Source organism: Diadema antillarum, unplaced genomic scaffold (genome assembly GCF_040938485.1).
Source record: "Diadema antillarum isolate AM-2024a unplaced genomic scaffold, OU_Dant_1.0 seq00001234_RagTag, whole genome shotgun sequence".
Lineage (NCBI taxonomy): Eukaryota > Metazoa > Echinodermata > Echinoidea > Diadematoida > Diadematidae > Diadema > Diadema antillarum.
Window position 1 is genome coordinate 180,119 of NW_027272022.1, and position 129,882 is coordinate 310,000.

The 129,882-nt window shown below is 38.9% G+C and overlaps 4 protein-coding genes and 1 pseudogene across 4 annotated transcripts; 4 read left to right on the forward strand and 1 right to left on the reverse strand.

The window, feature by feature from the left end:
• Positions 1-8,350: 8,350 nt before the first annotated feature.
• Positions 8,351-16,585, forward strand: LOC139745118 (arylsulfatase-like). Its single transcript, XM_071655539.1, has 6 exons — positions 8,351-8,756; positions 11,806-11,964; positions 13,854-13,966; positions 14,484-14,706; positions 15,188-15,352; positions 15,939-16,585. The coding sequence occupies exons 1-6, from the start codon at positions 8,351-8,353 to the stop codon at positions 16,583-16,585; spliced, it is 1,713 nt and encodes a 570-aa protein (XP_071511640.1).
• A 1,999-nt stretch (positions 16,586-18,584) lies between these two features.
• On the forward strand, positions 18,585-53,404 carry LOC139745119 (arylsulfatase-like). Its single transcript, XM_071655540.1, has 6 exons — positions 18,585-18,927; positions 47,611-47,772; positions 50,671-50,783; positions 51,298-51,520; positions 52,043-52,207; positions 52,746-53,404. The coding sequence occupies exons 1-6, from the start codon at positions 18,585-18,587 to the stop codon at positions 53,402-53,404; spliced, it is 1,665 nt and encodes a 554-aa protein (XP_071511641.1).
• A 3,010-nt stretch (positions 53,405-56,414) lies between these two features.
• LOC139745081 (uncharacterized) lies at positions 56,415-82,246 on the reverse strand. Its single transcript, XM_071655501.1, has 18 exons — positions 81,935-82,246; positions 79,380-79,787; positions 78,645-78,882; positions 78,106-78,297; positions 77,180-77,264; positions 75,854-75,986; positions 75,203-75,292; positions 73,878-73,926; positions 73,113-73,227; positions 70,796-70,864; positions 69,711-69,847; positions 68,031-68,118; positions 67,417-67,584; positions 65,209-65,324; positions 62,157-62,217; positions 61,132-61,215; positions 57,977-58,177; positions 56,415-57,094 (listed from the first exon to the last, which is right to left on the reverse strand). The coding sequence occupies exons 2-18, from the start codon at positions 79,729-79,731 to the stop codon at positions 56,993-56,995; spliced, it is 2,280 nt and encodes a 759-aa protein (XP_071511602.1). The 5' UTR covers positions 79,732-79,787; positions 81,935-82,246; the 3' UTR covers positions 56,415-56,992.
• Positions 82,247-92,093: 9,847 nt separating this feature from the next.
• LOC139745120 (uncharacterized) lies at positions 92,094-108,236 on the forward strand (annotated as a pseudogene).
• Positions 108,237-123,410: 15,174 nt separating this feature from the next.
• On the forward strand, positions 123,411-129,188 carry LOC139745121 (2',5'-phosphodiesterase 12-like). The gene is made up of 6 exons (XM_071655541.1): positions 123,411-123,656; positions 124,495-124,671; positions 125,607-125,786; positions 126,823-127,008; positions 128,208-128,282; positions 129,033-129,188. Exons 1-6 carry the CDS (start codon positions 123,411-123,413, stop codon positions 129,186-129,188), a joined length of 1,020 nt encoding a protein of 339 aa, XP_071511642.1.
• Positions 129,189-129,882: the final 694 nt, after the last annotated feature.

The following is a 129,882-nucleotide window of genomic DNA, read 5'->3' on the forward strand; positions in this document are numbered from 1 at the left end:
CCTTCTGATCTGGAGATTCTCCCGCCCGAAACCCCTATCAAACGGGAGACTGCAAGTTGATGTGTGCGAAGCGCGAAGTTCCTAGGGTTCTAGATGTTCTCTGGTGCTATCTAAGGCTTATTTTGTCGATTTTCTGTTTGTTTCTCCTCATCCATGGCCATGGTCCACTTTCACCTTCACATTTCAAGCTTATTAGGTCCTAAATGTCAGCTAAAATGCATGTTATAACAATATCTAAATTTGATAGAAACACAAAGTATCTTGCAACTTATATCATCATGGTAGAATCATGACGAGACGGGCCTATACAATTTATGAAAAATGATAACATATAAAATAGTCTGACTTTCGCTTGATTTCTTTGTCTACACAGACATTGGCTCCCATAACGGCAAAGTCCGAAACATATATAAATACTTGTGAATTTTAATGCATTTCTTTGTTCTTGTTTTTCATTTCCAGGTGTTGAAAATGCATTCTAAAATTTACAGGATAAGGAAGTGGTGTACATGTACCACCTTAACTCTTTTAATAGCTACATCTTTCTCTGTACATTATTTTTGTGTAGGTTTCATTAAATGTATGTCTGGGATAGCACATGCCATGACACAATAGCAATTAAATCGCCCGCGTTGTATGTTATCCCTAGGGTGTCCTGTCAATTCAATTCAATTCAATTCAATTTATTCAAAAGCCAAACATAAATAACAAGATAACACAAACCGCTGATATAAAAATTCACATGGTTTTTAGGACCCCCGAAAGAAGCAATGCTTGTGAGTGGGGACCTGTGCAAGGTACAAATAAGTTGGACTCAGCAGCACAAAGGCCAACCGCCAATGATGTAAAGTGACATTCCTCATCACAATAATAATAATCAGTTGAGTGAACATTCAGATCAGTCACTGAAACCACCGACAGCAGACCAAGGTACCACGTAAGTTCACACACTAACACTACAACATGGCAAGTACCATAGGCGCCGGAAGTGGGGGGGCAGGGGGGGCGGCCGCCCCCCCAATCCAAAAAGTGGGGGGGCAAAACGCATTTTTGCCCCCCCAAAAAGCCCCCCCCCCCCCAAAAAAAAAAAAAAAAATAATAATAATAATAATAAGAAGAAGAAGAATAAATGAATAAACAAAGAAAACAAAATAAATATGTATATATATGAATAAAAGGGGAAAAAATATGGCTACAAACGGCAGCTTTTGGACTGTAAAATGTCAAAATTTTCAAGTTCGCTCGCTTCGCTCGCTCGCATCCAGCAGTTGAGCCCGGTGCGCCTCCCCCGTAATTTCTAAAGCGAAAAACATAGCTACGACGGCAGTTGTTGGACTCTAGAATGTCAAAATTTTCAAGCTCGCTCGCTTCGCTCGCTCGCATTGAATCGTTATGCCATTCTCCTAATGTTGCTGACAGTAATTGCTAGTAGTTGCGCCCGATGCTCCCACCCCTTAACTTCCAAAGCGAAAGATAAATATAACTACAAACGGGAGTTTTGGGACTGTAAAATGTCAAAATTTTCAAGCTCGCTCGCTTCGCTCGCTCGCATTGAATCGTTATGCCACTCTCCTAACGTTGCTGCCAGTAATTGCCAGCAGTTGCGCCCGATGCCCCCCCCTTAATTTCCAAAGCGAAAGATATAGCTACAAACGGGATTTTTTGGACTGTAAATGTCAAAATTCTCAAGCTCGCTCGCTTTGCTCGCTCGCATTGAATCATTATGCCATTCTCGTAATGTTGCGGCCAGTGATTGCCAGCAGTTGCGCCCGATGCGCCGCCCATTAATTTCCAAAGTGAAAGATATAGCTACAAACCCCAGTTTTGGGACTGTAGAATGTCAAAATTTTCAAGCTTGCTCGCTTCGCTCGCTCGCATTGAATCGTTATGCCATTCTCCTAATGTTGCTGCCAATGATTGCCAGTAGTTGCGCCCGATGCGCCCCCATTTATTTCCAAAGCGAAATATATAGCTACAATTAAAACACCAGTTTTGGAACTGTAGAATATCAAAATTTTCAAGCTCGCTCGCTTCGCTCGCTCGCATTTTATTGTTATGCCATTCACCTTATGTTGCTGACAGTATATAATTTGTCGATCGTTTCACACCGTCATTCCATAATCCATGTAAGGAAAACTTACAATGTTCCTCAATGACTGCGTTGTTGAATGTATCACATTCCGTAATGTATTGTAGTCCCATTATTGCTCTCGCACACACGCACAAGCATACAGACCGTCAAAATTACTTTGTGGCTCCCCCCCCCCATGTTTCGACCCACCGTACGCCACTTTACATATATATATATATATATATATATATATATATATATAATAGATATGTGTGCGTGTGTGTGTGTGTGTGTGTGTGTGTGTGTATGTGTATATTGTGTAACATATGCATGGTCTAATCTTGAGCCCCCTCCAATGTTTGCCCCCCCAATCCAAAACTGCTTCCGGCGCGCCTGGCAAGTACATATCAGAACAATAGGTGCCTACATAGGGGCCTAAATCCCTTTAGAGAAAAAAAGAGTATTTTGCTGAAATTGATGCATTCCAATGTCCTTACACTGTGAGCTACAGTATACATTGTATATACTTTGACAAAGAATGAAAAAAAAAAGGAGAAGCAACTTGCCTGTAGGCTTAGGCCTGCACCTCACAACATATAAATCAACCCGAGCACGGGTCGTCCCTCAAGTATAAGTACCAAAGATACCACAATAGATCTGGGAAAATAATTATGAATAATAGGCCTATCCCACATAATCCTGTCAGGTGTGGATGGACACACGTACTTTCTTTTGAAATTTCTTTTGCGGCGTGGAGTCAGAAAACACGTGAGTAATTAATGTTTCAAGTTTTTTTGTGACACAGTCGAATTCTTCCTTTCATCTTTGCATCTGAGCGGAATTTGGGAGCAGATAAACCCCAAAGCTCTTACAAATCTTAGGACTGGAGTGAAATGAGTCGGTCTTCTTAAATAATATGTTATGAAACTTGAAACACACTGAATATTTCGTTTATCTTGTATAATGTCTTGATTTTTTTTTTTTGTTATTCTCGACAGCGTACTAGCATATCAGTGGACAAGAACTGGGCCCCGTTTCATAAAGTTGTTCGTAAAGTTACGAACAACTTACGAGCAACTGATGATCAGTTCTTGTGCTGAATTATTGAAATTCTGATAAGTATAGCACCTCAAAACTGATCACCAGTCGCTCTTTAAGTTGTTTGTAACTTTACGAACAGCTTTGAAAAAGGGCCCAGGATACGTTTCTGTAGAGATCTTAACGCCCTCTATTATCGCATCATATGCCTATCACTCGATGTCATGTGCCCTGTCCTAAATTTACTACCCGTGCATTGCCTGCACATAAGATTATATTTTCCGCTGATGAGGCTTTTCAGAACTTCGTCTTTGTCAGTATTGAAATCAAGTGGGCTCCAAAATTTCCTCACTCCAGTCCCGATCCAATGGTTTCTCTTCTTTTGTTCCACTTATATTACGTATACTGACAATCAATAATCACCAACAATGTTTCATGTTCTACATTTTGCTCAACACAGCCCTGTCTCTACACAGACAGTACTGATGAACCGTCTGCATTGGTCGGCCTATAAATTTTACCAAGATTGTGCTATATAATTATCATAATGTGTTGAGTGGGATGGCATCATCCTGACAAGAGTATAAGGGAGTTAGTGCTTGATTTAGAAACACTATGTGCTCTTTGCATGGTTCCATTTCTTTCCCTTGCTCCCTCCTCTTTTTTCCTCTCTACCAAACACTGCCACCCCATATGTTCTTTGAAACTTTCTCTTTACCAATTTTATCAGCAAGATGTGTGGAAAGGTGAGTAATGATGAGAAAGCCCCACTGTCATTTTCTTTTACACCATTGTTTAATAATTGAAGTACCCTCACAGGCCCTGTTATAACTAAGTGTAAATGAGATTCTGTGTCGAAGCCATTCTGTTAATTTGTCGTGTTACTATAACATGGCCAATTGTGTTTCTGTTTGAAAACCACAGAACTTTTCAGTTCTGTTGTGTTGGAAACGCAGGACAGCAAAGAGAACTTATGGACACATGAAGCCACCGTATGGATGTGAGGTGGCCTCACTGACAGGTAGGTCAGTGGGTGGCCTTGATTAGCCTTTTATACTGCCCTCTTTTGTTGGGGTCAATAAAACACGGCCTATGAATTTACCTAACAGATCAGTGGACGTACCAACGAATTTACACTCGGTCTATTTCCTTGTGGGCACATTTCACCGTTTCCTTCATGTCTTTTGTAATGTCAATATCATAACCACGGTTCTTTTTTTTCTGAAGGTCGACTCTATCAATTAGTCCATAAAAAAGTAGGAACTGTGGAATCTATTTCCTGAGGGAGAGGGGTAGCTGTAGTGAATTTTCTCTGTGTTCCTTATTATAATTTGCTATAAAATCACAATTAGACATCAAAATGCAGAATGAATAAGGTTAATGAGTCCATTTTGACTACATTTTGTGTAAATGAAAGTGCACGCATCAGGACTGGTCAGATGGTTGTAAAACGCTGATACAGACCTGCGCTGATAATAGACCGAGATCACACTTCTCGATCCGGAAACATGCATGATGCCTTTAGACATCAACCGATTACTTTCTACGAGGTTTGCATCCCTGATAGCTTGAGATTACGCTGCACATTAAAACCATTTTATTTTGCAAATTAGGCCATTCTTTCAATTTTTGTCAACTTTTGGTTAATTATTTTGGCACATCATGCTGGGTGTAAGTGTATTTTCACTGGAATATTAAAGGCAAAACATAATTCCCATAATAATAATGACTGCAGAATTGTCGATTTTTTGCTCTAATACGTGTGTGTGCATGTGTGTGTTGTGTGTGTGTGTATGTGTGTGTGTGCGTGTGTGTGTGCGAGTGTTATGGGTAAGTTATAGTGTTCACTATAGGTCAACCGACTTTAAGTAACTTCAAGGCCTATCAAGTTTGGATGCAACAGTTCCAAGAATCATCGTTAAGAGCTTCAATAATATTTACTTTACAACCACAGAGATAATGGCAAAATTCCCTTCTTAATCATTTACTAGGAGTACTTTGAACGTCTATTACAAAAGGAACCTCAAGAAAAATACTTTCCGGTCGACTGAAAATCTTGGTCAAATATTGTCTTACGATAAGATTTTTCGTCACCGACTAAAATTTAACGTAACCTTTGGCAAGATGCGGATAGTATATCGGTATATGCGGATAATATATCAATGTAAAGCGAAATCAGAGTGGATTTGTCTTCAATAAACACAATAATCACACCAGTATGCCTAGTTATGTGTACTTATAGGTGCAACGTGACTCCTAACTACGTAGACCTTCCCTGTAGATGACATTATGTCTGAATGTTTATCCTCTATTATATATTTACATCCATCACTTTTTTTTTTCGCATTCGTGTACGGGGTCCGTGATCATAATGTTTAGGATTGCATGATGCCATTGTTCACCTTTTGTCACTTATGTGTTTACCTGTAGAAGGCATGCAAGTTTTAGACGATCATAATCAAGAATGCAGTGACTGCTTACAAGAAAGTTTTGAAGGTGTGTTGAATACAAATCTCATGTTTGACAGGTATAAACTCCTTGCTGAGGACGTAAATCATATCTTGCCCCATGAGTATGATAATGCCACCAAAGATGTCATTACAAGTAATCAGAGAGTTTTATCTATATTGTGCACTTCAACTGTCGAAGTATTATTATAATATCAAGAAAAGTTTTGACAATCTGACCAAAATTCTTACCAGTATATCGAATTCTTTCTCTTTCATAGCATTAACAGAGACCTGGCTGTGCAAACATGAATCAATTACAATACCTGGCTACACATTTATTGGATCAGGTAGGAAAAACAAGGAGGAGGAGTTGCATGTATGATGCAGAGTATAATATTCGATACAAGAGACGGGAGGACCTGGGGTGTTTCATAAAGCTGTTCTTAAAGTTACGAACAGCTTAAGAACAACTGGTGATCAGTTCTTGTTCTGAATTTATATGGAAATTCTTAGCACATCAAAACTGATCACCAGTTGTTCTTAAGTCGTTCGACATTTTAAAAACAGCTTTATGAAACACCCCGGACATTTTTAATGATCATATTGAGACAATTGCTGCCAAAGTACAGTGCAATTATGTAAATACAATCCTTGCCATAGTTTAGTCCTATAGACCTCCAGGCAGCGTGGACAGCGTGAAAAATGGGATTGTGCTTGAGGCGGCCCGAAATTATTCTAAATTGTCATCAAATTATGCTATCACGGAAGGAAAAGAAAAAAAACCCCTGTGACCTGACAATAATAACTAATAAGAAAAGGATCCGCATATTTTTTCATCCTTGGTATAATTAACACTATCCTTATTATCATTATTACCATCCTCATCAACATATTCATCGATATCACCACCATCATCACTATACAATGTATCATCATTATTGTCCTCCTCCTCATTACCCCCCCCCTCCCCCTCCTCCCTCCCCCCACCCCCACACACACACACACACACTTCCACTCATCTGTCATACCCCATTTAAACGCGCCGGGTCTGATAGGCAGCTCTCTTACCAGCTTCTATGGTATAAGATCCCGTTCTCTCTTACTTTTTGCGGATGTTTGCAGATATATTGGTTACTTAATACGACTAAGTGCTCTCAGCAGTCACAGAGCATTATCATATTCAGTCGCCAGACACCACTCCTGATAGACATTGAGCCTTCTTCAAAACGAGAAAGAGAGTGAGAAAAAAAACCCCCACAAACTTTCAAGTGTCTAATCTGTGTTAAGATCCGGGTTAATGCCTGATCATTGGTTTGGAAACTTTATAAGGTAAATTGTGGGCTAATTATAGGTCAACCATTATAGCTATGTAATATCTCTACGAGGTCAACACAACGTTGCAAGCTTTCTTTTTCCTTATTTTATTGTAAACGTAAGTTTATGTGATGGTAATAATATTATTACGGTGGTGACTTTTTTATTTGTCTTTGGATCAGTAAGCAAAGATATATGGGGCGCTGTGGCATAGTGGATAAGACTCTCGACTCCCGATCGGAGGACCCGAGTTCGAATCCCGCCCAGTGCTTACGTCCTTGGACAAGACGTTTTTACCCACTTTGTCCCTCTCGACCCAGGTGTGTAAAATGGGTACCTGCATGGCAACGCTAGGATAATAATGATAGCAGGGCCCTCTGGTAGAGCAGTGGCAACACTGAAGAGGCTACCCTGGGTAAATAAGACCTTATTATTATTATCATTATATATGATGCGGTTTCTTAGTTACTATATTTAGATAGGGATAGGGACTCAGCAAGTTTATTGTCTGTATTCCCAAAACAACCCCCATAAAAAAAGAGAAGAAAAACGGATGCTCACTAAAAAGAAAAAACAAAAACAAAATACGAAAGATTACTATCGAAGTGATAAACGCGGGAAAGAATTTAGCAACCGATTATCATAAAAACTTGGAAGTTGCATATACATTAACGGAAATGAGAAACTTTACGCATTGTGGTAAAATGAACCAATAACTATTGAAAGACTCCTTATTTTTAGTGGAGTCGCGGCTAATGTCGGTCCTGGCAACTTATGGGCACATTACTTGTTCGCTAATGACATAGAATAACTGGTCCATTTGAGCTGCACTATACCAGGTTTTGTTAATTCGCTTGTGTATGTTAATTATAATTTACATAAAATGCATTCCGTTTTCGGAGAGGTGCAAGCTATTTCCCTCCCCTCCCGTCCGCCTCCCTCTCCCCCCCCCCCCTCTCTCTCTCCATCATATATATTTCTTCCTCTCTTCTTCTTCTTTATACATTTTGCATATCATCCACCTGTCCGGCGAGCTGATATCATTCATATTTAATCTTACAGTCCATGTGGTAGCAGTATACTACCAATTTGTCTTAAAATGCAATTGTCTTGATTGTGTGCGGCCAGTGAGTGTTTTGTATGTACTATCAACTCCAACATCCGCTGAAAACGATAGCTTCCGCCTGTTTTTCTTTTTTTTTCTTTACGGGTTTGTACTTAAAGTACTGAATCAATATTGTCTTGTGCCAACATTATGGCGTAATGTTTCATTTGCGGAACAATTTGGATTTTCCCTTTTCTCTACCCCTGTGTCCCCCGACAGTGAGAAGGGCTTATAATAGTTGGCGTAAATGAGGGCGCCACCATAACGCTTGGAGGACAAACTACAGAGCACATCTAAGTTGAAGACAGTTCTGGCTGGCCTGGTAGGTGAGTAATCTCAGACTGTTTAATACTGAGAACGCTCGTGTCAAAGATGGGCATCCGATGGCAACTAGCCTGCTTGCTCCTGGTGGCGCTAGCAGTGACGGCTTATGCCTTCCAATCTGGGCGCCGCAGCGGTGGGAGAGGTGACGGCCGTGGTGGCAGAGGAGGAGGAGGAGGAGGCGGAGGAGGAGGTGGGAGAGGAGGAGGGGGACACTCTGGAGGAGGAGGAGGTGGGTCAGGATCTCGGGAGGATCGCATCCGAAATCCTCGCGACAAACCCAACTTCGTGCTCTTCTTCGCCGACGATATGGGCTACGGGGATCTGGCCTCCTACGGACACCCGACTCAAGAACGAGGAGCTATCGACGACATCATGGTCAAAGGGGGTGTCCGATTTACTCAGGGCTATGTACCTGACACCGTTTGCACGCCGAGTCGCACAGCTCTGCTCACAGGTAGGACATTGCAGGTCTACTATTTTTTTATTATACTGTTTTACATCATTTCGACCTGATAAAAACCAAAACCTCATTATTATGATATATGTACGTACCAATAAAGACAGGTCGTTGTTAAATGTCAATCACAGAATTAAGTTTCCACCGTTCATATCTGGTGTGCATAGCAGAAACTAATACTCTCACCTCAAACATTCTTATGTATAAAAAATCGCTCTCGCCACAGCTATACTTGTGCGTTATTTTTGATAGAAGCTGGTAGGTCCATTTCACTTCACTTTCTTCTGTATACTCCTCTTCCTTCTTTATCCAGATGTCTTTTTCTTCCCCTTCATATCTCCCCCTTCATCTTCTCATACAGCTTTTCTCTCTTCTTCCTGGATCATGTGGATAGAGACCGCAATCAACATGTAGATGATTACTCTTTATAGTTTTGCGTGGAGATAGACATTGTTTTATGACTATCGGTTCCTTCAATGTAATAAACTGAGATGAAACAATTATTTCTTGCAAAATAATGATAACAATAATAATAATAATAATAATGGCAATAATAATAATAATAATGACAATGATAATAATAACAACAATAATAATAATGATAATAATAATGATAATAACGATAACAACAATAATAATAATAATAACAATAATAATGATAATCATGATAATTTCTTATTTCTATTTCGAGGTCCTTAGAACATGAATGCCAATAATGCTCTCGACCTAAGTAGCTTTGGGGTAGACTCGTTGTTTTGGCAAACGATTACCAGACCCTGAAAAAGAAGATATTCTACGTTGATAATAGATGTGTGTCTAGGTTCTACTGTCTGCTCAATCATTATTTCCGTGCCTTTTAAACATCTCTGCATAAAGGATCTTTGATACCGCCAGCACCGGTATTCGCATCTATTTATCATGTCATGGGCTTTAAAATGTTACCATTACGGTATCTTAACATTAAAACCACTGTTTACCATTCATTGCCATTGGGAGCAGTAATTACAATGGTGGAGTTATATCACATTAACGATGCATACTGGGAGTATGTACCACAAAACATCGTACCTTATAAAAATTTCGCAATAAAGCCACAAATATAAGGATTTCACTAATTTTCTCAATAAACCATAACTGTATAGACGCTTTATTCTAGAAACAATTTTGATAAAACTATTGTTCACATTTTGTACATTCAATAATACTTAACACATTGTTTATACTGATTAACATTTTTACATTGGCTGTCTTTATCCTTTACCCACATTTCAGAATTATTTGAAGCAGTAGAGCTGTCTGTCATCTAAGCATTTCATCTGCAAATACATAGTAATACAGTTGTGGTGGCTTTAATCGCTTATTCAGGCCGTTAACTATAGGGCAGCTTCCACATGGACTTTCTCTTTTCCGATGGATGCTTGATCAAATAATGAAGCATATCCATCCCAATTTCGCGAAATGAGTCGAAATTTAGCCAGAACCGAATTCTTGAATGATACAAGGTGTGTAAACATGTTTTAAAGTGCACGGCCACACCCACATGCTTTTTTCACCGCATTACACAGATTAGAAAGAAACACTAATTATCATCGATTACATTTCGTTATCCCGAAGGTTTGTGTGTCCGAAAATGAAATAAGGATTGTTACTCCGAAATTTCCTTCTTCCGAAATGAAGAAAAGGTTCCTTATTCCGAAGATTCGTTAATCTGAAAACGAAATGAAGTTCATAATTCCGAAGGTTGGGTAATATACCCACCTTCTTTTTTTTTGTTGGTTTTGGATTAACGAACCTTGTTTCCTTTTTTTTTTTATTAACGAACCTTTGATATATCGTGTACATCTTACTTTATTTTGGAATTATACCGAACCATCTGGCTATCGAACCGTATTTTCATTTTACGGACTAAACCTTCGGAATGATGCCACAAACGTTCGGATTTACGAAAAACCTATTTCATTTTCGGACTAAGGAACATCCATAGATAATCATGGAATTTATGTGTTTCAGAATACAATTATGTACATGCAGGCCTAACTAACTTTCGGAATAACTAACCTTATTTCATTTTCGGCTTACCGCACCTTCGAACATCACCAATATCATCACCTCTGTGCTCTGCCATGTTCAAAAAGAGATATAATCTAGAGACAAAAAACAAAAAACAAAAAACAAACCTTTCATCTGATAAATGCAGTGTTGTCTACACTATAACAACGCTTACTGAACAATAGTTTCAATTGATTGACACTTTTCGTTTTTATTTAACTACCCCCCCTTAAAAAGACAGAGAGAAAGAGAGAGAGAGGGGGGGGGGGAGGAGGGAATGGGTTGTTTCGTCTGAATTTGACATGCAGCTTAAGAAATCCCCACTTATATGCGGTTATTGAAGCATTTAAGAAAGTGCAATTGACTCTCGGATGGTAAGGTAGGAGCCTACTTGTTCCAAAGACAAGCTGAAATGAGGGTGTCATGATAATTGGAAGGATATCGAAGCAATAAGCGGTGACCTTCTCAGTCTATTCCACGCATTAAAGGACAAGTTCACGTTCATTGACTCCATGTGGGTTGAGTGAATGCAGCAACAATAATAGAACACATTGATCAGTGAGAGTTTGAGGAAAATTTGACAATCCGTTCAAAAGTTATGAATTTTTAAAGTTTCTGCTCAGTCAAGGCTGGATGAGAAGACTAGTTTACATTGTGATGTCACATGTGTACAACAATATAAGGAAAGAATAAATGAAAATCAACATATTTTCACTTTTCTCGCATAACAAAAGAATACTTAACTTCCCTCTTTCAGAAGGCAGGGGAATAATATTACCCTATATAGAAAATACGTCAGTAACAAGACGAAGAAATGTGCACTTTATTCAGAAAGTAAAGTTTTGTGAAATTCTCTTTTTATTTTCCTTATATCGTTGTACGCATGTGACATCATACACTGTGGTAGTCTTCTCATCCAGCATTTTTTTTTTTTTTTTAAAGAGCAAAAAGTCGAACAATAATCTGAATGGGTGTGTATGAATGTCTTTTATGGCAGGTCGCTATCCCGTGCGGTCCGGAGTCTACAGCAATCCTGGTGGAACGCGTGTGTTCCTTCCCTGGACCCGATCCGGCCTACCAAGTAGCGAGTTGACGATGGCCGAGGCACTCCAGACGGCAGGCTATACCACAGGCATGGCTGGCAAGTGGCATCTGGGTGAGAACTATGATACTTGTACTTGTTATCAAACTGCATTTCCTCTACTTCCCCCGCCGTTTCTCTCTCTCTCTCTCTAGATCTCTTTTCATCTCTCAATCGAGTATATTAGATCTCTCTTTCTTGGTCAATATTTTCATATTTACTTGTTTTTAGTTTTACGCTGACATTGAACAATATAATTTTAAAGATTTAACCATCAATCGATCTCTAGAGTGGATGGAGGTACATTTATGTATATACATTTATGATACATTAGGAGGTTGGGAAATACTGTATCAATGCAATAAGGAATGATCAAACAATGAATGAATATCTCTGTCTGAATGTTTGCATCAACCTTTGGATGTTGGTTCCTCTTTCTGCATGGCGCTAATCGTTTAATGGTTCAATACGTGATACGTCTCTCTACGAGTAGATAGGTCATTCCCTAGCTGAGCCATGTCCGCCACGTTCTCTTCCTTATAGAGTGTGAACTGAACCGGGCATGCCGCTTTAAAGCTTCAATTTTGGTTACAGAATGCTGGCAGACACTAATGTGTGGTGTATGGACAATCCCGGCCCCGAGATTCTTTATTATACGAAGTTACTCGGAGGAAGGACCACTCATTTCAACGTGTCATAATATTAAAACAAATATGGCATTTTGGTTTCCAAAGCATTCTTTAAAATCTCTTTTCACTATCATCTTTTTTTTTTCCCCCAGCGTGAATAAAAGTTAAGTAGAAGGGAAGGGAGTAAGACAGAAAAGAAAAGAATGGGGGAAAGACAAAAAAAAAAAAGAAACAGGATAGTTGTATATTAAAGAAATGCAAAATACATGACATCACAAGCGACAATCTCAAGACAAGATGTGAGAAAGAGACAAAGAGAGAGAGAGAGAGAGAGAGAGAGAGAGACGCAGCTGTCTGGCTGTGATCAGCTACATTATGTTCTGATCATAATGATATGCAGGGGCGAATCCAGGAATTCTGTAAAAAGGGGCCCAACTAATATTTCTGGTGCCCCTTCCGGGTTTCATTTCATTTTATTTCATTTTATTTCTTTTGTTTTTAACGAAAAATAAAGGGGGCGTGCGCCGGTTGCGCCCCCTCTGGATCCGCCACTGATATGGTTGGCATGACGAACTAACCTAATATCTCTGATGAAGATCATAATGACGAACGTATTTAACATATCTACTTAAGATCATAAAGACGAACTTATTAAACATCTCTGCTGATGGTCATAATGACGAACTTATTCAATATCTCTGCTGAAGATCATTTATTGAGGCATTTATAAAAACTGTAATTCAATATATAATGTCTCCGCTAAAGATCATAATGACGGACATATTTGACGGGTGATATCTCTGCTGAAGGTCATAAAGACGAACTTAATTAACATTTCTTCTGGAGATCATACTGATGCATTCATAATTCCGGGGCATAATTCAACATGAATATACTCCGCTAAAGTTCATGATGACGAACTTATTTAACATCTCTGCTGAAGGTCATACAGACAAACTTATTTAACATCTCTGCTGATGGTCATATAATGACGAACTTATCTCCGCAGGATATCATTTATCGAAGCATTTATAATTCAATATAAATATCTTCGCTAAAGATCATAATGACGAACGTACTTGATATCTCTGCTGAAGGTCATAAAGACGAACTTATTTAACATCTCTATACTGAAGATCATCCCCGGGAAGATCAAACATGTAAATTCGAACTTATTTAACACCTCTGCTCAAGATCATGATGGCAAACTTATCTAACACTTCTGCTGAAGATCATAAGAACAAGATGAGACTTCTTGGGGGCGCGGACTCCGAGTCCGTCTTCCTTCTGAGCCCAGTCTGACACGAACTCCTCGCCGACATAAATTATTTTCAGGCATAAACAACAGCACCAGAGACGATGGCACCCATCTCCCGATGAACCATGGTTTCGACTTTGTCGGACACTTTCTGCCATTCACCAACAGCTTTGCCTGTGATGATACCGGGGTAAGTTGATTACGATCCTTCATCTGCACTGCTGACCCTAAAGTAGGCATAATTATCCTTTGGGACTGTAGCCTCTTACTGTTGCCTTCCGTACGACACGCACCCAGACAATTGCACTCGGAGCCCAGTTTTCATGTTCACGTTCATATCGTAGGCCTACACGTACTAATATTACAAGTGGGAGCAGCCAAATCTTAACAGTCTTCAGGCGACATAAAATATGTCCAGTCCTGTTATCTCCCACAGTCCTCGCCGGGATAGTTTTCCACGAAACCTATAGGAACTAATCCCAATTCAACTCGGGTAGGCAATACCGGATAATAAACACTATGTTCTTAAAGAAGCGCAGAACTTACTTACAACACGTTGTTCTTGCCACTTCGTCAATGGTACTCCCATCCGTGTGTGTGTGTGTGTGTGTGTTTTATGTTCATGTTTTGCCCTCAAGAAAATCAGGTGATTTGGCAAATAAATTTGACATTTAAAACGCCGGTCTGTTTCGAATTTCATTGCACAGCGATTTCGGGATTTCCCCGACGTCCAGAAGTGTTACCTGTACAAGAGGAACACCATCGTAGCCCAACCGTACAATCACACCTACCTCTCCCAGACCTTTGTCAACGACGCACTTTCGTTCATCGCTGACAACGTCGATAACCCGTTCTTCTTTTATTTCCCGCTCGCCCATCCGCACGTGTCGCTGTTCGCGTCGCCTCCCTTCGTCGGATCTTCTAAAAGAGGTGCGTCTTAATTGATAGGATGAAATACATGTATAAATGTTAGAGAGTATAATATATATGTACATAGTATGTATATATTTGACCATGACCACTTTATTGAAGAAATCTTTGAAGGCTTCCGTGGCGGTAGGACGTTGGGTGGTAGAAGGCTTAACGGTGCACCACGTATTCTTTCTTGGGTATTATGTGGCCCTGAAAATGGCAAGAACATGCCTGCCGAATCGTCGAGAGTGTTAAGGCCTTTTTCAGGGCCACATACATACTTAAGAAAGAGTACGTGGAGCACCGTTGTCTTCTACCACTCACTTTATTGAAGTTGATCGAACAACTAAGGAAAACACTGAGCAACGTAACGATACAATAGAAATGGTCCCTTGACATTTGCTCCTGCAACATTTTTTTTTGATAATTTCAGATGTACCCTGAGATATACATCTACCATGATTCATAAATACATCCCCTCTTCCCTCTCCGTCGGCAGGAGAATACGGCGACAACATCAATGAAATGAACGACGCCGTTGGACAGGTGCTGAACGCCCTCGAGGAGCACGGTCTGGCTGAAAACACCCTGACTCTCTTCATCTCCGACCACGGACCACAGCCAGAGTATTGCGCCCATGGCGGGGACTCGGGAATCTTTAAAGGTATGTGCGTAGGCCTCTGCTTGCTGAAGCAAATTTATCTATTTATTTCTACATTAGAAAAAATACTTAGCATGTGACTAAGTATGTGACTAAAGTCTAAAAACTTTGAAACTCCAAGACTTCATATATTATAATCATCTTGAGACGCTTCCCATATGTTCCGTTGATTCTAATCACAAGTACAAATTTATCAATCAAAGTCAATTGGACAAGGGCTGGAGTTAATCTCGAATGTACAATGTACCGGTACCGAAATCCTGATCAATTTCCCGTCCAAGCCCCTCCCCATTCTCTCTCATTTTCTTATTTCTCAGTCGTGAATACGGGTACAATCAATCGTATGTACAAACACATTGCTGGCCAGTGTCGTATCCTGTTTGGTATGATCATACAAACAGCGCCATATTGCGATGGCATGGTATTTGCAATTGATAATTTAATTGTAGTATGTGCACAGCTGAATAAATGTAGCAGGAAAAATAGGTAGAGGTAGAGATAGGTAGAGACAGCTTCAAGAGGTACCGGTATACGTGTCTGCATTCACTGAAAAACCAGGGTTCCCAACTTTGTTTGTATTGACATTCAGGTTATAAAACCAACACCTGGGAGGGTGGCGTTCGAGTCCCTTTTATCGCCTATTGGCCTGGCACTATCGAGCCACGAGAGTCAGACACAGTGGTCAGTACACTGGACATCCTGCGCACCTTGATGGATCTTGCCGGAAGCTCCCTTCCAAATGACCGCCAGTACGACGGGGATATCATAACGGATGTCCTCCTCAACGACGCGCCATCGCCGCATGACACTCTGTTCTACTACTGCAAGGACCGGTTGATGGCGGCTCGATCTGGCCCATACAAGGTCCACTTTTACACACACCGCGTGCAGACTCAGGACACGTTTGCCAGCGAGTGCACTGCGGGCGGACTTCCGTCAAGGCATTATTTCGACTGCTACCACTGCTACGATGGCTGCGTGACTGCCCACAACCCACCCCTTGTCTTCAACATCGAGAATGACCCAAAGGAGTCCTTCGCACTTGATCCCAACTCTGATTCGGTCCAGCAAGTCTTAGCGGAACTCCAGGACGAGCTCGAGAACCACCGTACTTCAGTGATCGCCGCAGATCCCATTCTTGATGACCAAGACCCAGACAGAGACAACACTCCATGTTGCAACTCCGGCACTGGGTGCGTCTGTAACTTTGGACCGGTGGACGGCCCGTACAACTAGATAGGACACCAAGAGGGCGCTCTTACTTTGGCCATGACAATCTACGAGAGTTTTAACATTAAAAAAAAAATCTTATCTTTATTCCTTCTGTCTACTTTGCATATCATTAGACAACTCTATGTTACATCGCTCTTAATTGCCATAAAAAAGTGAACAAAACTCTGTCATTCAGAAGATACATGTATCAGGACATCTCACTAAACTGTATCTGAATGGTGATAGGTGTCATATCATTGTTTCCAGATTTTATTGCCATGAGAACAATTACATCGTGAAAAAGGATTGGTGCATGTCAGAGTCGACAGAAAATGGTTTACATATTAACCCTCTCTATGCCGATGAGTTAAGTATGCACAAATTTCACATACATACCAAATGGACAAAAAGTGACTGTGGCACTCAAAGGGTTATTCTCCATCTGCATGGATTTTCACCATCATCGTTATTATTTTTTTTTTTTGTAATCTCATGAACAGAAAGCAGTATAGACACATGGACACACAAAAAGAGAATAAAGGCATACCTCTGTTGTTGTTTTTTCACCACTGAGGGAATGCGACTTTTATTTTTAAAAAAAAGATACAATGTGCAATATGCATGTATGGTATTTTCTTTACTTTTCACGGTTAGATCCTGTAAGCTCTGCCTGGTGTATACACAGCTAAGCTCTTGATATCATTTTCATTTTTCAAGCTTTGCCTGTCATTTTACATCTTAATAAATACCGTCATTGCTTCCCGACAAATCAGATATCTGTGGGCTCAAATCATTATATCCATTTTCAATCTACAGGAGAAAAAGAGGGAGAGAGAGAGAGAGAGAAGGCGAGGGAGAGGGAGAGAAATTTGGTGGTAAGGTGGCTCAGTTGTTGTTGTTTTTTTTTTCAATGGAGTGTATCACTCGGGGTTGCGTATTTACGCCAGGCTACATGTCTAGCCCTAGCCTTTTGCCACGGCCCTCTCGCTGTAAGGCGGTGAACGAATGGGGTAAACGAATGGAGTAAACGGGCGAGCAATTTGAACCCAGCCGAGTCCTCGCGCTGTCGCGCTCGGCTGGGTTCAAATTGCTCGACCGTTTAAATAGCCACCACACAGCAAGAGAGCCTTGTCAAAAGGCTATACCATGGACGTCTGGCTTGAAATGTGATGGCTCAGGTTCGAGTCCCGGTGAGTCCAGCTGAGCGATGTTGTGTGTAGTCATGCCGTCCCCTCTTCTATGTCTTTATCCCGTTCCTCCCGCAATTCTCTTAGAGCTTTCAATGCCCCCCCCCCCCGAAAGAGATTCTTTTTGCCGGTTGACAGAGAATGGACAGGTAGGTAATCCACCTGTGCGAAAGCAGTCAAGCGGTACATTTATCTCCTTTCCATGGTCAACTCCATGTATATGTTTCATCGAACAATGAAATTATCGATTGGGCGCGAGGTATATGAAGAGAGTTTGCGCTGATGGGCTCACAGACTTTTGTTATACACAAAACAAGGCACCTTAACTGGGGTCAGCGAACACTGAAATCTACTGAAATCAGCCTTGATGGCTATGTACATCTTCAGACAAGTTTTACAGCAAAACAAGCGCAAACTGCATGGAAAGAAAGGTAAATAATACTGTGATATGGGGGCCTACGCAGTTTTCCTACAGAGAACAGAAGCTGCCAGAAGAAACTCTAATCTTTCTATCAAAGCCATTTTTCTCGGCAGTATAACACAAATAAACATGAATTTAAGCCGCGAATTAATGCAGGCACTTTCGTCTACATTTTGATATACGGGAATCTGCTATACCTATACCAGGTTCCCGTAAGGAATGGGTTATACAATAGATGGCACCGAGTTGGCCCAGAGCCCTTTGTAGGGATCTGGCTCTGAGTTGGCTTGGATGAGGGCGCCACCATACGCCTGGAGTGACAAACTACAGAGCACATCCGAAGTTGCATGGGCACCAGTTGTGGCCAAGTAGGCGGGTAATCTCGGAGAGTTTACCGAGAACGCACGTGTCAAAGATGCGCATCCGATGTCAAGTAGCCTGCTTGCTCCTTGTGGCGGCTTATGCCTTCCAACCTGGCCGCAGCGGTGGGACGGGTGATGGTTGTGGTGGCGGAGGAGGAGGAGGAGGAGGAAGAAGAGGGTCAGGGTCTCGGGAGGACCGAATCCGAAATCCCAACAAACCCAACTTCGTGCTCTTCTTCGCCGACGATATGGGCTACGGGGATCTGGCCTCCTACGGACATCCGACTCAAGAACGAGGGGCTATCGACGACATCATGGTCAAAGGGGGTGTCCGATTCACCCAGGGCTATGTACCTGACACCGTCTGCACACCGAGTCGCACAGCTCTGCTCACAGGTATAAAATTTAGGACAGGACACTGCAGGTGTACTTAATCTGTACATCATTTTAACCTGATGAAAACCATAACCTCATAGGCCTATACATGTACGCACAAACGGGTCACTCTTGGTAAATTACAGAATTAAGGTTCTACCATTATAATTATGTGGTGTTGATAGCAGAAAATTATACTCTAACCTTAAATAATCTTACCTCTCTCTGCACTCTAAAAAATGCGCGGTTAAAAGTGACCCCGAACGGGGTTGAATATGACCCCGCATACTTGGTCAACTATGCACTAACCCCATGCGGGGTCACTTTAACCCCGCATTGCGGGGTCACCCAAAATGACCCTGCAGCGGGGTTAAAATCTAACCCCGGCGGGGTTAGAATTCAACCCCGTCGCGGGGTCATTTCTGGATGACCCCGCATGATTGCGGGGTCATTTAAAAAATAACCCCGCATGACTTGCGGGGTCATTAATCCGACCTTTTATGGGAAGCCAAAAATGACGAATTATTTTCACAAATGTCAAATTTTCACATCAAATTTGATAAACAGATTTACATGAAGCTTATTTGTTTTTTCTACCCAGAGCAAAATGTAAAGTACATATCAACATGATACGGCATTCCATGATCATTGAAAAGAAAGAAAAGAAAACGAAAGCGTACATTTAGAGTCTAGCAAGCAGTCTTGAAGAATCATCGATCACTGGCGTAATTTGTATGCTTTGTAGTGATCAATACCAAAATATAAGAATCAGCTCTGCAATGATTCCCTCCTGCTTATGCAGATTTTGGAGAAAGTGGGCGTGTGTCAAAAGATGTTATGATTCTAGATATGACTTGGAATTGTAGATAATGATTATGAATAGATAAGTACATCAGTTTTCCTGGGATTAGAATAACGATTTTAACTTAGTGTAAAGTGTAAAAATAATTTCAGTTTTATACAACTAACACAAAAGCACACAAATCACTGCAAAGTATTCGTTTCTCTCCCAATTTATTTAGCACTACAATTCTATCAGAAGAAATTCAACATTTGATCGTGATCATTTCATTTTATTCTTTGTTACAAGCATGCGTTTGTTTACAGTTGGATTTAAAAAATAAAGCTAACCAATTTACAATTGGACGAAAAATCAAAGCAAACCGTTCAATAATAGGGTTCTATAGTGCCCGGGGCCAGAGTTGTCTATTTCTATAGCGAGAGACCGCCGATGTGTGATAAAACTAGAGAGTTAGTCTGAAAGTCTGCTAGTCCTTAGACTTTGATTCGAGAATGATAGAGCCAGGACGTCCAATACTAAGTAACTGAAACTCACTTACGTGATTAGGAGAGTTAAGCTGCGTCTGCGATAGGTTTAAAAAGTACATAGATGAGAAGATGATCCGTTCGATATAGCCTACATTTATAGAAATTTTGATTTATTCCATATTCCAAGTTGGTGGCGTTGATCAGAAGGATGATGGCCTGGAAAGGTGCCACGATGTCAGTGAATTCGTTCCAGCTTGGCTCAGTGAAGAGCTCGATCGGCGGCTAGACTAGATTTACATGTTCCTGATTTCCCTGGGCCTACCTGTTTACGACGACGATGTTGACAAGATGTGTCCAGCCCTACCTCGACGATGACCTACATGTAATTTAAATTTCAGGCGCAATGACAAACATCTCAGCAAAGTTCGATCTCGCGACGAAGAAACACCTACAAGAGCACGATGATTAAAATACACCTTCTGTTGCAACAAATCTAGAAGTAGAACTCTCTTTACTTTAGTTGAAGCTGACGATGTCGATGTCGATAAACAGTAACCGTGCTTGAAGTGGAAAACCGGCGGCGGCTCCAACTATACAGTAGCTTCCGTATCTGTACACTTTCGTCTGAAATGAGAACAGTGTATGGTTTACGTAGGTGTAGGATTCAAAATCAGAATAGGAGCCCAATAGTTCCGTAAAAACAAAGTTGAGTTATCTGCACGTTGTAGTAGAGCGGTTAAACCCTCAAAATCATGAGAATTGTGCAAAATTTGACTAAAGTATGAAACGTTCACCAGTGTTAGTACATACCATAAGATTCATTTTAAGATCAGGAGGTAAGTCTGATTTGACCTCTGATGACCTCCAGAGGTCAATGAACTTTAAATATCAGAATATTGATGTTTGGAGGCATTTGTGAATGATAGGCTTAGATCTTGGTTACGCTGCACTAAATATGCATTTGTACTACAAATCTTCTGATTCCACAGGGTATTGACAGGTTTCTACCTTTGACCTCTGATGACCTTTAGAGGTCAATGACCTCAAAATACCATAATATTGATCTGTGATGTTATTAGTTAATGATAAACATGGTTAAGATGTGCAAAACAAGCATATCTGTTTTGCAATGAAACTGTCTTCATATTCCAAAGAGCAAAGACAGGTTTCTAACTCTGACCTCTGGTGACCTTTTAGAGGTCAATGACCTCAAAATATCATAATATTGATCTGTAGTGTCATTAGTTAATGATAAACATGGTTAAGATGTACAAAACAAGCATATACCTGTTTTACAAGAAATTGTCTTCATATTCCAAAGAGCACAGATAGGGCTCTACCTTTGACCTCTGGTGACCTTTAGAGGATGTACAAAACAAACACAATTGTAGCCCAGATGGCTACTAGCACATGTTTATAATAAAGAATAAAATAGAATAGAATAGAATAGGATAGAGAGTAAAAGAAAACAACACTGCGGTCGTTTTCCTAGACACCCTGTGAGGTCAATATATGCTCAGTCTTTTCTCCTTCTTGGAGTTTACGAAACCGTTTATCTTCCTTCCAGCTATTTCCTTTCTTTTTTTTTTCTTTTTTTTTGGTCAAAACCACCTCTTCCAAGAAAATTCTATGGTCATAGGAATTTATGAGTTTGATGTTGGCTACTTTCCGCGCTAGTGGTCAGCACTCTCCATCCCAAAGCCTCGCGCCAAATTACGGGGAATGACGTGATGACATGTTTTTGCCCTCTGATCCCCAAACATAAATGACCCTCTGAGCTGGAAGGTGGCCCTCCTGCCAGAATTTATCCCTCTATTTTAGCATTTATTGTTTAGTGGAGTGGGTCAAACAGGAACTCCATAGACAAATTCAGGGGTAATGACCCAGAACAACGATGACGTTGGTTGCCATAGCCTAAGGACACTAATATTCATTTGGTTTATCATTTTGATATCCAAGAAACAATAAAGTCTTTACCAGTGGTTACAGAGAACAAGTGAATGAAGAAACTAAAAGAGAGTGGGCGAGTTAATCAGAATTAGAGATGAATCATAGAAAATTGAGTTTTCACAGAAACGAATAGGAGGAGCAAATTGAACATTTGACCAGTTAGGAATTAATTTCTAGTGAACGCCACACCCCATTATAAGATTGAGCCAATGAAATGCTTTAGGGAAAGGAAGTTTGTTAGTAAATTAGTTATAAAAAAACATGTCTCAGCCGAGAAATAAGTTAGAGTGGCAAGCACAGTGGGAGCGGCTTCACGCTATGTAGTGAAGCAAAGGCTGCAGAGTATTTTGGAATTTTGAGGAACTTTGAGAATAGTTGGAGACTACAGAGATAAAGTCAGGAGTTCCCCTTTCTTGGTACATCATGCCCCCCCCCCCCCCCCAAGTCAACCAACTACTCTTTATCGACGCTGAATGCACCATCGACCTACGCTGTGAATGTGATGAGGACCTGACTGTCATGACTGAACCGGCGAGCAGCAGGACATTAGGAAAAACTATGAGTCACGATAAGACAAAACTTTGGTTTACGCCAATTTGGAGTGCAATTACAAACTCCAAACAGTCAAATGGTGTCATCGGAGATGTTGAAGCGCCCTGTCAGACTGATACAAAGTGGAGAGTGATGGTGACGAAGAGAATACTGACAGCGTGACGGCAGACCGCTCAACGGACGGCCCAGTCACACTGAAGAGATCGACAATGACATGCAGACGAGGACCTCATTCGTCGACCGAGAGTAATCATTTAAGAGGAATGACTTTAATTTACGTTTGAAGACATTTCAAGAGATGTAGTAGTCTGATATGTTAAGGGGCAAATCATTCTACTGTTTGCAGGCCCCTATAAATCACTCTGTCGAGTAAATTGTATATGAACCAAATGGCTTCTATTGAACATGTATTGTGTTGAAAAGTTCATGGTAATTCTTTTCCAGGCAAAATGTGTACATGAAAATTCCGATGTTAAAAGCATGTGATGGGAAATGTAAACAGTATGTGCGAATGCTTCTGTGTTTCCTGCTAAACTTGTTTGTTAGTGGGGAAAAGAAAAGAAAAGAGAAGAGAAGTCTCGCTCTACCACGTCTACATACCACAACGCCTACGGATATCTTTGTTTCACATTGTTTGTGGGGAAAAGAAAAGAAAAAAGAAGTCAAGCTTCATGAGAGATGTTCAGATCCCGCTAGACACCACAACGCCTACGGATGTCTAGGCTGAAGGTGGGTTTGAATGTCTTATAGGGCCGATAGAGCACCAACAGTAAGTGCAGATTAATTGGCACGCTATCTTTTGAAGAGAAACAATACTTTGTTTCAAAGCAGAAAAACAACTGATAATCATCCGCTCATGTAAAATCAAGCAGAAGTTTTTCAAAACATTTCAAGAGGCATCTTGGTGAGTTACAGTCTGTTAAACATGCCAATATACTGTGAAAAACAAATGGAAGGCCACCTGCAATAGGCCACCTGCAGTACAGCCTCGCATTTTCCGACATCACAAAAACTTTGATCAACACTTTCCATATATACTCGTGATGGAGATGGAAAATAATAAACAACAACATTGCAAGATTAATGCATTTCTTCCAAGACAACAGACAGGAACTGATTCCACGTAAAATAATAAACATGTATTTTGATTTTTTCCATGCATTTTTCCCATATCATTACACACAATCATTACACACGTATACTTGATATGGTGTTCAGCTCACTGTGTGCAGACTGAGCACGACCCGATAATTCAGAACCTCTGCCTGAGAAAGGATTGTAGCCTATCCCGCGAGTCAAAAAGAAGCTTTCTTATCATCTCGTGCACCCTGTACTCTATGTGCAATGCACTCATCATAGAGACAAGCTTGCCTTCACCCAAACTGTTTAGATATTGTCATTGGAAGATTCTGATGATCGCATACAGTGGCTGTGCACCTATAAGAACGCTGGTCTGACCTCAGGATGTCTATCCAGTTTAGTCGTGGAGGAGATTTGTGTGCCGATCTGTGCAATGTTCGTAGGCTCAATCGCGTGCTTCACTGAAGACGCAGATGCTGCCCTGTCTTGAAAGAGATCGAGGGTATAGATCTAGACCAATTTCAGCAGGTTACACTAAATCATCACTTGCTGGCAGAGAGTCTTAACCGGATCATGCAGGTGATATTACCCGCTGCCAGCGTACCCTGATTCACACATTGGATGCAAACCGGATGGCGGCCATTAGTGGAAACAACCAATATTTGGGCATGGGGGCACAACTCTTGGCCAGGCCCAAGTGTTAAGGAGTATCGAGCATAAAGAAGACAATTAGAGTAAATAGTAGTTCCACTCCTATTTGGAATTGAGGTTCCTGAACAGGTCATTGAAAAAATGCCCAAAATTGCCTGACGTAATGACCCAAACTTAATTGGATGACAATAGCAAGTTGCAAGACACAGGGTTGCTTCATGTGGAATGCATGTTATGCCTCACAGTATGTCGCTTTCCAGATGGTCCATGACGTCACTGTATGCTTCAGGACCATGAGTCATTCACCGGAACCATACAGCCCACGAGCTTGACACTGACCAACACAGGCCCGCCAGCTCGAAACTAGGTAGCATTGCCCATGAGCTTGACACTTAGGCAAACCAGGCCCACAAGAGTCCGACACATGGGGGGAGGGGGAGGTCCACAAAGACCTCAACTGAATGGATTAAGCTTTCTGATGTAATACATATATTAATCTCGTGGGCCTTGTTTTCCTCGAGTGTCGAGCTCGCGGACCGCACAGCTTGTGGGCCTATTATATTTGATGTCGAGCTCATTGACCTTGTTCATCTAGTGTTTAGGTCACGGGATGTATGACTCGTGGGCTGCGTAACTCATGGGCTGTACGACTCGGGTTGTTTGACTCGTGACGTACATCTGATCTGATGAGGTGGGCCTGTTGTTTTCTGGTTAGCATCTGTCACCCTTTCATCCAGTTCAAGGGACTTTGCCATATGCCTGTTCACAAACTATTAAGCATCAACCCAAAATATGGTACTCCCCTCCCCACCTTCCATGTTTAAGCGTACAAATTTTGTCCAGTGCAAATTGGATAATGTTGCACATAATTTCATGCAAGCTAGTCTGCATAACTAACCCAAACATAAATATTATATCTGAGGTCACTGCCATCACTGAAGACACGTAAGCTTCATTTCTGAAGTAGTTGACCGCTCACATTCCTGAGACTTGTTACTATGAACCAATGCTTTGTGGAATGTGGATACATGCTTTGATTATAACGTCAAGGCGTGATTTGTACATGATTAAACATTTAGGATTAAACCATTGAAGCCAAACATCAATATTTGCAATCCTACACAAATTTTTAGTGATATTCTAAAAGTCTGACCTCACATTGTCCTTAGAGGTCAAAGTTGGATATACACAGGGTAATGACCAATGTTCTGTGGAATGAGAAGACACTTCTTGTAGTATAAATGCTAATAGCATAATGCATGATTGCACACCAGGTATACAGTTAACCACTGAATATACATCAAATATCAATATTTTGATATTTTGAGGTCATTGACCTGTCACAGTCCTCAGAGGTCAAAGGCAGAGACGTGTAAATAATTTCCCTTGATCTGAGGAATAGGAAAACGATTCAGTTGTAACACAAATGAATTTTTAGGACATCGTTATGTTTATCATCAACAAATTGCACCAAATATCAAAATTCTGATAATTTGAGGTCATTGACCTCTGGAGATCATTAGAAGTCAAAGGTAGAAACCTGTCAAGGATCTATGGAACATGAAGACAATTCCACTGTAACAAAAATGAGTTTTTAGTACATCATTACCATATTTAACATTAATCAATGATGCAAAATATCAATTTTTATCAAATTTTGAGGTCATTGACCTCTGGAGGTCATCAGAGGTCAAAGGTAGAAACCTGTCAGGGTTCTATGGAACATGAATACAATTCCACTGTAACAAAAATGAGTTTTTAGTACATCATTACCATATTTAACATTAATCAATGACGCAAAATATCAATTTTTATCAAATTTTGAGGTCATTGACCTTTGGAGGTCATCAGAGGTCAATTCAGACTTACCTCCCGATCTTAAAATGAATCTTATAACATGTACTAACACTGGTGAAAGTTTCATGCTTTAGTCAAATTTTGCACTATTTTTCGGCTTATCTGTTCTACTATTGTAAATAGATCTGTGTCATGATTTTCTAGTATCTAGAAAGATGTAACGTTAATGTTAGAACTCTCATTCTTTTTTTAAGCACCCATTCTCATTCACGGATTCCAGCACTGGAACTACTAGTAGGCCTAGGCACTAATAGAATTAGAAATGCGCATTCCACAGCGCAATGCGAATGTAGGCCCCTAGGCCCTGCCTGGCTATAAAACGGAGGGAATTTTTGCTACGTTGTGTATATAGATAGTTTCTAGGCCCACCTAGTTAGAGAGTTTCTAATTTTTATTTCTTTTCGTAGGCCTAACATGTTAGATTTATTCTACATCTGAACTTTTGCAGTGTTGGTCTGACTGGCTGGGACCAAAAATGAATACAAACAAAATATAGAAAGCACCACTGTCTGCTTATTTGCCGGGGCATAGGCCTACCGGTAATTTGTTATTGTTAAGGTACCGTATCGTCCGTAGTGAAACAATGAAATAAAATCTTAGGAGACAAATTACATTTGTAACAATAAACATCCGAACTTTCACATGAGTTATTATTTATTAAGACTAAAATTTGAGATCTGCATTCCGTTTTTTCTAGTGGGCTAGATCACGAAACTGTTTATCTAACTTTAACATGTTCGGCCTAACGTTAGACAGCTTGATCCTACGTAGTATAGGCCTAACTACATTAGGACCTACTTGCATATTACAAGTCATTTATGTAGGCTACATTGAACAAATAACAAAGGTCATTGTTCTATCTCAAATTCAGGGTTCTCTAACAATAACATGTTAGAGTCAGTCACATTAGGGGGGTAATACCCCCAGTATTCGGTCATTTATTAAAGGGTGTGTCTTAACAGTTCTGATTGAGGTTAACTATACAAAGCCCAGTCGCTGTAGGTATAGCGACTGCACAGCGTACAGTACTTACAGCGCACAGTGGGCCAGAATGAGCTCAAAGTGCGCCAAAATTATATTCCGGGGTTTCGTTTTACCCAAATTTGGTGTCTAAGGGTAATTGGGGGCGTAGAATTGATTGAACATAATTTAAAACTCATATGACGTCACTGTGATGCTGTTTTTTCATTGGCTACCAAAAATCTGTCTGTAAATGACGAATAAAGCAATGCAAATCTTAGGCTGTTATTTTTTTCTTTAAAGATTAGTTTATCTTTTCACATTCACTGACACTGCTTATATACTACCATTGAATACACGATGCTTACATGTCATAGAAAGTGTATAAACATTCGGGTTTCGTTAAAAGAATCAAATTTATGCTGAAAGTTCCAAATTACACACGTACCTCAAAATGATACTGTTGTCCGTGTAAACTCATAGTTAGAATATAAGTTTATGATGTACGCTGTAGTGGGTGAATTTATTCACTTTATTCTAGCAGGACATAAATGTGCGATATAAAATCAATCTCCGATATAGTTCTTATCTCTCTACTTCATAATATAACCTTAGGCCTATGCCATATCAATTCATACAAGTGCAAAAACCATTTTGTGGAGTCAGCAATCAGGAAAATGAAAGGTTATGACATAGCAACTAAGAATGAGTCTGCCGTGTATGAAAGCTTACTTGGAAAAGCTAAAATAAAAAGATTTTTTTTTTTAATGAAAAATTTATCGGAATCACTATCATATGAAATTATAAATTCATCCACGTTCCACAATGATTTTTTTTTTCTCATCAGTCGTCGGAAGCAAAGTTTTTTTTTTTGCTTCCGACAACCCATAAATTGTATGGGATCACAGTCTGATGAATCCGACTTGTATTGATCGCCTATCAGGTCAATGTCAGACATGTCAGGCATGATCCGATGAGGCAAGATCGTCCGATGAGGATCACGCGAGCAATGTCTGACATTGACCTGCAATCGGATTCACAAACTGCGATCCTATACACTTTGCTGAGCGGCCGGAAAGCAACAGACTTTGCTTCCAACGAGTAACCAATGAGAATAAAATCTCTGTGTTTTGGTGTATAACGTTCTATCTGCATATGTCAAGAGTAGGATCGAAGTATTTAGGTGTCCATACAATATGTATCGCAGTGGGAATAGCTATGTTTACAGTAGTGGCTATGACAATTATGGACAATATGGCTATATGGCCTCGGCTGTGTGCAATTATGTACTCTTTTATCTTCGGAGGAGGGGTCTTTTAGGTGCCGGACTAGCCCTATACATATATTTTATAACTCTGTTTGCCTCTTATTCAGTGTTATTCACGTTTCTGTGCCTTTAACGTGCGAGGAAAAAAATAATAAATAAAAAAAATGCCGCCCTCATGCGGCCCCGTATGATATAACAGCATTCCTTAGCGGCTGCAAGGTCCAAAATAGACGTAATGTGTCACGGAAAATCGGCTCTAACACAAAAAGTGGCAAAAGATGGCAGCCAAATCTGGTATCAGCTTAAAGCTGAGACATCAGGGAATGTGGTGGTAATATAATTTAGTTGGAAATCCGTGGCAATCTAAACTTTTCATTAGGGTATATTAAAAAGACAAATAATTAGCCTCTTTTCCAGGATATTTAGCGTAAAATATTCATGAACATTAAATTTCTTTGCATTTTAACTGCATTCATAACGTAAAATGAACTCTGAGAAATATGTGGGAGAAATTACAGGTTGATATCTCGAAAACTACATTTTGAAATTACTTATTTATTAAAGAGGTTACAATTTGCTTTGAAACTCTTAAAATATTGTATTTTGCTACTTCAGGTAGGAAATATACCCCTTTAATGTACATACATGATTTAAATATTTCAATGATATATTCTTCAAAGTATTGCCTCTCAAGAGCGCATGTCAAAAATTAAAAAATCCCAAGTGCCCAAAGTGACTTTTGGCGCACTTTGGTATCTCTCTGGCCCACTGTGCAGCGTCTGGTCGGGCTAGATTGAGGCGAGGATTTAGCTTTTAACGTTTTGCGAGATATTTACAGAGACCACTCTATGTATGACTAGCGCTTCTATGAGATGTCAAAGAGCATGCAATTGTAAGGAGTAGGCCCCTATCAAAAGTTTATTTGAAGATAATCGGTTTTGAAATGGCCGAGATTTCCAAAAACAAGGAGAAACAAAGAGATTAAAAAAAGGCGTGGCCTTCGTTTTTCTTGTTATCACTTTTTTGGATATCTCAGCCGTTTGAAAACCAATTTTCATCAAATAAACGTTGAATCCTTCTTAAAATTACGTGCTGTTTCATATTTCATAAGCGGTTTCTCATTATCTCACTTTATGAATATGAATCTTATAAACGTGAATCCCCACCTCGACCAGTAACATAGCCATAGGGCCACTGTATTGGCAACAGCAAGGTCCTACAGTCCTTAAGCTTTTCTGCAATATTTTATGAACTAAAATAATACATACATACATCATATCTACAGCAACGTATGTGAAATATATCAAATTTCTTTAATCTCAATTTCCATATTGTTAATATCTCAATCCCAAAAGATATCATTTTGAAAATCCCCCAGAATACGGTCACCGCGATCAGAATTCGGTCACGAGATATGCTTGAGTAGGGTCTAACATTAGGCCCTACCAGTGCCGTATATTACGGCACTGGGCCCTACCATTGTATTAATGATATTACGGTTTCATACTCTTATAGAGTCTTAATAGCCTGGAATTACCAACGTTGCAAAAATGATAATGTAGACAGGGGGTCTATGCATTATACGCCAGTTAATGTGAATGAACGACATAGAAAGAGATATAAGAGGAAAATAGTACCGATAATTGCTTTTCTAAACACATAGCATGGGTGTATGCAAGGGGGGGGGGGGGGGGGTCGGGAGGGTCGTACGACCCCCCCCCCCCCCAAATTTTCAAAAGGTCCACTTTTTGTAAAAGACATTTTTGTTTTTTGAGGGCTTTTTACTCTATATAGGCCTACAACAGGGAAAAAAAAAAGTGACCGGTGTTCCAGCAAATTGTCAAAAACCTCGTAAATTTCGTAACTTAGTTTTAATATGCCATAATTTACCTTATTTCTAAGCCGCACTGCCATGCCGAAAAAGTCACTTTTGTATGCACCAAATGGCCCCATTTTAAGATACAAAATTCAAAAACTCCCTACCGTGGGAGGGGGGACACCCCCCTCCCACATTCCCCCCCCACTCGGTCGCTCCGCTCCCTCGCAAAGGCAAAGGTCCAAAAATTTTGATTACGACCCCCCAGAAAAAATCCTGGATACACCCCTGCATAGTAGTCATTAAAAAACCGAAAGATTCGCTCCAGGCTTACCTTTCGCTTTGCACTTCTTATCACACATCCTCGAGGCCTCATCCCCATGGCCCGCCCAAAGCTGTCCGTGCCCGGCGCCCCATCTACCCGGCCGGCCAACCACAAATACATGAGGGGCCTCGACGCGCATCGCGCAGTTGATGTACTGTAGGCCGGCTGTGCGTGCAGCACACATACATTATGTATCACCGGGCGCTGCATATAGAATTCCATGACTAACACGAAATTAAATAGTCCCAAGAAAAATCATAATTTTGACATATTGCTTCTCTGAATTACTGAATGAAACAATCGCTTTATTTTGTACTTTTTATTATCTTGTTACTTTCTAATTGCAATTAGATTCGCAAGCATTGTGACCCTGTTTATTAATATCCGAATATTCGACCAGAGAATTTGCGGGGTCGCAATAACCCCGTCTTTTCTGGTCACCAGTGAATCGATCGAAAATTTATCAGACGAAACAACCCCGAAAGGGGTCAAATTATTTTGACCCCGCAAAATCCAACCCCGCAATTTTTAGAGTGTGCGCAGCTATACTATTCAGCTATTTTTGAAAGAAGCTCTTCAAGTTCAGTATGCTGTACATATAATTATACGGATTGTCAATTGTGAAGTACTAGTTTCAAGTCCCCTATATTACATAAGCAGAGGTAGTGCCCCCATAGGCAAGGTACCATATTCGAGAACTGAATCGCATCGCCATTCGTTCTTCCCAAGAACTGTAAGGAACTGGAATTCCCTGTCGTCAGAAATTGTTTCAGCGCCATCTGTGGGATCATTTCGAAACCGTCTAACGGTTGATCACAGTGGCTAGTATTTTCGTCAAATTTTCTATGTGCTTGTAAATATCTGTAAATAAATTGTATTATAATGTAAATAGCACCAGTCTGCAAGAATCTTCAGTCTATTGAAGGAGGCAGACTTAATCAGAAGAAGAAGAAGAAGAAGAAGGTACTTAGTATCTGTGTTGCCTTCGATAATATTCATGTCGTCGGTTCCGTAATTCCTTACAAGCTTTTCACTGATTCTTATAAACGGCCATATCATTGTGAAGGAAATTCCACTTTGACATCCTTTTACATAAGTTTTTCTATTCATATAGTCTCACCGCTCTAATTTCTCGCTGAAGGAAAGGTTGATTTGCGGATGTACTGTAATCATCATAAATATGTGATGTAGGCCTACTTTCGAAGTAACGAGCTTTTTAATTTACAAACACCGCGTCGATTAAATGCATGCAGTAAATACGATATACATATAAAACAGAAACAAAGTGTTCTTGAGAAAGGGCGAATTTCTTTAAAAAAAAATGTGTGCCGAAATAAACTGTTAGTAATGACAGCACGAACTTGGTTTCTGTTTTATTTTTTTAATATCATTGCATTAACACGTGGACTACTAAACATATATTATAACAATAACAATAACAATAATAATCACAATCTATTTCGGTTTCGAGGCCCTTAGAACATGAAGGCCAATAATGCTCTCGGCTTCATTAGCTTCAGGGTAGACTCGTTATTTCGGCATACGATCAGACCCTGAAAAAGATGAAATGATAATTATTCTACGTTGGGGGTATACCTGATGTGCGTCTATATACGCGCTACTGTCTGCTCAATTATTTTCGTTTTCTCTGTATAAGGACTTTGATTCCGCCAGCATCAGTATTCGTATCTTATGTATTTATCATGACATGGGCTTTAAGATGTTACCATTCCCGGGTTACGTTTACGGCATCCAAACATTAATCGCTCATTCAGGTCGTTGACTATCCATAGGGCAGCATCACAACGATTTTCTCTTTACCGATGCCTGCTTGATGAAATCATGGACCTACAAAGTAGGTCCATGATCAAATGAAGAACATCCATATTAATTGCGCAATATTAATCTAACTTTCGCCGGAATTTCTGAATGTTATGGTGTGAATAAACATTTTTTTTAAGTGCACAGCCACACTCCATTATTCAAACCACAAGCTTCACTTGCTTTTTCACAACATTACACAGATTAGAATGAAGCGCTAATTATCCTTGATGACAGTTTGTTATTCCGAAGGTCTGTTGGTACGAGAGTGAAGAATCGTTACTCCGAAATTTCGTTCGCTTGGTTTCATTATTCCGAAAATTAATCCCAATACGAAATGATCAATGAGGTTCGTGGTTCCGAGGGTTAGGTATGTAGTACAGGCCTACGCACCTATCATTTTCAAATTTGGGGTTAGCGAATTAACCTTGTTTCCTTTTGTTACTAACAAACCTTCGGAAAATCACATTCGGACTAATAAACCTTCGAAATAATGCCACAAATTCTCGGATTTACGAAAATCTATTTCATTATTTAGGACCAATGAAATCCATAGATAATCATGGAATTTAAGTTTGGAAATATAACGAACCTTCTGAATAACAAACGTTATACACTGTAAAAACATCGGTGTTAGATTTAACACCACGGGTGTTAAATCTAACACCGATCAAACTTCAATAAAGGACCACACCCACAGGTGTTAAAAATGCACTGTGATGGTGTTGAAAAATGTTCACCTGACACTTCGTGGTGTTAATTCGACACTGTACCTGGTGTTATTTTGACACTGTACTGGTGTTAATTCAAAAATGACACCACATGGTGTTGATTTGATATTTGTAGGTGTTAATATCAATGGTTTAACACCCGTCCAGCTTCAATAAGAGACCACACCAGCTGGTGTTACTTTGGTGTAAATTTATTTTCACATTTTTTCAAAAATCTAGTATTTTAATGTAAAATTCTTGATCGTCTTGTTTAAATTAAAAATTAACAAAAAGTGCAGTTACTAAGAAACTCTTCAAAAAACAGTTTAAAATTTGGAAATGACACCCGGAGGTGTTAATTTAACACCATAAATGAGCACCGAAAATTTAACACCACCTCGGTGTTCACTATTTAACACCGGACTTTTTGCAGTGTATGATTTCCAGATTACCGAACCTTCGGGATAGCGAACATCACAAAGACATTGTATTCTCACCGCTTAGCTCTGTCATGCAGATGAGCCATACAGCCCACGAGTTCGGCACTATATAGGCAACTCTCGAGGTCCACAAATTTGACACCTATGGGTAAAAATAGCCCACGAGTTCGACATAACAACACGGAACTTAATGTGTCGATCTCGTGTACATGGACCTTGATTGCTTATAGTGTCGAACTCACGGGCTGTACGACTCGTGGGCTGTATGACTCGTGGATGTCGGTCTCGTTACGTTCACCCATTTGATCGCGTATACCAAGGAGCTTCAATTGAAGCTCCTTGCGTATACTCACTGTGACACGACATTTGCTTCTGCGAGAGTTGCTCGGGTCTAAGTTTCTCCAAGAACTTACGGTTAGGAATGGAGTTGTGATATGGTTGTAGGTTTAAACTGATGAGGATGAAGATTAGGATTAGAGTTAGGGTTATATTTTGTGAGTTGAATTTGTTTGGCTCAGCGTGCAGATATTTTCTTTACAACTTATTTATTTACAACTTAAAAGTACAAACGAATAAAACAAATCACGTACGGTGCATTGAAACAGAAAATATACGTGTACAACATAACGTATATGATATATATAATACATACATATTTGATATAAAGTACATAAAACAATTAACACAAGGTTGTTATCGTAATACAAGAAAAAGAATTCAAAATCAAATTATCGTGGGAGCAACTGTCGCAGGAGCAAATGTCATGGAACCCAAACTCAAACAATGCATATACCCTGTGTGTATTTAAGATTGCGCATGTTTCAATGGCTGAATGTGTGTATGAGAAAGAGAAAACGTTTGTGTATACATGACTGTGTGTGTTTGAAATACTGAGGAAGTAATAAAGAAAATTTGAAAACTGTTTTACCTGCACCTCTTTAAATCAACGTTTCGGCATAAAGTAATCACTTCAAGGAACTATTTTGTGAAAATATGTCATCTACACCGAGGCTTAAAAGTGATCTACTTTTATCACTTCCATTTACCTAAAGTTGAGTTCATGAATTGTTTGAGTCTGAATCGATCCTGATACTTATTAAACGTGTTTTGTTTTGTTTTGTTTTGTTTTTTTTGGGGGGGGGGGGGGAGGGGAGGGGGGGGGGGGTTGTTCAATGTATTTTGTTAAGTGGCCTGTTCCTGAAAACTCTGTGGCTCCATGAACGAATAAATAAAAACACATCAGATGTTTCAACGTTTGATGTAGATGCAAATGCCGAGACCTATTGTGCGATTGCTTTGTGAGGTTCAGTGCCGCTAAAAAGTTGGAAATGATTAGGATGTGTCCCTGAAACATGCCTGTCATTGTAAGTGCTATTGTGCCCAAATCACCGCCACCAAAAAGAAGCTGAAAACATCTTGTGGGTGAGGGGGCACATACGCGTGACAAATCAGTACATGGTCGCAATGTGTGCCATCACTGACAAAAGAAGAAGCATTCCTGTGTATTTCCAAGGGCTCTTAAAGGACGGTCTGTTAATGGCTGTTGAAACATGAGTTCAGATGAGCCGGCAAATCCTTCAAACTGAACGGAAAGGGTCAGCTTTTCTTTCTTTTTTTTTTCGCCACGCAGTCATGGGCAAAAGCACTGCGGACTGCAGCCCATACCTACGATTGAAAGTTCTCAGACATTATCGTGTTCATAACTGCCATTCGAGAGTAATAGATCTACAATGGGAAACAAGAGTACCCCATAGTGAATACCCCATTCTTGGGTGTATATAGGCCCCCTATATTCAGCCAACTCACACCTGGACTTGAGCATGCCATCAAGTAGACAAAAGATACACAGGGCATACCAACATAATAAAATTTCTAGATTAAGAATCTGGAAAAGAGTGTTATTTTCCATGGGTATAATCAATTTTGAGGACAACTGTATGATACACACGCACACACACACACGGACACATACATCTTATGTACTAGGTATTACAAGACACATTTCCCACTTTTGATCCTTAATAGTTCAAATTCTATAAATCAGATAACACTATTATTGATATGAGTAATAGCTGACTAGTGTACACTTTAGTTGGAGGTCATTTGAATATGAAAGCGTGAATCAGTTTCATTAAATCCATAATTAATTTCAAACGTAAGTTCCAGATTTTGGTCAAATTTGAACCCTCTGTACAAAATTGAACTTTACACAGGAACCAGTGATGTGTATGTGAGCGTGTGCCTGCAATGACCTTGAACAATAGAAATGAATACTACGAATACCACCTTTTCAGAGCTCTGCTGACTAGGCTTCTGGTCTCTTGCTCCAAAGCACATGAGTGCTTAATAATTCATGATGGATTGCCCTCGGCACTGCTAGTCTGAATCCATGGTAAAAGGTGGAATGCAGGCACATGAAAAAAAAAATACAAACACATAAGCACACGGTTTCATGCAGCTTGCATACACCACATTTTAGGATGAATATAGAATAGCTGTGATAGTGGAATTTCTCACGAATATGTAATACAGCATTTAAACCGTGGTCATTGTTAAGGACCATTGTCTGGGTGTTCACCACAAACTCCAATACACACCAACTGACACCTGTGCAGAGTTAAAGTTTTGCACAGAGGGTTGAAAATAGCAAATCTGAGAACCCTAACTTCAAAATAATCTTGAATTTATTGAAACTGATTTATGCACCCAGTTTTTAATTAACTCCAACAAAATTGTATACTTCTCAGGTATTGCTCATATCAATGTCAGTGTTATCTGAAATATAATTCTTGAACTACATGTATCAAGGACCAAAGTGGGATTTTTTTTAACACCTTGTATGTAGGCGCACGCTCGTGTGTTATATTATGCGAGTCTGTGTATCATGGGTTGCACAGAGTTCTAACACCTCCCTGGTGTTACTAAGGAGGGTCGAGAAATGGAGTCACAACAGTCTTATTCGCTTTGATCTCATGCTCGAAGCCGCCACTCAAAAATATTTGAAGTACACGTGTATGTGTCAAACTGGATCTGCTAGGAAGACAATGAATTCATGTCTCATTGCATAATGACCAGCCACTCTCTACAGAAGATATGTCTTTATGATGGTAATTACTTTTCGCTATCCCTATACAGTGTACTTACAAACGATGGGCGGTAGACATTGGTAAAGGCACGGGGGTGCGCGAATAGAAATTGCTAAAATATTGCTGAAATAGATATCAAAATTAATCGACTGTACGTGTCTGTACGCTAATTTGACATTAATTTATAAAGAACTATACTTGCAGATGATACCATATTACATGTAGTTTCTTTTGGTGGAAATAAGGAGAAAAGAGATAAAACCGGCTTTCCATGAGGGTAAAATTTCAAACACTTTCACAAAATACAGCTCAGATTTACACTTTTGCACATAATATTTTCGAACGGAATTGACTTTTGTTTTATATGCTTTATCATTAGGTGAAATTTCATTGCATTTGATATATAAACGAGCAGCATATACCCGATATTATGTTAGCGTTAAAAATGAATCTTCAGATTGCTCAGAAAGATGGCGGCTTCAAGCATCGAACATCAAAGGCACAAATGCACATGTGGAATTCTTTTGTCCATCCATAGAAAACTGACAGCTGATTGAATAATCATAGTCAGTTGTAACTCCATCTCTCGAACCTCCTTGGTTTTACTGAGGTTGTGGATTTGGATTTTGTTTCGTTCTGATAACATGAACAAAAAAAAGGAAAAAAAAAATGAAGTGCCGCTTTATCAATGTTTCGAAAAATAGAAGAGAATAAAAAATATGTGTTTGTCTGCTCCTTGGAGCGTGAGTCTTTGTACCTCCCATCCACCTCCACCTTTAAACAGACATCCATTGTGATACAGAGTGAGATCTTTCCAACCCATTGTCACCTTTAACGTTTCCCATAAAGGGGAAATTCTCTTTTCTCACCCCCCCCCTCCACTAGAAATGAATAACTTTAGCCGGAAACAATAGAGCATTCATACTGTTTAAATTTCTGTTATGTTGCATTTAAATTTGGATCTTTTTCTACATTATTTGCCTGCAAATGGATGACTACAATCAACATTTCAAAACAATGCGTGTTCAAAAGAAACTAAACCCCTCAAAAAAGTTTGGAAATCTCATTTTGATCAATAATTTCTCATTTTTCCTTAGAAATAATTTATTTGTGCTTAGTGCCACACAAAGATTGATTAATTATCTTTAAAATGATACCATACTTCTTATGATTATCGTATACATGGAGGTGCAGTGCTTACAAAATATGAGGTAAAATTTAAAAGCTGCAAAATGGCCCTATTTTTAACGTCCCTAATGGAGTTTCCTTGTTATGAGTGAGTTCCCCATTGTTTCTTTGGTGTTCATTACTGTAACATCAGCATTTTTATGGAGTGAAACATGTATGCGTTCAACCAAACAGATAAACAAACACACACACAAACACACAAACACACACACACACACGCACACAAACACAAACGATCATGACTCAAACCATTTCATCTCACAGAACCTCGCCACATTAACCACAACAAAGACATAAAAGAAGTGAAATGGCATGGTCTTGATTTTAGTGGAGTTTCATCTTTATTTTGTCTTCATTTTGTCGTTATTTTGTCTTTACTTTATGTTAACTTTGTTTTTATATTGTGAATGAACATGATCGGGGCTCAGTATCTGGTGGACGACCCAAGTGCTTGCACCACGGCCTGGCACTGTGTCCTCATGTTGTTGATTAACTTCGTGATTTGCTGCTGAGAAATGGCGTTCCACTCGTCAACCAATATCTGACGGATTCCTGCCAATGTCGTTGCATTTGTGACCCTCTTCCCCACAGCTCGGCCAAGTTGATCCCAAAAATGTTCTTTGGGGTTGAGGTCGGGGCTGCATGCAGGCCAGTCCATTCTAGTGATGCCCTCTCTCTCACAAGTCTCGCTCTATGTGTTCTTGCGTTGTCATCTTTTTGAAGCATCTCAGCCTCAATTTGCCCCATGGCGCGGGCTTTTTGAACATTGCTTACACGTGGCATGATGTACAACCATAAAACTTGATGAGCTATCAAAATTACCTGGCATGGCACCACTGAAAACTTGAATTGAAATTTGCCTTCATGGCTGACCAGTTGAGAACAAAAGACATAACACAAAAAAGAACAATCGCGTCATGTTCTCTATTTACTCTTCACGACCATTCTCATTCATTAGGAACGTTCTTGTTCATTTTGCAACTTTTCAATGCAGACCTCATCAGACACTTTTGAGTACAGCCCTTTACTTAAAGGCATAATTATGAGTAGGATATCATTTTAAAGAGAATTTAATAACCTTTCCACTGATATCAAGCATGTATTGTATAGTGCTTACAAACTGGAGACATTTACAACTGAAGTCAGATTTCCAAACTTTTTTTGAAGGGTTTATTTGGCTCATATACATGTCTCACTCGGCAAAGTGATTATACAATCACCTTTCACATACTGAGCAGTTTTCGTTATAAACATAATCCTACAAGACTCGACCAGTAAAGAATGATTTGCCCCTTGAAGTCACTATGCAATTTGTAACACATGTTGTCCTTCATCTTAAATGAGGACATGTTAATTCAATTCTGGTCTTACATGACTGTTAAATGAAATAAAATTGAATTATGTCTAAATTCATCTGGGAACCTCAGAGAATACTATTGATAATCATTGAAATGGGACTGAGCCATTAAAAATCTCAAATGGCACATTTTCCCTGCTCCGGAAGGTTAGCATGCCAACCCTCTCTAACACCCTCCCCCGCTTGGTCGCTTCGCTCTCTTACCTGGATTCTTATACCACTTTCTCAAATCAAAAATTGACATGTATGTCGTCACTGACTACAAGGAATCCTACCTGAGACAATACACTAACAGTATTAATTCCTTTGTACATACAATTTTAATTAAAACAATGGAAATTACCTAAAGTAATGACTCGAGGGAAATACTTTAAGAAAATGGCGATTTGTCATCTAAACTGAGCCTTAAAAGTGACCTTCTTGTGTCATACTTGACTAAAGTTGAGTTAATGAGGTTTTTTAGCTCACCTAAGCCGAAGGCTCAAGCGAGCTATTGCGATCGCTCTTCGTCCGTCGTCCGTCGTGCGTAAACTTTTTACATTTTCATCTTCTTCTTGAGAACCCCACGACAGATTTTCACCAAACTTGGCAGGTAGCATCCCTCGGGGGATAGAATCTCAATTTGTTCAAATGGGCACCATGGCCCACCTGGGGGCCCCAGGGGGGCCCAAACACCCTAAACTTAAGGAATCTTTAAAAATCTTCTTCTCTAGAACCAGAAGTGATAGAGCTTAGTTAATACTATGAGTTAGTAAATTGATGACTGTAGTTTCAAGTTTGTTCATGGGGGAATCAGGGGTGCCCCCTTGGGACCCAGGGGAGGGGGTGGGGAGGGGTCCTAATGGGGCCTAAATTGTACATTTTCATCTTCACTTTGATATCCCCATGTCTGATTTTCACTAAACGTGGTAGTAGCATCCCTAGGGGGACAGTATCTCAATTTGTTCAAATGGGTACCATGGCCCACCTGGGGGCCCCAGGGGGCCCAAACCCCCTAAAATTAAGGAATCTTTAAAAATCTTCTAGAACCAGAAGTGATAGGGCTTAGATAATACTATGAGTTAGTACATTTATGAGTGTAGTTTAAAGTTTGTTCATGGGATTGGCGGAATCAGGGGTACCCCCCCCCCCCTTGGGACCCACGAGAGGGGATGGAGAGAAGTTCTTCAGTTGTAATGGGGCCTGAGTCGTACATGTTCATCTTCTTCTTGAAAACCTCACAATGTATTTTGACCAAACTTAGCAGGTAGCATCCCTAGGGAGATAGAATCTCAATTCCTTCAAATGGGCACCATGTCCCTCTTGGGGGGCCCCTAGGGGCCCCACCCCCCCCCCCCGCACAAACTAAGGAATATATAACATCTACTCTAGAACCAGAAATGATAAAGCATAGATAATACCATGACTTTGTACATTGATGACTTTAGTTCCAAGTTTGTTCATTGCAGATCCAGGGCTGCCTGCCCCCCACCCATGGAGTTGGGGGGGGGGGGGGATCCATATGCAGACCTAAGTTTCCAATGTTCCTAGGTAAGAATGTGCAAGAATGCATGGAAGGTGAAATTGCGATACTCAGGTGAGCGCGTGACCCCCGGGTCTCTTGTTTTTTTCATTGATACTAATACTAAAAAAATGCATTTGTTAAGTGATCTGGGTATTCTTGAAAACTCTGTTGCTCCACAAGCGAACATAATATAAATAAACTTCAGATGTTTAAACATTCAAGAAGAAATTCACTCCATAATTCTATCAAATTCATAAGAGAACAGTGCAAAAATGATCAAAATCGGATAAGAAATAAAAAAGTAATTATGACACTGAAATTTTTTTTTTTTTTTTGGAAAACACTTCTTGACCAGTCGTTTTATACAGGAAGTTGATGATGTCATGCTCTCACAGTTGCTTATTAATCTTATATACAGAAATGAGAAATATATCACATTTCAGTTGAAGAAATATAAAACTTGCCTTGGAACCACCCAAAATTAAAAACAAGGTAAAATCTTTCTAGCAAGGTGGTAGTCTATGACTGAAAGTCACATACAGCTGTAGCATAATACTCTGTTGACAGGCAAAAAGAGTCTTGTTTGGGGCCATTGAAGGTTCTCAGAGAATTGCTTGTGGAACAGGTTAATTCTGTCCTTTCTACCGATATTCTGTTTGTATGAAATGTCTACGGAAGTTTTAACTGCAGGTCCGGGGTGGGGGGGGGGGGGGGAGCTTTATGAAACAGGGCCCTGGGATGGTTCCAGGTTGTAATCCATGACTGTAAAGCTTTGCATGGGATCTAAAAATAAGTCAACTGACTAAAATGTAGCTTGAAATACACACTATATGACACAAACAAATTTTGGGCTAGAAGCTAGCACAATCACACTTAATTAGAAATGTTGCTATGGCGACTGGTATGCCTCCGTCATAATGCATGGTTCTCCTAATAGGGTCTATAATACGTCTTGACAATGTGTGCCGATTTGAGTATGATTATATTTGATTATAAGTTTATGCATTGAGTAATTTTCAAGGTATGGAGAAAAAGTGTAATTTCAGTATTGAATAGTAAAATAATAGCATTTTAATCTGGCCTTTGACCCTTGACCTTTGACCCTATGGCTCCACAATTCCCAAGAGAATCACTGTCAGGTAGAACATGCATGTACTAAGTTTTATGATGAGACCTTGCGTCACTTATGGAGGAGCAAGTAAAATTTAGCACTTTCACTTGACCTTTGACCTTATGGCAAGAAACTTCCAAAAGAATTTGTTAGGTAAGACATGTGTATATTAAGTTTCAATAAAAATGCTGCAGGCATTGCATAAATATGAGGAGAAATAGTGAAATTTTGAGGAGTTGACCTTGACCTCTGACCCCCTGACCTTTGACCCATGACCCTGAAATTCCCTAAATAATCACTGCAAGTCAGTACAAGCATATACACCAAGTTCCACGAAGATACCTCAAACCATTTGCGAGATATGGAGAAAAAAGTGATATTGTAACATTTTCACTTGACCTTTGACCTCATGACCCGAAACTCTCTGGAGAATATTCATTTGGTAGTACATGTATACACAAATTTAGTTTCAAGGAAACACCTTCAGGCATTGCATGGATATGGGGGAAATGGTGAAATTTTGAGCATTTGACCTTGACCTTTTGACCTTTGGCCTTGACTATGTGCACCCAAACGTTGATAGGCACAACTTCGCCCACTCATACATATACATGCCAAGTTTCATTACGATACCTCAAACAGTTTTTCAGTTACGCTGTCCACAAAATTGATTACAGACGGCAACCCGAAAACATAATGCCTCCGGCGCCACTTTGTGGCGGAGGCATAAAAACCCCACAAATTTACCTCTGATATATTTTGGTATGGGAATATGCTTTAACCTTATATTAGCTAAAACTAACAATTTTCCTAATTTCATACATAACAAACATGAAAAATTGTGAGGGCATGACATCAACTCGCTCATTTGAATATTCATAAGGTCTGGTCAAGAAATGTTTTCCGAAAAAATGTGAAATTTCAGAATGTCATACATGTCAATTCAATAATTCAATTAAATAGAACATTTATTTCCAGATCAATTCGTGTAACAACAGTAACAATTCAGTAATGACAAACTGGAGGTGACAACTCAGTAAGCACAGCTTGAAGTGAGTGCACCTTTAACATTTGAAAATGTAGTTGAATCTTATTGAAACATAGCTAAAAAGACATTTTTAAAAAATATACATATTTACAAGACGAAATACAGATACACAAGAGACTAAAGCTGAGGATGCAGGAGGGAAAACAGATGGGAAGAAGGAGAAAGAGAAAGAAAAGAAAAGAGAAGAAAGAAAGAAAAAAAATACATTAAGGAGAGGTAAAGAGAACCTAAAAAAATATACACTTGTAATACTATGTATCTTCCTTAAAGGGAAGGTAAACCCAAAGAGCAATGTGGATTGAGTGAAAGCAACAACATTAGCAGAACACATCAGTGAAAGTTTGAGGAAAATCGGACAATCGATGCAAAAGTTATGAATTTTTAAAGTTTTGGTGTTGACACCGCTGGATGAGGAGACTACGAGAGGCTATGACGTATGAGTGGACAGCAATATAAAGAAAATATATAGGAAAATCAACAAAAATTCGCTTTTCTAGCATTATGAAAGGGCACTTGCCTAACCGCTTTCAGAAAGCAGGAGGAATAATTGCTACCCTTAACATATGTCAGTATCAAGTTGATGGAATCTGTGGTTTTCATGAAAAATGACTTTTTGTGAAATTTTTTTTAATATTTCCTTTATATTGTTGTCCTCTCATACGTCATAACCTCTAGTAGTCTCCTCATCCAGCGGTTCCAACACCAAAACTTTAAAAATTCATAACTTTTGCATCGATTGTCCGATTTTCTTCACACTTTCACTGATGTGTTCTACTAATGTTGCTGCTTTCACTCAATCCACATTGCTCTTTGGGTTTACCTTCCCTTTAATTCTCTTCCAATTTTTTTCCCCTGGAAGGGGGGGGGGGGGTTGGGGGACGTTCGGATTTTTTTTCTTTCTTTTGGAGTTTATTCTTTAGGGTGGATGCCCTCTTTGAATGTAGATGTAAACACCAAGACCAAGATTACTTGGCAAGGTTCAGTGCCGCTGAAAAGTTGGAAATGATTAGAGAGAACAAAGAAGCTGAAAACACCTTGTGAGTGGGGGAGCACACACCCATGAAAAAATCTGTACGAGGTCGCAATGTATAGTACCATCAATGACAAAAGAAGAGACATTCCTATGTATTTCAAAACGTATCTCTTTTAATGGCTGTGGAAACGTTTTCAAACATGCCAGCCAAATCCTTCAAACCGCGAGCAAATGGTCAGCCTTTCTTTTTTGTTTGTTTGTGTTGTTTTATTTTGTTTGTCGGCACGTAGTGGGCATGCACGCACCCAGGAGCGGGCAAAAGCACTGCGGACTGCACACGGCCCACACGATTGCAAGTTCACAGACACTATCATGTTCATAATCGCCATTCGAGTGTATTACATCTTAGCCTGCCTTTATCAACTTTCCCCAGTTTAAACGACTTTCGAAAGCCCTTTTGATAGCCCTTTCCATAGCCATTTCCATAGCCCTTTCGAAAGCCCTTTCCATAGCCCTTTCGAAAGCCCTGTCCACTCCCTGTACTATTAATGTGCCACTTGTTTTCGTCGGCTGCGTTTATCAACTTTCCCCTGTTTAAACAGCTTTCGATAGCCCTTTCGAAAGCCCTTTCCATAGCCCTTTCGAGAGCCCTTTCCAAAGCACTGACTGCCTGTACTATAAATGTGCCGCTTGTTTTCTAAGAAGGGACGGCGAAAAGCAATTACCATCATAAAGACATATCTTCCTTTGAGAGTGACGAGTCATGATACAATGCCACATGAATCAACTGTCTTCCTATATCTGTGAGGCAGCTCCAGTTTAGCACATAGGCCTACTTCAAATATTTCTGAATGGCGGCATGAGACATGGGATCAAAGGGAATGAGACTGTTGTTACTCTATTTCTTGTTGGTGAGAGAAACACCTCCTTGTTCCAAGCATATGCGTGCATTACACATAGCTGGATGTACACACCTGTGTACACGTACTCGTGTGCACTTTACGTGGCGCACGTCTTTTCAGAAACCGGAAACGCATGGTTGCATATTCCACCGCAGTAGGGCGACCTAAAGCGCTTTCAAAACAGCTTTGCGTTTATCAACTTCGAAAGGCTTTTACAAATAGGTTTCTGATAACCTGTTTAGGAAACCTGTTTGGATCGTCACAAATTTGGGGCTTTCGAAAAGGCTTTCCTAAAAGGGCTTTCAAAACAGCTTTGCGTTTATCAACTCGTGAAAATTCCTTGAAAGCTGTTTGGATAACCTGTTTCTGCCGAGAAAGGAGAGTTGATAAACGCACCATTTCGTAAAAGGCTTTCCTAAAGGGCTTTCAAAACAGCTTTGCGTTTATCATCTATCAACTAGTAAAAATTCCTTGAAAGCTGTTTGGATAACCTGTTTCTGCCGAGAAAAGGAGTTGATAAATGCAGCCTAAGAAATGAGAGCTCTCCTTAAATGCTACAGTCACACACGGCCGGGTCACAAAACTGATTTGATCTGGGTGAAAATGAGCCGGATTAGTCCCGGAATGGAGGGTAATTTATGCTACAGTCACACACGGCCGGATTTCGAACCGGGTCCATAAGGAATTAAAACTGTATCGACCCGTATCGAACCGTATAAAAATCCGCTTTAAATCCTTAACTAAAACCTTTTCGACCCCTATCGACCCGTGTCAACCTGCTTCGACCCGTACCGACCCGGATGTAAACCATGTCATCATCCACTGCATGAAGCCAATGCGGTATACGGCAAGGGTCCATACGGTTTTAAGCTGCGGGTTGCAGCGGGTCGATGCGAGTCAATGCGGTTCGAACCGGGTCAATTCGGATATCAATACGGAATTGAAATACGTGAGAAAATTTTGAACATGACCAAAAATTTTTCACCGCCGTATCGTAGCCCCGGGAATCCATCAGGAATTGACACGGGTTACGATGCGGGTCAATGCGGGTCTCTACGGCTCGAACCGGGTTGATATGGTTTTAATTCCTTATGGACCCTGTTCGACATCTGGCCGTGTGTGACTGTGGCATAAGGCGAACAGAGCCGTACCGAACCCGCACCAGCCAGAGGAGCGCTCGAACGCTCCTTAAAATGTACCGTACCGAAATGTGCGTTAGGCCTGGCATCCGCTAAGGGTGGGATTTCACGGAGCACGCGAACGATTTGCGAAGGACGCGAATGACAAAATCCAACATTCGGAAAAGTTTTTCTCCGAATGTTTTCCGACAATGAAGCCGAAAACTATTCTTGCGCAATTTGTGCGAAGTTTCCACGACGTATGTGCGAATGTCGTGTGTATCATTGCTAAAGTACAGCATGTTACGTACACGAAGAACACGCGACGGAAATGCGAACACCGAAAAATTTTCAATAATCATGGGAGAAAATGTACCCAAGGAGAGGTGGAAGCTGTCTTGAGTTGAATTTTTTTCTTTCCTCTATTTCTCTTTTCTTTTTCTCTCATTTTTCTATTGTGTGCTTGCCTATCTTTTTTTCCTAGGACGTATCTCCCTAGTAAAGCATATGATCTTTTTTTTTTTTTTTTTTTTTTTTTTTACAGTTCCTCCAACACATAATCTCTACACTTCAAATAAAATTGTACACACTTTAGATTAATTTTAACTGTATTCTGCGATTTTTTTTTTGTATATCAAACATTTCTTTCTCTTTGCTAGTCTTTAATTTCTTTTGTTACTATAGTTGTTAATAATTGTTTGATGTTTAGGTGTATGCTACGATTTTTATTTGTAGAAAACGTATAGGTCATACATCCCCCAAACGTGCGCTAAACGTTCGCGAGAATGTCTCAAAAGGTACGCGAACAGTTTGCGATTACGTCGTAAAATGATCGGAAAAACTTCGCAGATTTCGCGTAACATACGCGAGACATTCTCCAAAGTTTCGGAGTCTGTTTGGGGTTTCACGAACATTTTGCGAACATCGCGCGTGTCTTGCGAAGGTCTTGCGCATATGACGAGGCTTTAAAGACACTTTCGAGAACAATTCACGAGCAAATCACGACCAAGTGTGCGGAAAAGGTTCGCAGAAAATTTCAAACTTTTTTGAAATTCTCGCCGAAGTAAAAACGACATTCGCGAACAATTGACGACGCTTCCGAACCCTCACGTTCGTTTGGCGATCTTTTGCAGACCAAAATGCGAATGCTGGATTTTGCCATTCGCGTCCTTCGCAAATCGTTCGCGTGCTCCGTGAAATCCCACCCTAAGGCGCGAATAAGACGCGGAAAGCAAATTAATTTAGTAATTCCGCATTCATTCGGCAACCTCTCTGCCTGTTCTTGAAAGAGTCCGTTCACTGTCCTAAACATGTCCGGGCGTTTCCGCACATTCAGGAGAGAGAAAACTTTTGTTACGTCCAAATTTGATCGAAACCAAAATTTGGACGTGGAAATGAACTTCCTGACACCTTCGGCAACTTGTCATGAGGATGTCGTCAGGACATCCTGTCTTTCCGTAACACTTCCACCCCTTCCGCAAACGCTCATGAAAGAATCCTGTGGTGTGGGCAGCTTCGCGAATGAGAGTGGAAGACACCCGGAATGTTTCAGGACAGCGCGGTGCCGATGCGGATCGAAAATTGCAAGTGCGTGAAGCAGATTCCAACGAGTGAAAGGAGTTTGAAAGTCCGAAATCAATGCAGCATTATGCCTATTAAACACAAAAAGACAAAGAAGGGGGACGAGGTCTATTTATCTGAATAAGTCTTTTATGACAGGTCGTTATCCCGTGCGGTCCGGAGTCTACAGCGCTGCTCCTAAAGGAACGCGTGAGTTCCTCCCCTGGACCCGATCCGGCCTACCAAGTAGCGAGTTGACAATGGCCGAGGCACTCAGGACGGCAGGCTATACCACAGGCATGGCTGGCAAGTGGCACCTGGGTGAGAACTATGATACTTGTTAACAAACTGCATTTCCTCCCTTTTCCTGCCCTCTCTCTCTCTCTCTCTCTCTCTGGATTTCTATCTAGATCTCTTCTCATATGTCAGTTAAAGTATATGTCTCCCTTCTTTTAGTCATTTATTTTTACGTTTTCTTGTTTTTATGCTTTGTGAACAACACAATTTCAAGGCCAGGCTATTTAGATGGATGATATAGAGCCGGAGGATCCCCCTCCCCCCCCCCCAAAAAAAAAAAACAAACAAACAAACAAACAAACAAACTCTAAGTTAAAGGCTGACTGTAAACTCTAAACCCACTAAAAACCACTAGGTAGTTACAGTGGCGGATCCAGGCGGAGGCACACCGGACACGTGCCCCCCTTTAATTTTTGTTAAAACAAAAGAAATAAAAAGGAAGAAAAGGGGGGGGGGGGATGTGCCCCCTTTAATTTTGTAAAGCCCCCCCCCCCCCCTTTTACAGAATACCTGGATCTGCCCCTGTATTGTGCTAATAAGTCTCAACTTTACCCACTGATTAGGGTAGGAAAAATAATCTTGGCCTATTCAAATACATTGTATCAGCCATATTGTTTACAATATTCATGTGCATCATATGTGATGCCAGATTTTCAAAGTTTACTATACTCCATTGAAATTGAAATACGTGTAAAACCTTTAGCTTAAAAGAGTGGAAATTGCATTGTCAAACAGACTTTCCAAACTATTGATTTTTCAGCTGTTCAAAAAAAAAAAGTGACATCACATCTGTACATGTTGAACTGCACAGGTTTCAATTTTGGCTGTTGAAATTGAAAAAGAAAGTACTACTAATTTGCTTTTTTTTTCAATGTGAATACACATTGAATTGTAGAAACATACTACAGGAATTTAACTAATAACTAGTGTACAGAAATTCATTTAATATCAAAAGTAAAAATATTTCCATCATTTTCATATGAATTGGGTGATACGTGTGTCAATTTCACTGGAACAGTATTTTCAAAGTCATTTTCTTGCTATTTCTGTTAAACAGATGTTCATAACATTACACATGAAGGTGAAAATCTACAGACATAAAATGTACAGGTAATTGCCAAGGAAAGAAACAAAAAAATCGACATCATAGCTTGTTTTGACAGGAACAATACGTTGCATCTTGGTTCAGGTGTACTCACATCAATGAACACAGGGCCTACGTTTTGCAACCCTGCCAAGCTATTTTTGTGCCATATTAGTACTTCTTTGAAGTAACACACTGTTGTACATAGGAACTCTTAAAGGGATGGTATAGTATTGGTTGAGGTGAGAATTCAGCTTTTAACTGTTTGTGAGATACTTAGAAACCACTTCAAGAAATGTTAAAAAGCATACAATTTTAAAAGGAATTCAAGGCTTATTTGATGAAAATCAGCTGTGAAATGGCTGAGATATCCACAAACAAAGTAAAACAAAGGGATCTGAATAAAAGGTAGGTCCCATCTTTGATTAGGATCTGTTGGCTTTTGATATCTCAGACATTTCAAAAACAATTTTCATCAAATAAACTTTGAACTCCTCTGAGAATTGCATTATAGGCTTCTTAAAATTTCATAAGAGGTTTCTCATTATCTGACAAATCATCATAAAAAAACCACACACATTGACAACTTCAAACCTCATCTCAATCGAAACTGTACCATCCCTTTAAAGGAGTGAAAGATGTTTTCATATTGATTTATTGAAAGCAGATTTTTAGATAATTAACATGTCATCTCTTAAAATTACATTTGATACTGTATGAAATTTGAGAAGATGACTTTTCTACTCTTCATGGAGCAAGGAAAATTCAACAAAAAGACAAAATTCAAACTTTTAATATATGTACAGTACTTAACCATGTACAATATTATTTTAATGACAGGCTAATTATCACTTATCTTTTTTTATTAATGAAATGCATCATGTGAAAAAAAAAAACCATATCATCACAGTTCCTTTTACCATAATAGGATTCCCAGCCAACCTAAAAGTCAATTAAACCCTGAAAAATGACTTTCCCCTTTCATTTCAAGTTATGAAGAATTCAGGGAAAATAAGAGAAGTGCCTCAAATCTGGGAAAATCATGATTTTGTTTGTTTGTTTTATCTTTTTGCAGTGTTCAGACTTTCTCTCCCCATATCCACATTTAAAAGTGAATCCTTTGGATTTGCACAAGTCACAGGTAATTGCACTGATTAGGTCAAAATGATGTGAACTTCCATTTGGGTAAAAAAACCCTTTGGGATCATAATTTATTCCAATGAAATGTGGCAACAAGGAACCCTGCAATAGTAAACTCAATCTATTTTTTTGGAACATCAATCATAGTCTTGTAAAAGTTTAGGTAATATCTTTAAAAAACCCACAAAAATGTGTAACATCAATATGCCACGCCGTTACAATGTCATGTCATGTTATATTTGTCTGTCACGCCATTAGCTGATGAATGTGATTTTCCTTCTCGTAAGATTGGCTGACAAATAGTATAATCCCTCATAGTGGTTAACATTACTACTAAGGTTTCATGGTATCTCTGCTGGAGATCACAACACATTTATAATTCAACATCTCTGCTAAGATCATAATGACGAATTTATGTAACACCTCTGCTAATATCATGAAGACAAACATATTTAACATCTCTAGTGACGATCATACCCGGAAAGATCATGTGTAATCACAAATTTGTTGAACACCTCTGCTTCAGATCATAATGACAAACTTATTTAACGTCTCTGCTGAAGATCATAGTGGCAAACTGATCTAACACTTCTGCTGAAGATCATAAGAACAAGATGAGACTTCTTGGGGGCGCGGACTCAGAGTCCGTCTTCCTTCTGAGCCCAGTCTGACACGAACTCCTCCCCGACATATTTCAGGTATAAACAACAGCACCAGAGACGATGGCACCCACCTCCCAATGAACCATGGTTTCGACTTTGTCGGACACTTCCTGCCATTCACCAACAGCTTTGCCTGTGATGATACTCGGGTAAGTTGATTACAATCTTTCATTTGCAATGCTGGCCCTTAAGTAGACATATCAATTGGCACTATAGCCCCTTAACTGTTGCCTTCCGCAAAACACACACCTAGACAATTGCTCTCTGAGCCCAGTTTTCTTGTTCACTTTCAGATCTCAGGCCTATTAGATTTACAATTGGAAGCATCCAGTCGAAACAGTCTTAATGTGACATAATACATGTATGTCCACTCCTGTTATTTTCCACAGTCCTTAGGCTTACTGGGATACACTCTGGTTATCCGGGATATCTATAGGTAGAAGCTGGTCCCAATTCAACTTGAATAGGCAATTACGGACAAAAAACAACAACACCAACAACAAGACGTACTGAACTATAGCAACAACATGGTGTCCCTGCCCTCCGTAATGGTACTAATTTCCGAGCAATGTCCATGTTTCGCACGCTAAGACTGAAAATCAAGTCATCTGGCAAACAAATTTGACATTAAAATGCTGGTCTCTTTTGAATTACATGGCACAGCGATTTCGGGCTTTCCCCGATGTCCAGAAGTGTTACCTGTACAAGAGGAACACCATCGTAGCCCAACCGTACAATCACACCTACCTCTCCCAGACCTTCGTCAACGACGCACTTTCGTTCATCGCTGACAACGTCGATAACCCGTTCTTCTTTTATTTCCCACTCGCCCACCCACACGTGTCGCTGTTCGCGTCGCCTCCCTTTGTAGGATCTTCGAAACGAGGTGCGTAATGATTAAAAGTTAAATCATAAATCTTTAATATAATAGAGTGTATATACACATATCTGACCATCAATCATCACTTCATTGCAGTTAATCAAACGACAATAAAGGAAAACGCTGAAAGACATAACGACACAACAGAAATACATGTAACAGAATCATAACACTAATTCAATCACGTTGCCTAGGACAAGACGTACAAATGAAAGTGTTATTAAAATGGTAGAGGGAAAAATTATGAAAATAATTATCAAAATGATTTGAATTATATTGTATTACATGATGATTACATAATTTTATGAGCCATATCTTCACAAAGTGTCTTAAAATGGGTACCTTTACTATGACTATCATCCTTGTTACCCTTGCTTGAAATTCTCGAACAGAAAATATCTAGGGTACCATCGTACAAATACAAAATGATTTTCATCATTTTTAAATTTCACATTTATTGTAAACTTTTCTATGCGTCTACTTTGAGATTTAAATGAATACACCCCCTCCCTTTCTCTCTGTCTGCAGGAGAATATGGCGACAACATCAATGAAATGAGCGATGCCGTTGGACAGGTCCTGCACGCCCTCGAGGAGCACGGCCTGGCTGAAAACACCCTGACTCTCTTTATCTCCGACCACGGACCACAGCCTGAGTACTGTGCCCATGGCGGGGACTCGGGAATCTTGAAAGGTACATTTTGTGTGTGCGTAGGCCTCTGCTTGCTGAAGCCAATCTTTCTATTTATTTCTACATTGACACAAAAATACTTTGGATATGATTGAGCTTATGACTGTATTCTAAAAACTTAAAAACTCCAAGACTTTATGTATCCATCTTGAGACCCTCCCTATGTTCCATTGATTTTGAATCATAAGTACAAATGTATCAATCAAAAGTCAATTGCACAAGGGGTGGAGTTAATCTTGGATATACAATGTACCAAAATCATAATCAGTCTCCTAGTCCCTCCCCATTCTCTTCTTTCTCAGTTGTGCATAAGTGTACAATTATGTACAGATGCATTGCTGGCCAATTTTCGTATCTCATGTGGTATGATCATACTAACTGCAACGTATTGCCATGGCATGCTATTCGCAGTTGAATACTATTTCATGCACGGTTGAATGCAATGTAGTAGGAAAAATGCTTAATAGAGACAGCTCAAAAGTGTGTATCTGCATTTACTGACACACCAGGGTTCCCAACTTTGGTTTGTACTGACATTCAGGTTATAAAACCAACACCTGGGAGGGTGGCGTTCGAGTCCCTTTCATCGCCTATTGGCCTGGCATGATTGAGCCACGAGAGTCACACAGAGTGGTCAGTACACTGGACATTCTGCCCACCTTGATGGATCTCGCTGGAAGCTCCCTTCCAAATGACCGCCAGTACGACGGGGAGATCATAACGGATGTCCTCATCGACGACGCGCCATGTGCACCACCGCATGGTACGTTGTTCTATTACTGCAAGAACCGGCTGATGGCAGCTCGATCTGGCCAATACAAGGTCCATTTTTACACGCACCGTATGCAGACTCAGGCAACGTTCGCTAGCAAGTGCCACCTTGGCTCTGGCGGACTCCCCTCACAACATTACTTCGACTGCTACGACTGCTATGATGAATGTGTGACTGCCCACGATCCACCCCTTGTCTACAACATCGAAAATGATCCAAAGGAGTCCTTCGCACTTGATCCCAACTCTGATCTGATCCAGCACGTCATAGTGGAAATCAAGAACGACATCTACAACCACCGCACTTCAGTGATCACCACAGATCCAATTCTTGATGACCAAGACCCGGACAAAGCCAACGTTCCATGTTGCAACTCCGACACTGGATGCGTCTGTAACTTTGGACCCGTGGACGGTCCGTACAACTAGATAGACAGATGAAGAGGGCACAATTACTTTGGGAGTTTTATTGTGTTTTTACCATTAGATTTTTATTACTTCTGTCTACCTTGCATAGCCCTTTACATGTAATTAGACAACTCTATGTTACATCATTCTTAATTGTAATAAAAAGCGAGCAAAACTCATGTCATTCAGAAGATATGAGGACATCTCACTGAATTGTTTATGAATGCTAATACCAGGAGGTGTAATACTATTGTTTCTAAATTTTATTTTCACTAGAGTGATTACATCTTGAAAAAGTATTGGTGCATGCATGAGTTTACATAAATTGGTTTACATATATATCTCCATCTGCATGGAATTTTGCCATGTATTTCCTGTAAGTTCTACCTAAGCGCTTGATATTATTTCCATTTTTTCAACCTTTGCCTGTCACTTTACCCTCTTTTGAATAAATATCATTGCCTCCTGAGAAATGAGATATTTGTGGACTCAAATCATTATATCCAGTGATCTTTTCAGTCTACAAAAGAGAGAGAGAGAGAGAGGGTGAGGGAAAGAAATTTGGTGATAAGGTGGCTAAGTCTACAGCGTGTCTGACTTGAAATTTGATAGCTCAGATTCGAGTCCCGGAAAGTCCAGCTGTGTGATGTTGTGTGTAATCATGCCATCCTCTAGTAAGTGGAAAAAAGCCTACCTTGACTAGGACACACACACAAAAAAATGAGGTCTCATGCGTGAAAGACTCAAGCCAATTTTATTAAAGGATCCTGCTTCACATCCTACAGAGAACAGGGTGCAAACCCAGTTAAAGGGATCCAGTCCAAATATAAGTTAGTCTGATTAAAAAAGAGTAAAATCTCACGAGTTCAACAGTAAAAATTTGACTGAAATCGAATGAAAAATAAGGAAGTTATTAAATTTTGAAGTTTTGCTAATTTCTGCAAAACAGTTCTTGTACAGTGGATATGAATATACAAATGAGTGAGCTAACCATGTCATAACCTCACAATTTTCAAGTGATCGTGTACAAAAAAAATAATGAAAATTCAATGTTTCTGTCATTTAAGTCTGAAACATGATGTTATTCCTGGTTGAACAACTTCAGAATAGTGATCAATTAGATATACCAGGATTTAAGCCTCGGGCATAATTGTCTTTGAATGAAAAACTGGAAATTTCAAAATTTTATATACAAACTAAATGGCAAGTTGTGAGGGGATGACAGGCTCACTTTGCCATTTGCATATTCATAATGGCCATTCAAAGAACTGTTTCCTGAAAAATTAGCAAAACTTCAAAATGTTAACTTATTTTTTTATCTGATTTCAGTCAAATTTTTACCATTGAACTCAAAAGATTTTACTCTTTCTTATCAGACCATCTCATATTTGGACTGGATTTCCCCTTTATGTGATCTATCCCATATCTAACAAAGGACAAGGCAAACGCCAAGCAAAGTCTCGCACGCATATGACAATTTGTGATTATAGTGTTTTTCAATGTAAGCTCATTGACCTTTTGACCTTAAACCTTGGCCCTACTTAACCAATATTCAAAATTGACTGGTAGGTGATGTACCTGTGGTGTGAGTTTGGTGGTCATTGCTCAAAGCTGTGGAAAGCTAGAGAGAGTGCAACAAGTTTTTGATGATGCTGCTGCTCCCATCGCCCCTGCTGGAGGGAAAGTGACATTTACATCTTGCTTCTGCTACAGGGGCGAGACAAAAATGGGTGGGAGATGCTGACCCCTCATTGTTTGCCCTAGGTGACAAGCAACAGTCAACAGATGGTATCAATTCTAACCAGACACATGGAGCCACACGAGAAGATACAGTCTTAGCCAAGGTCTTTACTCCCAGGCATATCACTCTCTACATCACTCTACATCAGCTTGCATAGCTTTTAGACAAATAGTGAATGGTCACAAGTGCGATGGTACAAGATTTCACACGAGGTGAGAGATCCAGGCGCTCTACTCAATGAGGCCAAGCCAAGTTTAATAAAAGTGCACCTCATCTTCCACCAAATGCAAAATCTTGTTCCATTGCACAAGTAAAACCATACACTATTTGTTACATACAACACCTCGGATATCAACATATATAATCCACACAGATTCTTGAATTAAGTACAGCAATGGCAACCATTTTTTTCCCCCTGATGACAATAAATGAGTAGCTACACAATCACAGTCAGTCCTCGGGTGTATGTACATATAATATGTATGTATTTACGTACCCCAAAATGATGGGTTGAAGTTGTTTACAAAAAATACTGACAGAAGAACTTGCATACAAGAGGGCTTGTAACTGTTGAATGTTTGTTTATTGAGTTTATTGAGACATCAGAGCCGTACAATGGTAAACATGCACTACCCATATTTGCTCAAACAAAATTGCACGGCTGACAGCCACAGCATGAGATGGCACTTTTAACTGTATGTCACATGATGGGCAATTGACCAATTGGATAGCTACATTTTTTTCAGGTATTTTATGATTGCTGATAAGGGCCTTCAGCTTTAGATCATCTAAACTCTCATGACATCAACAGCCTTTAGATATCGAGGGTGAAAATTTCCAAGCATTACGATTTGTTGGTTTTGTTTTGTTTTTGGTTCCTTTTCCTGTTGTCATCAGTCTAAAAAAGAGTGACAGCAAACAGAGTCTGGGATTGAGACTACACACTGGATATTATGCTACAAGCTTACTTCTGACACTGAGAATTACTAGTCAATAATATAAATGTCTAATTTACTAATGCCATTTGTTTCTTTATTGATTTACATGTACTTTACACTTAAAGGGGAATTCCCCTTCACAGGCATGATGAGTGGTGTTGGTCTTAATATGAAGAGTCGAATACGACTGAAAATTTGATTGATATTCAAGGAGAATCATGGCAGTAATGGAATTCAGAAAACTCACCTTTTTAACTTAAATCATTTAAAGATATTGGTCATATACTGTAAAACGAGGAATGTTTGCGTGCATTTCAATTTTGCCAATTTTGCGAGAGCCAAGATTCGCAAAATTAAAATGCACATGAAAGTTTTTGTTTACACTATATGCACTGAATGTAAGAGGCAACTCACAAAAATTTTATGCCGCGAAAAAGGTTGTCTGCTCCAATTTGCAAAAATTTAAAGTTTTCATGCAGCTAAAATATTGTGTTCTACAGTACACACACGCATACCTTCCATTCACTGCCTTTTCAGTTCAATTCAATTCAATCTAGTCTGGTTTATTCTTGCACACAAATGCTATGGCGGCCAAATGGCTGAATTTCACAATGACATACAGCTGTATATACAATAAGATATGAAATAATATCATTACATTAAAAGAAATACCAATATCAATAATCATATACACTGTATATACACATCATTGTAATTACATTGAGACCAGGGAGCCACCTCCCTGTTGAGACTGTAACTTTTCGTTTGCTGTCACATGATTTCCTCTAACCAGAAAGGAGTTGTGGTTACATATCGCATGTCACATCAGACTCACTCATCAAAATGCCTCTTAGGGGTCACAGGAGGTGTTATTGCATAAGTCCAGGGTTCCTCTCACGGAATGATTGCAGTGTGATCCCCACCGACCACTCACGGGGTACCGGGAGGGAACTGGTGGCACACACAGAACTCTATGGACACTCTCGGGTCGAGGCACTGGTCGTACTTCTGGTAGCGTGTGACTTGCTTCAGCTATGGAACCACAAGAAAGGAACAAACAACAGACAAACAAACAAATTGAGTGTCATTATCAATGTAAAAGATACAGATGACACAACAACTTGTACAAAAGACAAGATGAAACAGAGTATGAGATGCAATAAAGAGATGTCTACTACAGTGCTCTCCTGTTATAGAGCACACGGTTATAATGAAATTTCAGTTAAAACAAAATAAAAATTCAGGCCGGAAAATTATCCACTCTTTGTTCTTTATTGTTTATTTGTTTGGTTATAACGAAAGAAAACTGCCGGTCCCAAGGACTTCGTTATAATGGGAGTCCACTGTAGAGAAATAATATCAAACAAGATGCACACTGGGTGTCATATCAAATGTTGTCTTGGCAGGGGTGTCGTTTGTCATTAATCATGAATGGTGAAACTTGACATTGAGATCAAAAGCCGTGGCATAAGAAATGATTAATATCACTTTGAAAGAGGCAAAGTTGGCTTTATTTCCATTTCGGTAATGATATGCACCGTATTTGTGTTACAGAAGGCAATAATTACAGTGCACTCCCGTTACAACAAATACGGTTATAATGAAATTCTGATTGCAACAAAATAACATTTCAGGCAATAACACTATCCTCTCTATGTTTTTGCGGTTCATCTGTTCAGTTAGAACAAAATTTCAACATAACAAAAGACACCTGCTGGTCTAAAGGACTTTGTTATTATGGGAGTCCACTATATTTCAGTATTTTCTTGAGGTTGGGAATATTAGTTGACATGCACAACTTATGAATACAACACACTGCAAAATATACCTGCCAGATAAAGAATACGTAAATCAAGAAATTAAGCATGACATTAAAATGGGTGTGAAGAAACCTGAAAACCATGCTGCACTCACAGATTCTATCTCCCCCTCCTCCGTAATTCGAAGCTCCCATCTTGAGGGCCCCTCCACGGCATCAAACGTAATGATATACATGAGGATGTGGAGGCCAGCGTAATCGTGGCATATCCTGGAAACGGTTACCAAGGAGCCAAAGTGGAGGTCCATGCAGGTGGTGTTGGATGAGCTGGAACTGTTCATCTCTTGGAGGATTCTCTGATACATAGAGAGAGAATTAAGGGTGCAATCCACAAGCAGTAATTTAAGAAACAGTAGCATCAATGTGTCATGAAAGATGTTGAAGAAGATGTAGCCATATCTGAAGTTGATGAAGTTCATTATAAAAAAAAAATAAGAGACCCGGGGGTCACACGCTCACCTGAGTATCGCAAGTTCACCTTCCATGCATTCTTGCAGACTCTTACCTGAGAACATTGGAAACTTATGGTGGGGGTAGCTTTGAGAATGGGGGCATGGTGTCCATTTGCATATTCAATCACACTGGTAAAAATACCTGCCAAGTACACTGTACTTTATAGAATGTGGGATTATGCAGCTTGGGAAAAAAGACTTAAAGCCCTATCACTTTTAATTAGAACTAGAGAAAAATATTATTGAATATTCATTAATGTAGGAGGTTTGGACCCCCTAGGGCCCCAAGGAAAGCATGGTGCCCATTCAAACACTTTGAGATCTTATCCCTATGGGAATGCTACCTGAAAAGTTTGGTGGAAATCCATTGGGCTGTTTTCAGCAAGAAGATAAAAATTTTGGCCCGCATTTGGACCCCCCCCCCCCCCACCATCCCATGCCGCTTCCTTGGGTCCCAAGGGGGGTGGGGGGGGGGGTGAGGGCACCCCTGATTCTCCCATGAACAAACTTGAAACAACTGTCATCAATATACTGACTCATTGTATTAACCCGTTGAGGACGAGTCCCGAGTATACTCGGGCAGGTGTCTATGGGAAATGCGTGTTGTAGCAAAATCAGTCCGTCCTCAACGGGTTAACTTAGCTCAATCACTTCTGGTTCTAGAGAAAATCTGTAAAGATTCCTTACAGGGGGGGGGGGGGGGGGGGGAGGTGGGACCCCTTGGGCCCCCAGGTGGGGCATGGTGCCCATTTGATGGGAATGAGGTTCTTTCCCCCTAGAGATGCTACCTGCCAACTTTGGTGAAAATTCATCATGGCGTTTTCAAGAAAAAGATGAAAATTTACAATTTGGGCCCCAATAGGACCCCTCCCCACCCCCTCCCCTGGGTCCCAAGGGGGCACCCCTGATTCCGCCATGAACAAACTTGAAACTACAGTCATCAATGTACTAATTCACAGTATTAACTTAGGTCTATCACTTCTGGTTCTAGAGAAGAAGATTTTTTAAGATTCCTTAATTTTGGGGGGTTTGGGCCCCTCTGGGGGCCCCCAGGTGGGGTATGGTGCCCATTTGAACAAATTGAGATCCTATCCCCCTTGGAATGCTACCTGCCAAGTTTGGTGAAAATTGGTCAAGGAGTTCTCAAGAAGAAGATGAAAATGTAAAAGTTTACACACAACGGACGACGCCGGACGAAGAGCGAAGAGCCTTAAATCAAATTAAATTTGATTTGGGATTCATGCAAATATGTGAATAAAGAAAATACCTCATATAATTTCTCTCAAAAAATAGAAAGCAAATGATCTGGTTGCATACACTTATATGAAGAATTCATCATGATTTGCAAGTAAAGGGTCTACTTTTTTGTCAAGAGGCCGCTCTGAAAACATCGCTTTGTCTATTTGATACATTCTAGCGACACACGAAATTGATCACATGGTATCAATACAAACACATTACAACATTGATGTAACTCAATTATTAATCTGCACTCCATCAATCAAAAATATGAATATCACTTCATGATGATCCCATCTCTGTGGCATCCAGTCCTTAAACACATTTGAATCAACACTCAAGACACATTTAATAAGCTATAATCTTTGATACCCTGTAAGTCTCAGTTGAAGTTGATTGTACAAGGCATAAAATACATGTACTCATTTATTATTACTATTATTATCATTATCATTAGTAGTAGTAGCAGTAATAGTAGTAGTAGTAGTAGTAGTATTAGTATTAGTAGTAGTAGTAGTAGTAGTAGTAGTATAAACGCTATTATCATCATCATCATTATGATCACCATCATCATCATTATATGTGACCCGCTGCAACAAAACGATCTGAAAGTCAGGGGAGGACAATTTTCTGCAAATGACATGACATTATTCCCTTACTCTTCCACTTTAATGTCATATATAACATGACGCATAAGAATACTCGGTTGCGGAGACATCAATGATTTTATTAGCGCATGTCGAGTGGTTTAAGAAATCAGCGTTTCGAGAAAACCGCCTTCTAAGTTTTCCTTCCGATGCTATCATGATCAAAGGAAGCAAGACAGTTTTCACCGTTTGACAAAAGAAGGTACGCTCCTCGCAACCTCTGCAATGTTCATTCAAGCTTATCGCCAGCGGTCTATGCATGACCAATCAGTAATCAGGATGCCATGCACTGACCAATGAGTTCACTCCCTCGTTGCTAGGGGCGGAGTCTAGCTGCGACGCTAAATCCAAATCTTCGGACACGTTTCTGTTCCATTGAAAGTCGGAAAATCATGGCCCAGAAAAACACTATTTTCTGGCCTTTTCGTTGATCATTTAGCTTTGAAATTTCAGCAGATGATAGAAGATACATTAGACTACCAAATTATGTCAAAAACAGACATCCAAACGTTTTGACGGATTTTGATGACCTGACTTCAAACTTGATTTTCTCGGCTCACCCGTCAGCGACTTTAGGATCCTTTTGTTGTAGCAGGTCACACATATAAGCAATTATGGCTTGGATGACACAAGCAACAATAATAACATATCTTGAATACAATGGACAATCACAAGAAGTGCAAAGTTAGCATGACAAAAATCCTGCGGATTAAGTAGAACATAAAAACAGCTAATAGAAGAAAAAAAAGTAAGAGAAAAGTAAAAACCAAAAACAGAGAAGAAAATCTTAACAAATTAAGAAGCAATTCATACAGGCTTTCCAAATTATAAATGAGTATCTAATAACACAAATCACTGGCTACAGACAATTCCATTGCTTAAAAGATCTGTCATATTCTGTGTGATTTTTACCTTGGAATGCTTTAAGTTGATTTCAGCCAACGCTTGCTTCGCAAACAGTACATGGTCATCAGTCCACTCCGACTTTTTCAGTATCTAAATGGCAGAATAATACAGAGAAAACACGCAGGTTCTACGAGAAAGCTAACAGTTGACTTATTGTGCATTCCAAACACAATCACTGAAAATTTGAGAAGAACAAATTCATGAAAAAGGCTTACTGCTGGCATTAACTGCCGGCAAAAAAGAGGGAAAGGCTGTACATATACTGGAAAGATATTCATAAAGTTCCGCAACTGAGAGTTCAACGAGCTTTACCTTATAGCTTATAGACACAGTTGTATTAACCACTAAAGTATTCAGTTACACTACTCTTGTAAATACTTTAATAGTAGCCTAAAATAACCCACCTGCAACATGTAACTATACAATTCATCCTTGGACCATAGCCTGTAGTACTATTGAACTATTCCCCCCTCTCAACTTTCAATAACTTAACTTTGCCAAACTGTGTTCCTATAAAAATATTACAGCCTCTTTCATAGCTATTCTACAAAGTGAAATGCACCAGCAAATGGCAGAGTGAAGGAATTAAAGTGTATCTTTGGCCAAAAAATATTTTTTGATATGTGTAAGAGCTACATTTCAGTAACCTATTACACCAAGAATCAGAAGAAAAAAAATGTTCAATATTCGCAACAAAAAATACACTAATTTTATTAAAGTTATAAACGTACCACTAAAGCCAATGGGTCTGAAAAGAAGACTATAACTTTGCTATTGTTCCCAGGCTGCCTAATCTCATGCTGGTTCCTTATAAATCCCTTGCTGGTTCCTGAGAACAAAAGAAAGTTGATAGTCTTTCCTTTCAGACTCACTGATTTAGTTCTTATTTTCTATTTTCTTCAATTATATGTAACATTTTTTTCTGTTTGTTGGTGCAACAGATTACTAAAATACATCTCTTTCACATATCAAAAAATATTTTTTGACTGAAGATACACTTTAAATATGTGTTTTGGTAACCAATGACTTACAGTTGGACCACCACAAGCACAGCTCCAATGTGGAATGCTGGCATCAGCACAGCTGCGTTTTCTAAACCAAAGATAAAATCATAGTTTGTATTACAGATTACTTTCTTGAGTTATGTATATGCACTTAATAGATTGTTGAAAAAACAAAAGAATTAACTTTTTTTGTAACTACTGCAAAAGTGGAAATTTCCATTAGATTTAGTTGCTACACTCAGTTTGGCAAGATGAATTTTTGTTTGTTCCTAATATCGCTGACTATAATTTGATGTTAAAACTGATTACAGCTTCAGACAGTGGTATTGCATTGCTCCAAATGTGTAGTACTTTGCACAACCTGAAACATTCCTTGTCTGCAATAAAACCCATGTTTCAACATTCATCCCCTTGATTCAAAATCATGATGTTATTCATAAGTATAAATTATTATATGAAAAACAAACACTGTGTGCAACTGATGTCATGATATAACATTGGATTTATACAAGTACATAACATCATGCATTTCAAATTTCCATTTCATTCAATTCCGTGTTTGAGTGAGCAAGTGAGTGAGTGACAGAGTGAGTGTCTGCCCAGTTCCCCACACTGCTTCATTTCTATTTGCTCCAATGTACTGAGCAGTGGGTTTTTGTGGTATTTGTTCATGACCAAATTGTTGTGTATTGTGTCAGGATCCACCAGGGCTGTCCAATGTTCAAGTGTAGGGCTAAGTTGAATTGAATATTTTTTTTTCATCACCTGGGGGGTGTTTCACAAATAAAGCTGTTCTTAAAGTTACGAAGGACTTAAGAACAACTGGTGATCAGTTCTTGTGCTAAATCATTGAGATTCTGATAAGTATAGCACATAAGAACTGATCACCAGTCGTTCTTAAGTCCTTTGTAACTTTAAAAACAGCTTTGTGAAACACCCCCCTGGCTCTACACGCTTGACTAAAGGTGCCATGCCTACAGACCTACTTAACTGAGCAACCAATGGGTCCTTTGAGAAACTCCAAAGTTCACCATGGTATTAACATGCCATGTATACATGTTCAGCATATAGGCCCCTTATTATATTGTCTGGGACAGCTGTTGCAAAACTCAACAATGGAGTTCCCTAATACCTTCACCTATTCTTTGATCAACCCAAGCTTTCAGGGATTAGCTACAATGTGATGCTGTTTATAGGAAGTATTGTACAAAAGCTGCAGCCAATCTAAACGTCGATGGAAATATTGTTCTTCAAGGACCCCATGTTATGCAAAATGCAACGAGACATGAAAATCTCATCAGAAAAAAACAACAACAACAAAAAAAAAAAAAAACCAGTACACCACCATAATGTAATCACATTTGCCTTCTGGCGCTCGGATTATTCGTCAAGATACAACATTTCGTCATAGTGTAAACCCCCCTCACTACATGTCACAGTCTCAAAGGCTACCTTGAGTGTTTAGGACACAAATTATATACCCTTGGACTTGTGAGACCCAAAAAGACGAGGCGTGGTAAAAAGAAAACTGGACCGTCATCTGTTTCACCCACTGCCTCGGACTCGACTCAAGAGTACAGTGTATGTAAATCAGCCAGGTAAGCTACTACACATCAATGGGTAAGGACTGAAAGTATCCCATCTCAGTTGGTCTAGAGTATGTTTTGATGATGTGATATAACAGTTTCACATAAATTGACAAAAAAATCAAAGTGACATGTTTGTCACAAATGTGTTGAGTGTTGACTTTCCTTGAACTGGGTTTTATTTGGATGGATGGCTAAATTGCTTAAAAAGAGAGCAGGTATTAGGGGATTTGAGGATTTTTACTTTATTTGACTTTACATTGTATCTATATCAAATGTATGTATTGTGTTATTTCTTTCCTTTTTTTTCATGTGGATATACATATGTAAATATATAAATAAATATATATATATATATATATATATATATATATATATATATATATCCCTAGTTGGCACCTTAGGGAGACATATTGGGGGGAAGTGTCTTCATTAGGGAGACAACTGGTCATTAGGGAGACAATTTTCGTGTCTCCATTGCGTAAACTGCCATTGAACATGTATATAAAAATTTGCATATAAAACAAATGGAAATGTCTTCCAAATGACCCATCTAGGAGTATATATATATATATATATATATATATATATATATATATCTATATAAACTGGACAGCAAAAGAAATTTACCCACTTCTGTCAAAGATCGCACACAAAAATTCACCCCCTAGAAATATACAATTTTTGTACACAGGTGTGCTACAATGCCCCTTACTTATCACATGCACATAAGCGAGTGAATGTCTTCATAATAAAGAAGAACTTGACATGCACAGCATCTTGGTCATTGAATCAAAAGTCTCCCACACAACGGCACTTTCCACCATGCAAAAAAGGCCACTGAATGGATAACATTTTTAAACAACCAATATGTCAAAGTGAACACCAGTTTTGTCAAAATGATGTTAATGAGTGTATTCTGTATTTAGGGATGCTATCCTTCCTGATTACGCTAATTCTCAGAATGAAATCAGTTAGCTCTTTAGACTGGACATTACTTTACTCTGGTCTTAGCAAGCTTCCATCAGGAAAATTATGCCACTTCTTGTAAGGCTTGTAAGGCTCATTCTGTTACATTTTGTGACTTTTGATTCAGTGACCAAGATGCTGTGCATGTCATTTTTTTCTTTGTAATAAAGATAATCACTTGCTATTGGGTATGTGATTACTAATGGATATTGCAGCATACCTGTGTACAAAAATTGTTTATTTCTAGGTGGTGAATTTTTGTGTGCAGCCTTTGACAGAAGTGGGGACTTTCTTTTGCTGTCCAGTTTATATACATATATATGCATTTTGTGATGTATATGTAGGGCCTCTGCAAAGAACAGTGTTTGTAGCCATTGTAAATTGACAGAGTTACCAAGGGATTGATTTCAAATGATATTGCAATGGAGACAAAGCATCAGTTACCCATAATTTCAATACTATGCCATGAACGTCCGTCACGTCAAAACTATGGGCTACAACATGCACTGAGCATAGATACTTACCTCGGAATTTCCTGGGTTAGCAGATTGTAAGAGTCCTCCTTAATATGACCTTTAACCTGATCAAGATGAGGATAGTCCATCAGTGACTTCATGGTTTGATGCAAGTCATAATGAACCTAAATTCAGGAATGAAAGTCACATGAACTACATATTACCACAACTTTCACAACGTGTACACTCTCTTATCTGTGGTGACATATCAAATTGTCATCATTGTATAGTTTGTAACCCGACAAGAACACACAAGGTGGCAGAAACAGCTCCTCAGAACAGTCCAAGATAGAATTGTATATGTGACCGTACACCACAAAATGAACATAAAGTTGCACGCACTGATTTTGCGTGAGGACTGAAAATAAGTGAAATGGGTCTCTTTTCTCAGTTCACACTTTTCAAGAGTTTATGCTTTCTTTCCAATATTTAGATAAGTTAGGAGAGTCCATTTGATTTGAGTTATACATCATTTTAAAGGTTAACGTCTGCTCTTTCAGAATATGGTCTTAACTAAAATTCATGTCTGGCGACTTTTTGTTTGTTTTGTGGTGAAGGGTCACATATTATGTCAAGAGCTACAGTTTGTACCACCTGCAATACCAGTAACCTGCACATGCACCCTGTTCGAAATTATACAGCAGAGTTTTCAAGATTAATCTTTGCAGGATTATTGACTGATAGAATTAGAATTCTATCATTGGTTGTATATTGTTGTCCACACATATGTTATAACCTCTAGTAATCTCCTGAACCAGCGGTTCCAACACCAAAAACTTTAGAAATTCATAACTTTTGCATTGATTGTCTGATTTTCCTCAAACTTTCACTGATATGTTCTACTAATGTTGCTGCTTTCACTCAATCCCCATTTTTCTTTGGATTTGGGTTTCTTTTAATGAGCATTCTTCAGCAACTGGTTTGAGAATTCAAGGGATCAGCAATGGCTCTGAGATCTTAACCGAGGTTGGATCTCAGATCTTTACTGATGGCAGCAGTAAACTTGAAAGATAGAGCTTATGGGCATTTTTTTTTTTTTTTTTTTTTGCATGACACAATCTACATTGTTCTCTAGAAACTAAATGCATTCAAAAGTGAGAGAATTTCTACATGCAGTTTGAAGTAAAGCTGAAAATAGTAATGACTTTGTCATGCCACAAGATTCTCTTGTGAGATATTGATGTGTTGGTCGGGAGAGAAAAAGAGGAGAAATCTATTGAACCAAATATCTGGGGATACAAAATGTCAAGTTGGTCAAATTTCCAGGGTAAGATGTCACCATAATGGTGGCATGCAAGAAAACTAATGTGTCTCAACACCAAATACAAACTTGCAAAGTACACCAGGCTTTATTTGAGACATTCTGAAGATGAGCAATATTACTTCCAGGGTCATACCATTTTCCTTCGAATGATTACAAAATGTGCTGCACAGACTGATATGCTTCTTTCCCTCTTAGAGAAGAGATACTAGTAGGCCAAAACTATTTCTTTTCTCAGGTAATTAGAATGAGCTATCTGGCAATGCTAAAGGCAATATACATGTAATGGCAATGAGCATCATAACAAGGGATGCGTCTTGGACACCACCAACACATCTGTCGATCAAAATTATAGAATGGGTAGCAAGAATCCTGTTGATTTCACTGGTTGAGAGCTATGCATCAATTTTTTACTACCTGCAGGCTGAGTCACAGTGGTAAACATGTTATCGCCCACTTGTAGCAAAGATTTGAGCACTAAGCAAGCACTAGTGCACTCAGTACGAGACACCTATTGGCTACAAAAATCATGCATCCAGTATTTTTTTCCAGGCATCCAGTAAATACTGGATGCACGATCTTTGGGCTGTCGTCTATGGCAAGCCAAAGGAAATGCATCCATTAAATTTGCCATCACGTATAGTATGACAGAAAATTGAATTTTTGGCAAGAAAATTACCCATTCTATAACACAGATGACGCACATGTCTTTTCGTGCGTCAGTCGGAATAGTGTGCACGTTGCAAAAATGGAATTTAGCTTAAACTCACTCGGCTTCGCCTTGTGGGTTAAGCATTCCATAGTTACCTTATGCATACAATTTTGACTGCGGCACTCAGAACTATGCATCATTTGCATAATGACAATTCAGTTGACATTTAATGACACATGATAGCAGGAGAATAGTTTCCTTCATCACTGATTCTCCAAACTTTCCACCAAATTGAGTCTCTCACCACATATCTCTGGCTGTTGATTAACATGTTCCTCTCCCACTCTGGGTGTGTCTCCAGAACATGCCTTGGGAGAATGACGGCCAGGAACGGTAGGAGTATCTCCATGTAGCTACCAGGGTGGTTGGCATCATCACCATGGTAACGATCTCCATGATCCCCAAAGAGGAACTACCAGTCAAAATATAATATCAGTGTTACTGTCGAAATAGACTCCTTCCTGTCATCCTTAAAATTTCTTTATTGTTGCTAAAATTTTATAGATATTTTTTTTTTTCATGTAGTTTTGGTTTTGGTTCTAAAGATCATGCAGAGTAGCCAATTGTTAGATCTGAGTGTTGCAGGGCAAACATATCTATACTGGATTGGTAACTTAGAGGGGAAGAATGCCAGAAAGCCAAAACTGAAAACTGTTTTTTGCATGGAAAGGGTCAAGTTCACATTCAGTAATTTCTGATTATTTTCCCTATATATATTTCAATGTCCCCATATCATATATCTTTCACATGAGCTTGAAAGCTACTGTCACTTCATATCTCAAAAGGAAAAAACCCAACATCGCCCAGGCAAATGAGTTAAAAGGGTGAAAGGTTTAAAGAAAGTGAAGAATATCTTACTACTGCAAGATCGGGCTGGGTCTGCATTAAAGACTCCAGCGTTGCTGCCAAAAGAGCATCCACCTGATTTGCTGATTCTTGCTCTGGTCTGAAACAGTGGGAGGCAAAATGGCAACATCAATAGTGAAACACAAGCATTCACAATACCCACATTTTCCTATCGTGCTTGCCATAGACTACCTCTTGTGCATCATTTTGCTTCTCTCACTTTGTGTTTTTGCTGACATGATGATGATGACATCTCTGTGGTGCTTATTGTTATCAATTGCCGTGGTCAGACTGGCAAAAGATTGAGAAGATGAAGTTCATGATCTTCAAGATCTTGAAGTTTTGTCAGTGTGACTGCAAACTTCCCGTGAAACTTCCCACTCCAACCAGGGATATTTCCCTCATTTAGGACAAACTTCTCGATCTGTTTGCGGGCGGTGTCTCCGAAGTGCGAGGTCATTGTCATGTACAGATGTGCATTGTTACGTCACAATCACTAGCCATCGGATGGTGCGCTCTTTCTTCTTTCTTGCGCGCGCGCACCGATGACCCAAACTTCTTGATCCAAGTTTGGCTGCCAGTGTGACCACGCATTACAAAAGATAGCGAAGACTTCGCAATGTAAAACTTGTCAATCTTTTGCCAGTCTGACCGTGCCTAATATGTTGTTTTCACTTCAAATGGCTGGCCATCCAGGTATCCCTTTACATGCATACAAGTTTTGTAGCTAAACCTTTGCGAGCTTTTTCACCATGTGCATTCGATTGGTAATCCATCTTAACTTTCCGTACGTGTAAAGCAAGTCTAATGAGGTGTAGTAGTGTGCCTCATTCCACCAGGAAGGCCACGGTGACACAATAGGGATAGGGATCATGTGCCCACTATTCAGTGACAATTAGGTTTACAATCATCTGTGCTGACCGGCAAAGAAAGCATTCCAACATGCGTGCCGATCAGCGACCAAATCACAGTATAAAGGGTTAGAGAAACATACCACTGCTATTTACTTACAAAGCAGATGAAATATTAGTCTCGGTTGTGGAAACTGCACTTAAATAAAAACAGTATCTACAAGTCCTACCATGGTGATGAAAATTTTCCATACTAAAAAAACAGTATCACAATTGTATCACAATTGCATCACACAGAGTATGTGATTGCACAGTAGGACAAGGAATATGACAGAATGTTCTGTACTGGCAAAACCAGCACCAGTGAATCAGCCTCAGCTGTCGTTCCTTTAAAGGCACAGTTTACCATTTTCAGATGAAATAAAAACCTAGAATTAATGCTTCAAAATAGTTCCAAAATGTGAGTTAGGCATAGAAACACCCAATGTAAAAATTTTAATTAGTATAATCATGTTAAGAATGGTTAATACACAAAATGTGATCAATGGTTATAATAAAAATGTTTCCAGACAAAACCATCTACAGTTACGGTTTATTGAGAAAAGTAGTGATATCTCCTTATATTTTAGGTTCTATTGCAAAATTCTTATATGGTAGGAGGTTTTGCAATACAACTGACCTACACATATGCATCAAATGTGATATCTTGAACATTTTTTAAATCACTGCTCCCAAAGGTAAACAGGACTTTTAAATAACAAAATATCAAAATTCCTTATGAATTCTGGACTTGATGTGTATACATGGCTGAATGTGAAGAAAGCAGCGGTTGTTGCCTTGCCTGTGCTTTGCATTGAGATCGAACCCTGCCCACTTTGCTGGGTACTCAAGATTCAGAAAGTCCCTGGTGTAGTTCATGATGTGTTCATGGATCATGGTGTCCCCATCACACAGACCACTCAGAACACCTGGCCGCACCTGGGGACATGGAAGAAGATTGAAGAACGGCTTCATGGAGTCTTTGAGCATCCAGCCCAGATGGCAAGAGGAAACTTCCCTGGACCTCACTGGTTCCACTTCAATGGACTACGGTCACCAACTGACTATATTTACTTTTGACACGATATAAATGCTAACCGTTCAGGTTCGATAGCTTACGATATGTTCCAAAACATTATTGATGTCAGTGCACAACCAATTGGTCACCCATGCTTGCAATCACCTCTATTAAGGGTTTGAACAACAACTATGGCTATCTTCCCTTTAAATCAAAGCTCATTTTGCATACATATCATTATAATTATATGATTCACAATATGCAATGCAACAGTAAATTATGTTTGGAACACTTTTCCCCCACAGGAACTGACAATATCTGCAAAGCATTGAAGAGAAACAATAATTGCCTCAACTTATTGAACACAGCCAACATCAAACATTAACTTAGGCTCACATCTCTCTCCCCTATCCCCTTGTTTTGTTTGTTTGTCTTCTTTTGTCTTCTTTTTTTTATTTATTTATTTATTTATTTATTTTTATTTTATTTTATTTTATTTTTATTTTATTTTTTTTTTGGGGGGGCGCATGTCATACTGATGTTTTTTGTCCTATATTTCTCTTCTATATTGCATTATTATGTGCTAAGGATATACCATTCTACGACAACTCCTCCATTTTTTAAGACAAGACATAATGAAGCTACCATGTACATGTGAAAGAGCCACAAACCAGTATTTGGGAATGGGCAGGGTGACAATCTTGTGTGGCAGTACCCCAACAGAATGTGACTCAGAAAGCTATCAGCCATCTCAGGGGTTACAACTTCGAAGGAGGCAATCAATGTAAAAAGAATTGGTGTTTGTGACAATGGCGCTATGAATTGGGAATGATGCAGTGAATTGGTTGAGTATTTTGTCTGAGACTCACCTCCTTGTTTTCAAGCTGCACCCAGCCATGTTCCCAGTGCGGCAACTCTGCCGGTAGATGGTTGCACGTCTGTGTGGACAGGAAGGAAAGAGAAAGGATGAAATCTGCAGGTTTGGGAGATACGTAACTTGACAGTGCATATGCCAGCTTTTGCTTGTTCATTGTCTTAGCTGAAGAAGTACAACATAATGGTCCACCTAGCTGTAAAGTTTAGATATTTTCTATTAAGGTTTTAGTGTGGTTTGATACTAATCTCGGTGAAATGCGATAATAATGTAATGATATGGTCTTTTTAACACAGGGCTAATATTTCTATACCTGGCAAACGAGGGACATCGTGGATAAAACTGTCTCATACAAAAACATGAGCACTTGCAGACCTCCCAACCTTTCTGACTGAAAAATAGGGATCACGTGGCTCAAAAGTAGGAAAGAAAGAGCAGTTCCCAAAATTATCCAGACAAGTTGGGAGGTCTGCACTTGGCAGGATTTGAATTTCAGACCCCCATTAGAATATAAAGGATTCCTATCCACTAAAGTGCCCCCATAGGGAGCAAGGTTTTGGGTGTGAAACCAAGAAAAGATGCTTTACTGCAGTGAGAAGTTGCATAACTTGTCAAAAAGGGTTGCACTCTGCAATTCTCAGGACTGTAGTCTATGCTAATTACACATGTGCTCATTCTCTTTCCAGCTTGGAGGAAATAAGAGACAGAGAAAAGCCTTGTACGATGAAGCAAACACTAGATTTTTCAGATGAATTCAACATAATTTTAACTTTTTTGAGCACATATGTTGTTCATAGAGGGTGAAGACATTCTGCAGATGCAAATCACTACCTGAGCTTGGGGATTCTACATTAACTACACAGAATCACATGCATACAATAATATTTACCTCCACAAAGCCAGACTAGAGATGAATTTTTCTTGCAGCGATGATGACTTGGAGACAGATGAAAGGGACTGTTGACTGTGTGAGATGATTGTGATGGTCTATCACTCATTCTAGATGGCAACATGTAGCACACAAAATGAAATGAATTCTGACTTTTTGTGTCTTTGAATTACGGATGATGACACACACGATACAAATATTTTGCCACATTTCCTGAAGACAGAACGCAAACAGTTAAAAACAAACAAACACACACAGAAGCTCTGGTATAATAGCTACCTTCATAACATCCAACTACTATATACAGCTGGATTTACAGGTAGGCAGCATAAAAGAATAGAAAAATGAGGAGGGTGAAGTGTGGAATGTCTGAAGTTGTCGCAAGTGGGCGAGTTCAGAATTACGGCAAACATCTGGTTACGTGCAGCAAGAATTTCTGTCACGTCACTGCGGGCAGGCACATCACAACAGCAGTAGCACAAGAGAATGATAAGCAGCTACAAATATATATCATTTTTATCTCAAAGTTTCTGCTATGACAAAATAGAGCAAAGTACAGATGACAAGTCAAGAATCTTAGAAGTGTGAAAAGAAACTAAAGAGTGTGGTGCGGCATGAGATGTAAAATACTATAATGGAAGTGAAAGAGACACACTATCAGGAGATGAACAAGAACTTTTTCTTTTTCTTCTACAAAGTAAAGAGCATAAACTGTAGAAACATGGGTGATCCTTCGTAAGGCGCAAAAACACTCTCTTTATTTCAATTTTATTTTTCCTAGCAGTTAAGGACACTCAGGAGTAAAATAGTGGTGTTTTTGCAGTCAGCAGTTTCCTACTCTAGAATCATTTAACACATTGTGAGACTTGCTTTTTTTTTTTGGGGGGGGGAGGGGTGATGGGCTTTTCATTCCACAACAACTCTGTCATGTTTGCAAACACAGGATACAATGTAATTCTGAGTATTTTACACATAGGATGAAAGTTTGTCACGATTAAAAGAAAGACTTTCAACAGGGGTGTGAGCGTAGGCTACTTGTAGAAAAAAAAATCAGAATATTGTAAAAAAAAAGTCTGAAGTAGTTTAAACTGTAAACATTTAAATGTCATTGAACTGCAAAAAGAGTCTGAAATGTGACTTTTCGGCAGAGTACAAAAAGTCTGAAATCAGATTAAAATCTGAACTATCAAACTCTGAATTCTCACTTTGACCTTCTTGTTCCACACCCTTCTCCGTTGACAACTTTGGAATGTGCCAAGGAGAATGATACAGGGATTTGGAGGACAATTTGGAGAGTGTCTCTTATTACCTCTTGTCTGTGACAAACTATAATTCCCCATATGGATAATGCATGACTCATCACTGTTGCCAACAGCAGATGGTTGAAACTACAGCTTGTAGAGAGAACTTCTGTTCTTCTTACCGCACAGATGGTTTGTGTTCCCATGATGCCGTTTCCTGTGTCCATGGCATAGCTGGTGAGGAAGCCATGCTGGTTGGCATAGTCCCACATCCACTCCTTGATTGGCTTGGTGTACCTGAAGAGAAAGAACCAGAGTAAAACTGAAGTTAAAATTCTTTCTTACTTAAGATTCTAAACTTCCTGAGAACTTTCTTTCAAGAATTTGAATAATTATGCTGCACCTGCTGAATGCTATAAGGATTACAACCAATGCTTGCTGTCAGGCAGAAGATTGGTGGTCTTGTGGATAAGACACCTGTCTGGAGATCAGGAGGTTTTAGGTTCAAATTCTGCTAGAGTATGTATGCCCATGATTTCTTTTATCATGGCTACTACTAAAACACTGATCAATTCAGTGCTTATCTATGTTGATGTATGGCAATTTATCAATCAGTTGCAATAAAAAGATTATAAGCTTCTAATAAATTCATACTGACAGCAACCAGGGTCCAGTAGGCAAAGGGTTGGTTTAGGATGTGATTAGAAGTCACCTTTAGGGTATGTGAGTGACCATGTAATATGCATGATCACACACCTTTAGAGTGAATTTGAACAAAGTCTACTGCTGTATGCAGCCAACTAAGACGCCTTCCTCTTTATCATTTGTTTGTTTATTACTACAAGTATGGCCTTATGGGAGGGGGAATCACAGGGAATCACCCCCAAAAGACTTTTAGATTAGAACTTTTGTGCCTTTATCTTGCAATGAATTTGTTTTTACAGTACCTGTGAATCAGTACTCGTTTCTCCTCATCAGCTCTCTTGAAATATACTCCTGTTGATTGAAAAAGCCATCAGTAAAGTGTCAGTACATCTAAAAACTGCATTAAACTAGAGAGTAATCATATTATGCATTATAGATATCTTTATCATAATGTATATGTTTTAGGATTTCTTTTTCAACTATTTTCTTTTTGCCACAATCTGTCTATGGTTCTCAGACAATCAGGCCTACTATAACAACACTACTTTCAGTCATCTGGGTGAAGTAGGATTCCGTAGAGTGGAATGAAGCCTGGTTGAATGAATAATCATAAAACGAAATATCAAATACATGGCTCAGATGGTATGTGATAGTAGTAGAACACACAGATTCTCCTTGTAGGCATGGGAATGAAAAATCACAGAAGCGTGGAAGAGAGTAGAATGTGAAGACACCTGTCGCATTACCTACATCTATACAAGTCAAAAGCTCACTGGGTGCGGTGCAAGAAGATACCTGTGAGCATCAGACAAGTAAACAGCCTTCATCATCTTACTGCCTGACTAGAAAAGTTTTAATGCTTCTGATGATCTTTCTTTTTTTCTTTTCTTTTTTTTTGGGGGGGGGGGGGGGTCAACAGGGTATTCATTGCCTCCATAATTCAACATTTTATATCACATCATAAAGAGTGGAAAAAGAAAATACACTGAACTTCGAAAGACATTCTTGAGATTAAAAAATCACAAACTATTTACACAATGTACATCATTTGTTTTGGTAAATTATGATGTGTTTTCATACTATTCAAATCTTCCTCAATTCTTTTGCAAATTTCTCTTTCAAACAAATATTGCAAATCAATTTCACGCCATTCTTTTCCAGTTTTATTTCTTTTAAAAATATACATTTGTAAATACACCACAAGGTAATTGTCAAAAATATATCTAGTTCAGTCTCCTTATGGGCTTTTAACAGATGCATTCCCGTTATTTCAAAATCAATATTATAGGCAGTATATAAGTTTGATTATAACTGTCAAGTACGAAAAGAAAACCTTATTTAATTTACACTCAATGAAAGCATGTAGATTATCTTCATCTACACCGCAATGCTGACATTTTCCATCTCTTTTGATATGCCATCTATACAAATTCTTTTTTACCGGTAGTAAATTATACAAAATCTATCATTATTGCACCATATATCCCTTTTGTTCTCATGTATTCAATAATATCAATTGTCATTCGTATATTAAAAGCTGATAATCGATTTTAGATATAACCAGTTTGATCTTCGTTTACAATTTCACTAATCACTGATTGCAATGCTTCTGATGATGGTGTCTCACCTGCATAGAGGGGCGTAAGGTTCATGGCAGTCACACCACCGATGGAATTGAGGCGGTTGAATAAGAAGGCTTGATGGGATGAATCTGCACCTTGTTGGTTGTCGTCCAAGAAACACAAACAAACATTTGCAGCAATGAAATTAATATGCTTATGAAACAAGATATTCAATTATACATTTTGATTTGAATAATTTTAATTCAATTCAATTCAATTCAATTCAATTCAATTCAATTCAATTCAATTCTCTTGTTTGCTTAGAACTGGAAATCTGTTTTGTTTGCATGCATACATAATACATCAACACTTAACAGAAGTTTTATGACAACTTTCTACACAAATTACCCAGAAAGTAAATAACCATGAAAAAACTCAAGCCAAATATCATGGATCCCTCTATTGCAGAAAGGCTAAAGTAGTTTTGTGAAATTTTATTCTCATTAACTCCCTACACAGTCACATGTCGTAAATATGTATTTGCTGTCAGTAGCATGGTTAAACCAGTCCCATTACTGTGTTTATTAATAAATAGGAACTTTTTCAGGTCCATTATGATGGACCACAGGGAATCAATATTGCAGGCCATACCGTACAATTCTCTAGTCCCAAACCTACTGGCCAGCAGAAGGAGTAGCATTATCGGATCCACTTACTTGCATTGAACAGTCTCCTCAACAACTGGCGTGTTTGGGGCAGACCGCAGGAGCGGTGGAACTGGGCTCTTGAGAGGGAGTCAATATTGATTGCTAGCACAGAAAGTGGACGCCAGTCTTTACGCTCCCGTTTCTATCATCAGTGTGAATATGCAGAAGTTTGCATTGAAAGATCATTATTGCATCTGCAACTTCATTTTGAGAACAAAATGTTGGAAATAAAAACAAAATTACAACACGCCTAGTTATCAAGAAACAGAAAGTACCAATAAATTCCTAATTTCACTTCAGATTACTGGTAAGTCAAAAAGATCTAGAAAAAGAATAGAAAAAAGAGGAGACATCCCATTTGAAGGGGGAGGGGTTTCTAACTACAACCAAACTCAATTTGTGTTTGTGTTTTAAAGAAAGAAGAGAGAGAGAAAAAAAGTGGGACCCTATATAACAAATAATTTGCCCCAGATAATGCTAATGTAAATCAAACATAAAAAAATCTTAAAGGTATAAAATAACAATATCAGATATACCATCAAATGTCTCCACAAAGGACCTCATAAAGTCGCCACGAGGGAGCTCAATGCCTGAAAACACACTTTTGAATCATGACCAATCACTCTGTTGACAAATTTGCTATGTCAAAAATATGCAAGTTTTCTGTTGTTCAAGTTCTGGTAATAACATTATATACTTTCTAATACGGGGCTAGAAACGCACTCTTTTTTCCCCATAGTGGCCTGTTTGGGCTCAGGCGCCTAAAATATTTGAAGTTGAAATTTTGGTCGCTTGAAATTAAAGGAAATATAATTCTAGCTGCCTGGTTGGGCCACCAAAAGACAGCCTTTTTGGAAACTTGCTGGCCTGACATCAATTTTTAGTGGCCCCAGGCCACCACATAACACATCATACTATTATTCTGTTGCTATGTCACTTTAAAATCTCTATAGATATTGTACATGACTCCCCTGCTTTCAATAGGCATGTCACTGGATGCATCTATCAACAGGCCTTAAGCATACATTGGTCAAATCGTTCTTACTATGCATACTGTATTCACAATCCTTACAATATCTCCCATTAATGTGATTGACCCAAGGAAAATTGACATTAGAAATTGAGAGTTCCAAAATTTTACCTCTGCTGAAATTGATTATAATTAACTATTCTTGCGTGCACTGATTTTAGGTTGGTTGGTTGAGTCCCAATTCATTGTTTTTCAAATGCAGGCTGAGAATAAAAAACAAAGTTTTGCTTGTAATCATTTACGATAAATCCCCTGGATTTGCTATTAATGTGTCAAAGAAAATCACTGTGCAATCACATTCTTACCATTTTGTCAAATAATTTCCTCTGACTTGAAACTAAACTGGCATTGGGAATAAACTGAGTTCTGTAGTTGTGGTGAATTCCGGTACTGAAGCAGAAAGGAAACGAAGAAGAAAACCTTAAAACTTCAAAGAAAAGGAGAGAGATAATTGCTAAATTCAACCAACAAGGATGTCACAAAAAATAATAATCTCATTTTTGCAACTTTCTATCCAAAATCAATACACACCAAACTTTGGTATAAATCAAACAATTATTGTAACCTATAGTTTGAATTAAACCCACCACTAGGTATTAGCCTTTTCAATCAAGGCAGACACGATACAAGTCTTAATTTTTGCCATCGATAGATTGGAATAACAAAGATTTTATTGGAAATTTCAAGAAATATAAATCTTTTGTAACATACCTCATGTCCTCGAATAAAAACAATAGGAAAGGCTATTCCAAATCATTATTTTACTATTTATTTTTATCTTCTTTTTTTTGTGTGTGAATGCCTTTACCTAACAGGTTCAGGAAATCAGACAGCAGATTCTTTTTTCAAAGTTATTGGAACTTGATATTAGAGATCTGCATGTTCATAAGACAGCCCGTAACAATTAACTGCCATATAAATCATATAATTACGTGGGGTTTTTATTTTCGCCAATTTTGTGAGCCAGGTTCTTTTTGTAAATTTAACAGCAAATAAAAATATTAACTCTGATACCGACATGAATGTGCCATGCATGAGCATAAATTTCTCCATTTGTTACTGCACTCCACTACAAAACATTAAACTATTCAAAAAATTGTTGCGAAGTCTGAATTCCCCCAAAAAATACAAATGCTAAATATATGGCATTATACAGAACTCATTAAGACATTCTGACGACACTGCGACTTCATATACAATATGAAATTCAGTTAAATGTATATATGCTCACCCATTCAAAGTTTCTACTCTGCACAAGACATCTGCATACTGCGTCGGAAATGGAATGTTGATCGGCTGTGTCACATGATTCCAAGATGAATACTGATTGGTGTATGTCTTCATTGTCTCATTTGTGAAGCCGCCGTTTCTTTCAAAGTACCATTCCACTCTGAAGTCACCTGGGCAGTTGATTGTTAGAGATCTGCAAATTTGTTTTTGCAAGGAAAGCAAGCACCAGAACATCAAATGTGAGTTATCCACGCAGACAGCATCATTATGTTTGCAGCATCACATTGCGTAAATGTCCAGATAAAATTTGGAGATTGGTGAAGTTAAGTCAATCAAATTTCATCACAGTTATGTACTCCTTCCACAAAATATAATATTCTAAAAATCAATTGTTAACGACATCAAAATTAGAGCGCACTTGGGCACTGAAAGGGAACTAAAGATACACATGTATGATACAGATCCAAATTGAGCTTTGCAATAAAGACTACTAAACGAAATAAAAAGATTACTGGGTACACATGATACTAACAATCATACCTATTATGTCTGAATTGAGTGGTATATGTAGGACTGTGGTTGCACTCCCAACCAAAGTTGTGTCTGCAGAGTGAGTCTGGAGCATCCATCTCAATAACTGGGCAGGAGCTGTCACTCAGGGTAGAAATTTCTTGGGAAAAAAGACTTTCCTCCAAGTTGTCCAAGACATGCTGCCGTAGGCTTAAAGACCACATCCCTTGAAAGAGCATTTCTCTCTGTTGTAGGACTGGATGGGAATCTTGGGAAAGTGAATGGAATAATACTCTAAACACCAGAACTTATTACAAAATCATGTTTTTGTTTTTATTTTTTTATTTTACTGGGAAAATACTAGTAAACTTCCTGTGTTTATAACTTTGCAGAGGAGAATAACTTTAAATCTAATACCTGAAAGACATTAGCGAGTTCTTGTTTTTGCAAAAGTTCAATTGTGTGCCATATTCAAGAAAATGTCCACAATGAAAATATTCCGCTATCATAGTAGCACACAAAACATCTGATAGAAATGTGAATTTTTTTATATGAAGAGAGAGCTTCACCAGTAAGCTGGAAAAGTTGAGCATTAAAGATACAATCTCCTCTCTGTGATCAATAATGACCATGATCATTATCACTTGATCAAAGTAAACACATTGTAAACACGTGTAATCTAAGTTTAGTGTAATAGAATAAGTAAGAATTTCCTAGATCACATCAATCTTTTTGGGGATTCCATGAATAGGTGGTTTTGCTTACCATTACTTTCTGGGCCAATTTTGTCAACTGGAGTCTTAGTCAACCCCTCTCTTGATTTTTTCAATTCATTGAGCTTGGCCCAAAAGCCACTCTTTTTCCTCTTCTTCCTGAGCTTATCACGACCTGGCTCCCATCGGGTTTCTCTTTTAATGTCAATAACAACGGCATCATTAAACTCCAGCTGATTGCGTCTGAGCTCAGAGTCCTCCAGATAGATTGTGACTTGATTTGTCGGCTTTGTCGCCACCATGATCCACAAGAGTAGCTGGAGAAACAGCACTAGAAGAATGCAGAGCATGACTCGATATTTCGATCTGAAGCAAGGCGGCAAGGTCACTTTTACTACTTCCATCACTGTTCCGTTGATGCGCTGACAGTGGACATAGCAGACTTGTTGACATCTTGTATCTGGGTGCAGGGGAGACGATGGTGAATAAATCTGTTTCAAAGATTCTGCTACACTGCTAGTCTCTGCACATTCTTCTCTTGCCAGGCCTACAAGGTATTTCTACTTATTTTTTCATACCATTCTACGCTACCCTGGTTTTGTAATGTCAGCTTGAAGGCATTATACACCATCTGCAGATAAAACAAAAACCCAGCTTTAGTGCTTCAAAATAGTTCTACAATCTGAGGTGAGCTAGGAATAGAAATAACCAACTATATGTAAAAATGTTAATCACTGTCAGTATTTCAATGTTAAGCTGAAAAGTTTTTAGAGTGGGGGGCTTGGGACCCCACTTTTTTTTTTTTGCACCATACAAAGGCACAGGAATACATAAGGTGTCAACACTTTGGCTCCCCCCCCCCAACAGTTTTTACCCCGGAAGTGCATAAGTGACACTACTACACTAGAAAGAAATAGATAGCGATCTTGAAGTGTGAGCGCGGTAAGGTTATGTTTTTATATCTTGTATACCTTTTTTTTTTTTTGCATGTCAGCTAAAGAAACCCGGAAGTGGCACAAGAAGTTGCGCTGAAGACCTTATTTTGTTTAATTTTTTTTTTGCCTGTTAACTCATGAAACCTGGAAGTGGGCTCCCCCACTTTTGAAAACGCTCTGCCGGCCCTGATACATGCATGTACTAGAATTATTATGGGCAGTCATGCAGTCATATCATTAATACACGTTGGAAAAGCATAACATGCACTTCACACATACAGTACACTCCTGTTATAACAAAGTCCTTGGGACTGGCAGTTTTCTTTCATTATATCAAAATTTCATTATAACTGAACAAATAAACAATGAAAAAACATTGAGCTGATAATGTTGCGGTCTGAATTTTTACTTCGTTGTAACCGGAATTTTGTTATAACCATGTTTGTTATAACGGGAGTGAACTGTATTGGCAATGGAGGGTAGGGGTATCGCATTTCAAATTACAGCACCACTGAGTGCGGAAAAATAACATCCAATGCGTTCAAAGCAGTTACTTACTGTATACGCTGAACACTGGACAGGTATAAGGAGCTGCTGCCCGCTTTGTTTACCAAGACTATAGATGCTCATCTCCTGTCACACCATTACTTTCCAAGTTGGACTGGGACCTAGATGTTCTAGCTGTTACACACCCACCGTCTCCTCGCGCAAGCAACAATGTTTTATCAAATACAACACGACCTGGTGAACATCTCCTTCCCAGCCATCATAATCCCAGCAACCTACATTGGCAGAAAATTTGATGACCACCTCCTCAAATACACAGTCCTGGAAGCCACTGCAAATCCATACAAGCATTCATTTTCCCCAAAAGAGCAACAAAACTGTGGTAAGTGAAACTGCCCACCATACTCTGCAGTTTAATACTTCAAGAGCACCTAACCATGCTAACATACTGCTCTCAAAGAGGCTGCCTTCCGGCCTTCCCATCTATCAGTTTGGAACATGCAGCCCCCAGTACGATCCAGAATGGGCCTATATAGATCCACCAGCTTGGTTTTAACTTGCATCTGGCAAATTTTTACTTGTAATTAATAAAATATAATTGATTATAGACCTATTTGCTACCTGTAAATACATTCCGTCCGTTGGCCTTTGATGTAAACCATCCCTGTATAGCTTCCTACAAAAAGCTGCAACAGCGATTAGAGGATCTTCTTCTTCCAGGGGCGGATCCAGGAATTCCATAAAGAGGGGGCGCGTTTACAAAATTAAAGGGGGGCGCACGCACCCCTCCCCCATTTTTTTCTTTTTATTTCTTTTGTTTCAACAAAAAAATAAAGCCAAAGGGGGGCGGGTGCGCCTATAGTGTGGTCCTCCCTGAATCCGTCACTGTCTTCTCAAGGTTCAAGCCCCCTAAAACCTAGGAATATAGGATTTCCCCCTGAACAATCACAATGACAACATGACAACATTTCACAGAACAAAAACGAACGACACGAGCGAGGATGAATACCGGTACTGTAGGGTGGGAGGCCGATGAGATTGTTCAGCCCAAGCCCCCAGGGGCTAGGGCTGACCATGTCACATGTACCAACGTTAATTAGAGAAGAGACAGATACCATCTCGGTCTATATTGGCTAGACTTCCATATGTACCACGAGCTGCTGACCTGGACTCTAGTGACTAGTCTCTACCACTCCAGTTCATATCAGCAATTAATGGCCTCTGCGGGAAATGGGAGTCACTGTACGGGGAATCTCCGGGGAAGAACCCCGCCGTACCGACGGCCACACACTTCTGATATCGATCCAGCAGTCAAGGGTCGGTCTGTATTTGATCGTGCCCGTCGGGCATATGTTCCAAGGAGATTGCGTCTGCCGTACCAAGGAGAGGCGTGAATGTAAAAAAAAAAAAATGATGAAAATCCTCCGGACAGACGAATTTTTCTCTCTATCTGTTAGACTTCTTCAGCAGCAATACATGTGTGTGATGGACGTATACTAGTAGATTACTAGGCCATAGGTAGCATTAGTGCATGCAAGCTCTCTGTTTTGCTGTTAACGCCCTCTAACGACGATGAACGATGTAAGAGAGATCAGTGTCTTTGAGGATGCAGTGTTTCGATGCGCATAAAGTCGATCTTTCCGGGTATAGGCCATATAGACAGGGCAGAGCCAGGCAAAAACTGCCTTTTTTTCCAGTCAAGGTTTTCTCACTTGATTCTGATACTTTAGACCATACTTAACAAAATAAGCTTCTGCGCCATCTTGAAATCTGCCCCGAATCCAAGATGGCCGCCAAAAATCCAAAATGGCCGCCAGGGGACCTAAAAAGTGCCTTCTGTGGTTAAGATTTGTCTTGGGATGGGTTTTTTAAACTCTATTTGATGATAAATGGTAAGAGAAATAAGATTCAGTGGATTAAAATTAGAATCAGTTTCTTTTTTATTGCGAAAATCCAACATGGCCGCCAGACGCAGCTCCCGAAATTAATAAATGTCATAATAATCGGAGGGCCAAACCCTAAAAACTCGCTTACTTAACGAGTGAGTTCCACTCTCTCTACAAAGTAAGTAGACCATGCTTATTTTCAAATTTCTGTTGTAACAAACAACATACCACTAGTCTACCTTAAAAAATTTGTTGCGAAAGCCTCCAAATCCAAAATGGCGTCCAAGATGGCCGCCATATCTACTGAATTTGCTATTTGAAAGATAGAATTTGATAGAAACATCAGATTTCAACAAATGTGATGTCATATGAAAGAGAATAAAATTTCCTACAAGTTGATACCATTTTTGTGGGAGATTGTGATAACTGGATTGAGATTTTAAGGAAAAATACTCATTTTTTCATATTTTTCTGAAAAAAGGAAAATCATGAAAATGCTTGATTCAGCATAAATCAGAAAAGGACTGAAGGATTATCTTGAAACCTTTTTAAGAATTTTGTTTAACATATAATTAATATTTGGAGAAAATTAGGGGTCAGTACCATATGCGGTTCAGGAGTTATAATGTCTCAAACTTGAAAATTCACTATGTAAAAATTTCCACTTTAGCTGTGACAAGACCTTGTTGGTCGTAAAGAGAGTCTGCACGCGCCAAGACTACTGCACGCACCACTGGCACTGACGCTTGTAGCGTAGCAGTGCCAGTGGTGCGTGTAGTAGTCTTGGTGCACGCAGACTTTTTTTTGACAAACAAGAGTTTGTGTCTGCAAACTAACTTTTCATACCAAGTGGTAGCTCAGGTGACACTGATTGCTATCATTTCAAAGTAGATTGTTCTGGAGCAGATGAGATGAAGCAAAAAATGTCTTTCAAATAGAGGTAGAAGCTTGAAACAACCATGCTATAGAAAGTTTAAAACAAAATTTGGATCAATCACTAAAAAACTTCAAGATTGCAGGCCATCAAAGCTGACATAGTTTATTGCGCCAAATTAAATGTATTATTTTAGTTTTGGTACAATTTTGTCTGTTGTGCTATCCATTTATAGTTTTTATATATTTTGAACATTGTAGTGCTATTTCAAAACGTCATGGGTTTTTATGGAGATATTTTCAAAACCAGTGATATTCTACTCCGAAAAAGAAAAAAAATCGAGTGGAAGTTTCATTTTTGAAGGAGTTAATAACGGAAATCAGTAAATTTAAAGTAAAATTGGAGTGAATTTTGAGTGAAAATTTTCATTTTCACTCATTTTAGGGTGACCTTAGGGATCATTCGTCACTCTTGGAGTGATCCCTGAGATCACTCTAAAAGGAATGAAAATGAACATTTCCACTCTCGAGTGATCCTGATATCTAAAATGTGAAAGCATCTACCAATGGCATTAGTTCAATTCAATTTTGACACTATAACCCACATGAAATCAGCCTAAAACGATGTAAGAAAAATCTATTCACAGTGAATACACTTTCAGCATGCTTATTTGTAAATTCAATTCAATTCAATTCAATTCAATTCAATGTTTTATTTCATTTTTCGACAAGAACATATAAACATCACTTCTTCTTTTTTGGTAACAGAAAATCAGGTGCTCAAAACTATGTAGGATGAAAAGAATATAATAATTGTAGCACCTTACAATCATTACAGATTATCATAAAACTCGAGTGATTTGAAGTAAGTAAACATTGTGGATAATTCGAAAAATGGAGGGACCCACTAAAAAGACAAGTCTTGTAGAATATGGGCCCCTCAGAAATGAATAATCATTTTGGACAGTGTTATTTGAACAACATACTGAAAAGTAATTTCGCACAACACATTTAAGAGCAACTTTGAGAAATTGCCGCCATGTCGGATTTTTCGGGGGGGGGGGGGGGTGCTCGGATCAGAAGGGCTTTCAACGACATGTACGGATCAGATATTATTACACATATGCCATCCTCATTCACGTTTCTACAACAGCAGAGTAACATACAAGTACAAAAGCATATCTTTGATACAGAAGCATTTCTTTTTTAAATCAAAGATCGGGCCTTACCCAAACACTAAAATGAGCTCCACCCCCCCCCCCCCAAAAAAAAAAAAAATAAATAAATAAATAAATAAACCCTCAATATGGTTTAAACAAGGACAATATATATGATAGACAGCAATACAAGAAATTCTAAAAATATATCAAATTATTAATCAAGATTTGACTCTGACGCAACACACTAAAGGTATCGTTTACCGTTGGAAGAGATATCACATTCGATTTATATGTGCAGGTTAGTTGTATCACAAAACATTCTACTATGTAAAAAAAAACATATATATATATATAATGAAGCCTAAAACATACAGAGATATCACCATTTCTTTTCAAGAAACCATAACATTGATAACTGTTGACAGCTTAGTATAAAAAACTAGAAATGTCGCTACGGCGACTGGTATGCCTCCGCCATAATGCATGGTTCTCCTAGTAGGTCTATAGTAAAATGTTTTGACAATGTGTGATGACAGTTTCACACAATTGGCAAAATATTAAAATGACAGGTTTGCCACAAATGTGCTGAATGTTCACTTTCCTGGAACTAGGTTCAATTGGATGAATGATTAAAACGTCAGAGTGCATGTATTTGGGGAACTGATGATTTTTACTTGACTTTTGACCCTTTTATAAGTTTATGCATTGAGTAATTTTCAAGGTATTGAGAAAAAGTATAATTTCAGTATCAAATGGTAAAATAGCATTATCTAAACCTGGCCTTTGACCTTTGACCTCACAGTTCCAAAGAGAATCACTGTCAGGTAGAACATGCATAAATATGTAAGTTTCACGATGATCCCTTGAGTTACTTTCGAGATATGGAGGAAAGAGTGCAATTAAGCACTTTCACTTGACCTTTGACCTTTTGACTTTTGACCCTTTGGCAAAAACTTCCCACAGAATATATATTTGGTAATACATGCATACATCAAGTTAAAAATCAAACCTTCAGGCATTGCATAAATATTAGTAGTGATATTTTGAGGAGTTGCCCTTGACCTTTGACCCCCACCTGACCTTTGACCCATGACCCCCAACTTTCCTAGATAATCACTGCCCATCGGTACAAGCATATATATTCTAAGTTCCATGAAGATACCTTTAGCCATTTGCGAGATATGGAGAAAAACATGAAATTTCAACCTTTTTTTCACAAAATAACCTGTGACCTTTGACCTTTGACCCCATGACCCTAAAATTCAAATAAAGTATTATCCCCAGGATATACCCTCATACCAAGTTTGATGTAAAACCACCACACGGTTCTTGAGATATCGACAAAAACAAAACGGGACGGACGTCCGGACGTACGTACGGACGGACGGACGGACGACCCGAAAACATAATGCCTCCGGCCACTTCGTAGGCGGAGGCATAAAAGCATATCAGAACAATCTACTTTGAAATAATAACGATCAGCGTCACCTGAGCTACCACTTGGTATGAAAAGTTAGTTTGCAGGCACAAACTCTTGTTTGTCAAAAAAAAGTCTGCGCGCACTAAGACTACTACACGCACCACTGGCACTGCTGCAAGCGTCAGTGCCAGTGGTGCGTGTAGTAGTCTTGGCGCATGCAGACTCTCTTTACGACCAACAAGGTCTTGTCACAGCTAAAGTGGAAATTTTTACATAGTAAGTTTTCAAGTTTGAGACATTATAACTCCTGAACCGCAAATGGTACTGACCCCTAATTTTCTCCAAATATTAATTATATGTTAAGCAAAATTCTTAAAAACGTTTCAAGATAATCCTTCTGTCTTTTTCTGATTTATGCTGAATCAAGCATTTTCATGATTTTCCTTTTTTTCAGAAAAATATCAAAAAATGAGTGTTTTTCCTTTATATCACCATTCAATTATCACAATTGCCCACAAAAATGGTATCAACTTGTAGGAAATTTTATTCTCTTTCATATGACATCACATTTGTTGAAATCTGATGTTTCTATCAAATTCTATCTTTCAAATAGCAAATTCAGTAAATATGGCGGCCATCTTGGACGCCATTTTGGATTTGGAGGCTTTCGCAACAAATTTTTTAAGGTAGACCAGTGGAATGTTGTTTGTTACAATAAAAATTTGAAAATAGGCATGGTCTACTTAGTTTGTAGAGAGAGTGGAACTCACTTGTTAAGTAAGCAAGTTTTTAGGGTTTGGCCCTCCGGTTATTATGACATTTATCAATTTCGGGAGCTGCGTCTGGCGGCCATGTTGGATTTTCGCAATAAAAAAGAAACTGATTTTAACTTTAATTCACTGAATCTTATTCCTCTTACCATTTATCATCAAATAGAGTTTTAAAAAACCCATCCCAAGACAAATCTTAACCACAGAAGGCACTTTTTAGGTCCTCTGGCGGCCATTTTGGATTTTTGGCGGCCATCTTGGATTCGGGACAGATTTCAAGATGGCGCAGGAGCTTATTTTGTTAAGTATGGTCTAAAGTACCAGAATCAAGTGAGAAAACCTTGACAGGAAAAAAAGGCAGTTTTTGCCTGGCTCTGCCCTGTCTAATAGGCCTACAAGCTAGTATTATACTCAATATCAGCTTATATGGTGTTCCACTGGTTTCCCTGTTTAGTTTTATCTAATGTTTTCAGAATCCACTTCAAATTCAAATTCCTTTGTCCCTTATTTCATTTGTATATTAATGGCTTCATGTAAGCGTCTTCATTTTTTTTTTCATTTTCGTTTGGAAGTTTAGTTGATGAAGAAGTGAAGTGAAGTTTATCTAACACCAAAAAAAAAAAACAAAAAAAAAAACAACCAAACAAACATTCGATTACATCAATCGTTAAAACATAATGGTGCACAAAATTCACATCAATGACTTTCTAGAGCCCCATTGGGAGTACTGATTTAAAAATGTTCTGAGTTATCACATCTAGATTCATAATTACGGGTATTTGTATCACAAGATATCATACCATCAACATTTGTAATAAATCCTTTATTGATCATAAAGAGATAATACTGTTTTTCTCAATAACAAAAACAATTCATTATAGGCCCAACTATTGTTCACATCTTGTATTCAACAATACTTAACACTGATGACACTGATTAATATTTTTACGTTGGTCGATTCTTTGTGTTCTTTTTTTTTTAACAAAGAAATTTTGTGTAATTTTGTGGCCTGTGACTTGTGGGTGTCGGTCTTGTGGGATGACCCGAATCTGTGAAGGGCAAAGGCCTTTTCATTGGCATTGTTGTGGACAGGTTGTGAGCGAATATTGAATGATTTATATGTGAAAGTGATTTTGATGAGTGAATAACATCATTGATATATATCAAAAATAAAAAAGGACCAAGCACTGACCCTTATGGCACACCATACTGGATGTAACCAGATTGCAATTTGACACCATCGACCACCACATGCTGTGATCGTTTTAGTAAGCAGCACTTAAAACATGATAATGCTATTCCACGCACTACATAGCGCTCAAGTTTACACAAACGCATGGTGTGGTCTAAGGTGTCAAATGCCTTTGACTTGATCTTGAAAAATTTTTAAGCAAAACTTTCATTTATCAAACAATTTTATGATAGAATATAACAAATTAAAAACACCCACGTTTACAGAAACCAAACTGTTGCAGAAGCAGAATAAGCAATCATATAATTAAACGCTTGGAGACTATAGTTTTTCTAAGATCTTCAAAAGATTGGTAAAAGAGCTGTTGGTCTGTAATTTATAAGATTCTAATTATTATCTCTACCTTAGCTACTTCTAACTTGTACAAGCACAATTCCTTGTGACAATGATTTATCAAAAATAAGACATAGAGTAACGTCCCCGTGATTGGTACAGCGCCATGCAGGGGCCGCGGAACGTTTTTCAGTTTGTTTGTTTTTTTTTTTTTTTGGGGGGGGGGGGGGTTGCGCAGCCGGGGGGGGGGGGGGGGTATCAAGGTCAACCCCCCCCCCCCCCCCCCCCTCCCGCTTAGACGCACCGGCGTAGCCTGGATAATGATCTTCCTTGGGAGGGCGGCGGTTAGGCCTACTATGCGAGGGAGCCAAGCGACCGAGCCCGAGCGAGCGGAGGGAAGGGGGGGGGGGGGGGGGAGGGTGTGGGAGGGGATGTTCCCCCTCCCACGGTGAGAACTTTTTGCATTTTTATGTTGTAAATGGTGCAATCTAATGCATGTTTTCCGTCTTTTATCGACTTGAAACGGCCCCACTTGTTTAAGGTAGCAGGATATTTTGACGTGGATTATTATTGAACAATTTGCCTATAAATACTTGAAATCCCCGCTTACACGTACCGGCGTAGCCTGGATAATGATCTTGTGATATTGGAAGGGCGGTGGCTACTATGCCAGGGAGCGAAGCAACCGAGCCCGAGCGAAGCAACCGAGCCCGAGCGAGCTTAGGGAACGGGGGAAGGGTGTGGGAGGGGGTGTTCCCCCTCCCACGGTGAGAACTTTTTGCATTTTTATGTTGTAAATGGTGCAATTTGATGCATGTTTTCCGTCTTTTATCGACTTGAAACGGCCCCACTTGTTTAATAATAATAATTAGAGAAATTTGTATAGCGCAGCTACTATGTAAATATACTCTACTGCGCTGTGATGTAACAGAGCTCCTGTCACTGATTAGACACACGAAAAATAAATAACAAATTAATCAAAGGCTTCTGAAAAAAGATAAGTCTTCAATGAATATTTGAAGACAACAAGTGATGATGCCTTCCTCAGTTTCTCAGGTAATTTATTCCAAAGTTTTGGAGCAGCACAGCTGAAGGCACAGTCCCCTAAAGTTACTTTCGTTTTTAAGTGAGATTGCTTTAAAAGCAACTTATCCTGTGTACTTCGTAAATTATGAGAATATGAGTGTGATTTCATTGATATCAATTCTGATAAATAACCAGGTACTTGACCATGCAATACTTTATAAACGAGTATCAAAATTTTAAATACAATTCTCTGTCTTACTGGCAACCTAATGTAACTTCTTCAAAACAGGTGTAATATGTGAAAATTTTGACGAACTGGACACAAGTCTCGCACATGCATTCTGCACACGCTGAAGCTTGGTTATCTGTGAATCTGGTAAACCAAACAATAGCCCATTACAATAATCAAGCCTATTGCTTGTTTAAGGTGTAGCAGGATATTTTGGTGTGGATTATTATTGAACAATTTGCCTATAAAGTGGTAGCATATGAATAAACTTCTTGTATAAATTTATTGTTACAATTAATTTCATGAATGTTGTCTATTAAGCAATCAAACAGAAAAGACATGCTCACGAGAGTGTATATACAAAAGGGATATTTCTCCTCCTACACGAAGGTAATTTTACATTTTCAGACCTGAATTCAGCGATCTGGTGCAAACTTTTGGTTCAATACTTGGATTTTTTTCTAGCCCTCCCAGCCCCCCCCCCCCTAAAAAAATATATATTTACGGAAATAATTTAGATTTTTTCAGGAAAGTGTTAATACAATAGCAAAATCACGGCATTTAGCTCTTATTCCGCGTGTACATCATCTGTGTGTATGTACAAAGTCTAATGAGGTAGAGGGGGAGAGTGTGGGAGGGGGATGCCCCCTCCCAATCGACGGAGCTTTTGCGTTTTTGAAATCAAGATAAAGCGATCTGAAGCACACTTTTTGTGAGAAATTCGGGTAATGTGATTTTCCCCCGATTTTCCCCTTTCTTTCTTTTTTTTTCTTTGATTTTTTTTCACGATCCAAAAGTGTGGGGGGCTGCAGCCCCCAGCCCCCCCCCCCCCCCCGCTTCCGCAGCCCCTGCCATGATTGGTACAGCCTATAACTAGGCCTGGTATTCTTTGACACACTTCTGAAGCTAGTAAATAATTCATATATAGCCTGTATGTATATCATGTTTGAAAGATGAAGCCTGTTTTCTCTTAAGATTCACAGTAAACAGGTCAGCAAAGACCAGTAAAGCTTCACAAAAAGTTTTTGATCTTCATGACATCTGCCAAACTATAGATTTCAAGCTGGAAATTAGCAGGCGAGTTAAGAGACGCGGTCTTCATGTTAGACCGCTATTTACCAGTTGTTGCGCACTGAATGGTGAATACTAGTAGTCATCTTTTGTGCAAGTGAAGTTGGTCGTATCATAAAATGTTCAGTCAACAGCAGCCAGATTACTGATGACTAGTGAGCTCACAGAGATATTTACATAAAACGTTTATTGTCAGCAGTGCCTCCGGACAGCGCTGCGCCATGATTGGCTGATTGGTACAGCTACATGATTCTTATGAGTTGTACTATACAGCGCATACAAATCATGACATTGGGTGTGTATCAATCAAGGACGCGCTGTACACCAATCATGGCACCAAAGAAGGTAACATAAAAACCATTTTTGGGGCAAAATTTCTTCTATGATTTTTATATCTTAAATATGCATTTAGAATGTCATTTTATTGACACACAATGTTCCAAAAGATACACACAAGACTTCATCTATTTTGGAACTATAGCGCGAAAACCGTTATGTGTACCGAACTTAGGCACGTTATAGGCCCTACTCTGTTCAGGGTTCAGCAGTTTTTTCTTTTCGACTCCTAAACGTTCGGTGGTAATGCAGCCATATTTATTGTTCGGGTGCATGTAAATGACGCTTATGCTTTACTAGTATTATCACAATCACTCCGTCAGGAGAACAGTGTGTAAAAATTCTCTTTACAAAGAGCTCTATCCATCGGGAGACATTTGAGTGAAATTTGGCTTTTCCAAATAAAACATGTGTAACCAATTCCTTTTTGCATTATGTATGTGTGTAAAAATGCAGTTTTCCAGGAACACCTTTTTGAGACGCAACTAATACAGCATATAAACGTTGACCTTTTTTTTTTTGACGTTTTTTTTTTCTTTGTGTGTCAAGAACGCAGGTATAACTGTGTGTGTATCCCTGGGTGTGCAGTAGTACATCCAATGTGTATTGTACGTATATTTCATTCATTGATACAATCAAACAATCTGGTTTAAAAAAATTACTGCCTTGGCAACCGAGAGACTAAATTGCGGAGTAGAAATACAAATTTACAAGTTATCGAAGACTGGGAAGATAGCAACAAGAAAGAAACTTGTCAAAGTCTTCAATCGACTTTTGAACCGCAAACACTCGTCTCCATGGCCTAGACACGTCAATGACAGTGTCATAGCTGTAACCTTATACACTGTAGTCAGTTAAGATGCTGTCATTCGAAAGTTGAATAAAATCCGAGATAATCTCAATGTCGATGTTGTAGGGCCTATTACCCGGGCCAATGTTCTAGCTCAAAAATTTAACTGAAAGCAGTAATGATGTAGAATTATATAGATATATTTTTCCTCCAACAGGACACAGGAATTTCAAACAGCATGAACAGCGAAATTGACATTAAACTGCGCAGAGATTGGGTCTGGACCGATAGTTGTCAAATTGGAAACAGCGTGGACAACCTAGATTCTTTCACAGTCATGAACTACAACATTCTAGCCGACTGCCATGTGAAGGAAGATTGGTATCCATACTGTCCGAGGGATTGCTTCAAGATGGCCGACAGGCATCGCCAGCTTATGGCAGAAATCCGTTACCATAAACCTGATGTCATTTGCTTTCAAGAGGTATGGATGCGCCAGAGATGGTAAAGTTTGATACCCGGTTATAACTAGAAAACCAACTCGGGTCTGGTTGTGTATTTTCTGGCCTGAAGAGTTAACAATTTTAATGAATTGACAACCTGGCGAGATATTTCTTCTTATCAAGTCGACATGTAAAGATATTTGACTTATCATTATATTCAACCTTTGTTAGTCGACAAAGCGAGATGAGTTATCTTACAGGGTTAATGTTCTTCCAAAAATATTATGTCGTTTTGTTGAAATAGACCACAATATCTTGCGAGTTGACTTCATGAGGAAAAAAAAAATCTTGTCGTCATAAATGACGAAAAAAATCTTATCAGTAATCTATTCCCCCCACAAAGTTTTATGTAAATATGGTGACATGCTTGTAATTGACAAGTCGACTTCACGAATAAAGTTCATTTCGCCATGGTGACATGGATATCTTACCAAATCAACTTCCAAAAAAGGATTATGTCGTCATGGCGACAAAATATCTTACCATGTCGACTTCCCCAACATATCATGGCGAGATGTAAAATGTCCACTCTGTTGACACGATGCCTTGTCAAAAGGCTAAGGGAAGACCATCAGCAGTACGATAATGCAGTTTAAAGGGACTGTACAGTACTGGTTGAGGTGGGGATTTATGTTTTGAACATTCCTAAGTGAGATAATGAGAAACCTCTTATGAAATATGAAGGAGCATTTTAAGAAGGATTCAACGATTATTTGATGAAATTGGTTTTCAAATGGCTGAGATATCCAAAAAGTGATAATCATAAAATGCGATAGGCCACGCCTTTTATTAGGATCTCTTTGTTTCACCTTGTTTTGGGATTTCCGATTTTCATCAAATAAACTTTTGATACCTCTTAGAATTGCATGCTCTTTGACATCTCATAGAGTGGTTTCTGAATATCTCGCAAAACGTTAAAAAAACCAAATCCTCACCTCGACCAGAACTGTCACACCCTTTAATATCAGCGATCCAGCCGTCTTGTCTCGTACGGGTGGAAATGAAATCAAGCAAACGAACAATATGGATATATATCAAATTGACTTGACAAGGTGACATATCTCGCAATGTTGTCAAGAAAAATGACACTAAAGAATTAATCACAAATACATGCATAATTATGTCTGAAACTCTGAATGTAGGGTATGCAACAACAAATCACTGACGTTTGAAGGAAATCGACCAATCCTTTGAAAAAAAAAATCATAATATGAATTCTTGAAGTGTTGATGCAGTCATGGTTGCACGAGAAGACCAGGACGCTTTGTAACGTTTTCAAGATATAAAGAAAGAGGAAATTCAAAATATTTTCACTTTTCTAGCACAATAAAAAGGTACTGACTTACCTCATCCAGCAAGCAGGGAGGAGAATATCGAACTATAATTATTGTGTCAGTTTCATTCGAGAGAATGTGTACTTTCTATGAAGAATGAATTTTGTTGAATTTTCTATATATTCTCTTTACATCGTCTTCCATTTTTGTGACGCAAGGAACTTTAGTACATTGTATACTATAGTCTGTTCACCCAGCGATGACTGTACTGAAACTTACAACTTTTCAAAGGATCGTACGAGTTTCCTGAACATTGCTGATGTATTCGACTAATTTTGCTGCATTCACTCGATGTACACTTATTTGGGTTTCATAATTCCTTCAATGCTTCCGTATGAACCTTTGAAGAAGGGTGATGATTACAAAATTGCTCATTATACACTTGAATAGAAAATCACCGAATTTCTGCCAAACCTGAACAATAAAATGGTAAAATTGAAATGGTCGAATGACAATGTTCTTAAGTTGTTTTTTTTTTCATTGACAGTAAAATTGGAAAGCTCATTAAAATCCCCATCTCAGTGTAAGTTTGTTTGTTCTTTTTTTTTTGGAGGGGGGGGGGGGGAGGGAGGGTATTTTTCATAATATTTTACAAAGTAACGATTCTTTTTTATTCAATTCTAAATCACAGATTTAACTCCCACACTCCTCGGTTTTATCTGTCACGTGATGTTCTTTATTTCGAAGGTTCGCTAATCCAAAAATGAAATAACATTCGTTATTTCGAAGGTTTGTTAGTCCAAAAATGAAATAACATTAGTTGTTTCGAAGGTTCGTTAAACCAAAAATGAATTAACATTCGTTATTTCGAAAGTTTGTTAATCCAAAAATGAAATAACATTCGTTGTTTCGAAGGTTCGTTAATCCCAAAATGAAATAACATGCGTTATTTCGAAGGTTCGTTAATCCAAAAATGAAATAAAATTCGTTGTTTCGAAGGTTCTTTGAACCAAAAATGAAATAACATTCGTTATTTCGAAGGTTGTTAATCCAAAAATGAAATAACATTCGTTGTTTCGAAGGTTCGTTAATCCCAAAATGAAATAACATGCGTTATTTCGAAGGTTCGTTAATCCAAAAATGAAATAAAATTCGTTGTTTCGAAGGTTCTTTGAACCAAAAATGAAATAACATTCGTTATTTCGAAGGTTCGTTAATCCAAAAATGAAATAACAGGTTCGTTATAACATTCGAAGGTGCTTATTTCCGTGGAAGACACAAATTTCCCATACCTATAAAGAAGTTTGTTAACCTAAAATAAAAAGGGGTTCGTTAATCCGAACATTAACGTGGCTTTCTTTCGACGGTTCGTTGCTGTATTCCCAATATTCATCAACCCAAATTATAAGGTAAATTTAACCGAAAATGCAATACGGTTCGTTAATCCGAAAATGAAATGAGTTTTGTAAATCCCCAAAATATAATGAGGTTCATTATTCCTAAACTTGAATAGTTTGTGGTGAAGAATGGCTCATGCTAATGATGATGTAGAAGAAGATGAAGGGTTGCATATACGGAGGAGAAAAATACTTCACTTTTTGGCACCAAGAACAATATGACAAATTAAGGTTGCCTTCTATTTCGTCAGTAAGTATATGTATATCATGTGTGTTTGTTTGTTTGTGTGTATGTCTGTGTATGTGTTTCATTCAATTTTCATTGCGTAACATCCTACCATTTTTCTGTAACTTGTACAACAACACGGCATTTTGTCACTACCCCACTAAATCAAGTTTATTTCATTCCTTGAATTACGAACTTTATTTCATTTTTGGATAAACGAACCTTAGGAATAACGAACACCTGATTTTTGGATTAACGAGCCTTCGGAAAAGAGAATCTTCGGAATAACGAGCCTCCATGATATGTCCACTTATTTGTGCATTATCCTGTGTACACCTTTCTTATAGGACTGCACGATTGCTCAATTCAGTCAAAGACAAAAAAACAGTCTAGGTAATCAAAATCTTTAACCACAAGCATTGCGTTTCCTCTCTGAAATAATCTATGTGGTGTTTTTTTTTTTGGGGGGGGGGGGGGATGGGGTGGAAGATTGGGTTGTCAGAATGAAGAAAGAATTGTTTGAAACTGTGATTTAGATTATAGGCTGTTGACATTGTATGCACGAGTTTTGTTCTTTTATTCCACGTATTATTAAGAAGGTTGAAACTTCTGTACAGGTGGGGATCGATTACTTTAATGGACGACTTAATCCAGCAATGGCCACCCTAGGTTACCTTGGCTCCTTCTTTTGTAAAGTGAAGGGCGTTACCAGAGGGAGCGATTTCACAAGGTGGAAGAGCGTTTCGTGCTATTTTATGAGCTGGTAAAGCAGGTGCGTTAACCTTGAATTGGTGATGTACTGCATGGAAATTGTGCAGATATATTTAAGTGTATATAGGCATTTCGTCTGTAAGTGTATAGGCAAACAAATGGGAAAAATATCTCTGTCAAACATTGGTTTACTAAATAATGCCGTTTTCTCCGGGAAAATTACGTCTAATCAGAAAAAGTTTGCTTCCGGTCGCATACATAGAAAGTGTGTATATAAGGAATGGAATGTCGATTATAGCAGGATAAATAAATATCTTCTTAAAGCCCCCCCCCCCCTTTTTTCACCAAATTCTATGTAACGATAGCATGACACATCGGCTCATGAGTCTCTCGGAGCTAAAACTTTGAAAAAGATACACAAACAACACCATAAACCTACAGTTTTAAGTTTCCTTTCGCCTTGTTTGAATACAGTATACTCCTTGTGGTGTTGTGTCTCCTTAAAGGTGAGAGGTGATCGTGTTCAAGCTATCAAAAATAATGGTCCTCACATACGTATTTAGAGGAAGAGGGGTTGGGGTAACGACCATCACTCTGCTGGACATGTCAAAGTGGATTCTGTAAGCATGTTGGATTTCAGCCATGATATCATCATTAATTTACCATGCATGACAAATGTTGTTTCACAGAAGCCACGCTATCTGTGAACGTTTCCCTTATGCCAATTGCGACAATGCAGTGCTTTTTTGTGCACAAAGTTTGCTATTTTATAGTCATAAGTATAAACAGTGACGAATATTTTCAAGAATCATAAGAAAATGCACCTTTGGGTTTCTACGTGACACTATAAGGTTGAAAAATAGGCTTCAATATAGGCTTCACTTTTGTCTGTAGGAAAAATGTTGTGCAATAATTAAATTATTTTGATTACATACGTAGATTGCTACCTCAGATGCAAGCGTCTTTGAAAGGCGAGAGTATCATGCTTCAACATTTTTTTAAGCAAGTCATATACCGTTGCCAACTGAGAGGGCGGAACAAAGTTGGATTGCAATTAGCAGCATAACCAAAAATAGATTATCCTGCTGGTTTTTGATCCAAGGAATGTCAAAAGGCGAACCTGTCCCAATCTTTGCAAGAAAGAGTGCTTGCCTACACTGATCGTGAGCATCTGGTGATTCTTACCAAGCTTCAAGATGCATGCACCAAACGGATCGTCTCAATTGGGAATACGCATCTCTTGTTTGATGACTTCAAGAACATGGACATCATTTCTTTACAGGTGTAATATAGGAGGCTATTTTCCTTCACTATTTCTTTTGACTGAATACTGTAAGGGTCTTTTTTTTTGGGGGGGGGGATGGGTGGGTTCTGTATTGTGGGGAGTGAATGATGCAGCTAGGAGTACATTTCTTTTTTCTGTAACTCTCCATTAAGGAGTAATCGCTAATAAATGCATTATATAGAGTTATAACATTTTCAGATGTTAAAAAAATCCGAGCTATCCGCATAATACTGTTTTTAAACCGACTGCCTAAATTATCAGAGTGAAATGTAATTTGCAAGGAGTTTGTATTCCATTCTGTGATTACTTTTTGTTTCTTTTTGCTTTCACTTTTTTTTGGCGTGTGATAAGAAGCATCTAGACAAATTTGTATTATGTTTTAAGAGGTAAAGCCTCAGAAAAAATGTGAAGAACACAAGTTAGACTTGATTCTTATAATCTTAATGCTTACAAAGTATGCCAGATTCCTGGGATATACTGTCACTGAATGTGGTACTCAATCGTTATGTGACAGGTGAGACGATTGTGAGGATTATTATTTCAAACTTAAGTGTTAATAGACAAGGCTAAATATGTCACCTTTCATCCATTCAACCTACGAAGTGAAATTACTTACAAATTATAGAATTTGTAAATTTACAATTTGTAAACTTACAAATTATAGAATTTGTCAAACTGGGAACGTTAAAGTGCTTAAGAAATAGAGCAGAGGTATAAACATAATGTATAGAAAGCCATACATTAGAGTGAGTCAAAAATTTTGACCAGAGTAATAACGGATTTGACTTTGGGCATTTAACTGTAATGCTGAGTTAATAGTTGGTAATTTTCCATTCTGAAAAAGAAAATCAAAGCGCAGACAAAGTTCAAGGACAGACTGCGAGGAATAGTGCTAATAGCTATCATATTGCTATCTTTGTCAACATGCAGGCTGGTCTTGCCATCAACGCTCTTATTGAGTTCGCTGGAGGTATCCACCAGCCTCATATCCTGTGTGGTGACTTCAACCAGGAGCCAAATATGACCGGATATCAACTGTTGCATGATGGGAAACTAAACGTCGATGGAGAGAAGCTCGTTAGGGAATACACGACTGAGAATGATGAACTAAACGAGGTATATAAAGTGTAAAGAGAGTGAGAAAGAGAAGAGAGAGAGAGGGAGAGAGAGAGAGAGAGAGAGAGTAGAATGATTTACATATTGGTTTTAAAGATCACTTGCATTGTCCTCGAATTGGACTTGCATTTTTTCAAACTGTGTCAAAGACAAGATCCACATTCAATAAATGATTTTACACTTATCACCTCAGCAGAAGGTTATTTTAGAAACGATAAAGCTTCAGCTGCCTGTGGGTACAATTGTGTTCGTAAACCAAACATATGGCTATCTTTTGATACTTTAAACTCATTTGGAACTTTTTATCACTATTTTGGAAATTGTCAGGATGAACGAAAGCAGCGTCTATGAATGACGATGTGATCATTGGTTTTCTCAAAATGCCAACATGGAATAGACATAGACACGCACGCACGCACACACAGACACAACACACAGACACACACACACACACACGTGTATATATAATGTATTACATGAATTTCATGAACAAAGTGTATAGTGGTTTGTTTTTTGTTCCGACAGCTTTTTATTAAAGGACAAATCCACCTTGATAGACATGTGGATTGAGTGAATGCAGCAATATTAGTAGAACACATCAGTGAGAGTTTGAGGAAAATCGGACAATCTGTTCAAAAGTTATGAATTTTTGACGTTTCTGCTTAGTCACTGCTGGATGAGAAGACTACTAAAGTTTGTGATGTCACATGTGTAGAACGATATACAGAAACCATAAAGAAAATTCAACATATTTTCACTTTTATCGCATAATAAAAAAAAAACACTTGGCATGCCTCTTTCTGAAGGTAGGGGAATAAGTGGCAAATCGAGGAAATGTACACTCTTAAAAAAAAAGACATTTTGTAAATTTCTCTCTACATTTTCCTAACGGTCGTATCTGTGCCCTTGGGAAACTAATCTTTCATCCAATTACCTGTTGATAAGAAAACCCGATAGGCCTATATTTGGATATGACTAAAACATAGGACTTAGCGTGTGTGTAGGTTTTTATATTTTTCTTCTTCATAGCATTTTTTAATGTCCTATTACAATTTTGAAACCAATGATAAAACACTCATTTTCGAGCAAATTCGGATTTGAATTTTGATGTAATTATATAATAGTTTAAAAATACATATTAATATAATGTATGAATATGATATGATGTATAGCAAAGTATAATTTGCACCGTCTGACAAAATTAAAATTCGTGCTTTTTTATTAATAAAAATTCCACTGAACTACTTTCTTTGACACATCCCCCTAAGGCTGGAAATTGAAAATTATATTACACATGCATTATGTATAGTAGATTTGGTAAGTCCACGGGCTTTAAACTGATATTAAGCCATTCTTAGTTTTGCAGTCAACAAGCACTCATTAAAATAAAAACAAACACCCAAGATAGCATCTTTGTTTGGGCTTCTCGTTTTCAAGCGTGCATCGGGTGATCAAAGCAAATTATTTTGTTTGCTTTGTTGTTGCTTTTAATGGCATAATGGTGTTTGTGCTCGTATGTACCTGAAGCAAACTGGCATTTTCAATGTTTAGAGAACAATCTACCGCAATAGACTGATTAGTAATTAGTTCCAAACGAAATGATTCTAATTAATTTCTAACAACAAATTACTGTAATATGGTATCAGATAATGAATTAAATCACGTGAATCCTTCTTTCTAATCCAACGATGATTTAGTACAATGCCCGTTCATCGATCAAAGCTTCAATCCCCATGTCTATACATTTTCTGGGGACTTGTCAAGTTGAGTGTGTGGGAAAGGACAAAGGTGTATGAGCAAAATAATAGGCCAAATGGTTCATTAAGCTAATCATGGTTTTAGACCAGTATTTGTCTAATCTATCATTAAAACTATGGTTGCTGAGTTGACATATTCAGGAAAACTATTCCATAAATCGACAGCTTTATACTGCTGAAAAAAGAATTTCCTAACTTCACTTCAAGCCGAGAATACTGTTTGTCTAGTTTCATATTAGTCCGGGTGCCAAAGTCAAATTTTGGGCCTAACCTTGTTTTACCGTCCACCCAATGTTTTTCGATGGTTTCACCCTATTTCGAGGGAGCTGAATCCGAATCTGGATGATGAAACTCTTGCATCCTTGAGGTTTTTGGCCGCCATCTTCAATATCTCAAAAATCTCAACAATGCAAGACTTGTATCAACCTGATTCGGATTCAGCACCCTCGAAAAAGGGAAAACCATCAATTCATTTCCAATTCATTCAAATTTTATAAGGAAATACCTATTTCAAAATTTAGATTTCGACGGCCATTTTGGATATCTCAAAAACTCACGGAGTTGCTTAATCCAGATTCGGATTCAGCACCTCCGAAAAAGGTTGAGACCTTCAAATTTTCCAATTTTTCACCGTTGCAAAGGAAATGGGAATTTCAGTTTTTTGGTGGCCATCATGAGTATCTTAATCCTCAAGAATGTAAAAGTTGCATCATCCAGATTCGCACTCAGCTCACTCATAATACCGTACGATTTTATTTTTGTGTCCAATTTTACACCATTTACATCATTTTATTTTTACTTGTATTGAATATCGTTAACTGTGTAATTTCTTAACGATCTGATCATTTTACTTTTTATATATCACACTATCATTGTTAATATTTATTTTAAAGTAACTGCAGAAAAGCTTCTTCAAAGAAAGCAAACAAACTCGTTTTTCAATGGCAGCACAATGTACGCAGAGTTTGTTGTACCATGGCGCTACAACAGCTCCCTGGTCGTACATAGTATGCCAACTGTATTATGAAGAAATCACATAGCTTAGCACAATAACCAGTTTATAGGCCTACGTGTGCATTGTTGATCTTACAGCACCTCCCTGGTTGATCCATAGAGCTACCACGCAGTTCTTTTGTTGATCGATCGCCAGTAGAAATAGATATCGCATGGACACAATACACACACAATTCAAGTACCATACAGAGGTCGCGGAAGGTTGATTGACAATAATAAATATCATCAGCCGAAGCCTCTGATATTCGTTGTGTTGCGTTGGGTTTTTGTTGTGTGTGTGTGTGTCCGTCCCTCCCCTCCCCATACATGGCCCCTGTGTACACACTCATACTCGTTTACGCTGTAGATAGTAAGGCCCGAATTCACGAAGGTGGTACAATAAAAACCATGGTTTAAAGGGCTCACACGGGTAAATTTTCCCATATAGATGTGCGTTAAAATTCAAAATTAGAAAAAAAAATCTGTAAAATAGCTGGGAGAAATTAGGTATTTCATCTTCACTAACCTGGATAAGTGAAATATACCCTTTCATCCATCAAATTTTCAAGGCGGGTTCTTCAGTTCAAACTCTGTACGAGTTCTTTTCACAAAAAAAAAAAAAATCGCCTATTTTCTGTACATGCACCCAATATAGTCCCTTCAAATTCCATGAGAAAAGGTTTCATCTTTCAACCAAAATGCAGTTTGTCGAGGAATTCATACTTAATATCTGCAGCTATTCAGTTTTTTGCCAAACTGCATTTCTGATCTTTAATTGTTCTTTTTTTTCATTTATCTTGGTATCTTTGGTACGATTTTGTGAAGCGGTCAGGGACATTCCATTTCATATACAGGTGTGAGCCCTTAACCATGGACAATTTGTATGGAGCGCTAAGTGTCGCATGGACTATTTCGTTACGAAATCAGTCATTTCGTTAACAAAATGAACCAAACAAATAATGAACATTTCGTCGACGAAATGGTCATTTTGTCGACGAAATGACTGATTTCGTAACGAAATAGGCCATGCGACACTTGGCGCTCCATACAAAGTGTCCATGGTTTAAACCATGGTTCCACTTGTGTCACCTTAACGAATTCGGGTCAAAGAGAGGAAATAAATACAGCTCAGAAACTGCGAAAAAAGACTCTATATAAGGCCTACACTATGCTATTTCTACTGGCACGGGTCATGTGAAACCCCATTGACTTGTTCTAGTCCGGCATACGCAAATATAAGACTCGCATTCAACGCCTGAAATGGAGCCATGATTTGCAAGTAAAGCCAGGCTGACACTTGCACGACTTTTGGCCACGATTTTGTCGTGGCAAGTCGTGACCAAAATTTTGAACAATTCAAAATTCTCGTCCCGACATGGCACGCAGGTCACGACGGGTCTACGCACACTTCACGCCAGTTTACGACTAGTTTGCGCACTGGCACGACTCGAGTCGTGCCAATGCGTGCCACAGAATCGTGCAAGTGTCAGCCTGGCTTAAAGATACCAACATTGCAGTTATTCATTCCTTTGGGCGTTCACTATAGCCTTCAATTACACGTCATTGATTATTTCTCCATTAACGTACTTTTTAATAGTTGTGACTTGGATAACAATAGGGCCTACTCAATGTGCGATATGTTATTGATGTATTAAGTTGTGACATCATTAAAGGGACATTCCAGACGATTTTCAAAACTTCACATCATGAAGTACATAAATCGACAGCTCCATGTATTGATTTGTGGAATTTACTGTGGTCTTTGAGTAGAAAAATCAATACTCTGAAAAATCTTAAACAAATAACATTGAACAGTGTTGATGACATAGGAGCCTCACATTACAATACTGCTTGCTTGACAAGCTCACCTGTGTATGATGCATGCATTCCTTCTTCTTTTGTTCTGTTTCCTTGAATCCGAACTCATACATTCTTATGGTGAGGCTGCCATGTCATCATCCTTGTTCATTGCAATTTGTTATAAATTTTGAAAACATTTTTATTCCACATCCCAGTCACTATAAATTCTGAAACTCAGAATTCAGTATTGATGTTTTATCGTTGTTTAAATATGAAAATATGAAAATCATCCGGAGGTCTCCTTTAAGTAACAGTAGTAATGAAGGTCAGAAAAAATAACAAATCCTTGCATCAAACATATGGGAATACATAATGTGTCATGCTCATGAGCTAGGTAATTTTAAAGAAAAAAAAATAATCAGTCGGTTTCGTTCCTTCCACTGAATAGCTTTTCAAACCAATGTTATGATGTTCTATAAGACTATAAAAACAATTTCGCTGCAGACTATGATGAAAGAATTAGTTGTGGTATTAAAACATAATCAGACAACCCGTTCAAAAAAAAAATGATTGTTTTTTGTTGATTCCTTTGTTCTGCCCTTTCTAGATGAAAACCCTGCAATGTCACAGTGGTAGTACGATGTTATAAAAAAACGTAAAAAGAATTGCACAAAATATATCTTTTTCACAGTGGACCGTATGAATCAAGGACAAAATATATACCCCCTCCCTAAAAATAAAAATCATTTGACCTACTGTAGCTGTTCCTCAGAGATGAAAATGATGTGCGTGCTTTCGTCTGTGTACAATGAAGAGCAGTACTTGCGTGACGTCACCCCAGGGCCTACCAATCTCATGACCTATCGCTTCATTCTTTTTTTTTAAGAGGCATTCCAGACGATTTTCATAATCTCACATCATGTAGTACATAAATCGACAGCTCCATGTATAGATTTGAGGAATTTATTGTGGTCCTTAAGCAGAGAAACAATACTCTGAAAAATTTTAAACAAATTACACTGAACAGTCTTGATGACATAGGAGCCTCATGCATTTCAGAAATGTAGCAGTGTAATTCCATTACAATACCACCTGTTTAACAAGTTCACCTGTGTAGAATGTATGCATGCCATCTTCTTTTGTTCTGCTTCCTTGAGCCCCAACTCATGTATTCTTATGGTGAGGCTGCCATGTCATCATCCTTGTTCATTGCAATTGTTGTAAATTTTGAAAACATTCTAATTCCTCAACCCAATTACTATAAATTCTGAAACTCTGTACTCGGTATAACAAATTCATAGTTGTTCATATGTAATCATCCGGAGCTCTCCTTTAACCCTAATCAGGCCGGGCTTTTTTGGCTATGCTAAAACCGGAGGGGGCGGATTCCGATGATCTATAAGTTATCTTTAAAGGGTGTGTACAGTTCTGGTCGAGGTGAGGATTTAGCGAGATATTCAGAAACCACTCTATGAGAATGATGTCAAAGAGCATGCAATTCTAAGAGGTATCAAACGTTTATTTGATGAAAATCGGTTTTGAAATAGATGAGATATCCAAAAACAAGGTGAAACAAAGAGATCCTAATAAAGTTATGGCCTGTCGCCTTTTATTATTATCACTTTTTTATATCTCAGCCATTTCAAAACCAATTTTCATCAAATAAACATTGAATCCTTCTTAAAATTACATGCTCTTTCATATTTCATAAGAGGTTTCTCATTATCTCACTTAGAAATGTTCAAAACATGAATCCCTTACCTCAACCAGTACTGTACAGTTTATCTGAAACGATTAATTGGTTTTGACTGCTTATAGTACATTCTAAGGCCGTTCTCTTATTCGTTTCTTTAGATGCAATGGCACAAATTTCTTACAGCGAATGCATACAAAGTTAACTGTAGGGGAGTTTGACGTGACCTGAACTCTGCACTCCCGTTTGTCTGTTTTCCCAGAGCCTTCTTGATGTCTTGCCGTGGTGTTTCCAGCATCCTTCAACCAGCCTTCAAAGTGCCTACAAGGCAGTCTTGGTGAGATTACATAAATATCATGCATAGCAGAAGTCGGTAACACAAATCAGTTAATGAGGGAATATATGTAATTATGATTATTCATTCTGTTGAATATCTATGTGATATGAGTGATATTCTTTCTTCTTGATTTTTTTCCTTTGTTTTCTTCTTTTTCTTCTTTTTGTTTGATACAAAAGCCGAAGCGCCCCCCACCCTACGTATAGGCCTACACCTTCACACATACAAAAAGAAACAGCTCAGTCATTGCAGAGTATATATTTACACTTTGAAATAATATCTCTAATGGCCCCCTCTCTTTCATTCTCTAAATTTCTAATATCAAGTAATGTTAGATATTGCTGATGGCTATAGACCCACCTCGTATGTATTCCTCATCATCTGTAGACTCACCCGCACGCATGCAGACATGATAGGAATAATGTGAACTTGTCTCTTGTAGCATAATGTAAATCTACATCATACAAATGTATGTGAATGAAATGACGTTAGTTTGATGCGGACGTTTCTCCCAGGTCTTGCTATAACGTAAATCAAACCACTGACCTTCATCAGTTTCTACCAAGAGAACGATATTACAATCGTAGTCTAAATGACACTTGTAAATGTGTCATAATAAGTGCAATACAGGTTGCATCGTACAGTACAATATCATCTATTCTGTTAAATATCTATGTGATATGAGTGATATACTTCTGAAATATTACCTTTGCAGAAATCAATAATACTTCAACGCATAAACATAATCTAATGTTACCTCTTATGATGTCTATCATGCTAAACAAATTCAAATTCCTTGTAGTGACTACGTTGCAAGGTACATCGAACGTACTTTATTATATTGCTCCTGGAATAGATAATAATCGTTGGGTTCTTATAGCCGTCCTGTATATCACAGGGATGTTCTATCATAAAGGGACTCATAATCTTTTGACTAAAGTGTTACAATGTGATGCGGGATCATCACTGATGTTGCTTATCATACGATGGGAGTGCAGCAAACAATACTTAAATTTCGAAAGGTGTTAACAAATTACATTATATTACTTTATTTTGCCTGCTCATAGTCAATTATAGAACATAGTATATCATAGATTTTTGGTTTTCATAGTCAGATGTGAACCATAACACCTATCTTCGTGGCGCTGAACATTACCCTTGTCTCCATTATATCAGACAGAACTCAATGATAATCAATAGAACAGATGCGGTCTAATGTGATGAAACGGTCCCCTAACTACAAACGGGTATTTGTGTGTGTGTGTGTGTGTGTGTGTGTGTGTGTGCACAGATAATCAGTGATCCCGTCCGATTTGCAATGTATTTTGTATCTAATAGGGAATTCTTCGCCATTGACACTGCTTTAGAGCGAAAGCCATGGAGCATGCAGCGTTTGGCTTTACATTATAGAAAATTGTTTGTGGTTGGGGTTGTTAGAAAGTCAGTTTTGGGGTCAGCTCAGTGTCATAGTAGGGCTCACACGGGTAAATAATTCCCCATAGAGACGTGTGTTAAAATTCAAATTTCAAACAATTCTGTAAAATAGCTGGGAGAAAATTCTTCATCTTCACTAACCTGAATAAGTGAGATATTACCTTTCATCCATCAGATTGCCAGGGTGGGATGTTCTGCTCTAATTCTGTCCAGGGGTCCGCAAAGCCAGACTACGAGTTCTTGTCACTCAAAAAATCACCTATTTTCCGTACACGTACCCAATGAAATATAGTCCCCTCAAATTCCATCAGAAAAGCTTTCATCTTCCAACCAAAATGCAGTTTGTAGAGGAATTCATACTCAATATCTACAGCTTTTCAGTTTTTTGCCAAACTACATCACTGATTTTTAATTAATTTTTTTCTTCATTTATTTTGGTATCTTTGGTACGAATTTGTGAAGGGGTCTGGGACAGTCCATTTTATTTACAGGTGTGAGCCCAGTACTGCATAGCTCAATGGTCGCGGCGAATGCGAGGGAGTCGGTTGGCAAACTTCTATCTCTTTGTACAGTGATGCTGATTCGTCCGGATTTTGTTCCCTGTTTGAGAATTTTGGGTAGTTTGGCAATGGCATTGCAGTATGTTAGAACGAATGGGGTTCTTTCCAAGGCGTCCGTTTTGTTTAGTATTGTTTTGTTTTTATTTTGTTTTCTTTTTGTTTTTGGTCAAAAAGTTTAGGGCGAGGGATTTGGCGGGCTTGTAGATTTGTGTATTGATTTGTTGCGTCAATTGCGTCAAACTACCCAAAATACACAACATAACATATGATAGAAACGTATAGCTATGCTTTCGTGTTGAATTGTTATAATGATTTGTGCAAAGCTAGTATTTCATTAGAATTACTACTCCTAGTCGTTAGTCGTTAACTTTCGGATTAACCCGATTTTGATTGATTAGATATATAGTAAACGTAAATGTGGTAGGTTTATTGTGCCAAGAATAGTACTGTACATTAATATTTTTCATATTAACCATTTGAAATGTGTTTTTCTGTCAGTGGAACAAAGTCACCAAATCCCCAAGATCAAACTAAACTGTAAATATAAACATTGCTATACCTGCTCATTTAGGATTATATAGACCTCCTTCAAGACCTAAATCATATTTTTTTTTTTATTCCTGAAAATGCCAAAAGTCATCATTTTCCTTTTTCATTATAGGGTAGGAGGTGCGACTTTATAGACTCATAAGCCCAACTGACTGTGCAGTATGATGTGAATTGAAGTGAAAGAATGTGCATAACACCCCTTCCATCACTCGAATTAACACTTGTCGTATAAATAATTTTTAAACATTTTGGTGTAAATGAATTCTGGGCGTGGCCATTAATGAGGCGCTGATTAGCGAAAATATGCACTTAGACTACATTTACCTCTATTGATAGTTGTTTATCATGGTTGATGTGTTCGCGAAAGGAATACCATCCAGGAGATACCATCAATAATTTGTTGTATGATTTCTCTTCAGGGCCACGAGGTATCCTTCTCGTGCTTTGAGGAGTATTCTGGGGCGGGATGGTCTCCTAAAAAGAACCATGAACCAGGGGAAAATGGGACAAGTGGGGGCAGCAGAGTGCGACCTCGGAAGATGTACACCAATGACCCAAGCGAGTACGGCTCCAGGCTGTACATTGCTACTCTGGACTACCAGTGGTTCAGCTCCAGCAGTCTACGATGCAATGCCGTCCTAGATATGGTGTGGGAAGAAGACCTGCTTCAGCTCTATGCTTGTCCAAACCAGTTTTTTCCCTCCGACCACCTGTCGCAACTGACTAGATACGAGTTCATTGTATGAAATATCAGGTCCTGCGTGATGTGTTGATGTGTGCCTTTTCCTATACTGAAATCAACGACGTCTTCAAAATTATGAATACATTTGTATTTTCTCTTGCGTTATTATTGCGTTGTCGGGTAAGCTGCATGCAAGCTTTCAGGTTCTTAGGATCAATGCTTCGGTTATCAGGGAACTGCACATGAATTATTTCAACTATGAGACTGTCTAGCTGTGGTCTTTTTAGCTTAGTTTTGTCTTTGCCTTCGTATATGTGATATTAGTCTGGCGTCACACTGTCCCGAAATATACATAAGAGGGTCATACGATCTATATACAGTATGTCCCCCCCCCCAAAAAAAAAAAGAAAAGAAAAATACAATCGGATTTTCGCATTGATAACACCCAATATGATTAAACTGTCTAAATGCTGCTTCAGGGTCTTAGAATATAGCATCTTAGCTCTGTTTCGCAGAAAACCCCATTCCATTTGGTTGAGTGGTCACAGAGAAATGTGGATTGTTGTAAAGCATGCCATTGATCTGATTCTTTCAAGTACCAGCATGCACTTGGATGCTCTTGGAACTGCATATCGATGTGTGAACACAATGGACAGAACTTGGAGGGGAGGGATTCCTTGCATGGTCTACAAAACTCCTCATTTGACCACTGAAGCAAATCGGATGGGATTTTCTGCAAGATGTGGGCAATGAGTTAGGCCTATAGTTTCATACCCTGAAATCGTATATTAATTGATTCAGTATTTTTAACGTTATCATTGCGGAAGGTCCCGTTGTAATTTTTTTTTTTTGAAGGGGGTGGGGGGGGGGGGGACATACGGTATATATAAAGTTTTCAATTTCGTGCGAAAGTAGCCCCGAACTTCGTTAAAGGCTGATCAAAAGACATTGCAAGTGCGACCTCCACCGGCAGTTATGATGGCTTCGATATGCCATCACAAATAAACCGATGTTTATACGATCAGAGCCGAATTTGAACATGTCTTGATCTTGTGCCCATCTTTGTTAAACTTCGGAACAATGTGACGCGTGCGTAAGTGTGGCGTCACACTGTCCAGTCGAAATTGACCTAAGATAGCCATTATACGAAATTGTTATTTTCAGTTTCGCTTGAAGTTGGCCCCGAACTTGGTTAGAAGCCAATCAGCAGCCGAAGCGAATACGCGTGCCTACAGAAGGATACACGCAGACACGGCAACCGCACTAGAAGGGTATACACGAATATTATGTGAATCTTCATCATCCTAAAATAAACCTCTGCAAGATAATATTTGGGTTATTTCTGGCAAATGTTTGGCTTGCCAAAGATTTTTCCTTAGCTCACGAATTTACTGCATGATCCTGAAAAACTCCATCGGCGGTGATAAGATGGCTTAAGATGCTTTCACGAATAACCCGAAGTTTGTATCACGATCGGGGCCGAATTTAAACATTTCTTTCATCGCGTGTCCATCTTTGCTCATTTTCTGGACAGTGTGACTCCTATAAATTAAAAACCTCTTTTAGCATGTGACGATTTTGAATAAACATATATCTGGTCAGGGCATTAACGTATATATAAAGTATTTTATGCATTACATGTGTAAAGACGTGTGGTGAAGGTAAAATCCAGAAATGGAACCCTTATAAGCGCTCATGGAAATAAAATTGTTGCTTTTCAAAGTGTGAAATCTTCAACGCAGGTTAAGTTGTCGATAGCCATAATGATATCAGCGGGACAACAAGGTGACTATATAATAAATCCATTGCAGGTGTATTGAAACAGATTGTTTTGCTTTCTATTGTTCATTTAGAAAATAATTTCATATGCTATAATAGTAATCACCAAGGGAGGTTTTTGGCTTACCTGTACGACCTAACGAGTAAGTAATACCGATATTTCAATGATTTTTATGAAATGCATACGCATATATACTCGACACCTGCTTCTATTTAGGATTTTTTTTTTGCTATCGCATTCATATAAATCATTATGCAACTATTGTTTTAGTCACTGGACACAGCATACTGTAAGAGAGAGAGGGTGAGAGAGAGAGAGAGAGAGAGAGAGAGAGAGAGGTAGAGAAAGGGAGAGAGAGACAAAAAATAGACACACCCTATAGTTCAGTATATCTGACATTCCCTATTAATTTTGTTAATCTGAACCGAAGATAATAAAGATTATCTAGTGCAATTGCACACTAGATTTAAGTTGGGTTCAATGAATTGTCAAAATCAGACAAGCACATAATATAGTAGTAAATCTATTCGAAATTTCCCGTTTGACCATGAAATCAACAGTAAAAAATGTATAGCGTATTTCGCATGTAATAGGCCTATATAGACACGTATATATATATATATTCTTTTTTAATCGGAATGATCCAACATGCCAAATTACTTTTGCCATAACGATCTCATTTTAAGCTTGATCTCGTGGAACTTTTATACCTCTTCGACTGATTTCAGTCAATGTATTATATTCAGGGAACACATGTGTCGTTTTTACATACATAATGCAGACCTATATTGTAAATACGAAGGCTGCGTGCAAATCAAACCCTCCGGTATTATTCATTGCATCACCGATATGTTTTGTTATACATTGTATTTGAATGTATTCATGCTGATTCTTGTAAGATGTCCGCAATTCAGCCTGCGAGCTGCAATGGATGTTATTCCATAAATACCTTTCAATTAACAAATTAATTAAAGGCGATGAAGAAACTGTATTGCTGTATATTGTAAAGGCAATGAAGAAACTTATTTTGTTGACAAGTAATATTTATGTATATATATGGCACCAACGATGAATATGAATGACATGTGTATGTATCTGCATGTGTAATGATAATGCAGAAACCAATAAATCAAATCAAATCAAAATCAAATCAAATAAATACACATGATTATTTCCGTGACATGGGAAAAACTATGGCGTATAGGGCATGCACAAGAAGACTTTAGTTAAGTTTGTCTCATTTGAATATGTTACGATGTTAATTATATGCTTTTGTAACCAGTGAGCCCCCCGAATGTCTGGTCATTTTCCTGTCGTGACACATGATGCCCCATAAGGTACCCCGGGGTACCGTCACACCTCCCAAGCACTGTGTTGTATGACGCCATCTCGGAAGATGCGTATTCACACGATGCGATCATCGCGGACTAACTATCACGCTGCGATAATAAAAGATTATTATCCAATACCAGTAATAGAGGCCTACATCCCTGTCATGGATTTGTTTAAAACCGTAGTATCAACAATGGTAATACTGTAATGAAAATGATGAGAAACATAACAATGATAATAATAATGATAAAGATGGTGATGATAATGATGATATGAATAATGATAATGATGATAATAATGATAATTATAATAATAATAATAATAATAACATTGATAATAACAATAATGATAATAATGGCTCCTTCATTTTTCAAAATATGTAATTACTTTGAAAATCAACTCAGAGCTTGCTCTTATTTTATCATCCATAACCTTGTCCAATGATTTATTTATTTCAGAATTTTCACGAGTGTCTTTGTTTGCCATAGCGCGGTGCAGCCGTTTGTGTGCGACACGTATGAGTTCACTTGTGGAGTGTGTGTGCTGTAAGGCTGCTGTTCTGATAGCATCATCGTTGGATCTTCCATAAAGGATCTTCCATAAAGAAAAAAAGAAACTTTCATCAAATTTTTGGCAACCCAAAGTACAACTCTGAAAAAAAGAAATATATATACGGATGATACAACCTAATGGCGAAATTATTTATTTGATGGCCGGGCTATATACCAAAAACTGCGTCATATTTGAACACTATTGAAAATGCTCGTAAAATGCCTCAATGTGGCATCATGGAAAAGCCTTTTGTCTTCCAAGTCATACACACACAGTTTAAAAGTTATGATTTATGCTCGTATGATATATATATATATATATATATATATATATGTACATAATATACATATCCGTTGGGTCGGGAATATATAGTTGTTGAGGATTGAAAAGTGCTCAATGCTGCATGTAAAGCAGAGCATATTAGGCACCTGTGTTTTGGTTCTTTGTCTGCTACCGGTATAACACGTATATATATATATATATATATATATATATATATATATATGTATATATATATATATATTATAAGTAACAAAGCTGCAACAAAGTTCATGCTGTATTCACCAACGGTTTATTTCTTCACACAAATTTTCGGGCGTCTCGCCGCCCTTTCTCAAGTGTTGATACTGAGAGAACAATAACAAAATTAAGCCATAACAATATATTGCAACCGTGTTACCAAGGATGCGCGCTTTAACGCATCCATGCTAGGCATCCTAACACCCAGCGCGCATCCTGGCAACAGTACAATGTTACGTTATAATGAAATTACAATGAGTATAAAGCATACATGAAAAAACTTGGCACGACTGATACAGAAGTAATTCCTCTGAATACGCAGCTGCGGTGGTAATGTAAAAGCAGTGCATTATTTCTTTCAAAATTCAACATACACATAAATTAACTTTAATTCTAGTGTATAGATAATTTTTACATAATCTGAAATTATCATGATCAATATAAACATTCGATTTTTTTAAATCAAACTGAATCGTCACACTGATGGTTATGCAAAATATGTGCAAGCAGTTTACCATTCCTTACAAACTTCAGCATACACATACATTAACTTCCAAATTCTGGTGAGTAGATAGTCTTTAAATAATCTGAGACTATAGCATGAATATGAAATACGTGAAAAATCATATTTTTCTTCTTTGATTAAATAGATACGTCACAATACGTCTCGGAGTGGAAAAAAGACTGGTTCCAAGAAATGGAACCACATCACAACAGTTCATGAAGGAAGTGAGGAAAGAATGGCCTACTCTCAAACAAGTCCAATCGGTAGCTCCCGAGTTAACAGCACGTCCCTTACATGCACAACGACAGCCACGCAACCTGAAGAGTTTACTTACACGATCTCGAGTCAACAGAACAATCAATCCTACTGGAAATCATAAATGTGGAAACAAACGATGTCAAATATGCGCTCACCTAATCACAGATACAGATATCACACTTGGCTCCGGCCACACCCTCCATCCGACGTCAGGGGACTGCAACAGCAAGAATGTAGTATACAGCCTTACATGCAAGCAATGTCCCCTGGCTGTCTACATCGGAGAAACAACAAATTTTAGACAACGTTTCAACAATCACAAAAGCACAATCATTAGAAGTCAAACACAACATCCAGTCGCACAACACTTCAACAAAACAAATCACACACTAACAGATCTGCAATGTTGCATTTTATACAAGGACATGGAAGCATTTGAAGAAAGACACGTGAAAGAACTAAAAACAATCATCCGCACACGAAGCTTCCAGGGACAGGGCATGAACATAGATCTATCATGGCTCACGAACTACACTTTTTACAAGTAGGTGCGCCGCTTATTGTTGTATGTTCTCCCGTTTACCCCGCTGCAATAGATCTTATCATTATATTGCTTGAGTGATATAATGCTGACGCTCCTTTTAACCATTTCTTGGAACCAGTCTTTTTTCCACTCCGAGACGTATTGTGACGTATCTATTTAATCAAAGAAGAAAAATATGATTTTTCACGTATTTCATATTCATGCTATAGTCTCAGATTATTTAAAGACTATCTACTCACCAGAATTTGGAAGTTAATGTATGTGTATGCTGAAGTTTGAAAGGAATGGTAAACTGCTTGCACATATTTTGCATAACCATCAGTGTGACGATTCAGTTTGATTTAAAAAAATCGAATGTTTATATTGATCATGATAATTTCAGATTATGTAAAAATTATCTATACACTAGAATTAAAGTTAATTTATGTGTATGTTGAATTTTGAAAGAAATAATGCACTGCTTTTACATTACCACCGCAGCTGCGTATTCAGAGGAATTACTTCTGTATCAGTCGTGCCAAGTTTTTTCATGTATGCTTTATACTCATTGTAATTTCATTATGACGTAACATTGTACTGTTGCCAGGATGCGCGCTGGGTGTTAGGATGCCTAGCATGGATGCGTTAAAGCGCGCATCCTTGGTAACACGGTTGCAATATATTGTTATGGCTTAATTTTGTTATTGTTCTCTCAGTATCAACACTTGAGAAAGGGCGGCGAGACGCCCGAAAATTTGTGTGAAGAAATAAACCGTTGGTGAATACAGCATGAACTTTGTTGCAGCTTTGTTACTTATCTTTTTATCTTGCCAACACGTGGACTACCTTATCAACATATATATATTATATATATATATATATATATATATATAATGTAAATATATGTATCTAATGTTATGTTTGAGTGGATATGCATATAATGTTTTGAGAGAGAGGTCACCGATACATACACCTTTTGGCTTCTCCTTAAAATAATTTTGGTGTGAGATATGACGAAGGAGGTAAAAGAGGATGTGTAGCTTGGAAATATTATTTCTCTTAGTGTTCCTCCTTTTTTTCCGTTTAAAAAGGGCCCATGTTCGATTCCTGGCGGAGACATATGCTTTTTCTTCAAAAAGAAAAAAAAGGAGCATCAGTAAGAGGAATGATAATTCCAAGGTAAGCACTTTTCGATTGTCATATCTCACATAATATAATGTGTGTATATTTATGTAAAATGTACGTTCTGTAGTGGTAAAGGAATGACATTGCAACACTACTGACTGGCATAACATTACGCAAGTCACAATTCACAAGGTATTGGTAAGCCTCCGTATCCTTTGGGCTTGGTTTGTAATTTGCTGCCCCCAACGTTTATAATAAGAAACAAATTAGGGGATGTCCCCCTGCCTTCCGGCGGTACCGTGTGGAGCCGGGAAATGTGCAAACGCCGGGAAATGTGCAAACGCCTGGAAATGTGCAAACGTCTCGCCGGGAAATGTGCAAACGCCGGGAAATGTGCAAACGTCTTGCCGGGAAATGTGCAAATCTCTAAATTTCATCAACGGGAAATGTGCAAACGTGACGCCGGGAATTGTGCAAATGTTCAATTTTGCCGGGAAATGTGCAAAACGTCGCCGGAAAATGTGCAAACCATTCATCTCACCTATATTATGTAGAGATGGAAGAGAAACTCTCAATCAAAGCTGCGCACGACCCATTACCATCTTTACCACCTGTCTTAGCGACCATCTGTCTTGTTTTTTATTCCTCCGCCACGAAGTGGTGCCGGAGGCATTATGTTTTCGGATTGTCCGTCCGTCCGTACGTCCGTCCGCATTCATTTACGCGATAACTTGAGTAATATTTACTGGAATTTTACCAAACTTGGTCCAAGTATAAAGTATGATGAGGCAATTACTTGAGTGATATCGGCCAAAGGTCAAAGGTCAAAAGTCACTGTCAAGTCATGAAATTTTATCTGTTTACGCGATAACTCAAGACTTGATCAAGCAAATTTCACCAAACTTTGTCCAAGGATGATGTATGGTGGGACAATTATACTTGATTAATTTTTGAGTGAAATCGGACAGAGGTCAAAGGTCAAAGATCAAGGTCAAATCCTAAAATTTAACTTTTTACGTGATAACTCAAAACTGGATGAAGCAGCTTTCACCAAACTTGGTCCAAGGATGATGTATGATACGGCAATTAGTTGAGTAGATTTTAGTGACATTGACAAGAGGTCAAAGGTCAAAAGGTCAAGGTCAAATGCTAAAAATGTTGCTATTTTCCCATATCCATGCAATGCCCAAAGGTATTTTCTTGAAACTTAGTGTATAGACATATCGTACTGCATAAGGATTCTCCAAGGGGAGTTTCATGTCATAAGGTCAAAGGTCAAAAGGTCAAAGATTAGGTAAAAATGTTACAATTTCACTTTTCTCACAAATGGTTCAATGTAGGCCTATCTTCATGGAACTTGGTATATACATATGTAGTGACTGGCAGGGATTATCTAGGGAATTTAGGGGTCATGCGTCAATAGTCATGGGTCAGAGGTCAAGGTCAACTCGTCAAAATTTTACTATTTACCTCATATACTAGTATATGCAATGCTTGCATTATTATTTTTAAAACTTGATATACATATATTACCTAATGGAGATTGTCTTGGAAATTTCCTGCCAGAAGGTCAAAGGTCAAAGGTTAAGGGTCAAGGCCAGGTTTAAATGCAAAAACAAAAAACTATTTATACTGTAATTACACTCTTTCTTTATACCTTGAAAATTACTCAATGCATAAACTTATAAAAGGGTCAGTCAGAATTTTGCCAGTTATGTGAAACTGTTATCTCACATTGTGAAGACATTATACTATACACCTATTGGGAGAATCATGCATTATGGCGGAGGCATCAGTCGCCATAGCGACATTTCTAGTTTTTAATTACATTTTCAGCATTTTCTTGCAAACCCTACAATGAATTTTCACCAGATTTGGCAGATAACATCTTAATGGTGATATCGTAAACGCTTGATTTTTTTTTCTTCATCTGTCGAACCGAAAAAGAAAGAGTTAAGTTAGTGCTATTAAGACAGTAATGACTAAAATTTCATGTTTCATTATGGCGGACCCAGGGGTGCCCTGATCGGGGGTGAGGGGGAGGAGGGGGATTTTCCACATTTTCGGCACATTCTCGAAGAATCTAGGACGGATTTTCACCCAACTTGTGAGATACAGTCATATTTATGTTAGTATAATCTTGATTTGTTAAAATGCTCCCCCCCTCCCATCGCCGAAGGGGGGGGGGGGGGGGATTTCAGCTTCACTTTTAACATCCAAAAAATGTGGATTTTTAAAAATCTTCTTCTGTCAAACCGAAAAAGATAGAGCTAAGTTAGTGCTATGAAGATATTAACGTGATTAATGAATGAAATGCCATGTTTGATTATGGCGGATCAAGGGGTGCCCAGATCGGGGGGGGGGGGGGGTGATGGGTGGAGGGGGATATTCCACGTTTTTAGCATCTTCTTGAAATATCTATGAGGGATTTTCACCAAACTTGACAGACAGCAAGATTATGGTAATAATTATGATCTTAATTTGTTCAAATGAGCCCCTCCCCCCTTCCCCACCGCCGAAGGGGGGGGGGGGGGGATGGGGCTGCGGGGGGTTGAAGCTTCAGCGTCCCTAAACTCTGGAATATTTTTAATCTTCTTCTGTCAAACCGATGAAGATAGAGCTAAGCTAGTGCTATGAAGACACAGCGTTAATGAATGAAATTTCATGTTTGGTTATGGCGCGGATCAAGGGGTCTCCAGATCGAGGGGAGTGAGGGCCAAGGAGAGGAATTTTCCAAATTTTCAGCATCTTCTTGAAAACAAATCTACGACGGATTTTCACCAAAATTGGCAGATTGCCACTTTACGGTGATATGCACTTAATTTGTTAAAATGATCCCCCTCCCATACACATACACACACACACACACACACACACACACACACACACCGCTTAAGGGGGGGGGGGGGTTGAAGCCTCGGAGTCACTAAACTCAATTTTTATCTTCTTCTGTCAAACTGGAAAAGAGAGCTTAGTTAGTGCTATGAAGACATTAATGCCTGAAATTTTATTTCACGTTTGATTGTGGCGGATCGAGAGGTATCCTTATCGGGGGGGGGGGGGGGGGGGGGGAGGAGGGGGGATTTACACATATTCTGCATCCTCTTGAGAAATCTTTGATGGATTTTCACCGAACGTGGGAGGTAGCATCTCTAGGGTAATAGAATCCCACTTTGTTCGAAGGGACGACAAATCCAAGTTGTTCCCCTTCCCCAAAGATGGGGATAAGACCAAGGTAGCCCCCACGTCATTTAGTAAGCAGACGTGAAATTTCATCAAAGTATAGATCTACCTTCTAAAAATGTGATAAGATTGTGTTCTATTACTCTTGGTTGTATAGAAAATGTCTTTAAAAAGTATGTATTCCGTTTTTTCATATGTATAGGGTTTTCAATAAAATTCTGAATTCCACCCGAACGACCCCACCCTCTCGTCATGGTCCCTTTCAAGTTCAAGGGGCGGAGATGGGGTGGGGGGGGGGGGGGGGGCTCCATCTCCTCCCACCTTAGGGGTTGGCGCAGTGCTCATTTTAGACAAATTGAGGTCCATATCACCAGATAAATACGCTACGCTACGTTTCAAGCTTGGCAAATATCTATTATATAAGGGTTTCAAGAAGAAGCTGAATATGTGACAAATCCGCCTCCGCCGCAATTAACATTAATTCATGAATTAACTTACCATAACAGGCACCAGCACTCTATTAGCTCCATCATTTTTGTATGGAATGTTTTTTTTTAAAGCTGATATATAATTTTATTATCCGAAGGATGCGTCTTGAGTTTTCAGGAAAAAGACAAAAAAATGTGAAAAATAAGCCTCCTTCCTACCCCCTCCCCTTTTTGGGCATCCCTTCATCTGTCATAGTAAACTTGAACCTACATCATGCATTAACTGTATTTACAGTACTATCACCATAAAGATGCTATCTGCCAAGTTTGGTGAAAATTCGTCATAGATTTTTCAAGAAGATGGAGAAAATTTTGAAAATCCCCCTCCTCCCCCTGGTTACAACTCGTTATTCCGAAGGTTTGTTATTCCGAAGGCTCTTTATTCCTAAGATTCGTTATTCCGAAGGTTCATTGTTCCGAATTTCATTTACGGATTAACCAGTCTTCGGAATGACGAACCTTCGGAATAACGCCACAAATTTTCGGATTAACGAACCTCTAGGTATAGGGACTTTGCGTGTTTCGGATTAACGACCCTTTGGAATAACGAACCTTCGGAATAGCGAACCTTCGGAATAACGAACAGCACCCCCTCCCTCTCACCCTCACCTACCCCCGATCAGAGCACCCCTAGACCCGCCATAATCAAACATGAGATTTCAGTCATTAATGTCTTAACAGCACTAACTTTTTCGGTTCGACAGAGGTAAAAAAAAAAAAAAAAATCAAGAGAATAGGGACTCTGAGGGTTCACCCCCCCCTCCTCGTCGTCGGGGGGGGGGATTCAAATTAACAAATTAAGATCGAATCACCATAAATATACTATCTGCCAAGTTTGGTGAAAATCCGTCATAGATTTTACAAGACTACGCAGAAAATGTGGAAAATCCCCCTCCTCCCCCTCACACCCCTTATCAGGGCACTCCTGGACCCGTCATAATAAAACCTGAACTTTTAGTAACTATAGTGTCTTCATATAACGTAGTTCCACATTCTTCGGTTCAACAGAACAAGATTACAAATTCCAGAGTTTAGGGACCTGAAACTTCAACTCCTCCCCCCCCCCCCTCCCCCTTGGCGGTGGGAGGGGGTGGAGCTCATTTTACCATATACGACCATATCACCGTAAAGATGGTATCTGCCAAGTTTGGCGAAAATCCTTCTTGAGATTTATCAAGAAGATGCAGTAAATGTGGACAATCCCCCTCCTCTCCATCACTTCCCCTCCCCCCACCCCCAATCAGGGCACCCCTGGATCCGCCATAATCAAACATGAAATTTCAGTCATTAATGTCTTCAAGGCACTAACTTAGCTTTATCTTTTTTTTTTTGTTCGACAGAAAAAGATTTTTTAAAATCCAGAGTTTAGGGACTCTGAGGCTTCAACTCCCCCCCCCCCCCCTTTTTTCGGCCGGGGGGGGGGGGGGAGGATTGGGGGCTAATTTCAATTCATAAAGATCATATCACCGTAATGAGACTATCTGACAAGTTTAGTGAAAATTTGTCCTAGACTTTTAAAGAAGATACTGAAAATGTAGAAAATCCCTCTCCTCTCCTCACACCCCCCCCCCCCCCCCGCGATCCGGACACCCCTGGACTCGTCATAATCAAACATGCAGTTTTAGTCATTAATATCTTCATAGCACTAGTTTCGGGACTCTGAGGCTTCAATTTGAAGACTCCTCCCCACTTATCGCCCCGTGCCCTGCATCCCTGGATCTGCCATTAAACGTGAACTCCTAGCTGGCATCAATATCTTTAACGAACCAACCTATAGCTCATTCTTACTTGGTTATATGATACAAGAAGAATTTCGATAATACCGTAGTTCTGGGACTTTGAGGCCCCCCCTTTTTTTTTCGGGGGGGGGGGGGGTGGCTACTATATAAACAAATTGAGATCCCATTGCCATAATCGTGCTACCTGCCAATTTTGTTGAAAGTCTGTCAAGCTTTTTCATTAAGAAAATCTAAATGGTGGAAGTTCATGAGCAGTTTTGATGTGGAGTTTATTTACTATCTTTATACACAATATCGCTAAAGTAAATGATTTGCACATTTCCCGGCGACGTTTTGCACATTTCCCGGCAAAATTGAACTTTTGCACATTTCCCGGCGTCATGTTTGCACATTTCCCGTTGATGAAATTTGCACATTTCCCGGCGAGACGTTTGCACATTTCCCGGCGTTTGCACATTTCCTGGCAAGACGTTTGCACATTTCCCGGCGTTTGCACATTTCCCGGAGAGACGTTTGCACAATTCCCGGCGTTTGCACATTTCCCGGCGTTTGCACATTTCCCGGCTCCACATACCGTCAAGGAGGTACCTCCTTGGTACCGTACCACAGTCTGTGTACCGTACCCATTTTGTATCATAAGGATCACAGCATCGGCACATGTGCGTTCATCATATCGCATATCACCTGTGTTCTGACTCGGCTCCCCCAGCCCCAGTGTAGGCCCTACAGCTGTTCGCTCATCGCACTGCTTTGCCCAAGTAATGAGTTATTTCGCTTAGAACATGGCAGCATCTGAATCTTCCCATCCAAGTCGATGAACCCGTGCCTGCCACTGGCACTCGCATTTCCAAAGACATAGTAGTGAATTTTACGGTACCAGGTAAGTACATTTCATGACTTGTACACTATCATTTATCATATCAAATCGAGGCCCAGCTGTGCCTGTTGTGGTGGTGTGGATAATTACCGAGATGCCTCGTGCATACAGTTCTTTGATTACTTTGTGAAATGGTAGTCGAGGAAGGGCTAGATATCAAAATAAAAATAAAAATCCAAAAGGAATGCCAGATTCGTGGAGCCGCTGGCATCAGGTATCACTATCACTCAGTGACTCAGTTACTTCAAGACCACACCCTTATTTACTCAGCAATGCAATGTTTTCCAAAACTAAAGGCTAGCTGCCATCCCATCTATTCGAAACATGAAGCCCTCACTCTCAGAGCTAGAGAAGGATCCAGCATGCTATAGATCCACTGGCTTGGTTCAGGTTTTTACTTGCACCGGGCAAATTTTTATTTGGATAATTGATTATATTTGCTACCTGTAAATACACTCCATCCGTTGGCCTTTGATGTCAAGCTGTAACAGGGATTAATTTACCTCTTCAAGGTTCAAGGGCTAGCCTAGCTAGATATTAAAATCTAGATAAAGATCCAAAAGGAATGCCAAATCATTGACAGTACCTGGGTAGTCTGTGCATGCAGCTTGATCGTAGAATTCGTGCATTTTTGTTGGATATATAAACGTAATAAATGAAATGGCCGTTCAATTTACTAAAACATTATGTGTATCGTCAGCTAGGTGAGTAGGGTGATAACAATGGTTTTTTTATGCCTCCGCAACGAAGTGGCCGGAGGCATTATGTTTTCGGGTCGTCCGTCCGTCCGTCCGTACGTCCGTACGTCCGTACGTCCGTACGTCCGTACGTCCGTACGTCCGTCCGTACGTCCGTCCGTCCCGTTTTGTTTTTGTCGATATCTCAAGAACCGTGTGGTGGTTTTACATCAAACTTGGTATGAGGGTATATCCTTGGGGGATGATACTTTGTGTGGATTTTAAGGTCACAGGGTCAAAGGTCAAAGGTCACAGGTTATTTTGTGAAAAAAAATTGAAATTTCATGTTTTTCTCCATATCTCGCAAATGGTTCAAGGTATCTTCATGGAACTTAGTATGTATGCTTGTACCGATGGGCAGTGATTATCTAGGGAAGTTGGGGTCATGGGTCAAAGGTCAGGGGTCAAAGGTCAAGGTCAACTCCTCAAAATATCACTACTTTCCTTAAAATGCATTATGCCTGAAGGTTTTTTTTTTTTCAAACTTGATGTATGGCATGTATTACCCAATATATATTTTTGGGGAAGTTTCTTGCCAAAAGGTCAAAGGTCAAAAGGTAAAAGGTCAAGTGAAAGTGCTAAATTGCACTTTTTCCTCCATATCTCGAAAGTAAAGTTCTCAAGGTATCGTCATGAAACTTACATATTTATGCATGTGCAACCTAACAGTGATTCTCTTTGGAACTGTGAGATCAAAGGTCAAAGGCCAGGTTTAGATAATGCTATTTTCCCATTTGATACTGAAATTATGCTTTTTCTCAATACCTTGAAAATTACTCAATGCATAGACTTATAAAAGGGTCAAAAGTCAAGTAAAAATCATCAGTTCCCCAAATACCTGCACTCTGACATTTTAATCATTCATCCAATTGAACCTAGTTCTAGAAAAAGTGAACATTCAGCACATTTGTGTCAAACCTGTCATTTTAATATTTTGCTAATTGTGTGAAACTGTCATCACACATTGTCAAGACATTGTACTATAGACCTATTAGGAGAACCATGCATTATGGCGGAGGCATATCAGTAGCCGTAGCGATATATCTAGTTTTTTATTGCTTTTCATTTTATATTCATTTATGGGTGTATATGCCCGCATGTGGGATATATAGATTTTTTTTTTTTGTTCTGGTGCATGTGTAATTATAATCGTATGTAGGCCTATATGCAGGACCACCAACTCTCACACAAACAGCATAATATTCACGCAGTTCTCCCCAAATACTAAATGATTCACTGTGATAAATGAATTCTTACACCACACCCCTAAAATAGAAAGTTGAAATACAAATGTTCCTAATATCCATGATATTCTGAACATTTGATAAGCCTAAGCCCAAAGTTTGGAAATTTAAATTGTCAGATTTTTTTTTTCATGATGAATGGAAGATTGTTAAGTGATGACATCATCAGCTCATTCATTTGCATATTCCTATGAACTGCATGAGAACAGTTCTGCAGAAATTAGTGAAACTTCACAATTCCATATCTTTCCTAACATTCATCTGAATTTGATCAAATTTTCACTGTTGTACTTGTAAAGATATTAATCTTTCTTCTCAGACTAACTACCATAGTGACTGGACTGGAATTTCCTTTTAAACAGGTACGGTACCTAAAATGAATCCAGAACTCGCGGTGAACTTACGCAGAGATTGGGTTTGGACCCAATGTCATGAAACTGGCAACAGGGAAGACAACTTGGACTCTTTCACTGTCATGAACTACAACATTCTAGCTGACTGCCATGTGAAGGAAGATTGGTATCCATACTGTCCGAGGGATTGCTTCAAGATGGCCGACAGACATCGCCAGCTTATGGCAGAAATCTGTCACCATAAACCTGATGTCATTTGCTTTCAAGAGGTATAAATGCGTGCACACTAGTTTTGCAAGTTATGTGGTGTGTGGTGCAGACTGATGTAATTCTCAAGCTTGCTTATGCCTATGTGTGATGGAGGTCATGTTCTGAAAGAATTGAGCCATCTTATCCCGTTGAAGACTAGTGCTGAGTATACTCAGGCAGGTGTCAATGGGAAGCGTGTCTTATATCAAAATCAGCTCGTCCCATGTCAAAACATTTTTGTCCTCCTCTGAAAGTTGTATTTAGTGATAGGTTTCAAAGAGGTTAGTTTGATATAGATCCTAATTCACAGGAACTGGTTAATTATTTGAAAGGCCTTTACTGCATGGCTAGCTGTGCAATTTACATAATTTATGTTATATTGGAGCACAGTAAATTGGCTCTTTCTGATATCTGATGCTTTGTATTCGATTTTTATCATACCGTTACATTGTACTATAATATGAAATAGATGAGAGCATGCGATTGTTATAAATCGTTCATTTTCATATAATTGAATTCTTTCAGAAGTGTCAAAGTGGCAAAAATGTGGGCTAATGCATTATATTTTCTTTTGTTCTATGTCTTCCTCTATCTGTTTTGATATCATGTTCCTCATTTTCTAGGCATCCATTTTTTATTTCACTATGTTCTACAAGTAATAGTAGCAAGCATTATTTTGTGATTTTGATCTTTTCTGCCAGACAGTATAATTCTTTTTTTTCCTCATTAACCCATGGAGGACGAGTCCTGAGTAGGCCTATACTTGGGCAAGTGTCTATGGGAAATGCACAGCAAAATCAGCCTTATCCTCAATGAGTTAAAATAATAGGCATTAATCCTAATTTTTTTCTTTGGCAGGTGGGGACTGATTATTTTGTCAACCAGCTCAATCCAGCAATGTTAGCCTTGGGCTACCTCGGCTCCTTCTTTTGTAAAGTGAAGGGGGTCCCGGAAGGGGAGGCCACCTTCTACCAGAGGGAGCGATTTCACAAGGTGGAAGAGCATGGGGTGACCTTCCACGAGTTGATAAAACAGGTGTGTGTGCCTTTACTGAACTATCATGTGTGTATTTACTGAAGTGTCATGTGTGCATTTACTGAAGTATCATGTGTGCATAGAAAAAAACAGTTTACCAATATTTTTATTTTGAGCAATGACTTTGGAAGAATTGCAGAATGATATCTTGCTTTTCCATGATACTCGAACAATGTGTAAGTAAATGTTAGCCCTTTCTTTTTCCTTTATGTTGGGGATGGATCAAAATACACCATATGCTTTCAAGAGAGAGCTACATCAGGGTGTTTCAGAAATGATTGAATAAGAAAATAACTACAATCCAAATAGGTGTGACAGTGGAATGACAACAGACCAAATAGAAGTGATTATAGTAATCATGTGGATGTATTAGTGAAGGGAGTGACAGAGAACTTTGCAGAACATGCCACTTGATTAAAAAGGTATTTGGTCATTCAAGTTTAATTACACTGCCATTGATTACCATGTCATTGCAATCTACAGGTTCTTTTCATGGTTATCAGGAGTGAAATTTTCTTGTGAAATCATATGTAATTTTATTAAAGTGTATCTGCACACAGAAATTAAGTTTTCTGACATTGTAGGTTATTGTACTGGTATCCCTATGAAATATAAGAGTGCAACATTACTCACATACAGAGATATAGCAATATATAAAGAGACATAGAGCAATCTCTAAAATGCCAAAAATTACATGCACCTTGATCTAAGAGTAGTTTTCTGGCCTTATCGACTGCGGTATTGTTATTATAATTATTATTGTAACTACTATTGTCCTCAATTTGGCATTCAAAAGGCAAAGTAATGCACTAAATTATGCATCATGGCAGAAGCCCAGTTATTCTTTGCTTATTGAAATTAAGCTTTAATCATCCACAGTGATATAATCCAAACAATTATTTATCCTCCCTCCCTCCCTATCTTTCTTATTGAAGGAATGTCATAAAGCCAACTTGTCACTGGTTGTGCAAGAGAAGGTTCTAGCTTACACCGAGCGGGAAGAGATAGTGCTTCTTACAAAACTCTGTGATGTCTTCACCAACAAGACTATCTCCATTGGCAACACTCATCTATTATTTGATGACTACAAGAACATTGACATCACTTCCTTGCAGGTACTAGTATTCAAAGGAATGTGTACCATAGTTATTATGAATACATGTATATATTCCTGAACTAGCATTTACCAACCAAATGTGCATTGACGTCAAATGTTGATGCCCTATGATGTGAGATGTGTCTCTTATGTGTGTCAACCTGGTGAGTTAAAAATCAGCTTGTCTGTGATTCACACATTTTCATTTTAATCTTGTTGAAAAATCGATCTCTAAAGACAGCACTGTTCACTCAAGTTGAGCTGATGAGTTTTTTTTTTTTTTTTTGAGTAATATAATGCTGGAGAAACAGCATTAAAACTGATTGACTGATGTGTGTGTGTGTGTGGGTGTGTGTGCACAGTTATCACTGCATAATCATCTTAGATGAATGATATCCTTTAAAGTATAGGTAGGCCTACGGTATGATGTTACTCTGATTGTGTGCAGTTATGCTTGTCTTGTCATATATTAAAACCAAGAGCAGGGGGGTCATTTTCATCATCTGACTTTGAGAATTTCAAATGCTGAAAGTCGGAAAAGCAGAAAAAGCAAACAAACTTTGTCATTTTTTTTTTTTTTTTTTGGGGGGGGGGTAACATTTTCATAAAGTAGCTTCAATGTTGATATCAAATAACATAAAAAACTGTTTTGGATTACATATATTGTTGCTCTGTTTTATATCTCAAATGAGTAGCCTATCTTTTGATATTCAAAATTGAGTCAGAAATTCTTTGAATACATGATTGCCCAGCACAATAGCCACAAAAAGTGGGCCACAATGAAAGCCCTCTTTTCTACAATTTTGCTAGTAAATAGAGAAAAGATTACACTCCCTGCTGCAACAAACTTAAAAGCATTTGAGTCAGTCAACCCAAATGACCTATTCTTGTCCACTGTGTGGCGAATCCTACAATGTAATATGTGACCTTTTGTTTTGTGGTTTTTGAGCTTGGCAGTCACTTATAGTATACATTGTACACTGTTTGAGATACAAGATCTTGTTACCCCGGGGACGAAATGTAAGCTACACTGTATGTATCATTTTCATCATCAGGCTGGTCTTGCCGTTAAGGCTCTTATTGAGTTTGCTGGAGGCATCCACCAGCCTCATATCCTGTGTGGTGACTTCAACCAGGAGCCAAATATGACCGGATACCAGCTGTTGCATGATGGGAAGCTAAATACAGAGGGAGAAGCGTTCATCAGACAGTACCCGGTCGAGAAGGATGCGCTTTGTCAGGTGAGTATAGGGCTTTTTACACTTGTGTTTCTTAACCCCGGACTTTCTCTGACCCAGGACTATCGTTAGTCCCGTACCAATTTTTTCAGCTTTTTACACTCGCCAATTAGTCCCGTACTATCTCTTGTCCGGGGCTAAGGAGAAAACTGACCTTTTTACACTCGTATTTCTTAGCCCCGGACTTTCCAAACCACATGAATATTCATAATTACGCTGTGTACTGTACACGTACACGCACGCACCGGCAGCACTTGATTACCTCGTTTCTGATTGGTCAGTGAGGGTCGGACTTCGTCTCCGTCGCTTAGCCCAGGATTATTTTTTCGTTCTGTTTACACTCACTTGCTTGGCACTGCAATTGCTAGCACCGCAATTGCGGTGCTAACCCCTGCTATTTTGCAGGGCCAGATAGTACCGTACTATCGGTGGGGCTAGCCCACTTTGGCAAAAACGAGTGTAAACAGAAAGTGGGCTAAGGATAGTCCCGTACCAACGGTGGGGCTAAGGCCCCCCCTTAGCCCCACCGTTGGTCCGGGGCTAAGCAAAATTTTACAAGTGTAAAAAGCCCTTATTAACCCGTTGAGGACGAGTCCCGAGCATACTCGGGCAAGTGACTATGGGAAATGCGTGTTGTAGCAAAATCAGGCCGTCCTCAACAGGTCAAGGAGTCTATTGTCAGTTAACCCACGGAGGACGGGCTGATTTTGCTATGTCCAACAAGCATTTCCCGTAGGCGCCCGCCTGAGTATACTTATAGGACTAGTTTTCAGTGGGTTAACAGAGACAGAAACAAGAAGTGTATGCTGCTAGATTTTGGTGATGCACTCGGACAGGTCTATATCACATGACATAATAAGAGTCACCAATTACATACTTGTGGAACTTCCATCATGAAAATAAATTAATCACCACAAAATGAGTTACAGTGCACTCCCGTCATAATGAACACGGTTATAACACAACTCTCGATATACCGGAGTAGAAATTCTAGTCCCCAAAATCATCATCAATATACAATATATCGTTATGATTGTACTTTATTGTGCAGCTATAATGAAATCCTGTGTAATGAAAGAAAACTGCAGGTTCCAAGGCCTTTCTTATAACATGAGTCCTGTGTACCTGGTTTCAATTTGTAGTTTGTCATGAACTTTTTGTCTGTGTGTGTGTGTGTGGTTCTTTTCTTTTTTTCAATCTAGAGCCTTCTTGATATCTTGCCGTGGTGTTTCCAGCATCCTTCCACCAGCCTTCAGAGTGCCTACAAGGCAGTCTTGGTGAGTTCATACCCAGTCCTGGTACTCTGGAGGACCTTTATAACAATCAGCAGAGGGCTGGGCTTGACCCTTCTAAGAACCACCATCCATAAACAAACACTGCATACAATATGGTTGCAGATGAGAATGATAAGAGTTACCGCTTGTGGATTTTGAAGTACATCATTGGGTTTACTGGTGTTATAAAGGGGATGGCTAGTAACTGATCAGTGAGAATCAGTGGGAATGCTGGGGGATGATTGTTCCAATCCTTGTGGGATTCATTTAAGAGTACATTATATATTTATTGTTATGTGAAAATGATTTGCTTATTGTTATGTGATAATGATTTGCTTCAGAATGGTCTCATATTCAAGTAATGTGCAGTTTAATGCCCCATCACTGTACAGGCATGTTTACCTGGAAACATTAAACTGCACATTACTTGAATATGAGACCATTCTGAAGCAAATAATTTTTGCATAACAATACATAACATCACTTCACTGGGGGGGGGGGGGGGGGGATTTCAGGCAGATACAGGGCTCATCGGCAATATGTGTGTGTGGTGTGTATTTGTTATACATTGTACATGTACAGCGAGCTCAGAGGCAGATATCCCGAGATGACAGTAGGCCCCACAGTGTTTAGTGAAGAATTTCAGGTGTGAACTCCTACCCCCCCCCTTCTTACACTAAAGGACAGGATTAACAGAATACCCAAATTGTGACACTGCTGTTTATATTGCTCGCTTGTTTCACTTATATCCAGGGGCACGAGATTCCCTTCTCAAACTATGATGATTACAACGGTGAGGAGTGGCCCCCCAGAGTTCCCCTGATGGACCTGTACTGTGAGGTGGCACTGGACTACCAGTGGTTCAACTCCAGTTCCCTCCAATATGGATCAAGAGCCTTTTTCAAATAATGCAAGACTGGTACATTGTCAGTGAGCTTGGGGACATTTTTTTGTTAATCAGCATAGAAAGCAGCCTGCTGCAGGAGCACGGAATGACTTTTTTGACAATTTATTTCTATAATTTATTTTCATTGATTTATTTCTGCAGAAATTCGCATGATGTTCGTTGCAGTCAGTTGCTTTAAGACCACTGTAATTCAAATGAAGACCAAACTGCCTGTTTGAAATGGTTTGGGTAACATGCTGTTTTTTCGATGGCAAAGAGGGGAAATTTCTGATACGCACATGGTTTCTAGCAAGTTTCCTTCCGTTTATAGATTGAAATTTTAGCAACCTTCTTGTCTCATACATTGTATCAAAAAATAGTACATGAAGACAGATGTTGCGTGGTTCCACCTCTTGTTGTTCTTTGTTCTCAGTGTTATGGGTATACATAGAAGGGTTCATTCATAAGAAATCTTTCATGTAATATTTTACGCTGATATTTTATGTATTAATTTGTATTTACCTCATTTTTATAAGTGTATTGGAAGATGTAAAAGCAGAAGAGAAATAAAATTAAAACCCTATCTCAACCGAAGAGCTGTTTTGACTCATTCTTTGAGTTTTCAACTTCTAGCTGGCAGCAATGGTTGTGCCTTAAAGGGGGATGATACTGGAAAGATTTAGTGATTGTTGCAATATTTAATAGTAGAACACATCT

What these genes read in the sequence shown, in the direction of transcription:
- LOC139745118 (XM_071655539.1), top strand. Translation starts at nt 8,351, where the DNA reads ATGGGCATCCGATGGCAACTAGCCTGCTTGCTCCTGGTGGCGCTAGCA. An exon ending in TCGCACAGCTCTGCTCACAG is followed by an intron (nt 8,757 to 11,805) that starts GTAGGACATTGC and finishes CTTTTATGGCAG; the next exon opens with GTCGCTATCCCGTGCGGTCC. An exon ending in GGCTGGCAAGTGGCATCTGG is followed by an intron (nt 11,965 to 13,853) that starts GTGAGAACTATG and finishes AATTATTTTCAG; the next exon opens with GCATAAACAACAGCACCAGA.
- LOC139745119 (XM_071655540.1), top strand. Translation starts at nt 18,585, where the DNA reads ATGCGCATCCGATGTCAAGTAGCCTGCTTGCTCCTTGTGGCGGCTTAT. An exon ending in GGCTGGCAAGTGGCACCTGG is followed by an intron (nt 47,773 to 50,670) that starts GTGAGAACTATG and finishes GACATATTTCAG; the next exon opens with GTATAAACAACAGCACCAGA. An exon ending in GGACTCGGGAATCTTGAAAG is followed by an intron (nt 52,208 to 52,745) that starts GTACATTTTGTG and finishes ACTGACATTCAG; the next exon opens with GTTATAAAACCAACACCTGG.
- LOC139745081 (XM_071655501.1), bottom strand. Translation starts at nt 79,731, where the DNA reads ATGGAAGTAGTAAAAGTGACCTTGCCGCCTTGCTTCAGATCGAAATAT. An exon ending in AAACGAGTACTGATTCACAG is followed by an intron (nt 73,228 to 73,877) that starts GTACTGTAAAAA and finishes CTTTCTCTTCAG; the next exon opens with GTACACCAAGCCAATCAAGG. An exon ending in CTAACCCAGGAAATTCCGAG is followed by an intron (nt 62,218 to 65,208) that starts GTAAGTATCTAT and finishes TCTTTGGTTTAG; the next exon opens with AAAACGCAGCTGTGCTGATG.
- LOC139745121 (XM_071655541.1), top strand. Translation starts at nt 123,411, where the DNA reads ATGAATCCAGAACTCGCGGTGAACTTACGCAGAGATTGGGTTTGGACC. An exon ending in TCCACGAGTTGATAAAACAG is followed by an intron (nt 124,672 to 125,606) that starts GTGTGTGTGCCT and finishes TTCTTATTGAAG; the next exon opens with GAATGTCATAAAGCCAACTT. An exon ending in GTGCCTACAAGGCAGTCTTG is followed by an intron (nt 128,283 to 129,032) that starts GTGAGTTCATAC and finishes ACTTATATCCAG; the next exon opens with GGGCACGAGATTCCCTTCTC.